Source organism: Orcinus orca, chromosome 16, assembly GCF_937001465.1.
Source record: "Orcinus orca chromosome 16, mOrcOrc1.1, whole genome shotgun sequence".
NCBI lineage: Eukaryota > Metazoa > Chordata > Mammalia > Artiodactyla > Delphinidae > Orcinus > Orcinus orca.
This window is the reverse complement of record NC_064574.1, coordinates 10498284-10616558: the sequence shown is the minus strand read 5'-3', so window position 1 is coordinate 10616558 and position 118275 is coordinate 10498284. Positions and strand designations below refer to the sequence as shown.

Here is a 118275-nt window from a genome sequence, read left to right as displayed (position 1 = left end):
CCATCCCCCTAAGATTTTAACTGAATCCCTCTGGCTGCAGCGTGAAAACTAGACCGCAGGGGCCAAGCATGGCACCTGGGAGAACAGAGAGTAACACACAGAAAGATGTTCGCATTAGAGGAGTAATTTTCTTAAAAAGCTACACAACAGTATGTACAGACATTGTACTATGGTCATGTGCGCCGTGACCACTGGGGGAAGCTGGGTGAAAGGAACATGGGGCCTCTCTATGCTCTTTGCAATGTCCTGGGAGTTTACAATTATTTCCAAAAAAAAAAAAAAGTATATACAGAAAAATCCCATTTTGTTTAAAAAGTATCTATGCAAAGAGATGACACTGAAATCTTTATCTTAAAAACTGAACACAATGTTTTCTTGTGTATATTTTATAAGTTTTTTTCAATGTTCCCTTACTACTTTTGTAATTTCAAGAAAAAGCTTTTATAAAACCATCTAGACTCATCCAAACTTAAGGGATCACAGACAGTAAGGAAATGAAGTATGAGGGCAGTTCAGGAAAACAATTCTTTCTACAAAGGCTGACCCGGGGCCAAGAGGAAGTGGTTTGACAGATTTGGAGACTGACCTGACCCAATGATGGCACATTTGAACATCATCCGATTTACGGCCACGGCTTTAACACACTGCATCCAACTCCCAGTCATCACATGCCATGCTTGCTTTGGAGGAGGCTGTCACCCCCCTGGTGGTTCCATTTGTCACCAGAAACTGACATGTTTGGATAACACACCAGCCCTCACCATGTTGTCTAGCGCTCCTGGGCACTCTGCCCCCCGTGCCCCCCTCCCCCGCCCCGACATCTCTGTAACGACCTGTCTCTGAGTCTGAGTCGCCCTCCAGCAATGTGAGCTGCTTGAGGGCAGGACCAGGGACTTGCTGGGCCCAGAGTAGGAACTGTGATGCCACCTGTCAAAAGAATGACTCCAAACTTTGCTTGTACAGAAAGTGGCCACTCACTTTCGTCGATTCTGCTTGGTCTCTTAAAGCAGGAACCGCTTTTCAAAAATTCCCCTCAAGGGAATAAATAATAAACATATAAGCTAGAAAAATATGAGACATAGTGCTTTATAGTGAACCTACCAGGTGTCCCTCCAAACCCCAAAAGGAGCCTCAATGCATTATTTAATATCTTTTCAAAAAACAAAGCTCTGGATACAATTTTTTCCTCTCTCCCTCCCTCCCTTCCTCTGTCCCTTCTCTTTTATCTAACAAATATATACAGGTCATCTCCTATGTTCTAGAACACATGCCTAGCAATGCAGTACAGTGGAGAATAAGAAAGACAGGGTTCTTGCTCTCAGGAAGCTTGCAGGGTAGGAGGCAGTCAGATGTTAAACAAAGGTACAGATAAAACAATTTAACTACTGTGGCAATGAGTTCCAGGAAAGAGACATTCTCAGCACAGAGAGAGGGTTGAGGAGGGGCGGGGGGGGGGGGCAGTGAAGGCTTCCCAGTAGAGGTAACTTTTTGTTTTCTAGACAAAAATGTTAATATTTATTTCCATACGGAAGTGCTTGGGATACTAGGCTAGGAGACATTTGAAAGAAGTCTGACAATTATTCCAACCAATAATGGCCAAGTTTGGATTTAGGAGCCAATCAGAATAGGAAAAGAAAGAGCAAAGGGCATGCATGGACATAATTACAACAAGAATGAATAGGTCAGGCTTATTTGTATCAGATAAGAGAAAATGGAAGTTGACCTTAATTAACATCATGATAACAGGCCAAGGCCAATTACAGATAAGCACAGAGGACAAAATAAGCAAGAGTGATGTTCTTACAGGTGAATATCTTACAGATGTTCTTACAGGTCCTACATTAATGCTCCACAACACACAGAAAGTTGGAGAGGGTAGTATGTGGTGTGGGGCTATCCCACATACTGAGGACATCTGTCATCCCTGGCCCCGTTCACTAAATGCCAGGGGACAGTCCCTAGTTAGTGTAACAGCCACAAACACCCCACCAATTTCCAGTGCACCCTTGCTTCCTGCCTAGTGTCCTTGGAGTAGCTTAAATGTCACTGCTTTGCCTCCTTAGGGGGCTCCTTCTGTAGACCAGGGCTGGGTAGTGGCCCAAGGATGGGGTTGGGGAGAGGAGCTTAGGGAGAATGGATGAAATGGGGGTGCAAAGACTTGCTAAGGTGTGGGGCATTCTGAGCAGGTGACAGCAAGCACATTTCACAGTGGGGAGGGGGTTCACACTGATCCCACAGGACAACAGCCTCCTCTTAGAATATGTGTGCCACACCCATCCTCCCTGGGACCCTGGGTTGTGAACCCCAAGCAGTGGACACTGGGTCTGCAGAGGGAGAACCTGAAGGCGGAGCCCACGATGGGTAAAGGGCACATGGTCGAAAAGACTGTGGTTAGGAGGTCAGTACAAGAAGGGAGGAGGTCCCCATCCAAAAGGGGCCACCGTTTCCTAGGGCAGGGTCTCTCGATCTTGGCACTGTTGACATTTGCGGCTGGATTGTTCTCTGGGGTAGGAGCCGTCCTGTGCACTGTAGGATGCTGAGCATGGGCATCCCTGACTTCTCCCCACTAGATGCTGTTAGCACGTCCCAGGTGTGACAAACAAAAATGTCTCCAGACATTGCCAAATGCCCCTTGGAGGGCAAAACTGCCCCCAGTTGAGAATTGCAGACTTGGACCAAATAATTTTTTGGCTGAAAGATGAGTTTGTCTTCCCAGAGGCTAGTAGAGTTGCTGATGGGCAACGGACTCCACAAAGAGATGGAATCACGCCCTCATCCTTCAGCTAGCGGATGTAGGACCCAAGCTGCTCCAGTGTCCCTTTCAGAGATCTCCAGGATTAAAAGGACACTGGGGTGAAGGCTGGGCTGGAGGAGGGTGTCAGAAAATGGATTTGTGGAGGTGAGCTGGGCCCAGGTCATTGGACTTTATTCAAGGGACGTGGTTAGGTTTTAAATTTATTTATTCATGGCTGCGTTGGGTCTTTGTTGCTGCGCGCGGGCTTTCTCTAGTTGCGGTGAGGGGGGTCTACTCTTTGTTGCGGTGCGTGGGCTTCTCATTGCAGTGGCTTCTCTTGCTGCAGAGCACAGGCTCTAGGCACGCGGGCTTCAGTAGTTGCGGCTCATGCGCTCTAAAGCACAGGTTCAGTAGTTGTGGCGCACGGGCTTAGTTGCTCCGCGGCATGTGGGATCTTCCCGGACTGGGGCTCAAACCCGCGTCCCCTGAACTGGCAGGCGGATTCGCAACCACTGCGCCACCAGGGAAGTCCCATGGTTAGGGTTTTATTTGTTTGTTTGTAATTCTGCTGTGATGGAAATCCTCTGATTTCATTTTAAAAGCTCGCTCTGGCTGTTGGGTAGAGAACACAATGTTTGAGTCAGAAATAGAAGCAGAGACCAGTGAGGACTGCCTGCTGGCTGCCAGGTGGGAGATGACGGGGACCAGGGCTTGCATTCAGCTGTGGTGGTAGAGGTGGAGAGAGGCAGATGGGTTCAGAGTCCAGGATGATGGCTGTGATGTTGGACCAGGTGGACTGGGTGAGAAGAGAAGAATCACTTCTAGCAGCTTGGTTTTAGCCTCGATTGGCGATACCCTAACATGAGATGGGGAAGACTGAGAGGAACAGGTAGGGCTGGGGTGAGGCAGGCAATGTGGAAACCAACAGGACCATTTTCTTTCATTTATTTTTTTAAATTTTGTTCGCCAGAACCCTAATCTCCCTGAGCATCAGTTTCCTCAACTGTGAAATGAAGAGGAGAAAGCCTACCTCACAGGGATCTTTTCAGCTGCAAGTAACCATGGCTTAAATACTAAGGATATTTAATGATCTCACATAACAAGACGTCTTGGAGGTAGGTGGTTCCGGGTGGGTTTGGTGGCTCAGCAAAGCCACCAGGATTCAGGGTCTCTCCATCCTTTTGCTGTCTCTCCTCTGGCACTGGTTTTCCATCTTCGGACTTGTTGCCACGTGGTTGCCAGAAGCTGCTATAGCCATCACATCCTCACTCAGTCCCACACAAAGATTGGAACAAGTAGCATAAACAGAGAGGCTCTCTTCCAGTATTGAATGTCCCTGGCCACACGGACTGTATCAAAGGTGGGCCCATGACCCATCCCAGGCCATTCAGAAAAAGCAAAATGGAATTCTTGTTTAGAACTCCTGATCTAACCCTGAGGATATACCCTCTTGGTGTTGGACTGGAAGCTGGGAGGATGTAAGCCTGGAGCTCCTTAGAATCCCGCACATACAGCCTGCCTAAGAGGAAGGCAGGGCCTGTGGGACAGTATCTGAGCACCTGGATGCAGCCATGCCTGAAGCAAGACCAGACGGCAATTGCCTTTTCAGTTACGTAATCCAGTGTATTTCCTATTTTAAGCCTATGTGAGCTAGGTTTCTCTCACAGTTGAAGGAGACTTGACTGATGTAGCTTGCAATAAGAGTTTTTTCCTTCAATTCTAGGGTCTCTAGAGCTAAACAAGTATTTGAAAGTCTTAGTCAATGCAGGCTACTACAACAAAAATACCATACACTGAGTGGCTTAAAAAATAAACATTTATTTCTCACAGTTCTAGAGGCTGGATATCCCAGATCCAGGTGCTGGCTGATGTGGTGTCTGGTGAGGGCCCACTTCCTGGTTTGCAGATGGCTGTCTGTCTTCTCACTGTATCCTCATATGCTCTCTTTGGACCACAGCGAGAGGAAGCAAGCTCTCTGGTGTCTCTTCTTACCAGGGATTGAACCTGCACCCTTGGCAGTGAAAGAGTCCTAACCACTGGATGGCCAGGGAATTCCCCGCCCTACCTCCTAATACTATCACATCGGGGGTTAGGATTTCAACATACGAATTTTGGGGGGGACACAAACATTCAGTCTATAACAATGACTTATCTTAGTAAATACAAAGCTTTCCACAAAACTTAGTTTATAATAATAAAAAATTCTAGAGCAGCTTTTTAATCTGGGGTGCAGTGCAGAGGAGTCTTTCTTAATTCAGATGGTGCAGGTGGTATTCAGGCAGTTGCTACATTATGCTTTTGTATTTACAAATAATCATTGTGGCATTGTTGTTATAGAAAAGAGTAGAACCATGTAAACGGCAATAAGTTGGTCAATGGTTAAAACATTAAGTACAGCTGTATACTGAAATACCAGGCAGCTATTTTAAAAAATGCGGTAGGTAGCTTTCTCTAATACTGATGATACGGGTCGATGTCCAAGATGCATATATAAGTGGAAAAAGCAGATAAAAATCAGCGTGTCTAATATGCTTCATTTGTAGCAACCAATAAAAAAGACAGTGTGAAAACCTTTGCTTGTGAATGTATACAAATCCCCAGGAAGATAAACAAGAAACCCACAGTGGTGCCCGAGATGGGATGGGAATCGGTGCTTGCAGAAAAAGAGAAGCAAATGTTTTTATTGCACAGCCTTTGTACCTTCTGAATATTCAATCCCGCGAATGGACTACCTCTTTTAAATAAATAAATCACATACATGCAAATGACAAAAACCGACAAGCAGAAATCGCAGACACCAAAACAACACAGGATTATCTAAGGTATCCTGACCCAACAACATTGAAACGTTGGCTTGGAATCTGGCTCAGACTTTAAGTCATGTTAGGGAATTAGGCCTTCCTAACAGAATCCACTTAAGGAATATAACGCCTTCCACGGATTTGGTGTTGGCCCCGATATTCCAGAATCATTGCTGAGCTCTGCTCTGAGTTTCACCATCATGAAGGTGTGCAAAAGACAGACACACCCCAATGTCTCTGTGGCCTTCCCTGGGTGTTGGTAGTCACAATGAGTTGTTTTGCTCCTTTGTGCCTTTTAAAAAAAAATAACATTTTTGTGCTGCCTATTTGGTAATGAACAGTGGGAAAAATGAACGTTGTTTAGAATTAATGTAATGACGAATAAATTCCCATAAGAAAACCCAGAAAATGTCTTTAAACTCAACGAAAAAATAAAAAGAGACTTCCGCCTGGCTCTTGAGACTGTAAGACGTTTTTTCTTTCTTAGAAATATTAAGCTCCCAACAAGTAGATTAAAAACTTTACCCTCTGGGGCTTCCCTGGTGGCGCAGTGGTTGAGAGTCCGCCTGCCGATGCAGGGGACACGGGTTCGTGCCCCGGTCCGGGAATATTCCACACACCGCGGAGCGGCTGCGCCCGTGAGCCATGGCCGCTGAGCCTGTGCGTCCGGAGCCTGTGCTCAGCAACTGGAGAGGCCACAACAGTGAGAGGCCCGCATACCGCAAAAAAAAAACAAAACAAAAAACTTTACCCTCCATTAAATCCTAAAACAGTGAAAGTGAATGATCCATCTCCCCAGTGTCATGTTTCCAGACGGGACAATGATTATGAATGTCTCTTGGATCTGACGCTCCATTAAGTCCTGTTAGGAAGAATACTTTCCAGCTCCAAGACACAATTAATATCTTACTGGCCATGGCATTCTTGAATAGATGACTGGGATTTTAATTACACTCAAGCAGAAAGTAATACTTTCTAGGGCTGGGTAAAAACACTCTTCGGAAGTAAAGTTGGGGGCCATAAAGACTGGGGATTACTTTAGCTAGTCATTTGTAACAGGTAAATGGTTGTGTTTTAACTTCCTGGAGTTAGGGCTGGAGAAGCAGAAGAGGATATTTTAGGAGGAGGAAGGAGAGTCCAGCTGAGGGAGGTGAAGGTCTTTAAGAATTTTTCCATGGTTGAGAATTCATAAAAAACAAGAGTACTGATTATAAAAAGGACAGAACTTCAGGATTAACATTTCTACAAATCTGTAAGTTACCCATTCATGTTGTTTACCCAGTGCATTAATCGTTACTATAGGAAATGCAAGCATCTCCCCAAAAGTTGGTGAGATGAAAAACTGGAAAACAGTCACCAGATGACTTGCACAGTCTAACACAGTGGTTTTTTTTTTTCCGGCCTCACCATGCAGCTTGCAAGATCTCAGTTCCCTGACCAGGGATTGAACCCGCGCCCTCGGCAGTAAAAGCATGGAGTCCTAACCACTGGACTGCCAGGGAATGCCCTAGCCCAGTGGTTCTTAAGCAGGGATGATCTTAAGCAGGGGATATCTCACACTGTCTGGAGATATTTTTGGTTATCACAGCTGGGGGTGGGGTGGGTACCTCTGGCATTTAGTGGTCCAGGGATGCTGCTAAACCTATATGCTTTTTGTTATACTAAGTACACCATTTTATTTATTTATTTAATTTCAATTTGAAAGCAGTCACTGTTTATTAACTGACCAGATTACAAAAATAATCATGGTAGATACCCTAGTTCATCCTTCTAATAAGCCTGTTGATCTGGTCTTCCCTGTTGCCAGCATTTCCACCTTCTACAAAATGGGTGGTCTTTTCCTTCATTCCACCTCGTGGAGAAGACAATTTGAAGGGCCACAGGAAGTTGTCTGCTTCTTTGAAACGTTTTCCAACAGTATAGATCTCATGAATCAGATCCTCCATGCAGATAATACTGTATTTGCCAAGAGGTAGAGCAATCAACGCATTATCTGTTAGAGCAATTCGCTTCTTGGTGATTTTGCCATAATCACGCTTGTAGATCAGTTCATTTACTGACGTCAGGTTGGGGTACTCCCACGCAATGTACGGTTCCACAATTCTCAGCATGTTCACTGAAGCCTTGTTGAGCTTCACAAAGGTGCCATTGAAGATCTGATGGAGGCGAAGAAGCTGTACACCTGTCGAACCTTTGGGCTCACACCACTGATACCTCTGATCCTGACGACAAATGCCAATTTGGGTTCAGTGGGTACGGAGAAGTTGCTGGCTTTTCTTGCCATCCTAGCCATGCGAATTTCAGTTCTTATGTACACCATTTTATACCTGGACTTCCTTATTTACTGAATCTTCAAGTTTGTTCCATATCAGGATGGAGCACACTATATTATTTATGTATGTTATAAATACATATTTTGTATGTTACAATTATGCAAGAAAACCCACTTATTGTCTTCTCTTTTAATGTATCCATCTCACTGATTGCTTTATATAATTAAACTTTTTTCCGTAGAGCACCACCTTTTCCTTGAAAATCCATTTCTCAAACACCGGATGCTACATTTGGTTGCCAGGTCACATCACACAAAAAGAAATCTTGGAAGAACTACACTTAATTAGTTCCCTATTTTAAAAACGTGCACGCCTCCTTTCCTCCCTCACTGGGGTTGGTAACGTATCTAGAAATGGCTGGATGGACCTGGCGAGACCCCCAGGTAAACTGAGTGTCCTAGAGGGCACGTTGGCCTCCTCAAGTTACTGGTCACTGCTAATTAGTTTAGAGAGTATAAACCCTTCATATTCTCAAATTCCTTTTTCAAAGAAACAGGAGGCTTAAGTCGCCACAGATGTGAATGATGTCATGAAGAGGGACTTCAGGAGGTGCAGTCGAAACCGTCTGAAGCTCGCAAGGCAACGCGAAGCCACCGGCGTGGCCCTCCGCTAATAGAATTTAGCCAGGACAAGAGCCATCCAGCTTGTTCCACCAGGAAGCTCAGTGCCTCTAACAGATTCTGAAAAAAACATGCCTTTTGTTCTTTCAGTTCGGGCTTAAGAAAAAAGAGAGTGAAAAATAAAGTTGGAAATACATCTTTTGTTGGAAATTTGACCAGTATATTATCATAGGGTATTTTCCTTACTGCGATAAAAGCGGTGATTTCGTAAAACTTATTTTGTGTAATTCCCTTCATTGCTTTCCTGGCTACATATTCGCTACATATATTCATTCCACAGAAAATGTACGGAGGGCCTACTCTGTGCCTGGCATGCTTCCAGGACTGGTGACATAGGATGAAGAAGGCAAACAAACAAAAAATCAAGCGTTGCAAAACATATTCCATGGAAAGGAAAGACTATGAGCCCACCCACTCCAGAGACCATGGGTTTCTCCAGCGTTTTTCCTTCCACGCCTATGCTAACATATAATATTTTACAGTGATGGGAATTTCTTGTACGGATATGTATATACTTACACAGACATACAGATATTCACAGTAACATCTGTGAGGGGAATAAAAACCTCCCAAATAAGTGATTTTAAAAATATTCCTGTTTATCTTTAATCTGCACACAGATTAAAACTGCTGACGCTCTGAACCATATTCTACATTGAAAAGAATTCTCTGCCTTTGATTGTGGGTCAATGTCGTCCCGTTTATAGGAATAAAAATGACAGCGATTACAACCATCATCATAGAAGTGAAAATGCTCCATTACTGAGGTCTGGCAGCATGACAGATACACTATAAAGCATGTTTACAATGTACTGCATTTGGGCTGGCTCTGGAAATCACACAGCAGCCCTGGGAGGCTGGGTGAGATCCAGCCCCAGGTGGAGATGAGCACGGGAGGGGGAGGGGGTGCCGGTGAGGGGCGAGGGGCTCAGAGCAAGTACTTAGCAGCTCCCAGCACAGATCTGCTTGGCTTCTAAGCGCCACGTTTCCCACTCTAATACCATCTAAGCAAGCAAACAAGCATCCGCAAAACCTGTAAATCGACACGTAGAAAACTAGGCTGTTGTTTGTCATTTTGACGGAGCAAGCACACTAGAGAAAAGCAGGACTTCTAAGTCTCTCATTCTGTGCTGTCACTAGAGGGTGACTCTAGGTGAGTCGAGTCCCCTCGCCTGGATACGAAATGAGATGAATATTCAAAACATGGATCCCAAAGGGGTCCTATCCTATGAGGATTAAGCCAGACAGTGCATGTTAAAAAATAGAAGAAAAAAAAATCTGTAAATTGTAAAGTGCTTTCCAAATCTTAATTATCCTGTTTGGTTTTTTTTTGGTGAGATTGTCTCATTTTATTTTTTATTGACATGCAATTCACCTAACATGAAATTAACTGTTTTAAAGTGTATAATTAAGAGGCAGAGCTCACTCGTGATGTTGTGCAACCATCAAACTATACTATCTTCATGAACATAAACATATACATATGTCGCACGTGACAATGTTGGGCATCGTTCTTTGATCCTTTAGTAATTTAGTGCCCCTCAAGGACACTACGCTCATGCAAGAGTCTCCCAACCCCTAGGCCTCTAGCTCACACAGGGTTTCCTGCCTCTTCTCAATCCTGTCATTGAATTTCAAAGCCTTACAATTGCACCCAACAAATTGCTATGGGTATTTATTCATGGTCTTTGTGATATTTGCTGTTTTACAAAGCGAACGGAATGTCTGGGTCTCTGATTGGCTACAAAGCCAAAAATAAATCCAGGTAGCACGATAAAATTTTAATTATAACCATCCTTGGTTTTCAAGACACCCCAATACTGGGTAATTGTACATAAACTGAAAATGACACCCCTCCACTCCCAACCCTGTCTGGTTGCTGGAAAGTTCTAGAAATAAAGGTAGGGCTCAACAACATTTAAGACCTTTGTACAGAAATACAGAAGCCAGTTCAAAGCCTTTTCCATATCTGATAACTGGAGCTATCACTTCTTTTTAAATGCAAATAAGTTACTTCAGGTATTATTAGAAAAAAATTAAACTAGATTATCTGCAGCATAGTGAAGGAAGATTACTTTTAGCAGTGATGCATGTTTCCACAGGGATCAGTCCTGTTTTAATTTCTAGACTGGCAGTTCTATAGATTCACAAATAAAGAGAGGCCCTGGCAATTTCTATAAAGCCACAAACAAGCCCTATGTTTCTGTTTCTTCTGATGAAATGCTCTGGGTCAGGCAGTGTGTTTGTGATCACACCAAAGTAGCAGCATCCAGTTCAAAGTGGAGGAAAAACAATCTTAACAATGTAAGAATTTCCAAAAGTCCAAACATCCCTGGCCACGCTGCTCCCACAAATGGAAATGGTGTCAGATCTGCATCATAATTGATCCTCCAGATTTCCATCCACAAAAGAAGGATGTGGTCAAATAGAACAAACAACACCAGGGACAACAGAGGAGGCTTCTTGCTAACGTTCCCCTCCCCTCCGCCCACTAAAGTTTAGCAACCGACATCAATTTCAGCGTAATGCTCAAGATACAATCACGGTAGAGGTTTACGGCATGTTACGAAGAGCAGGGGACAAGCACATCTGCGCTATTTTCCTCCTTGAGATGTGAGCTGCTGATAAATATTCACTGTAGAGGTTTTTCCATAATTCTTTGATTCTTCAAAAGCAAAGCCATTTTGGGAGTCTAAGCTTTTTGCTCCTGACCCCACAAACACGAGGGGGAGGGGAAAAAAGAGTGAAAATGAGGGAGAGCAAGAGAAAAAAGAACAAAAATTTTTGATACAGATAAAAGAAATTAAGCGAGCCATAAAGTCTGGGCTTTGTTTTAACTGGGTTGTAAGGTCCTGCTGTGCCGCCCATAATCCAGCTGGGAGAGGGGCCCCTGCTGGGTGGCTAATTAAAACAATTATAAATACAAAGAAGGTATCAATGGCATTCCGAGACTCAAACAAAGAGATAAAGCATTGAAGATTTAAATTGTCAATGGTCAATCTCTCTTCAGGGGATTCTGAAGAGGAGTCCGTGTCCCCAAGACCCCTCAACTCCTTTTTTATACTGACTTACGTCTGGTTACTCGGGACCCTTCCTTCTGTTGGGTTTACAGACATCAAAATATGTCAATGATGGAATTAAGGGAAAGTATAGGCACGAAAAGACTCCGATGTCTTAGCATATCAGAACAGTGGATCTGAGTTTAAAAAATAAAATCCTATATGGGGAAAAAGGTCCCTGCCCCTCCTTTGGAATCGCTATTTTCAAAAACAAGAAAACAGAAAAGATCTTGAGACTGTTTGCCCCGATTCAAAGTGACAAAATGAAAGTCAATGTGAAATGTGATTAGAGGGTTTTTTTTTTTTTTAAAGTACTGTGGGCAGTTTTAGGAATGTTGAAAATGTAGCAAGTGTGCTAGAATACTACTTCAATGGATTTTTAAAAAGTGAGTTGCAGAATTAAACGGTACTCTCCAGCAAAAGTGAAAATCTTTCTTAATTTCTTAGACCAAACCTTTTTTTTTTTTTCCTTTCTGGCTTTTATAGGTTGAACCCTAAAAGGAACACTCAGAAGTATACTAACCTAGAGTTGCATAAATTAGTTCTCTGGTTATGGTAAAGATCCTAAAAAGGTGTGAAACTGAAAGCCACAGGCAAGAACTAATTTATGCAACTGTAGGAAAATGTCTGAGTACTTATAACGCAGGACAAAATAAGTGTCAGATGTAGATTCAAATGTGGGATGAGCAACGTTCCTGATTCCTTTAAGGAACAGGATCCAGATACTGCTGCACGCGTCTGTAGTGCTGAGACAGTCCCTCACTGCACTTTCAGAACCTCTCGGGACTCAATCCCAGAGCAGAAGAGGTCGCAAACGTTTTCAGGGGCGTCCCTCGGGGAGGGTGGTCTGTTTGCTCTCATGAGTGGGGTCTGACCACTGAGAGCCTGCACTTGGGGGTCGGTCAGCGGGGCTTCAGGAGAAAGACCCCAAAGCTCCGATTCGCTAAGGCTCACCCTTTAAAGGAGCAATACCTCTTTCCACCCAGAAAGAAATTAACCGGCGTAGCTGGTGAAAGGCTGTTAAAGAGGAAGCAGTTAAGGTAGAGGCAGCTGATAAGGACCCAGTGGGGGTCAGAGCCCAGAGGCAGTCTCTCTCACTCTCCCTTCCCAGCTCCTCCCCTACCATCCCTCTCTGCGTCCCCCTTCTCCGTCGGTCTTATTTTGCCTCCAGTGGGGAGGGGATCGAGTCTTTCTTTGGGGTTATCAATGCCCTCCCATCCTTTGACTTAGTGTTATTTCTTCCATCAATTAACCGGAAGATGTGTCTCTTTCCCGGTGTCAAAATAATATCAATAAAAAGGTCTGAGAGACTCAATGGAAACATCGGCCCAAAGCATTTGCAGCACATGATGATTAGTAAAAAGAAAGATAGGATTTGACCAAAATGACTTTTTTTCTGGGATAGGAATGTTGCCTCAAAAAAAAAATGTTGCCTCATAAAGCACCTTTGCTGCTTCAAGTATTCTGAAGTTATTATGTAACCAGGATGTTAATACAAAGCACAGAAACTCCTCTAGTTATGTGTTCAACTCCGAGCTTTTCCGGATTTGAACGCAACTCCACGCGGAAGCAAAAGTGTGACAACTCTGCTCAACGCCAACAGAGGGCGATAGATACTGTGATCTGTCACTTGAGTTCTGGTCAAAATTTTTAGGCTAAGGCAATACTGAAACTCAGATGCACTCAGGGGGCAGAGGAAAACGGACAGGCAGATCTGCCAACAACATTCGTGGGTCATGGCCCGCACACCGTATGCCAGGAGGCGTGCAAGTCATTAAACAAATCTCAAAACATTTAATCTTCCCACTTTGACACGTATACATTCATAATGACAAAAGCAAAACATATGTGTCAAGTTATTGTTTATATATGATTAAAAGTCTGCAAACAACCACAGAGGAGAGAATTTACTTATTACTGCACATGTCTGGGTGTCCTGTTGACGGGCCTGTGATATTCATATGAGTAACAAACATAATTCATAAGTTATTATTTATCCCATTTCTTTTTGTTGTTTCCATTCAGTAGACTCATAAAATGTATAGTTACAGTCAGGTTTTTACATAATTTATATTCTATTGACCAAAGACTAAAATATTTTTGTAAAGATTCAGATAATAAATGTTTTAGGTTTTGTGGTCGATCTCATATATTCTTCTTGGTTTGTTGTACAAACCTTTAAAACTATAAAAACCATTCTTAGTTCATGGGGTAAATATAGCCCTTAGGCTGTTCGAAATAAAATCCTGTCATTTTTTGACCCCTGATTTTGTCAATAATCATCTAAAAAATGGAAAAAAATCAAATTCAATTATCAAAGTGTAAAAAATGTAAATACTCATTAAAAAATTAGATTTTATAAATACTTCACAAATGTTTTAAAATATTTTTCTACCAAAATGTCCAAAATTATTTAAGATGGAAAGGTAAAATACAAATGATAACTGAGATCAAGCTTTACATAAAAATTATTTACACAAAGCTGAAATATATATATAGTTAAAAGAATTTGTTAAATCCCATTAAATATTCATTATAAAAATAAAACTCCTTTCAATTTTAGCATTCAGGGTTTGTCTAGCTGCCAATGTTGAGAATCTAAGCCTGTTACATCAGGACCAAGGTATAAGCAAATTGAAGAGTTATATGAATTAATATTACAAAATGTCCTCTGCTGCCATGTGTAACTGGTACAAATACTGTGCTCTTTGTAAGCACCTCTAGAATAATGAATTGGGACAATGAGGAACAAGAAAGGGGTTGCTCTGGTATTGCTATGGAGATGGGCTATACAAGTATCTGATGCATTTATGGCATGGGAGAAGGCTCCGACAGTTAATTCAGTCGTCTTTTCTCTTTCCTAAGTGCTTCCCGTGCTCAAATCCTCCATGCACCGTGAAGCAGTGTTGTCCGATGTTGGCAGCAGTATGATAACAAACCTTCAAGGCATTCAGAGGCAAGTGCCTTTTGCTTTGCAGAATAGGACCAGAGATGTGAAGTGTTTCCCGGGGTCTGAACGGTGTCAGTCACAAGCGTGCCTGTTTAATGCCATGGGTTGCACAATGCCACCGCTGAGTACCAGATGTTGAGGGGCAGACTTGCCCATGACTTTTAGCAAATATTTTTGTGTGTGTGTTTTATATTCAGAGACACAAAAGTGAGGAGTCCAGGGCAGAGGCTCCTCTTGCCCAAGTCTAAAGGGAGACTGCAGGCTAGATTAAACAAACAACGCCAAGTGGGAAGATGAAGGGCCGCTGACACTAAGGGGCAGAATCAGAGAGATGACAGGACATGGTAGAGATGCAGTGATCTGGGGAGCCCATACCCTGTCTAAAGAGAACTGTCAACATTCTGCCCTTACCAATCACTGACATGTAGGAAAGTGGACCTGCTGTTGCTGGACTGTCTGATTTCTCAAGAGAATGCTAAATTCTGGGTTTTTATATGAAAAAAAAATATTACAAATAATCCAAGTTAAAAAATAAAAGGCACATTTGGAGGGATTAAATCTTTAGGCTGGACTGATTATTAAAGCCACCATGATCAGCCTTCTGGTCTACCGCATTTTCCTACTTGTGCTTATCTCTGAAGGGTTTATGATCATTAATTATTCATTTTTGATAAATACTAAAGCAATGACAGAGTCAAATGTGGGGAAGAAGAGGTATGTGATTAGGTTAGAAAAGAAAGTGAAGGTTCTATTTACACCTTCACTTCACACCTTAGCAAGGGTTACCTGTGTTCCATCACTTAGACTTTGCATAATATGGACTCAGCAACGTCCTGTTTACAAGTAGAGAAGCCTCCATACCTGGACATGTTACTTTGTTTCTGGTTCTGTCACTAAGTTCAGATAATTTTTGAGAGATCTTCATTGTACTTCATTTTTAGTAAAAGGAGAGTGAGTGGCAAAAAAATGCGAGATAAGAGAGTAAAAGGATGAAGTTAGAGATCTGCAGGGAGTATTTCCAGATGTGAAGACTCAGGACATGGGGTTACATTCTGTGGTTCTGGAAGGGCAAACAGAAGATATCTGGCCTAGGAGTTGGGAAGAGAGAATGCAAAGGGAAGGTACCAAGTTCTGTGTCAGGCATTTTGGAGCACAGGTGAGGTATCTACAGAGAGGTTAAGAGGTCAAACTGTCCCAAGTTCAAAACCCAGTTTTAGTTGTTACAAGCTAGAAAAAGTTGCTTCTCCCTCTGAGCTCCTGTTTTATCATTTGTAAGAGGGTGATAACGATGACCTATCTCAAAGGGCTACTCTGGGCAATAAATGAGCTAATATCAAAGTCAAGGTCTAGTGCACATTCCTCAGTAAGTACTCAGTAAAGCTGGCCACTGTTAGGAGAATCATTGGGATTAGTGATGGGAACTTGGGAATCATCAGCAGAAAGGCAGGCAACTGAAATCTGAAGAGAACGGGGCAGGAGGCATATGTACTGGGGAGCATAGGGATTTGGGGGAATATAGGAAGGAAGTGAAACCCTCAAAGGGATCAGAGGAGGAACAGTCAGGTAGCAGAAAGGTCAAGACAGGGTTTAGGGAAGGCCCCAGTGTGGAAATAAAATAGAGACTTTATTTTCTCAACAGTGTGAAGAGTGAAAGTGAGTTAGAATGGCATTTTATAAACTTTAGGGTACTGGGGAGAGGGGAGATGTTTAAAACACAGATTCCCAGAAAGTCTGACTCAGTGGTTCTGAGCTGGGGCCCAGGAATCTACAGGGATTCCAACTGCAGGTAGAAAAGCCACTCTTGGAAGAACACTGTGTTAAGACAGAATACGCAGCCAGGGAGAAGGGACAGAGTGGCCACCATTCTTTCAAGGTAGTTGGTTAGAGTACACACGTGTTTCACCCTCCACTATCCACGCACTGAAGAAAGAAAAAAGTTTTCCAGAGAAAACAGGTTGCTTGATAAGTAAAGGAAGGGATGGTGGCTAGTGGTGTTTATTTCTATATATATACAATGGCCAAGGGGACTTAAACATCTGTGACCCTAGGCTTGGATTGGGGGAATTAAATTGGTTGATTTTCAAGTGTTAAACCAACCTTGCATTCCTGAAATAATCCAACTCAGTCATGATGGATAGTGGGAAAGAGACACATTGATCAGACCTCAATCGCAGGTTCCAGGTTCCCTTTGCTGTCTCAGGGTTCAGGCAGGCATGACCTTCTATCCCATCAACACAACAGCTCCCTGAGACTTGGAAATAAACATCAGGTCTTCTAGAGCTGTGATCTTCAAACTGTTTTTCTCTCACACTCTATAATTTTTTTAAAGTATGTACTCCCTTACATGTTTTAAAGTTTATATCTAAATCTTCCTATGTTTAAACAGCTTAAAAGGATTCTGGCACTATAATTATTTGTTATATAATTTCTTTATATGTATTGAAAATAATCTAAATATCATGTATCCTTGACCTCCACTGTCACCCACTTGAATCATACATGAATAAGCTGTTCTTTAATAGTTGAAATTTTATGTCATTACTTAAGTTTTCTCCTTAAATTTGCACTTCAATTCCACATCCTCATGGAATTTTATATTAATGTAATAAATATTTTTTGCTTAGAAGTCTTTTATTGATCACCTTATCAAAATTCTCAGCAAGGAAATTTATACATAAGTTTAAAAAATTTAACTTCCTTTGGTCAGAACTGAGTCACTATTACAATGATTAATTTTTGTGTAATTGATGAAAACAAGGTGACTATACTACAAAATCAGAGCAACAGAAGTTATATCATTTTTGAAGCTGGGTCATGGGTGCAGGGAGGATCATTATGATTCTCACTCCTCTGTATATGTTTGAAATTTTCCACAATAAAAAGTTAAAAAATATATTGAAGAAGTAAGTATAAGTTCTGGTTAAACATTCCTAAGCAAAAAATGTAAAATTTTATTGGCAGTAACAATTTAACAAGATGGATGTGACTTTTAACAAGATAGATGGTCCCTTTCTTTGGTGCAGATCAAGTAGCAACCACTATTACCAGGTTCTTGCATATCTTTCCAGAGATACTGGATGCATATGAAATAAATACTAACATATACTCTTTATGATACATAAATGATAGCACATTGTGTGCACATTCTGCACCCTATTCTTTTTTGTCAATGCATCTTTGTGTATGACTGTGGCATATAAATATATATGTATATGTACAGACACTTGCTTTTTGGTTTTAAAAATGTCTTCAGAGAATTCCACGAAATGGATGAACCATAAGTTATTTACCCAGACTCTTCCCTACTTGGTGGCATTTAAGTGGTTTCCAATCTTTTGCATTTATAATCGGTGCTGCAGTGAATAACCTTCACAAGTATTGCTTTGCTCATCTCTAATTTTATCTTAGAAAAAAATCACAAGTTTTTAAGACCAGTTTTAATAGAAAAATGCCTTTCAACAGCTTAAGAAATACTTTTCATAGATTTAGAAACGGACCAAATGGGATTCTTTTGGCTCACTTTCAGGTGGGGCGCTCGTCCCCTTCCTGCTTTTCTAATACAAAAGAGCCAACCTTGGTGACCTAATACAAATCTCACCTCTTGTTATTTATTTTCCAAATATTTAAGCACAGCTGATTGCTCTTTTTTTTTCTGAAATGCCAGAGAAATAAGAGCTAGCATTTATTGAGAATTTATGATGTGCATGTACCATACTAGGAGATATTATCTCATGGAGCCCTCACAACAACCCAATGACATGGACATTGTTTAAAAATAAGAAAACTAGGGCTTCCCTGGTGGCGCAGTGGTTGAGAGTCCGCCTGCCGATGCAGGGGACACGGGTTCGTGCCCCGGTCCGGGAAGATCCCACATGCCGTGGAGCGGCTGGGCCCGTGAGCCATGGTCGCTGAGCCAGCATGTCCGGAGCCTGTGCTCCGCAACGGGAGAGGCCACAACCGTGAGAGGCCCGCGTACCCCCCAAGAAAAAAGAAAACTAAAACTCTGAGAGGTTAAGTCAGTAGCTTAAGGTCACACAGCTGGTAAGTGGTAGAGGTAAAGATTCATCCCAGGTCTGTTCGATTTCAGAAATTCACTCACTGCCTCAGGAGCCTACACAATATATCCCCGCTATCCAAGCCAACACTGCCTCGTACACTTTTAAAACTACTTTTAGGTTTATGGAAATATTTCAAAGATAGTACAGTTCTAGATATGCTTTATCTAGCTTCCCCTAGTTAACAAACTAAGAAATTAACATTGGTACAACACTATTAATTAAACTAGACATTTTGTTTGTATTTAACCAATTTTCCCCACTCATGTTCTTTTTCGCTGCTTTGGGATCCAATCCAGAATACCACTTTGCTTTTAGGATTTTTCTGTTACTTTTAGTTCTTTCTTTCCTGTATTTATCAGCTCCCCCACCACTTCCTGAAAGCAGAAATATTACTGAACACGTGAGTCCATCCTAGTGTCCTAGGAACAGTGCTGGACCCACGACCATGGAGTCAATGGTGACGTGACATGATTTAGCTGGCTTGGCCTGATTTATTAAAGTTCTGGCTGTAGAAGAAAACAGGTTTCCAGGGCTCTGGAATATCAGGTGTGCTAATGAACGCCCCGTAAAGCAGGAGGGACACATCAGCACTTCGTCACCTTGTCTGCCAGGCGCCGGAGGAAGTGGGAGATTTGCTCATGACACCAGGTCACTTCCTCCCTCCCTGGCCTGACCTCCCAGCTCTTCCAGCAACAGCCAGTGGAAACCACGGCCAAGTCACTTAGTGACATCTTAAGGTGAGGCAAAGAACTGACAGGGCACGCTGGTCCCACACTTGGAGGGGACCTTCCAAATCCAGAGTTCCCCTCCTTGGATGGGTTGACACATGAAAATGAGAAGTCTAGACACTGAATGGACATCAGAACATACTTAATAAAAAGAAAATTTTGCTATGTAATTTTACCTGATATCCATGATTATCCAGTATTTACTATCCATAGTAAGGTTTTTAAAATGCGTGAGATTCATTCAACAAATATTTACTTAATACCAACTATGTTCCAGGCACTATTTTAGGGGCTAGGTATAAGCAATAAATGCTAGAGTCCTAACCTCTGCCCTAAAAGAGCTTATATGGATATAGAAAGCAGATCAACAATCAATCAACATAGTATATAAGGCAGGTGAAATGTTAGCCACTCGTGCTAAGTGTTACATTCATTTAGTATGTATCTGAGCACCTGTGTGTGCCAGGCACTGTTCTAAATCTTGGAGAGCTGACAAGGAACAAAACTAAGGTGCTGAGGTCCCTTAGCTTTGAGATAAGACAGATTCTACTAAAAGAGGAGGCGATTTTAAATAGAAGGGTCAGGGAAGACCTCTCCAAGAGAGTACCCTTTCATCTGAGATCTAAAAGATAAAAAAGATCAAAAAGCGGGTGGAAAGAGCATTCCCAGCAAATGGGACAGCATGTGCAAAGGTCCTGAGGTGGAAAAGAGACTGGCAGGTTTGAAGAACTGAGAGAGAAGAACATAGTGGAGTGTGTGCAGTGAGCAAGGGGAGAAAGCAGCCACGGTATGGAGGGAATTTCAGTCCATGGGAACGCGAAAGCCACTGGGCTAATCTGTCTGTTGCCATTTTGACATTTCCCAGAATCCCCTTCCCCATGGGTTCCAGGTTCTACCAGTCTTCGTTGCTGTGCGTGGGCTTTCTCTAGTTGTGGCAAGCGGGGGCTATTCTTTGTTGCAGTACGTGGGCTTCTCATTGCAGTGGCTTCTCTTGTTGCAGAGCACGGGCTCCAGGTGCGTGGGCTTCAGTAGTTGTGGCACACGGGTTCAGCAGTTGTGGCTCGTGGGCTCTAGAGCGCAGTCTCAGTAGTTGTGGTGCATGGGCTTAGTTGCTCCGTGGCATGGGGGATGCCCCTGGACCAGGACTCGAATCCATGTTCTCTACACTGGCAGGCGGATTCTTAACCATTGTGCCACCAGGGAAGCCCTCTATGCCTGCTTTTGTGCTACAACAGCAGAGCTGAGTGGCCTGCAAAACCTAAAACATTTTCTTTCTGGTCCTTTACAAAATAAGTTTGCCAACCCTGTGCTAAGACATGGCAGGTCTTGAGCAAGGCTTCAATTCCCCCTGTGTCTGAAGACAGAGTGATTTCAGTTATTCTGACCTAATCTTGACACCCAGCAAAGGTTTTATGCAAGGAAATGATGGTGTCCAGCTGTTTGAAGATTCTATTTTTGCTACTGTTTGGAGGATGGCTTGGAGGAAGGCAAGACTGGAAGTAGGGGGATCCATAAAGAGGCAGTTATCCAGGTGAAATACGATGATGACTTCTACCAGGGGGTTGGTGGTGGGGATGGAGAGAGGAGGGAAGATGCAGGATAGATACAGTCTAGAGACACCCAGTGGCAATGGATACACTAGTGTGCAGATCACGATTAAATACTATTCTCCCATAAAAAGAACCAGAGCTCCTTTGAGAAACAGTTAATCTCAGAGCTGGGGCAGGTAATACACAAGATTCACCTGGAACATCTTGTGATACCAGAAAGTAATGAAGTGCTTTAAAAACTATGGGGCCATGTTGAAAGGACACAGGAGCCAACTTGAAGGACCTTCGAATGGCCAAATCTAGAGTGATTTGAACAAACTAAATAAGCAATGAGAATAATAAATGATATGTCAATAAACAAACAGGGGGAAACGACAGAGCCTTCTTACAGAAATTCCAATTAACAAATGTGAAAGGAATGATAGAATTTGAAAATCACCACTTAGCAAACACCACAGGGATAATTGTTACAGCCAAGAACGGTGGACGGATGCTAAAGTTAGTGAGCAAAAGAATGATGAGAAATGGAATATTTGCATAGTCTCAAAGAATCTCCCCCCACAGGGTTCTTATTAAGGACAAAGAGAAGAAGAGTAACTTCAGAATGAAGAAACCCTATGGACACCACCTTCACCAAGTGACCACAGTTAACATCATCAGTAATGAGACATATTGACTTCAGGTAAGTCCTGATATGATGCACTGAAAAAAGCCACGGGTGGCATTCCTGAAAAAAAAAGTTGCATAACTGCAACCTAATCGTGGGAAACATCAAAGAATTTCCAATTAAGGAACATTCTACACAACACCCATCAGTACTCTTTAAATGTGTCAATGTCATGAAAGACAAAGGAAGACTGAGGATCTGTTAGAGGACAACTAAATGAACGTGGGATGCAGAACGGGATCCTGGACCAGAAAATGAACCTGAGTGGGACAACTGGCAGATTTTGAATAAGGTCAGAGATCAGGCGGCAGTGTCGTAGCAAGGTTATTCTCCTCATTTCCACAGTTGTACTGTGCTCATGTAAGATGTTAACATTTGGGGAAGTTCAGTGAAGGGTATTTTTGGGAACCACTATTTCTGCAACTCTTGTCTAAATCTAAAATTATTTCAAAATAAAACCGTTTAAAGCTACAGGGAAAAAAAAAGATCTGGTTTGGAGAAATGATGAACAGGATTGCTGATCAACAGGTGTGTTGGGAGGAAGAAAAGGGAAAAAAAAGTTACATTCTGCTTTGCATTGTTATCAAGATATAGATACAAGTAAAAATGCCCTAATACATAAGATGAACTGTATAATCATCCCTGAGCAATTTGTCTGTCTATACACCCATTTATTTGTAAACAGTAAAATCTACTTTATATGTCCAGTAGGAGTTGTATTATTGGGCATCACTTCACTCCTGAATTTCCAGAAGGGAGCAGGGGAAATTCCAACAGGGGAGGCCACGTTTATGAATGTATACCAATGTATACATCTTGAATTGCATACAAGATATGTAAATGTATATCTTGATTTCATTATTATCTAAAATGAGAATCTCTTGTGAATATTTGGGGCAAAACACTGGAATTAGCTAGTATTTATTTTGTGCCTGTCCCAGAGTCTATTGTCACAGGTATTATACAATTTATGGGGGATTCAATACAAAGTTCCAATTATAGCCGTCATTAAGTGAGTACCTACCATGTGTCAGTATCTGGGCCAGGGGCCACATGCCTTATCTCACTTCATCCTCCCACTAACCCTGTGCCCATCATTTAGATGAGGATGTTGAGTTTCTGGGAAATTAACGAACCTGCTCAAGATCTTACAGTGTGAGGATGAATTGAAGGTATGTGGGGGTCACTGCCCCCAGGCTCTCAGCCAGTAAGTGGCAGAGCTGGCCTGAGATGTGGGTCTAGGCTTCTAACCACAGCTGCAGGGTTTCTGCTTTGTACTCTACTCTTTCCACAATTAGCAGACGGCAGGACCAGGCATGGAGGGCTTACAATTTCGTCCAAGTCAGTGTGCTTGCTTAAGGCAGCAACATACAAGTCGTGTATTACAAGGACTGGACCCTCAAGTCACATATTTTATATTTTAGCCACTCTTGCCAACACTTGGTATCACCAACTGTAAAGGTCTGCAGATCTTACAGTTGGAGACTAGCTCACCTGTCCTTTTCAAGTCCATTTTCTTGAGTCAGCCCCTTGCAAATGGTCTAACCACATGTTTGTCCTTTCCCACCATCTTTCTGTCCTTAGCCCTTTCCATATTCTCCTGTTGGATTGTCTTTTTCTTAGTGATTTGAAAGAGATCTTTGTGCATGCTGGATGTTAATAATTTGTCTAGAATAGGTGGCAAGTATCCTGCTTGCCTTTAAATTTGCTATTACTATTATCGGTGTTTTAAATTTGGAGCTGTCGAATCTCTTTTCTTTGACGGTATTTGTGTCTTTTGAATAAACTAAAAATGTATTCCTCCGTATTTTCTTCCACAACTGTCAGTTTTGTTCAGGTTTTGTTAATCAAGGGGGATTTATTTTTGTAACTACGGCAGGGAATCTAACTTTATTTTTTCTAGCCACGTTTATTGGATTGTCCTCCATCTTTCTTTTTAAATTACATGTAAGATTTAAATCTATTTCAGATGATCATGTGTTACTTTTATAATAGCAATAGCTGAAATACAATTACTTGAAAGGAATAAAATCATATACTGATGTCCTTCTCTTGTGTCTCCCCATGGCTCACACAATGCCAGGAACATAGTACGTGTTCAGTAAATATTTCTGAACTGAAGGTGTCAACTTTTCTGTTTTCTCCTGACAGTATTATGTATATAATCTGTGATATAATCTTCACGTTAGCTTGGCATCATTACAGGCATTTAGGGGTAAGATCATATTATTAAAGATTTTGTTCTTTTAGTTCCAGTTTTTCAGTTAGATTTTACAGAATCCCATTCTACAGATATAAAAACAGGAATGTGAGGTACCAGGATTTTCTGCTTTAAAAATGAAATCAACATAGCGAGTGGGAAGCAGCCACATAGCACAGGGAGATCAGCTCCGTGCTTTGTGACCACCTAGAGGGGTGGGAGGCAGACGCAAGAGGGAGGAGATATGGGGACATACGTATATGTATAGCTGATTCACTTTGTTATACAGCAGGAACTAACACACCATTGTAAAGCAATTATACTCCAATAAAGATGTTAAAAAAATGAAGTCAACAAATGGTATATAATCTTCATGCCCTCTTAAGCCCTTAATCACTGAAGGATTATTCATATCACCCATTTTTGGCTATTCCTAAACTAAGCTACTTTGCAGCAATCCTGAATCTTTTCCCAAATAACTAAATGATACAGCAATGAGGGCACGAGGAGTAGCCCTTAGGAGACGCTAGATAAGCATTTCTTTTTCCTTCCTTTTAAATATGTCCAATTTTAAGGAACTGCTTCCCTCCATCTCCCCACCCCATCCCAAGGCTCCCATTCATTTTCTGACATGGGCTTTTCAACTGCAGCATTTCCAATTTTTAGATTGCCCTCAGTTACTGAAAATCCGGCAAAGCTCTGCATTTATTTTTTTGTGGTGCCCGCCCCATCCCCTTCCTTGATCACGGCTGTGTTCAGCTTTCAAGAGTTACATTTAAATACGGGAACAGAAACAGTCTGTGAGGCTATTAGCAGTGAAAGATAATTCATTGGAAATGGTTCCCTGCCTGGCAGTTTTCAAGCAGACTCATCACCAAAAACTAATTATGCTGGGAGCTTTGGTCATCATGAACGTCATCGTCCAATTAGAAGTTACAGCATTTGCTGAGTCCTACGATTTATATACAACTGGTATTTCATATTGATTACACTAATCAAGGCACATGGTATAAATTCCTAACATCCCTGGGCAAACAGTCCAGATTTTTAATAATTCTCCTTTTTGCTGGTTACTGCACTAATTATGTGCTAAATAATGACATTATTATATTATTATATATATTATTATTAGTGGTGAAATTTCAAGCGATTTTATGCCTATACAGTGCCTACCCTGATGTTGGATTAAGGGGTTGGTGGATTTTATACTTGCAAATTGATACCTGGTCATCAGGACACTTGTGATATTTTTTGCCATTTTAAAATTTAATACACATCACTTAACTAATGCAAAAATACGATCATGGATGGAGTTTTAAAAAGTCCTCCACTAATGCGATAATGATAATCAGCTTATCTAAATTAGCATTGTACTTAACAAAATAACACACAGTTTTGGAGAAGGAGAAAGTCAACTTGGCCTTTCAGCATTGCTGATGAGGGTAAACTGGTACAACCTTTGTGGAAAGCAATTTGGTAACATTTAGCAAGAGCCTTTAAACTGTTCATGACTTTTGACCTAGTAATTCAATTTCTGGGAATCTAGCTGAATAATGCTATATATGGAAAGAGCTTTATGCATTATGATAAAAGCAGCATTGTTTTTAAGAATAAAAAAAATGAAAAGAAACCCAAATGTCCACCAAGGGAGTAATGGTAAGTAACATTTATACGTAGTTTTGACAACATGGAGAAATACCATATTAGGTTACAAAGAGGGGAAAATAAAAATTTCGAATTGTGCAGACATTAGCATGTATTACACAATGATGTAAAAACATACTAAGCAGAACAAAAGACTAAGAAAATAGAGTACAATGTTAGCAACTATTGCCTATGGATTTGGGACTAGATTACAGGTAGTTTTCTGTATTATTTTGTATTTTCCAAATTTTCTATAAGCATGATTTTTTTTTTTTTTTTTTTTTTTTGGTACGCAGGCCTCACCATTGTGGCCTCTCCCACTGCGGAGCAGAGGCTCCGGACACGCAGGCTCTGCGGCATGTGGGATCCTCCCGGACCGGGGCACGAACCCGTGTCCCCTGCATCAGCAGGCAGACCCTCAACCACTGCGCCACCAGGGAAGCCCTAAGCATGAATTTAATATGATAAAAATGATTGACTGTATTGCAATAGTTTTAAATTAACATTAAGATCAATATATTCTTTTGGAGTGAAATATCAGTAGTGCATTGTATTGCCCCCAGCACAATATTCCCTGTTCTCCAGAGGTGTGGTCACATTCTCTGAGAATATTTTTTAAAGGAAAGCACAGGAGTGCAAGGTGAGTTACAGGTGAAATCAGAGAATAGATCTACTCTGTGACTGAATTTTTTTTGGCAGAAACAAGGTCAGCTGCTGAAATGACTACTGCTCTAATTGGGTAAATTCCTATTTTATCCTGAAGTTAGAATGCCAGAAAATAACAAAGAAACCCATGAAGGTGATCAATTCTTCCATGCTCACATTTTTTTTTTTTTTAACATCTTTATTGGGGTATAATTGCTTTACAATGGTGTGTTAGTTTCTGCTTTATAACAAAGTGAATCAGTCATACATAAACATATGTTCCCATATGTCTTCCCTGTTGCGTCTCCCTCCCTCCCACCCCATGCTCACATTTTGAAAGATGTTCTGTGCAATTCATAAACTGCATTTAAAGAACTCTTTTCAGTATTTTCCAGAAAATGAGGTTAAAAAGTGTCCAAAGGTGGGTAGGAGGCTATAGGCGCGGAGGAAGAGTGTAGAAGAAGCAAAACACAAGAGATGAGATGTTCATAGAATGTTTAAATTCCAAAGGACTTTACACATTTAATGTATCATCTATATTTAGAACTGGGCATCAAAGTGAATAAACTGGCAAAGTGGATGAGAACCTCTAAGATAAATTTAAAAGTTATTTTTATTTGTAATACTTGCTTGTTGTAAAAAGCCTAACAGAATAGATTTTAGTAAAGCAATAAAAGCTCTCCACTCTTTCCCACGCCTGCTTCACTTACCAGAGACGGCCACCATTAAAGTTATTTCATATCCTTTAAGACAATATTCATGTATATAACTTTTTTGAAAAAACACCAATGGAGATTAAACTGTACAGAGTACTCTGCAACTTAATTTTACTTAATAACTGACCTTCAACCACTTGTATCTCAACACACATGGGTCAACCACATTTTTTTTTTTTTTTTTTTTAGTGATGCGTGGTCAGGACTGCATGGCTGTATCATTATTTGACCAGCCCTGTTCTCATGGACATCTGGTTGTATCCTGCTAACTGTTCTTGTGGACAACGCTGCTCTGAACATCCTTGAACATACTCAATTGCATACTTGAATTAATTCCACAGGAGAAATTCCTATAAGAATAATTGCTGGGTCAAAAGGAACTCACATTTTAATATTTTGGTAGATATCACCAAATTGGTCCCCCTCAAAATCTCCCTCTAGCAAGGCATAAGAATACTCTTTCCCACTATCCGGCTGGAGAATTAAATTTTGTTTACAACGAATAGGCAATTTCTATTCCATTGTGTTCACTTAATATGTCCATTTATTTTCAAAGTACAGGCATTTTTTACTTGACCAAAGAGAAGAGGATAAACGGCAAGGTCTGTGTAGGTTTGTCCTGATTCAAGTAGGTGCATCAGAAATTACTAGTAAGAAAGTAAATCCAATTCATAAAATATGTAATTAATTCCAAAGTCACACAGACCAATTTGAGGATTAAGGAAACTCCTGGGTAACTGAGAATTGTTGGCAGTATTAACTACTCATTAAAAAATATAAATTATGATTAGCTAGTCCAATCTGGTGCTTAGCACGTGCCAGGCACTGTTCTAGCTCTTTACATAGATTAACTTATTTAACCTTCATGACAACTCTATGAGGTAGGTACTCCGATTATTTTATAGATTTAAAAAAATGAGGCACAGAGGGTCTTAATATGACCAAGGTCATGCAACTAACGAAATGACAGAGCCAGAATTCCAGCCAGGTACTCCGAATGCAGCCTCTGGGCTCTTAACTACCATGCTACATTCAGAGCTCATCTTCAGGAAATAAAAGGATGCATTCAACAGTTCTCCACAAAGCTTTTCATCATAGCACTGACGATGGAAAACTTCCTTACCTGCCTTGGGTTGGAGGTGTCCCCAATGGCAAGATGCTGTGATGGCTAAAGTACAGGTTAATTTTTTTTTTTTAAATAAATTATTTATTTATTTATTTTTGGCTGTGTTGGGTCTTCGTTGCTGTGTGCAGGCTTCCTCTAGCTGCAGAGAGCAGGGGCTACTCTTCATTTTCAGTGCGCCGGCTTCTCACTGCAGTGGCTTCTCTTGTTGTGGAGCGTGGGCTCTAGGTGCATGGGCTTCAGTAGTTGTGGCACGTGGGCTCAGTAGTTGTGGCTCGCGGGCTCTAGAGCACAGGCTCAGTAGTTGTGGAGCACAAGCTTAGTTGCTCCATGGCATGTGGGATCTTTCCGGACCAAGGCTTGAACCCGTGTTCCCTGCATTGGCAGGTGGATTCTTAACCACTGCGCCACCAGGAAAGCCCCTACAGGTTAATTTTTATTTTGCTTTTCTACATTTCCTCCAGTGACCACATGTTGCTTTTGTAATAAGACAAAGTCACTTTACAATAGTGACAGTTCTTAAGAACTGAACGCTTTCAATACCGGAAGGTAGCTTATCTTTCCAATGCCTCATCCAACCTCCATACCAACAGCCACTCAGCATCAGGAGGGTTTTGTTTCATCAAACCACAAAACCATGCAAACACCATGACCCACTTGTGTCCGACGACTCTGCCCTTCAAGAGCTCAATCTGTAAAATGGGGCCAGCGTCACCTACGCTGGCGAGTTGCTGTGTGGAGTCAAGACGTTTGTGAGGTTCACGCACCCTTTGGCACTGGCAGCTACTATCATTATGATTTTGGGGAGCCAACCCCCAAAGACAGCCATGATGACCAATTTTAAACCAAAACGTTTATAGATAGAGACGCCGACCGCTAATGGTGACTGCCTGTTGAAAGGGAAAATGAGGGGCTGTGAAAGGAGAGAGACTTTTCACTGCACATCCCCTGGTATTGCTTGATTTTTAAAAAAAAATGTCAAGGTTATTATTTTAAAAGAAAACATTTTAGGACTGAGGACTTCTTATAAATGACTTTCATATTTCAGAGAGAGGATGTGCTGAGCTTTTTAGTTCAGTGAACATTTGACAAATGTAAATTTGCTTAGTATCACTTAGATACTTAAGCCACACTAGAATCTTTAATTACAACAGCTACACGGCTAAGGCTTTTGTATTTGAACTGTAATATAAAACCAATATTTGGAGACAGCACACGTCAGAAAAAAATCCTATTCAAACATTCCATTCACGTCAAAAACAATCAAGAAATAGGAGAGCAGTTTAAAATTATGTATCATATTTTAATAAGCTGTTCTGACTGGCAGGGGTAGTAAACTACAGCCTGGGGGCTAAATCTAGCCAACTACCTGTTAGTTTATTTTTCTAAGTGAAATTTTTACTGAGATAATTGCAGATCCACATGTAGTTATAAAAGTAACAGAGATTCCTTGTATACTTTGCCCTGTGTTTCTCATTTAACCTATCACCTGTTTTTGTATAATCCATGAGCTAAGGATTTTTGGATTTTTTAAACGGTTGAGAAAATTAAAAATATTTTGTGATGTGAAATTACATGAGATTCCAATTTCGGTGTCCGTAAAGATTTGCGGGAACACACGCACATTCCTTTACGTACCATTTCCAGCTGCTTTTGTGCCGTGAGGCCAGAGCTGAGCAGTTGCAAGTGACCGTACGACCTGCAAAGCCTAAAATATTTCCTACCAGCTTTACAGAAAAGTTTGCTGGCCTTTGGGCTGGAGACCGGGCTAGGGTCAGGAGAGAAATGAGTATCTGGAACGAAGATTTTTCTTTTAAAGACAATTTCTAAACGATGTCTGTACCATTGATTCCCTCAGATATCGATGTTAGAGATTTGTTGCAATGAGGGAGAAATGGACAATTAAATAAGAGGCAAATATGTCCAGTTTTTTCTCAAAATCTAGAGATGTCTATGTGTTTTGAAAGAATTACACACAGGACATGAATTTCTCTTAAATATAAAGGGATCATTTCTCAAAACTAAAAGTAATGAAGGTAGATTGTTTCAAGTCCACAAGTAACCACCAATACAATTGAAATAACCATTTCCCTCCCAGGATGCCTAAAATGAACAAGTGCAGATAACCCTGCACTGAATACTAGAATTATCTGCTGTTATTCATGTGTTACTCTCTCAGCCTTGGGTAAAAACCTTACCCTTAGCTTTAGGCTGAAGCCAGTCCGTTGTGACCTTTCCAGAAATAGGTGGTGCAGTGTGAGAGCACGTGAGTATGTGTAATGCCTCGAGAATTTCAGAATTGTTTGACAAACATACACTATTTTCTATAGGCCAAAGTCCCTCAAACTAACAGGTGAGAATTGAGCCATCTTAAGGACAGTTTATCAGAAAAGGGCTGTACGCAGGCATTACAAAGAGCCTTGTCCGGTGAATCCCTCCTAATGCAAGGTCTTTTGGGGGGTGGGTGAGGGGAGGCAGGGATAAATATTTAAGTCCTGGTGCTACTAGATCTAGTTATGATGGAAAGAACTGCAAGTTCAAATTTTACCAAGAAAACCAGACCCCAGAAATTCCATTAGCATCAGAGGTCTTAACCTAGCAGCAAAGGGACCATGGATAGAATTTAGAGGGTCCAGGGATTTGGATGGGAAAGAAGATGAATCTTATTTCACTCGCCTCTAACTGAAATTGAGCATTTGTCAGTTTGGGATGCAGGTACCAAACCACAGAAGCATTAACAGGACCAGTGATTCAGTCAGCAAAAGAAATCAGTTATTTTCATATAACATTCTGGTTGCTGTAGCTATCTTGAAATAACATTTATGCGCATCTCTCCTTCAAAATTAAGAGTATGGCTGACCCTTGAACAACACAGGTTTGAACTGCACTGGTCCACTTACACGCAGGTATTTTTTTTTTTTCCAAAAGTAAATACTACAGTACTACATGTCGTGGCTGGTTGAATCCACAAACATGGAGGAACTGCGGACATGGAAGGCCAAAGGCCGACTATAAATTAGACTAAGATTAAGCCCTGCATTGTTCAAGGGTCAACTATGGTTACTAACTAGGTCTGCTGCTACAGCCTGCATTTAATATAATGCTAATAAAAATGTCCATAATCCAAGAAATATTTTGATAACTATTTCAATATAACTGTTTTCCTTGGCAAACCTATACATTTTGTTTTATTCTTTTAAACATCACTCAGAGAAGGGATTCAGAGATTCCACTGGACTGACAAAGGGGTCCATGACTCAAAAAGCAATGAAGAAAACTGGCCTTAAGGCAGGTCTCCCAAGCAGGTGGTGCTGGGTATTAGAAGGAGCTCCGCTTGGAGGACGCAGACACTGGTTCTAATCCTGACCAACTGCTGGACTTGGGTTCTTTACCTTCATTTCCTTCTCTATTAAAACAGAAACGTCTCAAGGTGGGGCATGAACGAGATCCTATCCACGCGGCCCCTGAGCACAGGCTCAGCTGGCCACTCATACTCTTGGGAGTTCAAGTGCGGTTATCACCAACGATCAGTATCGAAGCAAAATTTGCTCAACCATTTTGTAACCTGCCTGTTGGGGGAATGTAACATGGGTCATTCCAGCAATACTTGCCCCCAGCATGTGGGCAGACAGCCTAGGGACACTTTCCGATCATCCAACAACACCCATATTCAAAATTTTTTCCAATCCAACATCGACCTCACCATTCGTGCAAAAGATCTTGTCATTTTCCTGCCTCGACACTTAGAACTCAAATCGCTCCGTCCCGGATTCCCCTACTTCTGCCAGTGGAAGACACCCTAGTCTAAGTGGAGAGTCAGGCTGCAAATAACACACAGGCACGGGAGTCCAGCACACGTGGGTCTGACTTTCCTGTGTTAGCTGCACCGAGCAGGTTAACTTTTCTGAAGATTAGCTTTCTCTTGTAACAGCAAATACAAATGTCATTCATCGTAAGGTTTGAATGGAATCCGGCAGGGAAATGCTTGAACTTCATGGTTCACGGCGCTTCTTCCTCCCACCCAGAGCCCTGGCTGGCCAGCCCCAGCCAGGAGTCTTGTTTTCAAAAGTTGAGACCTTTTCTGTACCAGTGATGCACACAGCCTCCCTTCTTAGGCATGTTTTTCTTTCCTCACAGGACTGGCTGCGTAATTTGCAGGGCTTGATGCAAAATGCAAATGCAGGACCCCTTGTTCAAAAATTAAGAATTCCAAGACAGCAAAAGCAGAGCACGCACCCGAGTGTGAGGCCCTTCGTGACTGCACAGACGGCAAGCACCCATGAAGACAGCCCTGCTCCTTCACTGGAGCAGCTCTTCCCACCTGGCTGCACATTAGAATCACCTGCAGAATTTTAGAAAGCACTGATGCCCAGGCCCTTCCCCACAGAGACGGATTCCAAATACCTCAGAGCTTTCCAGGTACTGCAGCCCAGAGCCACAGTGGAGACCCACCAGACTAGAGGGACAGAAAGCCTTGGAAGAATGCCATGGGCCAGTATGCACAAAGAACAGACAGAGGGTGCCCCAACAAGCCCTGATAAAACAGAAACGTTCATGTACAGAATACCCTGGGTGTTCAGGACCCGTGCCAGGTGTTTCATAGCAAAGTCATCTCCAGCCTTCAAGAGCCTGCATTATTGCTCAGGGGCAGAGAATACTCATGACTCAGCATCTCCTTGTGGGGTTTTAACTCGGCAAGGCTACTCCAGAGCCACGATTTCCCAGCACCCTTTGCCACAGCCACGGCGTATGACCAGCCATGTAGCCAGGAGAGGTGAGCATAAGTTTATGTGCAACCTTCTAGCAGTGCCAAGAAGACGGAGGATGGCCTCCCCCTCCTATCCTGGCTGGAGCTTAAGTTGCCACCACCTTGGACCATGTGTTGAAGATGCGGGGCGGGGCTGAGAAGTAAGATAGAAACCACGATGCCCAGTGTCATAAGGTCACAGTACTAGTCCTTGGTTGTCCCCATCCCCTGGCCCCAAACAAAATAAACGAGAAAAAGACACACACGTGAGCCAATTTCTGTTTTGGTCTTTTAAACCAGTCGACTTTATCATTAAGCCAAATGCCTGAAATGGCCCATTTTACAGACGAGCAAACTGAGAATCTGAGGTAAAATCTCTAGCCGGACGTCAGCCAGACAGTACTGCCAGAGGCAGGGTTGTTCTTACCTCCTTCCTCCTCAACCCTGTTACCTTTTAACAAAAGAAGGCTCCTTTTGGATGGTTGTGTCATCATCTTACTCAGATCAACTTATTACTCTAACAAAATAACAGAAGTTTCTTCACCTTCGTATCTGAACAAGAGGCAGAGACCAGGGTGAGGTGGTTGAGGCGATCCCCTCTGGTGCAGATAGAAAGTGGCACCCAACATCTCACTGATCAAGGTGACTATTTTAACGCAATTTTCCTAAAAACCAAACGGAACGCAGAAGAATCCACAACGAACAAAAACACCACACTCTTAAAGACAGGTCCAAGTCTGCCCCTGCATGGTCCTGCCTTCATTCCCAGGCCAACTTCTAATAAAACTTCATTTACAAAAACAAAGCAGCTGACCTGTGGGCCACAGTTTGCCAATTAAAAAAATATTGCTTTAAAACGAGTGATTACTGAGTTCTGAGTGCCCCAGGCACACGCCTCCCTTGTCTCACCCTAGTTCCAGCTCTGGATGGTACCCGGGAGAAGGAGATGAGTTAACACGGGTCACGTTCTCAGCACAGTGTCTGGCTCAGAGTAAGGACTCACAACAACACAGCAAGAGGAATTGAGGCGCATACTTTTTAAGAAATTAAACCCAGGGACAAACAAAAAAATTCATGTTCTACAATGTTTAGAAGGCAGCAAGAAACCTTAGTCAGAGGAGAGCATGAGGGTAACATCTTGATTTCTGTACTCTTCACTGGAGATAGCTACACTGACTAACGATCAAAAAGACGCAGCTCTTCCCAGTGCCTAAGCGGGAACTTGCCGATCTCTCGCATGAAGCTGTAGCTTGCTTAAAGGGATCCCAGGAAACTTGGCATTCTCAGTATTTCTCCTGTGTTTTCACCCATCATCAATTACCCCGTTGCTTGCACTCAATAGCCCAGCTCGGGGGTCAGCCAAAGATGGCCCTCCAAATCATGGCCTGCTTTTCGTAAATAAAGTTTTATTGGCACACAGCCATACCCATTCACTTACCTGTTATCTACGGCTGCTTCGGTGACAACGGCAGAGTTGAGTGATTGTGCCACAGAGGTGAACAGAGCTGAGGAGTTTCAACAGAGACTAAGGCCAGCAAAGCCCCCCAAATTTACTATCTGGCCTTTTACTGAAAAAGTTCGCCAACCCCTGGTCCAGGTGATGTCAAACTGCAAACATATTCATTAATCAATTTCCCCTTTCAGATCCATATGGACCTTGCGAAACAGAGCTGGGTGCAGAAACCATGTCAGCGGCCTCTTACCTACTACGGCTGCTTCCCAGCTTTATTTGGTGATTAGCTGTATATTTTAAGTCTCATCCTCATTTTATAAAGTTTTGTTGGAACACAGACATGTTCTTTTTCTTATCGTCTGGCTGCTTTTGTGCAGAGAGTTTAGTCACAAAGGAGACCTAATGGCTCCATAATGCCTCACATATTTACTATTTATATTAAATATTATCTGATCCCAAACTTTTTGCTGACCTCCGCTCTACTGGGCAAGCAAATTTGCCAGGTGATACCAGCGTGGATCCAAGACCCTTGATGCCCATACAGCGGTGAAAAAATGTCTTCTAAAGAGGCTGATATTTTTCCTGTTTATCTGAAGAGCTATAACACCAGAAGTACAAGCAACGTCTATACGATTTCGATCTATCGGTTCCCACTTGAAAGGTCAACAGCCCTTCTGATACTGGAACAGAAACACAGATAAGACTCTCTGACAAACGGCACAAAGGTGACTAAAGAATCTGTACAATGCACCAGCATTCAGTAACAAAACACTTCTGAACAACCAAAAATAGCTCTAGAGCAAAGAAATGATTAATTCTCTCTGCTATCATTTCCATCTTTTCTTCTCACAAAAAGATCCAACAGTGCGTTCTAACTCGCCCGAAGTCAGACTTAAACGGAATCAGATTTGTTCAAACAAAATTTCTAAAATAAGTTCTGTACCTCTATTTCATAAGTGACATAGTCCCCTGCATACAATCTATAAAAAAATGTTTTCACATCCTTGTTTCTAGTGTATCAAAAACAATGGATCTATTCAATGTTTTAAAAGCACAGATGTTTAGCTTGATGAGAGCACACAAGAATTTGTATTAAACAAAGACTGTATTTGAAGAAAAGAACAAAGCAACTTTGGATAAATTATATATCCACTGGCATTCCATGGCCTCCTAAGTTTCCGTCAAGTGAAATGTCCATTTACAAGAGGTTTGGGGTTTCTCGTTTGTTGGTTCAGCAAACACCAAGGGCTTACCATGATGAAGACACTAGTCTCAGGCTTTCCCACGCATCGTATGTCCCAGAACCAAGCCCAGGACCCACTGGGCCCCTCATCTCTTTTTATGAACCCAAGTAGGCCAAGGTTGAATTTCACAACACACACAATTACAGGCTGAGCTAGCGTCAGCTTGATCTTTGGCGCCACCTACAGATCAAACTGCATTTCGCTTCACTACAGCACTAAGACACAGATCTCCTACGTGCATTTACAGAGAAATTACTATGGGGCCGGGGCAGCACCGCAGAACCCCACACCATAACCTGTCTGTGGAAGACCATAAAAATGGAGTGCCCCTCTTACACCATTCTACAGATGAGCTTGCCTTTTTATTATAAGACAACAGATAAAAGGAACCACACAAAAAACGCAGAAGGCGAATACTCATAAACCACCACCCAGGTTAAGAAATAGAACTTTTCCGGCCGCCCCAGACCCTCCAGGTACCCCGCCATCACCTTCACCTTTCCCGCTCTACAGATGAGCGTAGTATTAGTTTTTCCATGCGGTCTAATTAGTTTCATAATGCCATCGGAGATGGACTGGTTTTAGAACTGGAATCCATCGCGAAGCAACCATCCCTATTGGAGGGAGCAGTGCTCGATGGTCGCCCCCCACCTTGGAACCGAGACAACCTGCTTAGACGATTCTTGGAGGGAAGACAGGGACACGGATGGGGGAGGGTCTCCACCGCGTTGCCTTGGCGCCTGCCTGCCCTCAGGCCGCGGTGACTGGGGCCATGGCCTCGCTGGAGCAGGTGTCCCCTCAGCTGGTGACTCAAGTCTGGCTCGAAGGCCTGAGTGCAGAGGGCCGGGCAGGGGCGCGTGTCTGGCATTCCGGACGGCTGCCCACCCTCTCCGGCGGAACTAGAGGCACTGGCTGGGCTCCAGGGACGTCTCGAGCTGCCCCACGGAGACCAGGGTGCCCAGCTGCCCCGAGGCACTGCTCTCGGGCGGGAAGGTGACCAAGCCCGAGCTCTTGTTCTCACTGTGGTCACTGTGCTGCTTCTTGTGGCACCGCAGAGAGTCGCCCCTGACAAATGAGGCGCCGCAGGTCTCGCAGCGGAAGGCCCGCTGGGTCACTATCTGGGCCACGTGCTGCCCACCGCTCTCTCGGGGCCCCTCCCTGCCCGGCGGGGCCCGGTTCTCTGTTTTGGCCTCGTCCCTGTGCACCTTGTCGATGTGCTTGGCCAGGCTGCTGGGCCGCTTGGTGTCGAAGCTGCAGAAGTCGCACTTGAAGGGGCGGTCCTTGCAGTGAACCCGGCTGTGCACGCGCAGGGCGGCGGCGCTGGAACAGGAGTAGCTGCACTCGGGGCACTTCTCGGGGTGGTCGGCCTGGTGGAGCCGGCTGTGCTCCAGGAGGTCGGCCCGGTCCCGGCCCTGGAAGGCGCAGTGCAGGCACTTGAAGGTGTGCTTGATGCGGATGTGCGACTTGAGGTTCGCCTTCATGGTGCAGCGGACGTCACAGAACTCGCACTTGAAAGGCTTCTCCCCCGAGTGCACGATCATGTGCCTTTTCAAGTCCGAGCTGATTTTGAACTTGGCGCTACAGAGCCAGCACTGGAAGGGGGTGTCCCCTAGCAACGGAAGGTGTGTTTCCATTAGAGCAGGCAGGCAACACAGAACTCCCCCCAAACACACCTCAGAACACCTGGCCGCAGGGAGGTAGCTGGGTCTTTGAACTCCAATGACTTGTCACCTCGTAACACCACCACTTACCACGTATATTAACTCGCTTAATCCTCACGACAATCCTACGTGTGGGTACTACTACCCCCATTTTAATAGATGGGGTAACGGAGGCTCAGAGAGGTCAAGTTATTCGACCATGGCCAAACAGCAGGGATTTGAATCCAGGCATCATGGCATCCAAGTCCACACTCTTCATGACACTTCCGTTTCAGATCTAAACTCACTTAACTTGACATCCCAAATTTGGACATGGAAGGAAGGGGTGTGGTTTACGTTACACACAACTGTTCCAAATCAAGTTAAGACTTACAAATGTGCTCACTTCAGTGTTTAACCTGTATTTTTACACCAGTTAACTGGCTTGTATTATTAAAGTTTCGTAGTTTGACGATGGCAGAATGAATTTTATTTATAAAATTAACTCATGAATATGGCAGCAGGAGAAGACAAATCATGAAATGCCATAGCCTCCTCGGTACTCCCTGGAGGCACTGCTAAGGGTTTAGTTCTTTTGGAGGTTGTTACTTTAAATATCATTTCAGTTGACTGTATGAAAAGATGAGATTCTTACTCATCCTACATAACCATCCTTTCCCCAAACTTCTCCTGCATTGTTGGTTGTGAGTTTGACTCTTCTAGCCTTACTTTCTAAAATGAGTAATAGCTTCAACTTTTAGTCCATCAGCTTGAGAGGTTTAAGGATTCCTTTCTCTTTGTCACACTACCTTCTCCCTGCTTGAGAAACAGCTTTATTTTTACATTTAAGTTCGGTTTGCATTCCGACTTAATTCTCATGCTTTAACTAGTTGCTTTAAACTTTAGACACAAACCACAAGTAATGTATATTATGACTGGGTATGTGACGTTCATCTGAGCCAAATTCTGCACTGGGATTACGTCCACTTCCACCTGGGCCAGTTGATCGTGTGGCTAGTATCAAGTTCACCTCGATTCTCTTTTTACATTGAAGTATTTTGATTTACAATATTACCTTAGGTTCAAGTATACAGCATAGTGATTCAATATTTTTATAGATTATACTCCATTTAAAGTTATTACAAAATAATGGCTATATTTCCTCATGCTGGACAGTACATCCTTGTTGCTTATTTTATACATAGTAGTCTGTATCTCTTAATCCCATACCCCTGTCTTGCCCTTCCCTTGATTCTCTTTTCTTACATGTTCACTTGGGGGTCACATTTTATCCTGCTTCTTGGCTTGTGCATTGAGGGAAAAAAGAATCTCACCATCATCTCAAAAGCCATCCAGTCTCTTAATTATGTAACATTTTACATGGAATCTCTTATGGATTTTGAGTTTCTGATTTGCTGAATTTCCTCTTAACTTTCCATATAAGTATCATCCTGATATTTCCCTTTATTACAACCCCAGTCAGCTTCATTCAGATCTTCACATACCAAATATCTCATGCCAAATTTTGTTTCCTCCCTTGTTTTGCTAGAGTTTATCTTCCAGTAACTTCCACTAACCTGGTGGCTGTGAGTGAAGTCTCAAGTCCTTGTGCATTGTTGTCTAGTCTACGTTCACACTTGAGATAGTCTGGCTGGGTATAGAAGTCTACATACCAAATCATTTCTTAATTTTGTGGGCACTGTTCCACTATCTCCGAGAAGCCAGTATCACTGAAAAGTCTTTCTAGGTATGGGTCTCTCCAGCCATTCCCTTTGTCCTGTGTGGCATCTTGTAAGCCCTTTCATCTCTCATGACCCCCGAGAATTGAAAAAGTTTTCTCATTTAGTTTTTTCACTTCTCTTTTCTTCCTAGACCTAGTCAGAAACCAGACTTCTACCTTCTTATCATTAGTTCTCCAACCTTTTTCCTGGTCTCTGGGAAGTTTAACTTTACAGCCAGCAACCCTAGTTTCAATTCATACCTCTTTTTTCTGACTACCTTTGCCCATAAAACTCTTCTTGGATGCAACATTTCTGCCGGTGGGTAGATACCAAAGAAAACCGAAAAATTCTTGTAAGTTACCCAAGTGCTCTGTTATCTCCAGAATTTGTTATTTGTTAGATTTGGCACATTTCATACCACTCATTTTCTGCAGATGATGAGATAATCCACAGTTGACATTTTACAGTTAGGAAGAGTAGACTGGTTTAAGGATTAGACATAGGTGTCATGGGTTTTACCTGTTACTGGATAGTTTAGACCATTTTGCTAATAGGCTTCAGCTTCTCCTCTGAACTCTGACCTTTGCAGCCTACACACCAGTTCCAAGTCCAGAACGCTCAACGCAGACAGAAATCGGCTGGAAAGACTGGCTCCCAACACTATAGCTACCTCCCATTTGTCTGCTGGGACACAGTGTTCTTTACTCAATTTTAGATGTCAGTATATGCCTGTCTGCTTGCCATTTTCCATGAATTCACTGGAAATTCTCATTTTACGACTCTCCTTATGAGCCTCCCAATGCCCATTTTTCTGGGCCATGTGGGGTTGGTTGGTTCTATCTTGTTATTTCAACAGGGTCTCACAAAGAAGGGAAGGAAAAGCTTTTCTGCAAAGTCTAACTTCTAGATCTAGAAGTCTGTGACTTGCAGTTACATTCAGGTGATTTTGCTGCACGTTTCTGAATTAAGCCACGCAATCAGAGTTTAAGTTAAATGACAGAAACACCTAGTTTATACATCAGACTTTTATTGAGATACATCCTTTGCTTCCTGACTGCTGAATTGGATTATCATCCCCAGTGGTATTCTATGTAGTCAAGTTAGAGAACCCAGCTGTCAGACTTTCATGTTTTACTGAAAGCTGTGGTCCCGGTAGAAGAAACCACAAACTTCACCATCAACAGAGAAGTTCCAAACTTCTTTACTTACACCCTGAAGTCATTTAAGTTGCTTGTGCTTTAACTAAATGAACGCTAAGGAATTAGAGAACAAGGGAGGCAGCGAGGTTTCGAGGTGTGGGACGTACCTGTGTGGGACCGGAGGTGTACGGTGAGCTGGCTGGAGTTGCGGCTGGCGTAGGGGCAGAGCTGGCACTTGTACGGCCGCTCATCGGAATGTATCCGCAGGTGCTTCTTGAGGCTGCTGCTGTCCACGGCAGCGTAGTCACACAGGTGACACTTGTGGGGCTTCACGCTGGTGTGGCACCGCATGTGCATAGTCAGGTTGTCCTTCCGGCTGAAGCACTTGTCACAGAACTCACACTTGTGGGGTTTGTCTCCTTCAAACACATAAGAAGAGTCAGGGTTTTAAGGGTTTTCTCTACCAAGATGACTGCAAAGAGATGTGACCAAGGTGGTAGCCTGAGCATAGGGGTCTGCTTCTTCCTTCTCACCAAATGCCCAGAGATAGGAAGACGCTGAGGTCTAGATTAGCACATTGGAACAGAGATAACATCAGACTGAGAGAAAATCATAGGCCAAACCTTGTTTGGGAAAACGAGAGTGGTCATAGAAGTAGTCAAGATCAGAGGGGGCAGGTGGAAGGGTATTAGAACAGCTTTCTGGCTCACTAGTTGATAAAACACACGGAGAATGGTCAGGTTGACCCTTCCCTTACTTGTACTAAACCACAAGCAGCAATGGTCTCTACCTCCCAGGCTGTTAGGAAGTGAGCGTGCTTAGGCTGGAGAAACAATGTTAAAGGCCCCAAGTACCTAGAGGTACCCTGGAGAGCAGAGAACCCCAAGCCCAGAACACTGCCACCACATAACCACTCCAGACTGATCATACCCAAATAAAAGTCTACCCAATAACCAAATGCTTGGGGAAAGCCAGAACAGAAAGACATGCCTAACTCAAGAACCTGAAGTTAGAGAAAATAATTATTTCAACACTAAAAACAGACATGGATTTTTTTTTTTTAATTAAAAACAGTTTTTTGGCCGCACCACCCAGCTTGCGGGATCTTAGCTCCCCAACCAGGGATCTAACCCGGGCCCTCAGCAGTGAAAGTGTCACATCCTAACCACTGTACCTCCAGGGAATTCCCCAGACATGTGTCTTAAGATGGTTTACCTAGAGCCATGGTGGTACAGTGTCAGAAGCCTAGGAATGACGAGATCTTAAAGCTTTCAGGAAAAAAAAAAAAAGCCCAGATGAGCACACAACTCCTCAGACAACACCGGATGGTAGCAAGATGGGAACAGTATCTGCAAAGTTCCACGGAAATTATATCCTGTACTTGAACTAGCATTCCATGGGAAGAAAAAATAAAGCCAGTTGACAGATGACGCAGGCTATCACACTTGAACCGTGTACGTCAGAACAACAAAAAGGTAAGTGGATAAGATGTGGGCTTTAAGTAATAAAATGTAAAGTACTGCTTCCAAACCACCGAAGACAGCCAATCATAAAAAAAAAAGGGATACAGGGCTTCCCTGGTGGCGCAGTGGTTGAGAGTCTGCCTGCCGATGCAGGGGACATGGGTTCGTGCCCATGTAAATTCATTTTAAAAAAAAATGATTTTTTTGGTTAAAATTCGGGCTTTCTCTAGTTGCGGCGAGCGGGGTCTACTCTTCATTGCAGTGTGCGGGCTTCTCATTGCGGTGGCTTCTCTCGTTGTGGAGCATGGGCTCTAGGTGTGCGGGCTTCAGTAGTTGCAGCATGTGGGCTCAGGAGTTGTGGCTCACAGGCTCTAGAGCACAGGCTCAGTAGTTGTGGCGTATGGGCTTAGTTGCTCCACGGCATGTGGGATCTTCCTGGAGCAGGGATCGAACCTGTGTTCCCTCCATTGGCAGGCGGATTCTCAACCAGAGCAGGGGTTCTTATTTTGGGCCTCATGGATACAATTTAGGGGATCCAAGACCTTGCATGAGAAAGGATTAAATTTTTATCTCCATTACCTCTAACTGGAATTTAGCATTTCCTCCAATTATGGATGTAGTCAATAAACCATAACAATGGTACCCGAGACCTCCATTAATAGACACGAGCCATGTTCAGACCACATTCTACTTGCTGTAGTTCTCAGTATCCTTTATGCTCATCACTACTTCACAATTAAGATAGTAGACCAGCCACTGGATCTGAAAATTAACTGCAGAGCTTCAGTGCTCCTGTGCCAACGAATCATCTGGGGGGTGAGGAGGTCTCATTAAAATGCAGATTTTTCCACAGCTTTGAGATATAATTGATATATGAAATTGTGTAGGTTTAAGGTATATGATGTGATGGTTTCATACATGTATATCATGAGAAATGATTACCACAATAAGGTTACTTAACACCTCCATCACCTCAGTTACCATTTTGTGGTAAGAACATTTCAGATCTATTCGAGCAACTTGCAAGTATATAATACAGAATTGTTAACTACAGTCACTATGCTGTACATTTGATCCCTAGGACTCATTCCTCTAATAACTACAAGTTTGTACCCTTTGACCAACATCTCCCCATTTCTCAAGCTGAGCTCATAGAAACAAAGTAAAATGCAGTTTCAGATTCAGTGGGCCTGGGTGGGGACTAAGATTCTGTGTTTCTAACGAGCTCCCAGGTGGTGGTGACCTTTCTGGTCTGTACCACACTTCAGAAAAGCGAGGGTTTAGTGTATTAAAATACCACACGATGAACAGTTTGACAGCAACTGTACTTAAATATAGTTTAATGTGCTTTTATTATGTTTAAATACATATACATATGTTCCCATATCTCTTCCCTCTCACGGTCTTAATTTAGAACTTTCCAGCTAGCCGACTGAGGAAATACAGCACTCGTTTCTTTTGGACTTTACTCCTTGTGGGCTTTTCATGTGAATATTGGCACTTCTACGTCTTAAGTGACTGCTTGTTCAAGTCCTTTTCCGTTGGACTGATCTTTGATTTGTAGGCATCCTGTGTGTTCTGAAGATGAACTCTGCCCCACATTGCACATTTCTTGTAGGACACTTGTCTTAACTCCTTAATCGTATCTTATTGTAAGCTTTAACTTTAGTCATATTTAATCTGCCCTCTTTGTGGTCTTTGTTAATTGTTTTTGCCTGTCTATCTCCCCCCATAAATTTGTCCTCCTATATTTGCCAGTAAGTCATATACTTTAATATTTAACTTATTTAGTATATTTGAAATCTGAATGGTAAATTTCCCTATTAAAAATGTCAATTATATTTTTAAAAAAGTCTGCTGTAAACCAAACTATGCTAGTTGGCTTCAGAACAAGTGCTTGTGGGACGACTGCACTGAAAACTGGGTGCTTTTCTTATGCTGCACCATTTTGACTTGAAAGAACTGAAAAACCATGATTATTTTCAGATTTGGTATTTGGCCGATGTTTTCTAAAATATGAACTAACTGAGACTGTCGTGTCAAGGAACGTTACTGATGATACTGTGAGGTTAACTTTTGGATTCTAAAAGAAAAGTTCAGATTTCAGAACATATATCCCCATTACCCTGGGCCCGCAGCATCCTAGTTCTTAGATACTTCTGATGAGATTGGTAATATTAAATGTGATTTTCTCCTATGTTACAATGAAATGGGTCAACATTTGGAATTATAAAAGTTAGTAAAACCTACATTTTCCCAGACGTCTAGTGTATGACTGTCAAATCAAGCCTGGGTAGGAGCCATTCAAAGTGGAAAACAAACTAATGAATGGATTTTAACTTAACAGTTTGAAAAATTTATGGATATGACTGCAAATTCTATACAGCAACTAGTCTTTAACGAACTGTCATTTGTTGTATTTTGGTGTAGTATTATCTGAAAAGGTTATCAAAATACTCCTCCAGGGCTTCCCTGGTGGCGCAGTGGTTGAGAGTCCGCCTGCCGATGCAGGGGACATGGGTTTGATGCAGGGGACACGGGTTCATGCCCCGGTCCGGGAAGATCCCACATGCCGCGGAGTGGCTGGGCCTGTGAGCCATGGCCGCTGAGCCTGCGCGTCCGGAGCCTGTGCTCCGCAACGGGAGAGGCCACAACAGTGAGAGGCCCGTGTACCGCAAAACAAAACAGAACAAAACAAACCTCCTCCATTTCCAATTACATTATATGAGAGGCCAGATTTTCTTCATATCCTCCAAAGGAACACATGGCAATAGACTGTATACTCAAATAGAGGGATGAGAATCCAGCTATTAAGACAGGTGTGCAAATGTGTATACAATGTTACTTATCACAGTTTTGGAAAATAGTTACTTTTCATAGAAGTGTTTATATATAATGAGCTGTTTTTTTAAAAAAATTTACTTTTTTTTTGGCCACGTGGTACAGCATGTGGGATCTTAGTTCCCTGACCAGGGATTGAACCCGCACTCCCTGCACTGGAAGCGTGGAGTCTTAACCCCTGGACCATCAGGGAAGTCGTCTACTGTTATTTTTAAATGAATAATGTTTTAAAGTTTTCGTTCTAACTTTTAATGGAGTAACTGTCGATTAAAAAAAAACTCTTTGGGGATCTTCAGTTTTGAAGTGTAAAAGGTCTCAAACAGTGGCTGGGAAATCAATGTTCTACCCATTTGGCCAAGGTCCTTAAGTGATGAACCACACATACACTGCCATCCTTGCCTCCCGCTAACAGCTGGGTCGGAGATGTCATTGGGTCTATGTAAGTTCTTTTTCTTGGTAACAGAACCTTCTCTTTGTAGCTGGGCACTTGCCACACAGATTGAAGATTTCAAGCTCCCGGCCCTCATTTCCACAGCTAAGAGTGGCCATGTGACTAAGTTCTGGCCAAATGGGCGTCAATTCAGATGATGTGTGTAACTTCTAGGATGTGCCTTTAAGGTGCAGTAAGCCATCTCAGACCACACCAATGAGAGCTACATCACTGGGATATCAAAGCAACAAAAGAAGAGACCGAGTCCCTGAAACCATGGGGCCCGGCCACCATGCCTGGACTGTCACAGGACTGAAATACTTTGCTTTTATGCAACCTTTAGTTGCTTACTCACTATTCCATGAGTCACAAGGGATACTACTTCTGGGTCATGCCCAGAGGGAAAGATGCTGTGAGCCCCCCAGGCCCCACTCCTATCTTCCACTGGGTAAGAGATTCAGAGAAGTAGAGCAACTGCCTTGGATCCAGAGAAGCAGCTCAAGTGTATACCTACCAGAGAAGCATGGGTCTGCCCTACATATGCATCCCTGACTCAGTGAACCCCACCAAGGACAGGGCCTTGCCTTATGCTTTCTGTATCCCCATCATGCTCTGTATCACCTCGATAAAACATCAATCCAGCCCCTGCCTAGCTCTCTAGGTCCACCTGGTACTGTTGACATTGGGGCCTGACAGTTCTTTGTAGGGCCTGTCCTGTGCGTTGCAGGATTTCGGCAGCACCTCTGGCCCCCACCCACTAGATGGCAGTAGCACCGCCCCAATGGAGGATTGCTCAGTTATCCTCAGGGCAGAGTCACCCACTTTGAAGTTGCCTAGCCAGGCCACCCTGCTGGGGAGGAAGGGGGGGTCATCTTTGTTCAAATGGCTCCCACAGTCTGCGTGCTCTCACCGGCATCATCCTGGCAGCCTTGCCTTTCAAGGCTTCACTAGGAGGTCTTTCACGATCCACCCTTCCCAGGCAAAGTTGACCCTTTGTTCTCTAGTTTCCATAGCACGACGCCCATTTCCAGTACAGACTGGTTGTCCAGAAAGCTGTCTTCTTAATGATGGAGCTTCAGGGTTTTAGCTGGGCGTATGGCTGCCCTTCTTGAAGCCATTTTCCAGCCCCCTTCGTGCCTGATGTGGCCACGACTGAGTCTGCTCATTATACCGCTAAGTCACAGGGGATGCTGCTTCTGGGGCATGACCTGAGGGGAGGCACGCTGTGAGCCCTTCCTCCTGCTTCTTTTTTCCACTGGTTGAGAGACTGAGTTCTAGAGCAGCTGCCTTGGACCAGGAGACGAAGCTGTATGTTTAGGCTGCCAGCTATTCCACCAGCTGTGGACTATTTACTTCTTAAATTGTACTTGAGAAATAAATCTGATTGTGTTTCAGTCACTTAGTTTGGTTTCTCTGAGAGCAAAGACATCAGTATCCCAACTCATACAGGCTACTGTAGAGTCTACACTAGAGACCAGAGGTTGGCAAAGTTTATGGAAAGAACCAGAGAGTATAATACATCTTAGGCTTTAGTGCAACGTGCAATCCCCAGCAACTACTCAATAACCCCACTGTAGGGCCAGAAAAGTTATTTTTCATAAAATTGTTAATGTGTAATGGGCTTACTGTTACATTATTGGTAACAAAGCAGCCACAGATAACAGTTAGACAAATGGACACGATAACAGGCCGTACGCAGTGTGCAGAACCTGGTTCGTGATCACGCATTCCTTTGCTCCAGCACGTATGGTTTCTCTGTATTCTTAGCAGCTGGTTGCTCTGAAGGCACCTTCGAGAAGCAACTTCACTGCTCTTATCTAAGGTTCCTATGACCACAGGGCCTCTGTGTCCCCCTCCCCTGCCTCTACCCGCCTCCCCAACTTCACCTCACACCCATCCTGCTTCTGCTCCCTCCAAGCCTTTGCACCGCGGTTCCCTCTGCCTGGAACCCTTCCTTCTCCTCATCTGGTTACTCAGCCATCTTTCTGTTTTTCTCTTTTTTCTTTTCACCATGCAGCACGCAGGATCTAATTCCTGGACCAGGGATCGAACCTGCGCCCCCTGCAGTGGAAGCACAGAGTCTTAACCACTGGACCGCCCGGCAAGTCCCTTAGCCATCTCTCATAGTTTAACTTGAGAGTCTCTTCCTCCGAAAAGCCTGTCATGACCAGCCTGGATCAAATCCCCTACTACAGTCCTGGTACTTTTCCCCTTGCCTGTTAGTTACCATTATTGCCTTCGTGACTTTTTAGGTCCCAGACCCTCCCACTAGACTAAGTTTCATGAGGCAGAGAGACTGTTTCTGTCCTGCTTGCCACTATATGCCCAGCACTTCGTTCATATCCACATCCTTGGGTTTTTTCAACACTCAAGTTTTGAACAAATGAATGGATACCTACCAGTGTGGATTCTTAGATGGCGGTCCAAATCTTTCATGCCATGAACAGTTTTGAAGTGGCAACCTAGAAAAGAAAACCAGGTTCCCTTAATATAAATAACCTCAAAGAGGAAAGCTACCAGGAATCTGAAATTCTGGCAAGTCACGTGCTGAGTCAGTGAGCGAACGGATGCTGAGCTCCTGTGACCGAGCCCCGTACAGAGAAGGGTTCAGCGCCTCGAGTTTACTCTTACCTGGATAGCAGCAGTTGAAGGTCCTCTCCCCAAGGGTTGCTGTTTGTTCCTTTGACTCAGAGGGAAGAGCTGTGACAGGGGCTTTCTGGGTATCACTGCTATCAGCGGAGGGACAAGTTGGTTTTGGAACATCATTATCTAGTTCTGAAGCTGAAATTGAGACAATAAGAAGTGTTACTTAATTTCTCAAATATGAGCACCACGGTAAGTCTTACAGCAGGTTTGGGCTTATTTCACCTACCACCCCCCGCACCCCACAAAAAAAACAAAAACAAAACCCCAAACATCACAAGTTAGAAGCCATGCACACTCTGGTCTTAACAATCCTCTTCCTCTTTACCAATTTCCAGGAAGTACCGGGGACAAAGGAACACGGTATCGTGACAGGGACCCAACTGCCAAGATCCAGACTGCAAAACTTTGCAGCAGTGCTTCTCGAACAACGTGGGGAAGACCTGGTACATAGAATAATTTCCAATCCGTCAGACCAGTATTTTTTTTTTTTTTTTTTTTGCTGTACACGGGCCCCTCACTGCTGTGGCCTCTCCCGTTGCGGAGCACAAGCTCCGGACGCGCAGGCTCAGCGGCCATGGTTCACGGGCCCAGCCGCCCCGCGGCACGTGGGATCTTCCCGGACTGGGGCATGAACCCGTGTCCCCTGCATCGGCAGGCGGACTCTCAACCACTGCGCCACCAGGGAAGCCCAGACCAGTATTTTTTATAAAATAAAGACAAATTATGAGAAAAGTGGAATAAGACAATAAAAGCCCAAACATTATTAGATATGACAGAAAGGTGGATGTCGAGCTGTCTTTAAGTGCTTACTCTCCACTTCCGAATTTATTTTGACTCAACTCAGTTACAGGTCACAGACCACACTTCAAGTGCCACTGCTTTCCAGGACAAAATGCCACTGTTTCAACTTGAAAGATGGAGGAGGAGAAAGAAAAATCAGAGACTAAAAGATTTGAGATGGTCTGTAGTATCAGGACCTTTTTGGATCCCGATTTAAACATATTGTAAAAGCCATTTAAGACCATGGGAAGTGCAAACACTAACTGAAAGTTTGATAAGGGAATTTTTTTTTTATAAAGGTGTGAAGATGAAATTAAAGTTTTAAAAAGCATTCTAATAGTTTACAAATGGCTGTTTATAAATTGTATATGTCTGATGTGCTTCCAAATAATCCAGGGAGGGGAATGGCTGCACAGAAGAAACAAGACTGGCCACTGTAACTAGTTGTTGAAACTGAGCATCTAGTCCACGAAGTTCACTGTATCATTCTCTCTGTTAGTAAGGCTAAGCTAGGTGAAACTGCTGTTTCTGTGGGCCAAAATGATCGGATAATTTCATAGGGTTCAATCTAATATGCAGGTTTAAAATTTTCTATAACAAAGCCTAAGTACTCCTAGAAGATTGTAAAGTGATTTCTCTCCAAATAGATTTAAGACCAAGGTAAAAAGAGGTGCTGTCAATATCTTAAGTTTTTTTTTTTTTTTTGCGGTACGCAGGCCCCTCACTGCTGTGGCCTCTCCCGTTGCGGAGCACAATCTTAAGTCTTAAAAAATCTATTAACTAGTTTATGAATTACAGGCCAAGGTCAGGGACTTTTGGCCCCAGTTATAGAAGGTGGATTCCATCTTTCTTGCTAGGTTTGTTAAGGTAAACCTTCTTACCACGAGAACCTGTAGAACACACTGATAAGGGCTTCAGTTCCAAGCGTAGGGTTTGCTTAGCCACGTGCTAGCTGTGTGACTATGGGCAACTTAAGTAAACTGAGGCTCAGAAAGGTTATCTGTAAAAAGGTATCACTGACCTGCCTCAGAGTTAAGAGATGAACAATGTAGATTCTTGGTACAGCGCCCGGCCTCCACTGAGTCAATGCTATTACAGGGCTTCAGGTAAAGGACTGCAGCTATCACATCCAAGTAGCTGTGGTGCTTGAAGCCCCTTAACAGGGTCTGAACAACTGACCTAGTCCCATAGCTTTCAACTGGGGGCCATTTTGCAATACCTGGGGACGTTTTTGATTGTCATGATCACGTGCACACGTTTGCGATAGTGGCACCTAGTGGGCAGAGGCCAGGGACGTTGCTAAACATCCTATGATGCACAGGACGGCCTCCACACCTACATCAGAATCACCTGAATTGCGGCTTAAATGTAGTTTCCAAAGCCTCATCCAGACTTAACTGGGGGTGGGCCCAGGAACCTGCATTTTTAAAGCACTCCAAGTGATATCCTCATACTACTCTTTAAGCCTTTGCTACTCAAACGGTGGTCCTCAGAGCACTAACATCAGCATGACCTGAGAGCTTGTTAGAAATGCAGAACCTCAGGTCCCAGACCTACAGAATCTGCACTTTAACGAGATCCCCAGGTGACGCCTATGCTCATTAAAGTGGCAGAAGTGTAACTCCAAGCCAGCACTACTCAAAAAACCTGTGCATCACAATCACCTGGAGGGCTTGTTAAGGTACAGGTGGCTTGGGCTCCGCCTCTGCCGTTCCTGACTCTAGGTCTGGAGTGGGGCTGGCAATTCTTCATTTCTAACAAGCTCCCAGCTGATGCTGTTGGTCTGGGGACCACATTTTGAGAATTTCTGCTCTTCCAGAAGAGATACCGGCTCGGAAGAGATGCTGCTCAAGGCCGCAGGGCTAGATGGTTTCAGCCAATTAGAACCCACACTTGCCAGATGTGAAGTCCATCGCTCTGCCCCTCAGAGGAAGACACAAAACCTAGCATTGTTTAGCAATTCACATGTTAAAGAAAGCCATTAAACTATTGAGGGTTTTTAATCCCACAGAAACCAAGGAAGACTGAAAAGCTGAAATCCAAGTGAGAGGCTGTAAAGCACAATGATTTAGCAAACTGACTGGGAAGCCAGGTGATAAGTTCCAAATTCCAATTCTATCCTTTACTAGCTGTGTGACCCTGAGTGAGTTACTCAACTTCCCTGTTCCACAGTTTCCAAATAGGTAAAATGAGGATGATGGCCCCCATCTCACAGGTTTAGATGAAGATTAAGTTCTTTAATGTATATACGTAAAAGAACCTTATACATAAGTCAGCACTATATAAATGTAACTGGTTTTATTCACTGATGCGTACACACACGAGCCACCGGATTCTCAGGGAGTGGAAAACACACTGAGCAATGCAAGTTTGAGGGCTTGAAGGTAGAAGGGAGATGGATGGGTTAAAGCGATCAGAAAACTGTGCCCAAGGCTATAAAGGGTCACTATGGCAGACTAAGGCAGATGCAGAGCTTCTAAAGGCGCCTTCCTCCTTCAATTTTAAGCATCCAGGAAAGCAAGGAAGGTCAGAAGCCTACTCTCCTGAGAAAGGTACAGCTGGGGCAGAGGCCCTTCTAGTCTGAAAGATGGGGTTGGGGCCACATCTGACAGAACTCCATTTAGCACAGCGGCCATTTTAACCCTTTGTTGATGTTCCTTTGGTAAGGCTGTTATCCTGCCCCTCTTATGATTGAAGTCTACCAACTGACCTGCTCTGTTCTGTCTCCTCCAAAAGCTAGGTGAGTTGCAAAGCCATCTGCAAATTAAGAGTGGCCCAACTTTAAAAAAAAAAAAAAAAAGGCGGGCTTCTAACTCAGCATCATAACAGACCTAAAACGCATGGAGGGGGAACATCAGTTGCAAGGCTGCTTTTCCCCCCAGCGGCGGCTGGTGTTGAGGTGCCCTGGCACCCACAGTGCTGCACAACACACAGCACCCTCCCCAACCCCTCCAAACACAGGGCAAGGCTCCAGGAGGTGCCCTCCAAGCGCTGTCTGCAAGAAGGAAAAGCAGCCCATGGCACTCACTTTGCACAGCCCGGGTTTACTCAGGAATTGTCTTTTATAATCGCTTCCCCCAAAGACTCAACATCCCCAAATACCTCCCCAATTCTTTTACAGAGGATCAGGAGAAGCCTTGCTCCCACCGCAGGAACCCCACCCTAGGGTTAGGGTGGAACCCCACTCCGGTTCCACCCAGCTATCGCCACTCTAGACCTTGCGCACAAAGACAGGATATTTTGGTTATAGTAGTTCCATCCAGCCAAGCTTTAGGGTTTTTTTTTTTCTTTAAAGAGACTTTGTTTATTGGAATAGGTAACAGAGCGTTAATAGGTATAATCCAAAAGTTACTGTGAAAAGTCTCCAACCCCGCTCCCCAGCTCCCCAGTTCCCTCCAAAGGCAATGTTAAGAGTTTCTTGAAACATTTTGTTTAGTTAGGTATTTATCTAAAGGGTTGGTCTTCTTTGGTTTTATCTTTAGGACTGTATTTAAAACTAAAGCGTGATGCCAAACTATTAGCTTAGGAGTGACTTTAAGCTTCTGCTTTCCTCCACCACCTCCTTGGGAGCGTAGCAAAGCCCACCAGACAGACCTGCTGCTGGAAGTCTGATCCTTCTGGCAGAAGAGACTAGATCCCCCTCTCCCTTTCCGAGCCAGGAAAATGCTCGGAAGGGAGAGAAGAGAAGAAAGTTCTGCTAAAACTCCTCTCACTACCCCCTTGCTAAGCAAAAGGCAGCAGCGACCCCCGGGCGGGAGGGAAGGTGGCGGGCAGAGGGACCGTCAAGTAGGAACCTAAATTGTCTTACCTGAGTGCAAGATAATCAGAAGGGGAAGCGCCTTAGAAATGCAGAGTCCCCGACTCCACCCCACCCCTGAGATTACAGCAGCGCAGGGGGTGGTGGGAGCCTGAGAATTCAGCGACTTCTCGAAGCTCCCTACTTGCAGGCTCTTCAGGAGCAGAGTCTCCAAGGCCCACCGGGTAAGAAATACTGCCCCGGGGCCTAGGGTAGTCCGGGGTCCCTAGGCTTCTCCCGGACCCCCTCTAGCCCGGTGGCAGCCGGGGTGAGCCTGTTGAATCCCACCGCGGCACCCTGCTCGCTCCCCGCCCCCAAACGTGGCTCCACTTCGCTCACAGTAGAAGTCAAAGTCCTTATCGGAGCCCGGGGCTCCCGTCACTTCTCAAAACCTCAATCGGACGCGCCTCCAAGCTCCAGCCTCGCTGACGCCCGAGGCCTCTGCACTTGCTGTTCCCTCTGCCTGAGTGCTCTTCCCTCGGCCATCTCCACCGCTCGCTCCCTCACAACCTCCAGTGTTACTCGAGGCTGCCCTCCACAGAGAGGCCTTCCCGGGACAACCCCCTCCCAGCTTGAGGTTTTCCCCGGCGCTCCGCGCTAACACACCTCACGTGCCATCTTTCTCGCCTCCACTAGGCCATAAGCTCCAGGAGGGTCGGAATTCTATCCTCCTTGTTCGTTGCTGTGTCTCTCCAGCACCTAGCCCCAGGTCCCGGCAGAAGCTCAGACATTTTACAGACATCTCCCCCCATCCCTCAAGAAAACGCCTGGGGCGCGGGTCTCGGAGCGCCCACCTTCCAGGCGCTCAGCTCCAGCCCAGCGCCAAGGAGGTGGGGCACCCGGGTGCCGGCGCACCCCGAAGACAGCCTCCAAAGGGGTCTCAGAGCATCCTTCCAACGTGTTCGGGAGATGAACCGTCATTTCACAGCGCTTGGGGGGAGGGGGAGTGGATGCAGGAATCCCCTCGGGGAGCGACGTAATTTACCCGAGGAGAGTGAATTTACGAGGTGTGTGTGTGTGTGTGTGTGTGGGGGTGTAACTTACCAAGGTGGGGTCAGCAAGGCCCGAGACCCAGAACTCGGGTTGGAAGCTTCACCCACCCTTCCACGCCCGGTAGCCGGGACCTCGCACCCGCGCGGCTCTGGGGAACGTCCGAGAAACTGCCTCCAGCCCCCCGGGCCGGACGCCCAAAGCACTACTCACCCGGCTCCCCCAGCACCTCCGGGGCCGCCTCGGCGAACTCCTGGCGCTCAGGCTGCGGCTCCTCGGAGCCGAGATGCTGGGGCCTGGCCTGCTTGCGCCGCGACATGGCGTGAGGACCAGGGCTCTGGCGAGCCCCTACGAGCGGCCAGCCTCACACAACCAATTCCCGGAGTTCGGAAATTACCCCCTCCCTCGGCCGGAGCGCGCATGTCCCGGCAATTCTGCTCCTCAGCTGAACAGGGCGATTTATCAAGAGCCCTGACGGCTGATTGGCCCGGAGCCAAGACCTCGGGACTCCAGGGGAAGCGCAGTCCACACCCGGGAAGCCCGCACCACCTGGGACGCTCGTTAGAAATGCAGACTCTCGGGCTCCACCCCAGGCTCGCTGAATCAGAATCTGCATTTTAACAAGCTCCCCAGGTGATTCGCATGCACATTTACGTTTGAGAAACCGTATCTGCATTTTAACGAGATCCCCAGGTGATTCGTTTGCCCATTAAAATTTTATAAGCACGGCTCCCCTCCAATTTAATGTGCGCGCGAATCACTGGGGATCTCGTTAAAATGCAGATTCTGACTCAGTGGGTCTGGGGTGGGGCCTGAGCGTCTGTATTTCTAACGAGCTCCCAGGTGATGCCTTTGCGGCTGCTGCCGCAGAGGCTGCGCTTTTAGATTCCGGCTTAATTGGTCTGGACTGAAACCTGGGCATTGGTGTATATATATTTTAAAAAGCTTCCCCAGGTTATTCTGAAGGGCAGCCAAGGTTGAGAAGCACGACCTCCACTCGTGGCTGCATATTCGAATTTAAAATTTAAATGAGGCTAGTGCGTCTCCAACGGCAGGGTGAACTTACTGGTCCTGGAAGAGTTGGTTAAAAATGCAGATTCCGGAAGTTTTGGCTTCAGGCGGCGGAGCCCAGGCATCTCTATTTCCATGCAGCATCTCTCCCCCGGCCCCCGGACTCTGGCGCCCGGGGTCTGAGACCACACGGAGGAAAGAGGCCTGGGGCCGACAGGGGCGCGGGCCCCGCCCAGCAGGCGACTGAGGCGTGGTCCTCGGGGGGTTGAGCTAATTGGCGTTTGTGCTCAGACTGGCTGGGCCCTTGATGAGACCCGAGGGGACCCCTCCTTGCACCAGGTAAACGACATCCAACAGGGAGCAAGAAAGCCACCTACAAGCCCCAGATGTTTACTTTCTTCCATTGGGGAGTTACTTAAGGCGGGGCTGTGCCCCAAGCTTGCCCGAACCTGAGAGTCACGTGGGGGCCTTGGTTAAAAAAGACCCGTGTTCAGCTCTGAATCCGTGGGGCGGGGACTGGGAATCCGTATTTCTAACATCGCCGCGGTGAGCTTTTCTGCCGTGGCTTGCTCCGGCCCTGTGGGGTTTCGCAGCGTCCTGTAATTCACGTTCTGTGAGGTTACCCTTGACAAACCCTAGGGGACTGTCTGCAAGAAGAGCATTTTTATATTTCTTTAAAAAGGAGCTGTTTTCCTCAAACTTCCCGTTGATTTTCAAGTTGTGAATTGATTGTGGGAGGGGGGAGGTGTTTGTGTAAAGCCAGGTGAAGTCACTCAAGGTTAAATTTTCGAGATAAATTTTTAAAAAGCAACTTTTGAAGTTTTCTTTGGTCTGTGTGTATATGTGTCTAGGTACACATATATGTAAAGCCATTTCAAAACATACTTGTGTGCTTCTGTTTATCGTGTGACCTTTTGGAATGTCTCAGAAGGATCTCTAGCGGCCAATGGTTACCTCTGGGGAAGTTGATGAAGGAAAAGCACCCAGCCGGGAGGTTGGGAGGCATCTGATACCCGCTTTTTACTACTTGAGGTGTGTACCTGTGTTTGTATTTGCTATGGATAGAAATAATTTCTTCAGCTCAGGTGCACACAACTGGATTAACCAATCTTTGGTACAAGACCCGTTGTCACCCCTGATCTGTCGCTGACCTGTATTTGTCTGGTTGGTTGTTTGTTGCTTGGCTTATTAAGATATAATTAATACCAGGGAACTCACTGACCCAAGCTAGGACCTTAACCATAACCTGCATTTCTCATCTATCCCCCTTCATCCCCTCCTCGAATTTAATAGCCATCCACCTAAACCCTTCATTCTTCATTCCTTTGTTTTTTTTTTTTCTTAGCAAGTCTTTTTTGCACCTACATGTATTCCTTAAATTTTAATTTTTAAAGAACTTCATGAAAAGGGTATGTAATCTTCCAGTAATTACTCCTCCCCCGCATTTATTATATTGCTAAGATCATCCAAATTATCACTGTTGTTCAACCAGTTTGACTGATGTGTAATATTCCATGGTGTGAAAATATCACAGTTGGTTCATCTGCCATCCTGTTGATGGGCACTTGGGTTGTTTCCCTGTCTTTGCCACGTGAATAATGCAGCTATGATCTTTCTAAAAAGTGTCAGTTTCTTAAATGAATGTATACATTGGTTGGATTTTAAGTGACTATGTAAGAAATGATGCCACAGTGGAGGCACCAGTCTACACTTCCCCCAGCAAGGAAAGAGGTACCATGGAGTCAAATCCTTTACCACACTCCATATTGTCAGATGTCTTAATTTTTGCCAATCAAATTGACATACAATGATATTTCACTACGGTTTTGATTTGCATTTTCCTTGAATATATTTCAACAAAAGGCAAAGTAAATTATCAATATTTTCTACAAATATAATGACAGCAACAGATTAAAACTTGCTTCCTTTTTTGAAGGCACTGTTTTAGTATTTTACAATACATCCATTCAATGTTATGGTCCTAAGTTAAGTTTATTACCATGTTTGGTTTTAATGGCTTGATTTCAAGGGTTATCACTGAAAAACTGAAGAGAAAAAAAAAAACCTCACAGGATATATAGAAAAAAACAAAGTATCATTGGCTATGCTTAAATCATGGTTCTCCCTTTTTAATCCCATTCGCCAGTTACACAAATTGACTATTTTCTTTGAAATCCAGCTCGTAAATTTTCATTTCCCCTGATAATCAACCTGGGGCTTCTACAAATTAACCTGAAGAGGTTAACCTAAACTATATCTTTTTTTTTTTTTTTTTTTGCGGTACGCGGGCCTCTCACTGTTGTGGTCTCTCCTGTTGCAGAGCACAGGCTCCGGACGCGCAGGCTCAGAGGCCATGGCTCACGGGCCCAGCCGCTTCGCGGCATATGGGATCTTCCCGGACCAGGGCACGAACCCGTGTCCCCTGCATTGGCAGGCGGACTCTCAACCACTGTGCCACCAGGGAAACCCTAAACTATATCTTTAACAACTGGATTTCAAACCCACTGAAGCTCTTTATTTGGAAGATGTTTAAGCAGATTAGGAAATTCTGTTGCCAAATTTAAACACGCAGATAGAGGTCTTTACAGGTGACAACTTTTCATTATTTTCAGCAACAAAATCACCTCACAAGGGAATCATGGCCAAACATGCATTTCAAATACTCACTCCATAGCATGTTTCTCTTGGAAAGCATTTTCTCATTCTTTATATGTATATCACCCGTATCCTGATTTTTTTTTTTTAATGGTTGTTAGGTAGTTCCCTTTCTTCAAAAAGAAAGTCAATAAATTTTCAATGCTTGTCCCTTTGTAAAAGAAAAACGGAGTATATTTGTAACTTTCATAACTTAAGTATTTTGCCAAGAGGTGAAGTGTACCTCTGAATTATACAGAAGATTCTCCCGGTCATTCGACATCTTACAAAGCATTACAAAGATTCCAGAGGCAGTATCATGTCATTACGAAGCACATGGACTGGGGCCAGCCTGGGTGAGAATCCTGGCTCTTTTACCATGTGACCTTGAGAAAGCTGCCTTGTACCCCAGTTTTCTCTTCAATAAAATGGCGATGCTAATACAGCCAGGGTGGTTGTGAGGATGAATGAATACATATATATAAAGTACATGGAACAATGTCTACTACAGAGGCAGCACTCTGTAAATGTTATGTATAAGAGTAGGGTAAGAGTTACAGTTATCTGTAAAAATAGCTGATGCTCATCTAGAATTGGTGGTTCCGGGAATTCCCTGGTGGTCCAGTGGTTAGGATTTGGCGCTTTCACTGCTGAGGGCCCAGGTTCGATCCCTGGTTGAGGAACTAAGATCCCACAAGCTGTGCGGCAGAGCCAAAAAAAAAAAAAAAAAAAACAGAAGAATTGGTGGTTCCAATGAACTTGGGACAGATATTCTGTTTTATGTGGGAATAAACTGGAAGCACACAAGCCTGTACTGGCATTACCCAACCCTTCTGAGTTGCAGACTTCCATGCCTTTATACCAGTTTCTCTATATATACTAAATGAGCACTATAATATTATTTAATACTGGTCAAGTAATTGCTTTCTTTTTTAAGAGAAATAGATAAAAACATAATTGTCTCTCTGATTGTCCTGGGCTTCCCGTGGGGCTGAGCACCTTGCTTGGGTCGTGTTCTCCTAAAGCTACCTCACTGGACTTCTGTCGTTACCACCTAGTATTTTCCGCTGTGGATACAGGAATGAATCAAGAAATGTTTATCCTGGTAAAAGTGATGCCTCAGTGGGGCGTAAAGCTAGACAGGAGCAAATCTCATTTCTTCATCTGCCGAGAGTTCATTTATTTGTTCATCTGACGATAGTTTGAGTCTAGACTGTTGCCTGGCTCTGTTCCAGGTGCTGGGTATGGAGAGATAGGCAAGACACACAAGATCCAGCAGGGCAGTCAGAGAAGGAAGGAAAGAACGAGTGTGCAGGTCATTTCAAATAGGGGTGGGGGCCACGGTCAAGGTGAAACGGGGGTGGCGAGATGAAGAGTGGTAGTAGGGGCGGTACCTGAGTTTCGCTAGAAGTGACCTTTGAGCTAAAACCTGAATATAATAGGCAGCCCTGGGAAGAATCAGGGAGAGAACGTTCCAAGGGAGAGAAAACCATAACAGCAAAAGCCCCCAGGAGATCAGCTTTCGTGTGTTTGAAGCAAAGTAAGAAGATTCAGTGACTACCTGGTTTCCAGAGAAGAAAAATATGCCTGTAAGAATTTGAAAAAAAAAGTCCAAGCTCACTTACGATTAAAGAAGTGCAAGTTAAAAATACATTGAAGCGCTGTTTTATATCCTGTCTGAATAGAAAAGATAAACACAACCCCACACATATTAGTAAAAGTGAGCGTATGCTATGATCCAGCTATTCCTCCCCCACTGCACTCCTCACACTGTGCATGGGCATCACTGGGGACATTGTTAAGATACAGATTCTGACTCCAGTGCTTCTCAAACTTTAATGTGCAGAAGAATGACCTGGGGATCGTGTTAAATGCAGATTCTGGGCAACAAACTTATAAGAGGCGTTCAGCATCACTAACTATAAGGGAATGAATATTCACCATAAAGTCCTCCTTTCTTTCGCCTATCAGCTCAATAAAAATTAAGACTGCTGATAACATCTACTTTTACTAAGAGTGAAGGGAGATTAGTCTTCTAATGCATTGTTAGTGGGAGTGTGAACGGTTATAGCCACTTTGGAGGGCAATCTGGCCATCAATCTTTAGATATGCCCTCCTAAGGGTTTATCAGTTCTGCTTTCCATCTCCTCTAGAGAAATGCTTGCACATGTGCACAAGGGGACGAGTCCAGGGATGTTTGTTGCAACACTACTGTCATCGCAAACAACTTGAGAAACAACCTAAGTGTACAACAATAGGGGAATGGTTAGATTCAACTGTGGTTTAGCCATACCAGGCAGCAAATAAAAGTAATCAGCCAGTTTTATGTTTATAGGGATGGCTAGAGCTCCAGCTATACTGCATTGAAGAGGAAAAGTAAGTTCTACATAGACATAAACACATATTCAAGCCCACATATGTTTTCAGTGGTGAAAATGAAAATCCAGAGGACAAAAGTCCTGGCAGGATGCACACCAGCTATGAGTTAAGCAAGGTGGCCGCAGGGAGTAGATTCAGAGGGGAAGGATTGGAGAACCTAAAATTTCCACAGGTATGCGTAAGAGAACTTTATCCTTAGTAACATTTTTTTAAAATAGGGAGTGTGTTCACATACCACTTTATGGTTAAAAATTAATCATTAAAATTACTAAATTATGGTTCTGTCATAAAATAGAATAAATTCTTTATGACTATAAAAAGAATAATGTATTTCTCTGTGCACTGATGGAATATTTTCAGGATGTATTAGGTGAAATATTTAAAGGACAGAAAAGAACACAAGTAATGCTGTTGTGTGTATGTGTATATATGTATGTAAATACATATATGTAACAGCATCTCTCTATATCAAATTTAACATATATACATCTACACACATACACACACAAACTTGTGAATGCAGAGGAGACCAGGTTGCTGGTAACATGAGTTAGCTCTGGGGACAGGACAGCAGTATTTGTGATGCAGTTGTCTGAGTGACGGACATCTTGCTATATACCTTTTTACAGTCTTTTAAGTTTGAAAATTTGGCACACATACAAGAATGTATAAAACATAAACGTGCAATTTAAGGAACAACACCTGAGTAACCATCAGCACCGTAAGATACAGAACATTCTTAGTACTAAAGAAGCCCTTCACATATTCCTATCCATCAGCTTCTCCTTCTTTCTGCCACCTTCTTCCACGATTGCTAATTTTGTGTAATAATTATTTAAAAATAGTTTTGTCACCTATGTTGCTTAGTGTTGCCACTTGTTGAACAGTATGACTAATTTTCCTTCACTTGCTCCTTTAAGCCTGTGAGAGTCAACACGTTGCTGCAGGCAGCTGTGGTTCATTCATCGTTACCCTGTGACTATATCACACTTCATCTACACCTTCATTGCCAGTGGGTGGTCTCCAATTTGTAATTAAGAGCAAGGTAGCTATGAACATTCTTGCACAGCTTTCCTGATTCACATGTGTAAGTTTCTCTAAGCCTAGGATCTGCATTTTAACAAGATCCCTTAGTGATTCTCACGCATGGTAAGTTTGAGAAATGCAGTGTGGGAGGAATGCCTGGATCGGAGCATATGCTTACGTTCAAATTTCCTAGGAAATGCCAAACTCTATCCCAATGTGGCCATATTAATTTATATTCCCATCAGCATATTAACTTTTAAAATTAAAAGAAAAAGCTAGTTAAAAAGTCACTAGGGCACAGTCTTAATTGAAAATGGAAATAACCACGATACAGACCCTCAGTTCTTCCTCTTCTTTCCCTTCTCCTCCCCCACTGCAGCCCCTTCCCTTCATGGATTAGAATTTGAAATGATGAGATGAAATACTGGAAGAGGATACTGTATAAGCAACAATGTGGATCAGGACCTTTATAGTGAAAACAGCCTCCAATTCACCTGCTAACACCTACAGATTTGGAAGTTCCTGAACTGTAGAGGAATGTTATCCAAGAATAGGAATTCTAAGCTTCTAGACGTGCGGCTGGGTGTGGCAGGCCTGAGCTGGTCAGTTGTCTTACCTACTCTTGAGAAAAATGAGTTTCCAATCCTTTTCTGGTGACACTGAAATCTCCCAGACCAACTGTCATTTTCAGGTTCTTTTCGTGTTCCATATCTACGGCATACGGTCTCCCTGACTGACATATTCTACCAGGGCTTGTTCCAGAACCATTCACTTGTTTACAAATATTAACTGGGTTCTATCTGGGTGTGAGGTATGATACTAACCTCTAGGAATGCAACAGTAAGCCTTCAAGGAAGTCACAGAGTAATCAAGAGGAAAAATAAGTAAACAGTTACAATACAGTGTGATAAAGACTCACACAGGCTGTATTAAAAAAGAAAAGAAAAGAAAAAAAGGACTCACACAGTGGTCAGGGAAAGCTTCCTGCAAGAGGCAGATTCATAACCCCAGAGGTGTAGGAAGAGCAGGTCTGGGGCAGACAGAGAAATGAGGTGAGAAGGGTCCCAGGCAGAGGGAATAGCTTGTGCAAAGACCAGCTGTGGCACTTTTGAGGAACCTCGGTCTGGCTGGAGGTGGGCAGAGTGCTGGAGACAGGACATGGGTAGGGAGTAGATGCAAAGGCTTTGTATAGCAAGAAGGGTATAATTAAACCATTTCCTATTTCTCCTTTCCCCTCTCTCCCTTTTAAACTTGGACACATCCAGAGGCAGATCCTAGGCCTGGCTTGGGAAGGTTACTCAACCTCTCCTAACCTGAGACGCAACAACAGTGGTGGTAGTGATGACTATGACGATGACAATGAGAAGAGTGAGTGTTCACAGAGGCTCACCGTGTGCTGAGTAGCATTTTAGAACATATTTTACATATATTATCTCACCAGAGTCCAGCTCTTCAGAGATGTGTGATTTTGAACAAGTCTCTTAACCTCCTCGAGCCTCAGTTTCCTCATCTGTAAGATGAGGATAATAATTCTACCTACCCCAAATGGTTTTTCTGAGTATTAAAATGGAAATATATATAAAGGGATTGACAAATAGTAAAGAATCAAGTTTATTAGTTATTATTATTTATTACTGGCTGCCACCTACCTACTACCCTTACACTATAATAACTTTAAAAACTAATTAAAATGTAATAACCATTATTCTATATTTTATTGAATACCTACATTGTGCCTGACTGGTTTGAGTGATAGATATACCCATCCTTTGGACCAGGATTTGGCAAACTATGGCCTGTGGACCAAATCTGGCCCACTTGCCTATTTCTGTAAATAAGGCTTTATTGGAACAGAGCATCATGCATTTATATGTTATCTATGGCTACTTTTGTGCTAGAACTACAGAACTGAGTAGCTACAACAGAGATGATAAATATTTACTATCAATTATTTCTGTTGAAACCAGCAACTCTTTCTGTTGCTTTATAGAATAAACTTGCTAACCCTTGCTTTTGGACTTATAACTTTGACCAAGGTCACAGGGTACTGTGATTGGCCAAGCATGGGATACGTGCCCTCCCCTCATGAAAGGGGTGTGTTAGCCCCATTTGAAGCATATAGGCTGAAAGAGGGGGTGGAGTGGATCCCCAAGGAAAGTCTGGAAAATGCGCAGAGAAGGAGGTAGTTAGCAGAGGGGTCCGAGGCTCAGGGCCTTGGCAATGAATATTCATGGCTTTGTGTAACCATGCTACCCTCCTTCCTTTGGGGAACTAGTTCTGGTAGGGGTGCCACTTATGGAAAGCCACTGATAGCCAGATGAGTAGGCCACCGACCAGGATGGGCTCAGCCTAACCCACTGTGTCTGCCTGACCACAGATGTGCTCTGGCCCTGGGCGCACCATTCCTGGCGTGTTTATGTCCAAAAGCAGAGACAGAAGGACTACCCTCTGGATTTGCCGCATTGGCTGATGTTAAGTTGGGGTTGCCAACTGTGCCCATAACTTTCTAGCAAGTTTACAAAACCCACCTTAGGAGGAAAGAATAAGAACAAGCAAAGGCCAGCAGTGAAGAGCACGATCATGAAAAAAGACGCTACACACGACCATCTCCCTGGTTTAGGTCTCAAGGTCCGGGGAGCAGCCCTGAACCCTGTGTTTCTTTCTTCGATTTTGGAAACTACCTAGTATCTGTCCAGGAAGTCTTCTTACTTCTGCTAGTTTTAGTGTGTTTTCTGTTCCTTGTAACCAACAGAGTGCTGGAAAAATGTGGGCAAGCCATAGAGAAAGGCCAGAGAGGACCTCCCCTCACCTAAAGTCAGGAGGAAGCGAAAACCCTATGGAAGGAGAAACCATGAGGTGTGTAAAAGATACAGAATAGAGCGCAAGGGGCCGAGCAAAAGGAAGAAACCAACCAACCAACCAAATGTGGAATAGCTGAGTTTCATTTATAGCAGAGAAAATACCCAAGAATTCCCAGAACTAATACATTTTAGTTCCAACTTCTGATCTCCTGCACACCTGGTGGTCAAACGTTTATTGTTACATTATAATTTTTTTTTTTTTTTTTGGCCTTGCCATGCAGCATGCGGAATCTTAATTCCCCGACCAGGGATTGAACCCATGCCCCCTGCAGTAGAAGCACAGAGTCCTAACCACTTGACCACCAGGGATTCCAAATGTTTATTGTTTTGTGTTGCAGATACCTTTGTACATTTCTGTTGTCACCTGGGTCTTATAGGCATTTAAGCCCTGGTTTAAAAGTCCCTTTAAGAATAAACTAGTTTTGGACTTTCCTGGTGGCGCAGTGGTTAAGAGTCCACCTGCCAATGCAAGGGATATGGGTTCAAGCCCTGGTCTGGGAAGATCCCACATGCCGCGGAGCAACTAAGCCTGTGTGCCACAACTACTGAGACTGCACTCTAGAGCCCGCGAGCCACAACTACTGAAGCCTGCGCACCTAGAGCCCGTGCTCTGCAGCAAGAGAAGCCACCGCAATGAGAAGCCTGTGCACTGCAAGGAAGAGTAGCCCCCGGCTCACCACAACTAGAGAAAGTCCGCGTGCAGCAATGAAGACCCAACGCAGCCAAAATTAAATAAATAAATTTATTAAGAAAAAAAAAAGAACTCGTTTCGGACTTCCTTGGTGGTGCGGCACAGTGGTTAAGAATCCGCCTGCCAATGCAGGGGACACAGGTTCGAGCTCTGGTCTGGGAAGATCCCACATGCCATGAAGCAACTAAGCCCGTGTACCCCAACTACTGAGCCTGAGCTCTACAGCCCACGAGCCACAACTACTGAGCCTGTGTGCCACAACTACTGAAGTCCATGCACATAGAGCCTGTGCTCCATAACGAGAGAAGCCGCTGCAGTGAGAAGCCTGCATACGGCAACGAAGTGTAGCCCCTGCTAGAGCCCCTGCCACAACTAGAGAAAGCCCTTGCGCAGCAACGAAGACCCAATGCAGCCAAAAAAAAAAAAAAAAAAAGAATGAACTAGTTTCACATGAGGTGACATGGGATGATTTCTGAATTTTTGGCCCTGAGGGAGGAGAGCAGAACTACTCCACCCATTCAGGGTGCCTGGTTTATGGAAAAAGTGTCTGGTACAGCAGAGTAGGTGCTTAATAAGCTTTTATGAATGGATCCTGAATGAAAGATATATTGTTAAATGAAAGAAAAAAGAAAGGCAAACGACAAGATGGTAAGTTGAGTAAGGGGCCGTTAAAAGGAAATCAGGAAAAAGAAGAAACAAAAACTATACATATAAGCATATGTAAACACGTGATTGCTTTTGGGAAGTTAGTTGGGGATCTGATGTGGAAAGGAGAATAATTTTTCATCATATACCATGTTGGAATGTTTGAATTTTTCCACTCTTTGCATGTATTAGCTTTTCAATTAAAAATATCGTAATGAGATATATGATAAAGCCAAAAGAGTAACATGTTAATGACAGAATCTTTGTGGAAAGAATGTGGGTGATCACCAAACATTTTTTTTCAACTTTGCTGTATGTTTGTAATGTTTTATGGAAAAAAAAATTGTTGGACATTTTTCCTTTAAGAAGTTCCCGTTCTATAATGAAGTCAAAGGCCAGCCCTGAAGCATTGGTACCCATCAGGCTCTCAGAAGGAAGGAGAATTCCCATGGTGGTGGTAGGGGCATCTTTCTGCTTAAAGGTGCCAAGCGTTGCACTATTAGACTGAAACCATCTGAGCTGGCTTTTTTTAAAAAAAATAATTTTATTATTTTATTTTTGCGGTATGCAGGCCTCTCACTGTTGTGGCCTCTCCCGTTGTGGAGCACAGGCTCTGGACGCGCAAGCTCAGCGGCCATGGCTCACGGGCCCAGCCGCTCCGTAGCATGTGGGATCCTCCTGGACCGGGGCACGAACCCGTGTCCCCTGCATTGGCAGGCGGACTCTCAACCACTGCGCCACCAGGGAAGCCCCTGAGCTGGCTTTTTAGCTAAGTGCAAAGGCTGAGTCTAAAGCAATGACTTCTACACTGATATGGCTCCCAATTCTGCCAAACTGGAGTCCTCACTATGGGTCAATGACAATAGAGCCCATCAGAGCTTCCCTCTTTGGGAGTGTATCAATTAGAGTTCATTGATTACAAGCAACAGAAACTGCTGGCCAGTTGAACCAGAACAGGAATTGATTGACTGGAGCATGTGAGGGACCTGAGAGCCCAGCTCAGGTGATGGGCAGAAAGTGAGGCAGGCCAGAACGAGGTGCCCTGCAAGGACGTCTGTTTGGGATGCTGCAGGGGAACATCTCTGATGCTGATGCTGGAAACCCCAAAGCTGGGCCCCACTGCTCCCAGAAACCGCCGCTGCTGTCATCACACTGTTTAAACCTCTGCTGAAACGCTGCTATTGTGGATGAATTTTAATACCACCCTGTGGTTTGTGCTGCTTGCTTGGTCTCAGGCAGGAATACCTGACTGGCCAAGCCCAGGGCTTGTGCGTGTCCTCAAGCTGCAAGGAAGTGGTGGGAGTAGCTGATGCTCACCAGCTTGTACAGTGGTGGGTAGGGCACTGCCTTCCACCTGGATGAGCACAGTGACAGATGCCTTCTACACAGGAAGCCGGTGGATCCTGAGCAGCCCTAATGATGACAAAGGTGAGCTATTGACGGCTTAACCAAAGATACAGAAAAACTGAGAAAGCAGGTCATTAGCGCTGCTACCTATATGGCTATGTTAATTGACTGCCTACTATATGCTATGTACTTAACCTGTATTATTATTTTTGTTTTTCTTTTTAAATTGAAGGATGGTTGATTTACAATATTGTGTTAGTTTCAGGTATACAGTATAGTGATCCAGTGTTTTTGCAGATATATTCCATTATAGGTTATTACAATATAATGGGTACAGTTCCCTGTGCTATACAGAATATCTGTGTTGCTTCTCTATTTTATTTTGTATCTGTTAATCCTACACCCCTAATTTGTCCCTCCTCCCTTTCTTTTCCCCTTTGGTATCACAAGTTTGTTTTCTGTATCTTAACATGCATTATTTTATTTAACATGTGTTATTTAATCCTTCTTTACAACACTATAAGGTAGGAACTGTTATTATCCCCATTATATACCTGCTTCTCCCAGAAGAAGAAACTGAGGTTCAGAGAGGTTGGGTCACTTGTCTGGGTCATATCTCTGGGAAAATATGGAGCTGGGATTTGAACCCACCTTCTTCTGACTCCAGAGCCCTTGTTCTTAACCACTACCATCCACTGTTCCACTTCTCCATGGGCCTGCTGTACAACCCAGGCTTGCAAGGTCTTTGAATGACAATACTTACTCACCTGCTTACAGGTAATCTGGGTGTATCTATGCTGTCTACACTGGATTAGGTGGAAAGAAGCTCTGTAAAGATGACTGCCGATTTGCTAACTTGCTTCTTGCATTAAGAACTTTAATGCTGAAAAAAAATTTAAGTTCTCATTGAGCCTTCAGCATACCAGTCTTACAAATTAATCTGAACTCTGCGAATCTTTCTGAAGACACACGGTAACTTAGAGTTAGCTCAAAGTGAATGGAATCCTATTTAAGAAAAGGTGTAAAGTCTCTTAAAAGCTGAGGCATCTCCAGCACTTTATTCCTCCCATGTATGTTCTCTTGGAAGACACTGAGTCTCAGAGCCAGTGAGGAAAATGTTGCCTCTAACAAAAGATGCCCTTATGGAGACTAACAGGTCTTGGGCAGATTGGGTGGGGAGTCCTCTGGGCAGGTTTTCTTTCTCTCTCCTATGAAAGGGAACTGACCAAAAATTAAAAACAAAAAAAAAGGAAGAAAAAGGATGCAAGACAAGATGGGAAGAAGAGACCTGCTGGATTTGCATCCAGATTTTACAAGGACAAATACTTTTTTCATCATACTTGTGTTGAAAGTGATTTTAAAGTGGTACTGCAGGGAAAACATTATTTCACGCATTCAAGTAAATGCTAAACACTGGAAATGGCAATTCAGTAGACAATGGTAAGTTGAGTACGTTTACTAATAGTCTCCTGTATTAGTCAGTTTTTGCTGCATGACAAACAACTTCAAAATCTCAGTGGCTTTCGACAACAAATATTTATGTTATTTTTTATGTGTCTGTGAGTCATTGTGGCTCTACTGGATTGGGTTGAGGTCAACTCCATGTGTTTGCTTGTGTCTCCTTGGGTGTTTTGCTACACACAGCATGTTCTTCTCATGACAGGTCACGTGAGAGCAAGAGGATGAGCCAAACTGTATAGACACAGTTAAAACCCCTCTTCCCATTGGGTCTACTGTATTCCACTGGGCAAAGCAAATCACACAGCTTCACCCAAAGTCAATGGGGCCAGGAAGCCACTCTACCCACCATGATACCAATGTGCAAGGGTTGATAAGTATGATTCTGTACCAGGGAGGGAGTGTTGGGCTGGAAACAGAAATCTAATCTACCACAGCCACTAACACTGAAAATAGGAATACAATCACACAGCGAAGAATAAACAGATGGATAAAGACTTGATACATTTATAGTAATAAATTTATCTCTAAAGCATTAGGTCAAAACCCAAACTCTGATCAGCTCTGTGGCATGTGACTCGTTATTTTTCTTGGAAAACTGACTCATGGGATAGGAAACTCTGATCTTTGACTTGTGTTGTGTTGCTGCATTCCACCACTAGGGAGAAGCATTAGGCATTATTTTACAGCTTCTGGGCTGGGCCTTCCATCGGTGAGGGTGGTAAGGGCATACTGGAGGCTACTTATACCTGCTCTCCCAGCATAATTACCCATAGTGCTTGCCACCCCACTCTCAAAGGTGTCCCAGTCTGATGTCCCAGTCTGGATGATGGACTATATGATCACTTTATATAAATGGTATAAATGTGGTGCTGCTTCTCTAGAAATAAACAACCTTCCCAGGAGCTAACATTCTCCAAGGAGCACCTTTTTTTTTTTTGCCTTTTCCTTTCTAGAAAAATGCTCCGATTACAAATGACCTCTCTCCTCCAGGGCTTCATGTGTTCCAGCCCACCTTAGAATGCTCACCCCCCATTTCTCTGTTCCCAATTTCAATGATCATTTTGACTTTCCATAGCAGCCTCCCCTGGGCCCTTCAAACCTGGGTTATATGGGTTCCCTGTCGTCCTGCTATGTCCCCCTGATAGAGCATTCATATACTGTGACAAATGTTTATTTGCCCATCTGCCTTACTAGTCTGTGAGATCCCAGAGGGCAAGGACCCTGCCTGCCTTGTGTCCCTACCATCATATGCAATTAGTATTTGCTGAATGAATGCAACTGTTGTTAATTGTTTTACTTATTTTAAAATATGGCAGAATACAAAAAACAGAATCATACTGTTCCCAACCCCACTTTCTACCAGTTTCTCTTTCTGTTGCTCATTTTTCTCTGGTCACATTAACCTCAAACACCCCAGGCACATTTCTGTTTTAGGGTTTTTGCATTGGCTGTTCCCTCTGCCTGGAACTCTCTCCCTCTTGATATCCACATGGCTCCCTCCCTCCCTCATTCCAGTCTTAACTTCTCAGGGAGGCCTTCCCTGACCATCCTATATACAACTGCAACCCCTCTCCCCTATCAAACCCTGCCCCCCATGCCACAGCACTTATCCTTCTAAGGCACTGTAAAATGTACATACGTGTTTTGTTCTCTATGTACTGTCTCTTTCCCCACACTAGAAGGTAGACTACAAGGGCAAAGATCACTCTTTGTTTGCTCTTGATACCTCCCAAGTTTATAGAACCACACCTGGCACAGAGTAGATGCTCGAGAAACACTGAATGAATGAATGAGTTCAGTGAACATTTGCTGAACACTTCCTTCCAGGGGTTAGCATGGTTAGAACCAGTCGGAGCCCTCAAGATCCACAGTTTTGGTAGAGGCAACGACAAGACAAGAAACAGTGGCATCTAGACATAAGCTGCTTCAAGGCAGTGGCTCAGTCATAGCATCTAGTGTCCTCATAGCTCCGTGGGCCCTGTTGAACGTGCTATACACCTACCTGGAGTGAACCTACCAATCAACTCATACAACCAAAGCAGCTGATGGCATTCAGAACATTCGCCCTATTGTCTCCCTTTCCCTAATAACTAAATATCACCCAATTCCACCCTCAAAATTCAGCGAAGTAATGCTCAGGGAAAGATAATGCCAGAAGAATATAGCCTAAGATAAGTGACTCTCATCACTGCTTAAGAACCACAAAATCAGCATTAAAAACTGAACAACTAACTACAGGAATTCTTTTACAATTTTATAGCTAGCACTTTTGGAAAAAAATAGATTGGTTCAAGGAAGAATATTCAAAAGTACTATTTTACTTATAATTTGCAAAACATTTTGATTATCCTAAGAAATCGTGTTTTAAAAATACAAGTACATATCTATATATATGTGTTAAAAAAAAAAGGTAAATGTGATATATGTATGTGTGGATGTGTTTCCTGAGAACTAAGGGATGCCAATACTGGGTCAGAAGAAATTTCGGAGTTCTCCTCTGGTCCACTCTTGGTTTCTTGAGAGCTGGTTATAGGAGGCACAGCAGTTAAATGCTTAGCAAATACCTGGTGTGTAGTAAGTGCTCAATAAATGTTAGTTTGCTAAGAGAACAGAGTAGCTCCTTGGCCAGCCTCCACCTTTGCTACTTATCTGAGAGGAGAGTGTGTCATTTCCCTGCTGTGCCTGACTATTTTCATACTGATCCCTGGGCTAGAATCAACCTTTTTGTCTTTGTCTTCGTGCAAAGATGGATGAATGTGCCCCGCCCATTACTAGATTGCCGTATGGGATTCTGGTAGGATCAGAATCTAGAACAGGATCTTAATCACTGTGTGAGTCCAACCAAATCAACTAGACTAGCTGTGTGACCCAGGGCCAGCTGCTCACCCATTCTGTTGCTCAGTCTAACCAACCCTAAAATGATGACGCTAATAAGAGGTCCTGAACAGGGCTGATGGGGATGTTCAAAGAGTTAATGTGAGTGACACAGAGTAACTGTTCATTAGGTAGTGGGTATCATGACAAAAATTCACAAATAATTTCAAAAACCTGAATACACGAGTATCTTTAAAACTAGGACAAACAATGGCAACAACCCAAATTTCCATCAATCGATGAATCGATAAATGAAATGTGGTCTATCCACATAATGGAATATTATTTGGCCATAAAAAGGAATGCAGTAGTGATACACGCTACAACCTGGACGTACCTGGATAACATTATGCTAAGTAAAAGAAGTCAGATACAAAAGATCCCATATGGTTATGATTCCAATTATGTATTGATAAAACGCCCAGAATAGGCAAACTCACGGAGTCAGAAAGTAGATTAGTGGTTGCCAGGGGCTGGGAAGAGCGGGGATGGAAAGTGACTGCTAACGGGTACAGGGTTTCCTTCTGGAGTGATAAGAATGTTCTGCAATTAGATGCTGGTAATGGGGCTTCCCTGGTGGCACAGTGGTTGGGAGTCCGCCTGCTGATGCAGGGGATACGGGTTCGTGCCCCAGTCCGGGAGGATCCCACGTGCCGCGGAGCGGCTGGGCCCGTGAGCCATGGCCGCTGAGCCTGCGCGTCCGGAGCCTGTGCTCCGCAACGGGACAGGCCACAGCGGTGAGAGGCCCGTGTACCGCCAAAAAAAAAATAGATGCTGGTAATGGTTGCACAACTTTATGAATACACTAAAAATTACTAAATTATATTCTTTAAAAGAATATAAGTCTTTTTATGGCATTTGAATTATATCTCAGTATAATTCAATATAAAGCTGTTATAAAAAAACAAACTAGGCAAAACCAAGATAAGTAATTAACTTTCTGCCCAACCTGCCTCTTCTCCGTGTAGCATGAAAACTTCTCTTAACATTCCTCATGTCTTGGTTATAATCTCCCCACCCCCAGGGGCTGACATCTCCAATTAGGGGCCCATGGAAGAGCTTTAATTTGTTTTAAAATCAGAAGAAAAAAATTTTAATATAATCCAGTTTAGATTATATTAATCCTTGTGCCCACACAGTTGTAAAATGTAAGTTTCTCTCTCCCTCTCTCTCTCTCTCTCTCTCTCTCTCTCTCTCTCTCTCTATATATATATATATATAATTTTTTTCTGTGTGTGTGTGTGTTTAGGAATGGGCAAAAATGCCCCTAGTCCAGGACAGTGGCAATGGGACCCTGCTGGCTCCCCACAATTCAATACTAAACCACAACCTTTTCTCAGAGTTTGTTCTCTGGCTTGGGGACTCGTGGGCACCCTCTGTTGCTCTCATGATGCCAGGATGAAGTCGGAAGCACCAAGCTAAATGAGAAAACTAAACCAAAGGAAATGGAATGGGTACTCTTGCCTCTGTTCATTACCCACTAGCCGGATACTCAGCGCTGGGGGAAGGAGGGGTGAGGGAAGGAAGGAGGTAGGGACCTGGGCTCAAAAGCAAAGACTAGTGACCAGCAGAGTGAGCTTGGGCAAGTCACGTGACCTGTTTCTTGCTCTGTTTCCCCATGTCACTGAAAGTGCGGAAGAGCATTTTAAAGCGTGAAGGGTTGGTTTAAGCAAGACTTCACCGTCTCTGCAGGCTGTAGTCATGGGCCTTGCAGTTCCTGCCTGAGATTAGGCAGTCTCGCTGTGGACAGTCCCCTGGGTCAAATCTAGTTCCTCACACAGCCTCTTAAAGACAGGACAGTGTCACAGCAGTAAAGGAAACAGAAGGGCAGGGGAGAGAAGCTATCATCGTTTTTATTCCAGATCTTCAACTGAAATCTTTCCAGAAGATCCAATTCTGGCTGATGAACCGAAGATCAATTTCAGTTGTAAGCATTCAGTTTTTATTGCTCAGAGAATCCTTCTGAAGCCAAGAAAACAAACAAACAAGACCCACCCAAGAAGTATCAATATAGAAACCCTGTTCCAGGACACAACCCTTGAATTCTTGGTTTCCCCAAGAAAACCCATGTAAAACTAGATGCTAGCAGGCTTATGTTTTGACCTCTTAGATCAAGCACCGCAGAATAATGTGGGACACAAAACTGAAATATTTTGGTGTGTATAAGAAGCTCAGAGCAGGGCTTCCCTGGTGGTGCAGTTGTTGAGTGTCCGCCTGCCGATGCAGGGGACACGGGTTCGTGCCCTGGTCCGGGAAGATCCCACATGCCGCGGAGCAGCTGGGCCCGTGAGCCATGGCCGCTGAGCCTGCGTGTCCGGAGCCTGTTCTCAGCAACGGGAGAGGCCACAACAGTGAGAGGCCCGTGTACCGCAAAAAAAAAAAAAAAAAAAAAAAAGCTCAGAGCACAGACAGTAACTCTGAACTCCCCAAATTACAGTGGTAAACTGACGTGCAACAAAACAGTCCTGTAACTCACATCTGGGGGTGGGCGTGGCAGGCACCCCAGCAAGGCCTGCCCGGTCCCACTTAACATTCCAGGGAGATCCAGGGGTGGGTGGGAGTAGAGGGGAAATGAATTCCGGCAAAGAAGCCCAGACGTAGCAAGTTGGGTGAAGGTCATGACTAGAGAAAACATGCTGATTAGAACGAGGGCAGGTGATTTGAGTGTTGGCTCTTGGTTTAAATATCACCTAATCGCTGTGTGACCCTGGGTGGATCTCTTACCTTTTCTGAGCCTCTGGTTTTTTACTGTGGTATTTCCCTTATTGTCTGGATCAGAAAAATAGCCAGAGTCCTAGATTTCAAATACAGATTCTCAGGTGTCCCACCCAGATGTGCTGTACTGGGATCTCCAAAGCTGGGCTGTAGCTGTGGGCATTTTTAACAAGTTTTTCAGGTGATTCTTAAACCAGGAAAGTTGGGAAATATCTTTTCTGCACGATGTGGGTAATAATAGTAATCCTCCCTCATGGGATGTTGGGAGGATTACATTATTAGGTAGAGCATTTAGCATTGTGTTGGCATATCCTGAGTCAATAAATGTTAGCTTTTTATCACTGAAAATCATTAGTACCATTTATTTAATAAATATTTGTTATGTACCTATTATGTGCAGGGTCCAGGGCAAGGGTTGGCAAACTACGGTCCAACGCACTTGTTCTTATGTGGTCTGCGAGCCGAGAATGGTTTTCACATTTTTTTTTTAAATGGTTGGAAAAAAACAAAAGAAAAATAATAGTTTGTGCCACTTGGAAATTTTGTGAAGTTCAGATGTCAATATCCATAAATAAAGTTTTATCAGAACACAGCTACACCCACTCCTTTACTATTGTCTCTGGCTACTTTCATGCTGTAATAGCAGAGGGGAAGAGCTGCAATAAAGACCATGTGGCCCACAGAGCTGAAAAATATTGAATATTTTCTACCTGGTCCTTTTTTAAAAAGTAAATAAATAAATAAAATTATTTATTTATTTATTTTTTCTTTATTTTTGGCTGTGTTGGGTCTTCACTGCTGTGCACGGGCCTTCTCTAGTTGCGGCGGGTGGAGGCTACTCTTCGTTGCGGTGTGTGGGCTTCTCATTGCAGTGGCTTCTCTTGTGGCGGAGCACAGGCTCTAGGTGCATGGGCTTCAGTAGTTGTGGCACGTGGGCTCAGTAGTTGTGGCACATGGGCTCTAGAGCACAGGCTCAGTAGTTGTGGCACACGGGCTTAGTTGCTGCGCGGCATCTACCTGGTCCTTTACCGAAGAAGTTTGCTGAACCCTGCTCCAGGGCAAGGGCCTTCAATTGGGGTTCTTGTATTTGGGGAATATACAAAGATTTCTCAAGAGGTGTATGGGCATGATTGAGGAAATCAATTCTCAGATCCTCAACTTTGATGTGTACTTTTCCCTAAAACTGATCATCTAAGAGTACACCCAGAAGGTGACTCATGGTGCCGAGGTTGAGAAAGTAATTGGTCCATGACTGGGAAAGAAATCCCAGGTGGTTTTCATTTCTTTGCTTTTAACGAAATTGACCCAAATTATTATGATTGATCATTGTATGATTTTCTGGCATTTATCTCAGAAGGAATTAAAATAATTGAGAAGCATTGCATTACACTTTCTATGTCTCTATCCTTATTTATGCGAATGAGACTTCTCAGCATTTACATCAATAAAAAAAGAAAATTGGGACTATAACTGAAAGAGATCTGTATCTCATTCTAGCAGTTGGTAAAAAAATTTTTTTTTTAAGTAATATCATCACAGATATATAAACTGATTAAAAACTAGGCCTATCAAACTCATTAAGATATATTCTTGCTTATTTTAATTATTTATCAAAAATGTGTAATATATTCATGTAGTTTACAACATAACAACAACAAAAAGTTGTTTTGAATGATAATTTGATGTAAAAGAAATGTTTAAAGCTTGGAGCCCTACAGTCAAAGGGAATAAAAAATGTGTTTCAATTTATAGAACTATAATTTTGTTGCTGAGTAGTGGGATGAAATGAACAACAAAAATTTTTCAAGATTAGTAATGTTTCCCGTTTTCAGTCCCCTCCCTCTGTTCTGGAAATTTCAGAGATTGGTTCTCTCAACCTGACTTGGCTGAGGTGAGAGACCTCCCAACTTTTTTTCCTGGCAACACTACCATTTTGTCTCAACTTTGCTGGTCGCTGGATCTAGGGCATTCAAGAAATGGATCAGATCAGTATCAAACTTCTCATCTCCACGAGAACAGAATTTAAAGATTACTGAAGAGAAAAGAATCCACTGTGCAAAGGTATCATTCATCTGCTGGGGCAAAAGAAATACCAGCTTATGTGCCCTTTCTAAGGAATATACTCAAGAAATTAATGGAATAAGGATAAACTCAGAGTAAAGATGTGAAATACGGGAAGAAGAGTTTAAGAAATTATGGTGAACAACGAATGTTGTAATCTTTGGTTAAATCTCAGTTGATGTGGTCATTTGGGAATTGGAACATAAGAGACATACTGTAGGGCAAAACTTAACAAAAGCCTGGAAGTAAACTCACAAGCTACCTCAGCAACACCCAGGATTTGGAGAGAGGGGTTGTAGAAAGAGATGTGGCCCAACGGCCTCCTCTTGTGAGGAGGAGACTTCTTAATGAAAGGTTTGGGCCTAGTTGATATTTATATCTGATATAGCAACAGAGGAATCGATTTAAAAATAATCGCTAGAGTTTAGAAAGTAACTATTAGCAGAATGGAAACATATAAGAACTTTCAAGAACATAGTGAAAAGTTAGAAAAGAAAAAGGAGAAAATTACAAAGTTTAATAAATAGTAAATATTAAATAAGACAGAAATGAATAATACCAAGTATACGTTACTATGAGAAATGCAAATTTGACTTCTCCAACCAAAGACAAAGACATGCTATTAAAGGAAGATATTAAACCACTGAGTGGGAAAGATAAACCAAGCAAATGTAATAAAATATAAAATAAGACTTAGAATACTGTTATTAAATAAAGTGTAATTTAAGGCCCAAAGCTATTAAATAGAAAGATCAGGCATATACTAAAGGGTAAAATGTAAAATTGACAAAGAACACACACATAATAGCCACAAACTCACATGCATCAAACAACATATGACAAAGTATAATAAAATGAAACACAGTAATACAAGAAAAGCACGATAAAAAAACACAGCCACAGTAAGAGGCTTAAAAATACTTCTTTCAAAGTTTATCAAGCAGACGAAAACTAAGAGAATCTGAATAACAAAGTCAACATACTTGATTCATAGATCTCCTCAAACGTTTACAAAACTTGGTCATGTACATGGCTATAAAGAAAACTAATAAATTACAAAAAGCGTGTATTTTACAGGTCATATTCTCAGATCAAAACTCATTAATATCAGAAACCAAAAATGAAAATATAGTTTCACAAACTGTAACTACTTGAAAAATAAGACATAAACCTTTATATAACTCTTGGGTTTTATCCCCCTGACTTCCGGAACAAACCAACCAACCCTAAAACTGAAATAATGAAGTATCTAGAAATTTACGAAAGAAGGACACTTCATATAAAAATCTATAGGGATCTGGATGTCATGAAAATTTCTGAAAGACTTGGAAATAGGCAAAAAAGATTACTGGTTGTCCCGTCATATCCCAGCTCTGGGTTATCTAATCCTATAGCGGTCAATGCCTTTTAGCGTTTTTGAGCTATTTTACAACTTTGTGAGTTACAGAAACATATAATAATGCAAAAAACGTATAAGAATGTAAACACACCTTGTGGGTGGAATGCAACTGATGGTTGCCCTGTAGACCCCAACCAGTTTTGCATCTGTCTGTAAGTTTCTTTCAGCATTCCTGATTGCCTGTGTAAGCATTCATTGAATTCCCCTTCAAACCTGTTGTAACAACTTACTGATTTCCTCATTAATTAATGAATTAGATAAAATTGCTAACACATGCTCATTTTATATTTGTATGGCAGTCATGATTTAACTTTGAAAAAAATGATCTTTTAACATAGGTGAAGTCATAGTGGAAAATACACAGCTTTAAATGCTTCCCCATTATTAAAGGCTGAAAATAAGTGAACTTAACACAGGAAATTAGACTAACAAAATAAACTGAAAGAAAAGCAGGGGAAAGAATTAATAAAGATAATGCTGAAATAAAGATACATGCTGAAATGAATAAAATGGAGGAGTAGAGAGAGAATAAATAAAAGCAAAAGCTTTACTTTTACATAAATGACAAAACAGATAAACTCCTGGCAAACTACCTAAGGAGAAGACTGAAAATACAAATAAAACACAACCCACCCCAAACTCCCCTAAAACCGCCACCCCCCCAAAAAAGTAACAAGAGCACTGTTAGATCAAAAAAAAAAAAAAAAAAAGCCAAAGATTCTAAAATAATTTTAGGAGAATGTTAAGTGGAATTACAGAGCAAAATGAATGATTTTTTCTTTTGCAAAGTATGTATTACCAAAATTTATCAGGTTGAGACATAAAGTCCAAATAGACCATTAATTACAGAAAAAAATGGAAAGTTTGTTAAGAATGTACAATGAAAAAGGGTATAAGCACAGAAAATAAACAGATAATTCCTGAAATAACAAACTATTGCTGGTCACTGAAAAAGGAGGAAAGAGCCTCAATTTATTTTCAGAGAAATATAACCTAAAACGAACAAACAAGCAAAGTCAGAGAACAAAGAAGAAAACCAGCATTCAACTGCACTTACACATACAGTTATAAAAATTTCAAGGCAAATATTAGTAAATGAAATCTAGGAATGTATTAGAATAATAATCCAACATGACCTAGACGGTTTGTTTCAGGAATGCAAAAGGCTTCAGTACCAGGCTATGTCCTACACTAATTCACATATCAACATATGTAAGTACAAAACCCAAATATTTATGTCAAGAGATAGTTAAGAGATATTTGACAATAATCAGCAACCCACCTTGATAAAAACTCTGAAGATGGGAGAAGAAAATGACTAAGTACTATAAAAACTGCCACCCAAGGAATAGCATATATTATATTAAATTGGGAAATTCTAAAGCCATTCAAGTTAAAATCAGAGATGCAACAGGGATGCCAGCTGTTTCAACATTGTTTGGAGGTTCTGACTAATACAATAGGACAAGACTGCAAAATAAGTAGTATAAGTATTGCAAGGGACGAGAAAAAAACACCTGGGAATGACGTGACTATACCACAACCATCATGTCATATTTATCAGCGACCAAGAGTTCCTAATAAATACTGTCAATGAATAAAAATTTTTTTCTAAGGTAGTACAATATAGACAAATATACCAAATATAGCTATTCCCTATGCTTGCAACAAATAATTATTTTAACATAAAATATCCTATTTACAGTTACAATAGAATTCAAAACAACAAGAAAATACAGGCCCTATTTAATAAGAATAGACTGTATATGAAGAAAACTATATATTACAACAGGGTTTAAATAAAAGTTTTTGGGTGGAAGATTTAACATTTACTTTTTATTTTTTTGGCTGCGCTGTGTGGCACGTGGGATCTTAGTTCCCCAGCCAGGGATCAACCCCATGCCCGCTGCAGTGGAAGTGTGCAGTCTTAACCACTGGACTGCCAGGGAAGTCCCAGATTTAACAGTTTTTAAAGTCATTCTTTTCATGAGTTCATGTAACCATACAGATACAATTCTAATACAAATCCTCAAAAGGTTTACTTTTTATGGGGGGAGGGGTAATGGACAAAATGAAGTTCGTTTAGAAATATGAATAGTTAAGAATTGCTAAGAAAATTTTGGAAAATAATAGCTACGGGGAGGCTTTGCAAGTCTAAAAGATACTAAGGATTACCTTGATGCTAATATAATCAAATGTGTAATGTTGGCAACCCAGAGAATTATAAGGATCAGTGAGACAAAACAGAGATTCTAGAGATAGAGCCAAGTATATATGGGAACTTCATCTAAAGGTGAAATTAAGATTTCAGTTCCAAGGAAAATAATATTTTGTTTAACACATGGTCCTGGTTATAATGGGGCAGCTAAACTCCTATATCATACACACATAAATATGAATTCTGGCTGCAGAAACTGAAAACAAATAATGAAAATATTAAAGGAAAAAACCTCAAGGGAAGGGAGGACTTTCTTAGAAACTACAGGAGCCACAAATAAAGCACTAGAAGAATCTGACTGCATACAAAGTGATTATTTTTACATGGAAATAGCACCATGAGGAAAGTCAAAAGACAAAGGATAGGAGGGGAGAAAACTCAGCACCATTTGACAGACGTGGGGTTCACATCCCCAGGTGCCCAGCAACCCAAGGAAAAAAATAAGAGTATGAGTTTAAAGTTCATAGATAAGAAAAATGCAAATAATCAACAAGTCTATGCAGAGGTGTCACAGAGATGCAGCTCAAAACACCAGCTCAGGAAATGCACAAAGACCAGATTACCATTTTCACACATCAGACCTACAAAACGTCAAAAGATGGATAGCAAGATTCGTGATAGCTGGAGCCCGCACCACCAGCACCACCAACGAGACTATCGTTTTGAAAAACTCATCTGAATCTATGCAAGTACAAACTACAGAAACTCATTGAAACGCACTTTGGGGACTCTAACCTACAGAACGAAAAGAAAGCACAACTGAATAAGAGGAACTATGTAGGATGTTTACTGTGGCAGTTTGTAATGGCAAACACACCCCCAAACAACCGAAATACCCATGAAGATGGAGATGGGTGAATAAAGCATGGTGCTTATAACATGGTAAGTCATAGTCTACCATTTGCTTAAAAAAAAAGGCATAGCTGTACTGACACACAGTACTGTTAATAAATGGAATAATAAGGGCAAGGTAGAGAGAAATGTACATAGTGTGATACAATTACTATAAAGATAAGGGAAAGCCTTTTCTAGGTTATCTTTTAAGTTGCTATGAACACAGAGACCTTACTTACCTTGGGTGGAATGAGAATAGGCTGGAGATTAGGAGATTATTGGCTTGGTTTCTGTACAATTCTATATATAGGTTATCACAAGGAACAAGTTTTGCTGTCGTAGTTTGTTAAAAAAATCCAAATACGCATGTGTGTGTATGTGCATTATACGTATCTATGGAGGGCAGCAGTTCCGTGGAGATATAATGATATAAAGAGAAATATAGTATATAAAAAGAAAATAGTATGCTCCATTCAACCCCAACTCTGTAACTGGAGTAGAAAACATACATACGGGACTCCCCTGGTGGTCCAGTGGTAAAGAATTCACCTTCCAATGCAGGGGACGCGGGTTCAGTCCCTGGTGGGAGAACTAAGATCCCACACGCCGTGGGGCAACTGAGCCTGCGTGCCACGACTACTGAGCTCGCACGCCTCAATGAGAGAGCCCGTGTGCCACAACTAGAGAGAGAAAACCTGCACGCCACAACTAGAGAGAAGCCTGCATGTCACAGCTAGAAGGAAGCCCACGCGCCACAACAAAGAGCCCGCAGCACAATGAAAGATCCCACATGCCGCAACTAAGACCTGATGCAGCCATAAATAAATAAGTAAATAAAATAAATTTAAAAAATAGAAAACATACATAAGCATAGAAAAAAAAGATTAGAAGGAAGTCCATTAAAATGGTCACAATTTTTACACCTGGATAGTAAAATTATTAGTGACTTTTAAATTTTTCTTAATATACATACAGATGGTCCCCAACTTACGATGGCTCAACTTAACAATTTTTTGACTTTACGATGGTACAAAAGCAATACACATTCAATAGAATCATACTTCGAATTTTGATCTTTTCCTGGGCTAGCACTATGTGGTCTGATTCTTTCTCCCGATGCTGGGCAGTGGCAGTGAGTCGGCCATGGGATCACGAAGGTGAACAACTGATACACTTACAATCATTCTGTACCCCTCCAATCTGTGTTTTTCACTTTCTGTATTCATTAAATTACATGACCTATTCAATATTCTCTTCTAAAATAGGCAGATTTTGCCCAGCTGTTGGCTAATGTAAATGTTCTGAGCACATTTAAGGTAGGTGAGGCTAAGCTATGATGCTTGGTAGGTTAGCTGTATTAAATGCATTTTCAACTTAATGATATTTTCAGCTTACAATGGGTTTATCAGGACATAACCCGTTCGTACGTCGAGGAAGATCTATAACGTGTGTCCCATATTTTTTATCTTGAATACACATTACATTTATAATCAGGAAAAAAATCATTTAAAAGTTGAAACTAGGGGCACACTGGGAAAAAAGATGTAGAACACAGGTTCATGACAATAGAAGTTTCCCAGGTAAAATCCAATGGCTGAATAGTTTCCTAAAGCACTGCAAGCAGTAATTCTAAAGTGATAAAATACTAACAGAGTAAGCTGCAAGCTTGTTTGATTTCTTACCAAACCATAGTTATGACGCATTATCATCACTGCTGATACAAAAATCATTTCTGGCGAAGAAGAAGGATCAAAAATAAAAAGAAAGAAGACAAAGCCCAGCTTGAGGATATATATATATATGTATGTGTTTTCTTTTTTTTCTTGGCCACGCTGCTCAGCATGTGGGATCTTAGTTCCCCGACCAGGGATGGAACCCGCGTCCCCTGCATTGGAAGCACCGCGTCTTAACCACTGGATCACTGGGGAAGTCCCTCTATGTGTATCCTAAGGGATGCTGACTTTCTATTTCCAACAGGCAATTCTCAAGGTTTTCAGCATCACCATTTTCCATATTTCCTTAGTTTGTTATTACAAAACAAAGGGGGGGAGGGAATAATATCTTTATGTAAAAGTGAATTGATATGCATGAGAATTTTAATAAGTTTGTGTGTTAGGGAATAAAATTAAAATGTTGGTTACTCTGGTAAAAATGTATCTAAAGTGTTCTCACATTTTAAATATGCTTCTCTCACAAGAGTAACCTCCCCTCCTCACCAATCCTTGCTCATGCTCTGTGACAGCATGTTTCATTTATGCAGTGTTTATTAAGAGCCCACCCTGAGTTGAAGATAATGCTAGAAGCTGGAAATCAGAGATGAAGACCCAAATTCAGGTCTTTGGATCCAAGCACGGGTAATTTGAGATCGCTCTCTGGCGCCACCTACTGATTACACAGCATTTCAATTCAAAACAGACAAATTTGAAATTTCCCTCTCGTCAGTACAGCCCATGCTTTGGACCTAGGTGCTTTTCCAATCCCTCTCATCTGATCCCTGGGACTGCACGTATCTTACTATCTAAAACAATGCCATCCTAGAAAACTGTCCTAAAGGTTAATATTATAATTAACCTAACCTAAAGGTTAATTATATCGGCATCTAAACAGAAACGTCAGGTTTGTCACTCTGAAGTTTCAAAATAAAAATGATCGTTGGGTCACTTTAGGCACCAGACATATTTGACTGTGAAGAAGGTAAGGCATTTATATACTATTTATGAGAGCGGACTAAGAAGCTTTGCTTCAAGTTCTCTTTAATTAGATAATTCAAACCCCAATAACCCAAATCATACTGTGACTCTGAAGAATCACTAACATTTGTTATGTTTTAATGATGTATCAATTTATTAGGAAACCGTTCCTTTCTTTCCCTCATTTACGCTAAACTTTTTTCTTTTTGATCAAAAATCCATGTACCATTATGTAGAAAATGGTCCTTCACGCCGATAGATTTGTATCCATGTATTAAAACACTATTCCCCCAAACATTGGGGGTATTTCAGAACGGGGTCTTAAGAGAGGCTTAGAAGCACCATCTACTACACAAATGTAATGAGGTGGAAAAAACCTTTATTAGAGTTTGCAAATCAAGTTGGAAGCAAACAAATGTATTCACTACTCAATTCATTTCATTCCAAGCCCTAATCGGGATCATCTTGGTAGTACTTAAGATTCTACAGCACTGAGAACACCGCGATCCAGAGGTCTCACAACTATCGCAGCATAAAAAAATTTCAGTAAGCAGTATAAAATTACCATTTATTATGGGGGTGGGGTGTTTTCACAACAATCCTTAAAAACATTAAGGGCAAACCTCTCACAGAATTCCATTTCTGACTTCTTTTTTGGTCACTCCTTTTTCCCCCTTTCTTTTGTTTTACAAGCACTAGTCTGGTATGGAATCCGCTGGACAGAGCAAAGCTGGGTGGGCGCCTCCTTGGATGATGGAGTAAGTCTGCTTGGGTAATTCTTGCTGAGAGGTGGTGGAGAATATGGGCGGAGCCGTGGTGGCCACGGCGATGTTCTGGCCTCCGTCGCTGACCACAGTCACTTCAGCGGTCCCCTCCTGAATCAGAGCGTTCAGGCCTTCGAAGTCAGTGCAAGTAATGCCCGAACTGGTGATGAAAGTCTGGTTGCCAGAGCCTTCCTGGGGGCCGCCCGGGGCCGTGGGGATGAGGGTCTGGTGCAAAGTGCCTCCGTCCGTCTGGTCGTGAGTGGTCAGCAGGACAGCCGGCTGGGGCATCGCCGCCGCCTCGCTCGGACACCCCGAGGAATGAGGAGGGGCGATCAGATTGACCTGGCGTAAGATCTGCAGCCGGCTGTTTCCGGGCAGTTCCTCTGGGTTCTGCGCCACCAAGGCGGGCTGTACGATGTTCACTGCGGCCGCCGCAGCCTGGACGATGGTGTTTGCCTGGGGCACCTGATGGCCAACGATGATTTTGACTCTGCCCTCGCTGAACGGGGGCACTTGGCTGGGCTGGAGGGGCACCTGGAGGTGCCCCACAGTGAGGGGCGCGGCGGGCTGCTTGCTGGGGTCGATCTGAAACTGCAGGACGGTCACATCCGAGCTCTTATTCTCATTGTACTCACTGTGCTGCCGCTTGTGGCTGCGGAGCGAGTCCTCGCGCATGAAGGAGGCATCGCACCGATCACAGTGGAAAGTCTTCTTGGCGTCCAGCTTGGCCACCTGGCGGCTGCTCTGCCGGCCCGTGTCTTTCCTCTCCGAGGCCTCGGTCTTGACCACGTCGCCGTGGAACTTCTTCACGTGCTTGCTCAGGTTGCTGGGCTGCTTGGTGTCGAAGCTGCAGTAGCTGCACTTGAAGGGCCGGTCGGTGCAGTGGATGCGCTCGTGGATGCGCAGGGCGGCCTTGCTGGAACAGGAGTAGCTGCACTCGGAACATTTCTCGGGGTGCTCGGACTGGTGCACCCGGCTGTGCTTGCGGAGCGTGGCCTTGCTGTCCCCCAGGAAGTCGCAATGCGGACACTTGAAGTTGTTCCCGCTGTGCTTGATGCGGATGTGCGACTTGAGGTTCCCCTTCATGGTGCAGCGGACATTGCAGAACTCGCACTTGAAAGGCTTCTCCCCCGAGTGCACGCGCATGTGCCTTTTCAAGTCCGAGCTGATTTTGAACTTGGCGCTACAGAGCCAGCACTGGAAGGGGGCGTCCCCTGTCAACACAAGGTGAGTTTCGATAAGAACAGGCAGGCAACAACCATAGCGGATCCCCCCGAAGCACACACCAGAAAATCGCTTATACCAAGGCAGGCGGGTGGAGACCTTCTAACTGCAGCTCCTAGCAGCCCCTGGGAGAAAAAAAAAGAGGGGTCGGGGGCTTCTCTCCTTTTCCCAAACTTAAACCACCACCACCATTATAACACCCAGAAGAAAAACGGAGATTGAAAATCAAGCTATTTAACTGTCCCCAGTAAAAAAAAATAAGATTTGCGAATACACTTAGTATATCCTTGAAAACAATCAAGCTATCGTTCCTATGGTTATTGTGTTCACTCTGCTAGGGAACCATTCACAGTTGCATAATTTTGCATAATCCGTTGATTTTGGTTGAGTTACATGTTGTAACAGATTCAAGGGCACATTTTCAAATCAGTCAGCTCCATGCTCACTCATCAGAATATTCTTTTTACAATGATTGAAACGCCCAGCTTACACTTCATGCAGATTTTTATTAATAAAGACGTGTTTATTGCGCACAATTTATTTATCCCACATTGCCAGCTGCGTTCTTTACTTGTGAAGTTACAAAATCCAGCTGCTTGATTTTTTTTTTTTTTAATTCATGTTCGGTGAAAGATGAACAGGAAAAGCGAAATTGCAACATCTGAAAGGACATGATATTCCAAGTTTATTTCCTCAGTGAACGCTAAGTCCCAATCATCTGATAATTCAAGCAAATTGGTGACCCCGCCCATTGCAATATTGTTTAAGCAAGCAAAACAACAGCAGCTAAGGTTCTTCGGTGGCTTCCCGGACGGCAGGCGCCCTGCTGAGCATTCCACAAGAATGGTCTCACTTGATGATCCCGACATTCCCATGAGGTGGGTACTATTATCAATATTATTCCCAACACTACTGTACAAATGAGGAGGCTGAGGCCTGGAGCGACTCTATCACTTGTTTCCAGTCACTCGGTAGTACATGGCAGAGCTTGGATTCCAACCCAGGCTGATTCCAAAGTGGGTATTCTTTTTTTTTTTTCTTTGTAATTAAAAGACTTTACTTTTTTAGAGCAGTTTTAGGTTTGGGGAGATTATACAGAAAGTAAAGAGTTCCCATATGCTCGCTCCTTCTCTCCCCTGCACGTCGTTTCCCTATTATTAACATTTTGCATTAATGCAGTACATTTGTTACAACTGATGAACCAATATTAATAGATTATTATTAACTAAACTCCAGTTGACATGTGGATTTACTCTGTTTTGTATATTTCTATGGGTTTCAACAAATGTATACTATTACATATCTACCATTACAGTAGCATACAGGATAGTGTCACTTCTCTAAAGATGCCCTGTGCTACACCTATTCACCCCTAACCCCACTCCCGGAACCCCTGAAATCTCTGATATTTTTAATTGTCTCTATAGTTCTACCCTTTCCAGAATGTCATATATTGGTTAACATCTTAGAGTATGTAGCCAAAGCTGGTATTCTTGGATGCCAGGTGATTATCTGTACATATGACCAATGTTTGCTTTCTTACCATAAGCTCAAAAGAGTGGGATTGTGTTCTGGCTTTTTGGTATAAGACCTATAACATCACAATGAGCTGTTTAATAAATGCAATTAATGATGCAGCAAATCAAACAAGCTTCGAGAAAAGGAAGAAGCCCCAAACTAAACAATGCTTTGCATGACTAAATGCCACTGAGATCATTCACGTGAAACCCTAGAACAAGGAATGGTAAGCTATACACACTGTGAGCGAAATCTAGCCCACAGCCTGTTTTTGTAAATAAAGTTTTATTGTAACACAGCCATGTCCATTTGTTGTGTGTTGTTTCTGGTTGCTTTCATGCTACAACTGGCAGAGGTGAGTAAACTGTGATAGACACTGTATGGCCCGCTAAGCCTAAAGTATATTTACTATCTGGCTCTTTAGAGAAAAAGTTTGCTGACTTCTGTCTTAGAATGTTGCTCTCAACCTTTTTTATGCCACGGACCCCTTTCTGGCGGTTTAGTGAAACCCATGCACGCTTTCTCGGGGTAATGTTTAAATGCACAAAGGAAACTAAAATAAAAATCAAAAGGAATACAAAACACACTAATTATATTGAAAATTATTAAATAATTAAATTGTGATTTGGCAATGTGTGTGCATTAAGTAACAAGCTCTAGCGGTGGGTCTAGCGACGACACCAATTTCTAAATAGAGAAGAGTGTAAACGATGTTTTGATCTATCAAAAACACATTATAAAAAGATCTGTGATTTCTACTGGCGACAAGTTCACATGCACTGTAATCAGACTGGATGCCTATTTTCATAACTGAAGGACACATCACATTTCAGAAAGATGAGTGAAAATGGAGATGTAATTTTTTTCCTCCTCCAAGTTCAGGGCCCTCCTAAATTCTACTCATGGATCCCTGGGTGGAGGTGTCTGTGGACTCAGAGGAAGAATCACTGCTCTAGAATGTTCTGCTAGGTCTTCAGTTACATCACTGCCCAAATTAGTGACGATCTGTTTGCCTTTTTTTTTTTTTTAAAAGCAATTTAGCAGAGGTCAAACCCAGAAAAACCAGATAACCAGATCTCACAGCTGAGTCGCAGAGCTTAACAACACTTTTTGACGTGAAGGCAAAGGGTTTAAATCTTTTCATCATCATTATCTTCTTCTTTTTCCTCTTCACCATAGATTTATTTCTTAAATGAGGCAGACTGGTCAGTACCAGTGCCACTGGACCATAAGCTCCCCAAAGCTAATGACTACGTTCATTCCTGCCCACTACCTGACCCTCGCAGTGTCTGGTACCTGGTGAGGACTTAATGAATGTTGCTCTGTGAACAAGCAACTGATATATTTAAGCTGACAGATCTCTTGAGTTTAGGTTGCCACCGAGACAATATAGTCGATCAAAGCGATGGAAGGGTAAAGACAAAATCCTATTAATTTTACAATTTGTAAAATTTTACAAGTGCCGCAGATTCATAAAAGGGAAATGAACATTCCATGGAGATACTGCATAAATGGCATACATTTAAATTTTTACAAAATATACTTTTTCTAGACCAACTTAAAGATGCTATTATAAATGAAATGGTTAAGTTTACCCTCCTAAGTTAAGATGATTCTGAACAACTTCCCTAAATGAATCCTTCAGTGCCTCTAACCGAGGCTGAGGAGATTTCTGAAGAAAATCAGATGGGCGCCAGTTATGCCAATGTCTTAACTTGCTGTAGCAGATTAATGTCCCCAGACCTCCCCACCTCCTATCGCTCCCCGTAGCCATGGCCTCTGCCATGTATGTGATTATGCATGCTCTCCCGACAGGGACAGGATGACATGCCACGACCCCTAACAAAATAGGCTCTATCACGTCATTGGATTTGCCTGATGGTATGTTAACTAGACTTGATACAAGTAATGGCTTGAATGGGTTTGTGAATCGGGGTTTGCTCGCTTGTACCTCTGTCATCCATCGTCAGGAGAAGGTCAATCCTGTCCTACCCGCTGATCCCAGGAGGAGGACGACAGACGTGGAGCACAGCTGGATTGTTGCAGCCAAGGCCAGTGGACAGCCAGCCCACAGCCAGCAGATTCTGAGATTTGTAAGTGAGCCCAGCAAAGACCAGCAGAGTTGCCCAGATGACACCCAGCTGATCCCCAAACATGAACAGAGAAGGCATGTTGTTGTATCCACTGAGGTTCTGTGGGGTTTTTTGTTACACTGCATTATTGTGACAACAGATAACTGATATACATATTGGCATCGAGAAACAGAGCGCTGCCGTAACAGAAAACTAAAATACATAGCTTTGGGTTTGGGGGGCAGGTAAAGGCTGGAAAAGTGGCAGTGCACACATTTCACGGCAAGCATTCGGGAGAACTGTCACCTGTCGTAACTTAGAAGATAGAAAATGTACCCACTGAATTCTGAACTTGAGCAAAGAGATTCATTAGTTCTAAGCAGAACAGTGAAAGTGTCTTACAAGCTGCATATGATAAGGTCCCACAAGAAAGAGACAAATTCCAAAAAGAAATGGCCATTTTCAAAATGGAATTTAGTGAGAATACAGAAAATCAAAGATGTGCTAGGTTAGATGAAGTTTCCCATCTTCAACCAGCAAAAGATTTTCAAAGTACGACAAAAGCCTGGGAACAAAGATCATATCCAGGGAACTGATCGCAGAGGGAAGAACGAATGAGAAATGAAGGGTGTAAGCGCAAGGTTCTTTGTCAAAATCTCCAAAAGAATAGAGTTGGTGCCAAGTAAGTCCTCTCAGCTGGACACGGATTCCTAAAAGTCGCACCGGCTTCAACCTACAGAACATTATTTGCCGAAAGTGCTTATAATTGAGTTTAGAGGAAAGGCAAGTCTCCAGAAGAATTATGGGTGTGGCTTCTGGCACACAGATACACAGGAAACTCACAACGTTTTTAAGATAGCTCTATCAGCAAAGCTGTCAGTCTAGACTAAAATAAAACCTAAAAAGATCCCAACTTTCGGTAGGCAAGAAGCAGGCTGAGAAAGGTTCTCAAAGGCACATTTTCCACTCCTTTTCAGAAGTGGTTAAGGGAGGTGATGAAAGGCTGCTCCAGGGAGCAGAGTCAAAAAGCACGCGGTCGAGTCAACGCCTAATCAAGAAACATTCCCTGTTCCCAGAGTGGAGGGACCTGGAAACACCTGCCCAGAGGGATTTCAGCAATCTGTGCACCAGTGACTGCCAAGCGCCTCCTGTTCTTCCCCTTTGGAACAGGAGGAATATTCTAAGTATCCTGGCTGCGTTTCACCGCTGCATGCTGGGAGCGTGGGGACAGACAGCTTTGTCTTTTTATTGCAGAAGGCTCTAGGTCAAGAGAAGCCATATCTATACCTGATGGAGACTGCAAGTTCCTGATCCTATGATTGGCTAGACTTGTGTGGGTCTTGGGAGGCCATGAATGCGTCTGCATGTCAGAGAGATGTGAATGATGGTGGGGTGAACTGGAGAATGATGGTTGGTGCAAAAATGGCCTTTGCCATGTAACCCTGGGATGACCTTCCACTGTGGGTGAGCTCAGCCCCACCCGTTGACACCAGGCCCAACCATTTAACTTACTTTAGCCAATGGGATGCAAGCAGAGGCTTGAAATGAGCTTACACATTGGGGCATACTTGTTCTGTCTTCCATGCAGAGGTCTGCCCTTGACATGAGAAGGACAAGCCTGGAGTAGCCCACTGGTCCCAGAGGGAGGCTATGAGACATGTGGGCAGAGCCAGACTGCCCCAGCCAAGGCAAGGAGACAGCCAGCAGATCCCCAGCCAGGGTCAGTGGACACCCAGCCTTTCCCACACATGTGATTAAGCCCAGCCAAGATCAATGGAATGTCTAGCCAACTCCCTGCTGACCTGAAGTACATGAGCAATAAATGCTTTTATAATATGCTGCTGAGATTTTGTGGTGGTTACACAGTACCACTGTATCGAAAGCGAAGAGACACACTTGCTAAAAGGAAAACATACATCATTTGTTAAGTTACCTACTCAGCTGAGTTTTTTCATCAAGCTGTCCCATGCTGAACTGATCAGAGCAGTCTTCAAAAGACGACTGAAATGCCTAACCATACGTTATGCAGACACTGATTAAAAATGCACTGCTTATATCTATATTTCATTTAGCGCACCTCCTCAAGTAAATACTAGTGAATAGGGTCTAAAGCTACATAAAGATGTGTATAAAGTTATAACCTTGATGTTCTTCCCTATTTTACAGAGAAAGCGACTTCTGAGCAGATGAAAAGCAAAACTGCAAACCACGGGATGAACTAACGTGCCCAGGTCCTTTACTTAGGTTGTGACTCAGTGCTTGAAGGTGCCGGTGATTTAGGCAACAGGCAGTTGGGAGCGCAGCGTAAGGACCACATGAAGGACGTACCTGTGTGGGACCGGAGGTGTACGGTGAGCTGGCTGGAGTTGCGGCTGGCGTAGGGGCAGATCTGGCATTTGAAGGGCCGCTCGTCGGAATGTATCCGCAGGTGCTTGTTGAGGCTGCTGCTGTCTGCAGCAGCGTAGTCACACGTCTTGCACTTATAGGGCTTCACGCCCGTGTGGCACCGCATGTGGGTCTTCAGCTTATCTTTCCGGCTGAAGCACTTGCTGCAGACTTCACACTTGTGGGGTTTGTCTCCTTCAAACGTGCACACATGGCATCAGGAAACAAGATGAAAAGGGAAAAAGGCTTATTTCCCACTGCCTTATGAAAAGCTTAAGACACAGTCACCCAAGGATATTTAGAACCCCCCCGCCCCAAAACTACACGGATGACGGGCAAAGAGCTAACGTCTTGGGAGAGAAGGAATTGCTTCTTCTATGTTGTTTATTAGTATTTTCTAATTTTTCCTACATTGAAGATGAATTCTTTCTTTATCAATTTAAAATAGAAGGCAACTCAAGAATTTTAAAGTACAGCTAAGTAAAATAAGAAACATTGTCTCATACCCATTAGCTCTTTTTTCTTTTTCATAACAGACACACCCTAAAACTCAGAATCTCTAAGTTTTAGTACAGCTCACGTCTGACCAGCCAAAGAATACATTTCTCGGCCTCACTCGCAGCCAGGGGTGATTCTGCGATGGAGTCCTCATTAATCAAATGGCAGAGAAGGTAAATGTGTCCCTTTCGTAAAAGGAAATGGCTTGCCTTTTACTTTTTCTCTTTCCACCTGTCTTGCCAGCTGTTACCAAGACATGAGGGTGAACAAGCAGGTGAGGACAGCATACCTGCAGATGGTGGATACGTAACCTAACGTACTGTAATACAGAGAGAGAACTTAAGTCCCTGGATGATGGGGACAGAGCTGCCTACCTGCCTAGACCACCTGCTTACCTCTGGACAGCTACGTGAGACAGACATAAACCCCCACCTTGTGTGAGCTGGTGCTGGGCCGTTTTGCTACAGCAGCTTAAACTGTACTCACTAACGCACATTGTCAACTTGCCACCCGTGAACAACTGCTAATTTTTTGATATCTACTTTTCCAATTATCTTGTATGTGTGTGTGCACATTTTGGGGTACAAAAACCTTCTTGGCCAACATCAATTTAAACCCTTATTTTTTGGAAGGTACTGTGCCTCTGAATGATTTTACTTAATTCTCTCAACAACTGGGATTAGAACCCAGGACAGTCTTGCTTTCTTAGCCAAATGCAACACTGCCTCTCCACTGACTACTTTCTTGCACTTAAAATAATTTCAATCATTTTCACATCATTAAATTTCTACAACATGATTTTTAAGGCTGAGGTATTGTAATGTACAATACTGTAAATGTACTATAAATTATTGAACCAATTTCCTACTTGGCCATCGAAAAGAATGAAGTAGACACATGCATACGGACACGGAAAGACATCCAGCATTAAAGGAGAAACAGAAAGCTGCAGAGAGTGTATATATTATTAACTTAATAAGAGATGGAAAAAGTAAATTGTGCGTTTTTAAGCCTGGTATACACATGCCAAAATTTAAGAATGAGACACACTGGACTATTAAGACTGGTGACTTTTGGGCATGTGTCAGATAAGAAGGATGTGGGTTGTGAGTCAGGATTTTCACTCTTTACATATCAAACATGCATTTTGGCCAAATCCTAAATAGCTAAGTGCTAAAATCAATTGTCAGCCAAAGTTGGTCACTGTCCTCATAGAACAAACATCTGGGATTTAAGAATACATCTAGAAGTATATTAAAGACTGTAATTTTTTTTTTTTTTTTTTTGCGGTACGCGGGCCTCTCGCTGTTGCGGCCTCTCCCGTTGCGGAGCACAGGCTCCGGACGCGCAGGCTCAGCGGCCATGGCTCACGGGCCCAGCCGCTCCGTGGCGTGTGGGATCTTCCCGGACTGGGGCACGAACCCGTGTCCCCTGCATCGGCAGGCGGACTCCCAACCACCGCGCCACCAGGGAAGCCCAAGATTGTAATTTTATTATTAAAAATGTTCACAGTCAAATTAAAAAATCCAGGAACAATAATTTCTCATTACTGACAGCTGCTAAACAGCTTCTGTGGGCACCATCCTGTGTATGTGCAACACGGAGCAGATGCCGGATGTCGGTGGAGCTGGATGGTTTACGGCCAGCTCTGCTGGTAAAGAGCCCCACTCTTGCTGTTCCTGGCCATGAGCTCCTCTCCGGAAGTAACTAAGGTAAGTACACCTTGTCAACTCTCTGACTTGAAGATATTGACGGAGATGCTGCAGTTATGCAGAAATCATCCTACAAACCCAAGCGTGGCTAACTGTGAGTAGAGGATGCTTCCTGAAGATTTGCAGCGATGGACTCCAGGGTGTTGTCCTCACTTACAATTTTATAATGCTTCCCCGATTATCATGCATAATGACAGCACTTTACTCTTACAATGATGAATATGCTACGTGTGACTGATGGAACTTCAACACAGGGCACCCACCAGGAGAGATTCATTGCTTGTTACATTGAGAATGCTTACCAATACCTAAAACTTAATAACTTCAGATTGTGATAACTAGAAGAAATCCAAATGACATGACGCCGTGAGGCGGATTAGATATGATGGTGATCCCAGTGCAACAAGGCAATCGTTGGCCGTGGCCAAGGAGTATCAGAGATAACTGCTAGATATTTTATCTTCTTTATTTTATCTTCCAGATATTTTATCTGAGGCTAAGTAGCAGAATTTGGGCAATTAGGGATGCCCACGCCAAATTTCAGTGTCCCTCCCTTATACACGTTGACACTCACTGAATTTATATATGACTGTATCATCTGAATTATGAGCATCTAATACTTCAGGAAAAATAGTCTAAAAGCAATTCCTTCTCCATGCAGAAGGTCTGAGAGACATAAAAATAATACATTAGAGAAAATTAAAATCACCAGAAATAATCACACTTTTCTTTTTCCATGCAATCCTTTTTTTCTCTCCTTTAAAAAAAGTATTTATTAAATTCCCCTTTCAAAATTGCAAAACACACTCAGGTATCCAATGATGCAGTGTAAAGATACATAAATGAAAAGTCACTATTCTCCCCCTCCTTCGTCTGTTTACCAGTCATTACACACACCACAAACACACACACACACACACACACACTTACTTACAGGATCATCTCCTCCAAATGAGAAGAATATGTGCATTTAAATTAATTCTGGCAGATCAATTTCCAAAGTGTCTGTACCAGTTCACATTTCCACTTCTAAGTTTTCTCATATCTGTTGCAGCACTGGATTTTATTGCTCTAAACATTTTCTGCCAAAATCACGTGTAGAAACAGCATCTCGTTTTTATTTCATTTGTGTTTGTATTCCCATGATGACCAGTGAGGTTCTGCATCATATCATGTGTCTGACTTGTCCGGATCCCCAGCTCCCAGCACAGAGAAGGGATGTGTGTGAACCACTTACCCGTGTGGATTTTTAAATGACGCTCCATGTCCTTCATGCCATAGGCAGTCTTGAACTGGCAACCTTAAGAAAAGGCAAGGAAAAATCAATGACAGAGGGAAACACAGTCACTTTAGAATGGAGAAGCCTGGCAGAAACTTCCTTAACCAAGTGATGAAAGTTAATCCCACAGTAATGGGACCAACAGGTATCAGGGTGCTCCTGATACCAGGTACCAAGTACATAATATCTCGTCTGTACTTCCTGCTCAAATTGCTTCACCTACATCTGATCATGAGGAAACATCAGACAAACCCAAAGTGACGAACATTTTATTCAATATGAAATAACTGGCCTGTGCTTTGCAAAACTGTCAAAGGTCATGAAAGACAAAAGCTTAGGATTAAAGGAAACTAAAGATACATGAAAACTGAATGCAATGTGTATTATGAACTGGATCCTGGACCAGTTTTCCTTTTGATACAGAGAACATTAGTGAGACAACTGGTAAAATCTTAATAAGGTCAGCAGTTTGATAATAGTATGTATAAATATTAATTTCCTGATATTGATGATTGTACTGTGGTTATATAAAAGAATATTCTTGTTTCTAGGAAATGTACATTGAGGTACTTAGGGGTAAAGGGACATCATGTCTGCAACTTTGGGGGAAATATATGTATATATAGAAAGAATAACAAAGCAAACATAGTATGCTAATATTTGGGAAATCCAGACGAAAGGTACACAGAAATTTTTTGTGCTATTTTTGCAACTTTTCCTTAAGTCTGAAATTTTCCTTGCCTTCCCTAAAGGTTTTTTTTTTCTTTGCGGTACGCGGGCCTCTCACTGCTGTGGCCTCTCCCATTGCGGAGCACAGGCTCTGGACGCGCAGGCTCAGCGGCCATGGCTCACGGGCCCAGCCGCTCCGCGGCATGTGGGATCCTCCCGGACGGGGGCATGAACCCGTGTCCCCTGCATCGGCAGGCGGACTCTCAACCACTGCGCCACCAGGGAAGCCCCCTAAAGGTTTCTTTTTTCTTTTTTTTAAAGTAAGGAAGGAATAATTTTTCTGGATGTCTTCCTAAGTTACAGCACAGAAAGAAAAATTCACAGTAATCTTAAATCTTCACTAGTCCCATTCAAAGAAAGGCCCATGGCTATAAAAGTCTTAGAGCCCAGTGCATGGTGACCAGAGACAGTGAGAGACAGGTCGTATGTGATGATGCAAATGCTGTGGGTTGATTTTTTTAAGCCAAGCAGTTTGGAGCACATCTACATCCAATTGTCAGGAATTCACGAGTTCGAGTCCTGGACCTGTTAAGTGTCACATTCTCTACAAAAGTAGGACAATATGCTGCCTTTACCTGGATAGCAACAGTTAAGCCTCTTCTGAGCAGTTGGGGCTGTGGGCTTTTTGGCTCGTGACTTGGCAGGGAGAGAGATGACAGTGGCTGTCTGGTTTTCGTTGCTTTCTGTGGGCAGATATGTTTGATAGCCATGTTCAAAAACAAATTCTGGAGCTGAAACTAAAAGATATGATGATTATTAATTTTCATAATATGAATACCCAATAGATATTCCCTTTGCCCACCTTCCTTTGTAGAGAATGAACATGTTAATATTGCTTTCCCAGTCTCCCTTGCTGCTTAGGAGTGATCATGTGACCCCGTTCTAGCCCATGAGACACTAGAGAACATCTGCTGCAGGGCTTTTGGAAAAGATTTTCTCCCTGACTTGAAGAAAAGGTGGGGGCAGAAAGAGAGGTAGTTGAGGAAAGCTCATTCTTGCTGCCCTGGTTGCCCCACTTTCTGTCTTTGGACATGCTGGAGTGAGGACGTGATGTCTGGATCTGTGGCAGCCATTCTGTAACCATAAAGGGAGAGCAAGAAAACCAGATGTTGAGCCAGAGCCCTGAAAACCATTCAAATCTAGACTTACTAAATAAAAAAGAAATGTCCCTACCATTTACCAGGTAGGTTTTCTGTTAACTTCAGCCAAAAGCATTACTTTCATAAGCTTTATCACAAAATCCTAACAAACAACTGGAAAGGAACTGATTGAAGGAATTCTGGGCAAAACTACAAATACTCTCTAAACATAAATACTTTTTAACACAAGTACTCCTAAAACAAACAAACAAACCTTGTATTCTTACTGAAATTTTGAGGAGAAAAGAATAAAAAGGAGACCAAACATCTTTATCATCTTTGTCTTTAACCTTGTCATTATAACAGGTAAAACAGGCAGTCTCAAATTTCTTTTTTCTTTTTTTCAATCATAGTTCTTTTGACTACTTTGTTAATTAAATTTAGGGTTTGGGAATATGTATTTTCTTTCTTCCTTTGTTACATGTAATCGTCACATGGAGATGTGGCTTCAAATAGGAGCAAATACAACCACGGGGCCTGTTCATTAGATGAACTTGTCAGGCTGAGCGGCCCTAATGATGGCTTTGAGAGCCAACGTCCTCTTCTGTTTCCAAACCTCAGTCACTGAGGCACCCCCTTTGACATTTCTGCCATTGTACTTACAGAGTACACTTCTTTAAATCAACATGGGCCTGACATTACTCCCTATTTTGGCTTTGCCTGAAGCAGTAATACTCCCTCCACAGGTTTGAGGTGTTAATTACAGTTTCTCTTAAAACAAACATCATCTTTCTTTGAATCTAAGATGTTATAGACTGTAAGATGCAGCATTATTTTACACACAATAAATTTTTAAAAGTTGCCTATTCAACACATTATAATGCAATGTTTTCATATTCCTTAGGTATTTATATATGTACAGATATTCCTTAGACATTTTATAGTATTCGTTGAATGAATTCTTTTAGATTTCTTCGGATACTTGATAGGAAACTCAGGTTCCTGACCTGTACTCCTTGGGCACCTTTGGCAATGACAACTTCATTCCAACGCATGTCAAAGAATAAGCTGGGTTCTATCAGTATTTGGTATTTGAGCAAAATCATGGTTTCCATTTTCCTCAATTGAAATACGTCGGGGGAAGTGGCTTCTGTTTAAAGCTGGTCGAAAGAGTCTTACAAACTCATGTTCCATCTTCACACCAAGTCTCTTTGATGCTTTAACCAACCACACCTGCCTCTTGTTGAGATGTTTCATCTACTCTGCGGGATTAGCTATTGCTCCTGCTTCCTCTGCTCTGCTTGGTTCTCAAGGCATGGTCCCCAGCCAGCAGCACTGGACTTACCTAGGAACTCGCTACAGAGGCAATTCTCGGGCCCCACCCCCACCTACTGAATGAGAAACTCTCAGGTGGACCCAGCAATCTCACAAGCTGCCCACGTGATTCTGATACAGGCTCAAGTTTGAGAACCACTGGTGTAAGGGATCCTTTTCCAGGCATCTCAGCAGCAAACCTTAACCCGGCTTTGTCTAATTGAGGGACTCCATCTTTCTTGGTTGTTGCTTTGCAAAAACTACAGCTGTTCCTCCAGCAACAAATATTTGCTTCATTAATATCAAACTGACCCGCTGCTACTGTTTCCAGATCTTTCTGGGCACAGTTACTTTTCATCTTCTATCTGAATCATCCTGCAACATCGCAGAAGACATTTCAAACAGCAATTAAACCCAACAAATGTAGCGCCAAAAAATGCACACAACTCTGCCAAAGTGACCAAAAAAGTGATCAATGACAATGCAATCAAGGTTTCCCAGCGCGTGAAGACAATTTTTTGGTGACTGCCTCTTGGCTGGCAGCTATCTCCTTGATTCCAAGGTGCACCCCCATTTCAGATGTTACAATGTATCTTTGAACTGATAAAAGTCTAGGTTCAGCTACTTCCTAGGTGTGGGACTTCAGGCCAGTCACGTGACTTCTTTGAGCCTCCGTTTTCTTGCCTGTAAGTGGGGATAATCACTGTGCCCACTGCATAAGGTTATTGCAAAGTTTCATGAGAGCATCAGTAGCACAGGATATGTCCACAGCTGAGTCTTAATAAATGTGAGTTACTACCCTTGAGCAGAACTGGGCATCAAACTTTCAACAGGAATATGATCAAGACTCAGGGAGACCAACTGCCTTCGTTTGCCTGGGACTGAGGGTTCCCCGGGATACAGGACCTTCAGTGCTAAAACTAGGATGGCTGTTCACGCTACCATGACTTCCCAACTTTCTGCTCTACCACTTTTTGAACAAAAAAGGCTGGAAGACGCTGGGGTGGGGAGGGGTTGTGACAGTGGCCAGGCCCTCCCTATGGCTCAGCTCAGCTGTGGAGTCCGTAACCCTCCTGGGGAGGTAAGTGCTGGGTCCTGAATGATCCTGAGCCTGGGATTCCCGCCCTCCAGGGAGATCGATGGGGCTTCGTCCCCTAACTGTCCACCTGCCCCTCCACCGTAAGCCTCAGCATCCCTTTCGTGGTGAGTCACGGCAAAGTGGAAACACGAGAGTATTCTGGATAGTAACCCCTTCTCAGATATATGGTTTGCAAATATTTTCTCCCGTCCAGTAGGTTGCCTTTACGTTCTGCTGGTTGTTTCCTTAGATGCACAGAAGTTCGATGCAGTCCCACGTGCCCATTTTTGCCTTTGTTGCCTATGCTTTTGGTGTCTTGGGGGAGGCGGCAGGAAGCATAGGGAGTCAGGCACCCAAATGCAGGGATCATTTGGTGGGGGGGGTCCCTTGTCTGTCTTCAGATTTGGCATAAATAGTGGCAGTGGCCTTGGGGAATCTGAGTGTCCAGCAGAAGTGAAGGCAGCAGGGTCAACCCCAAGCACCCAGATCTGCTGAGGGGGGAACTGCTTCCAGCAGAGGCATGACCTATCCCCAGGGGAGAATGTTCTCAATGGCTCTTATAATCAAGTCCAGTGCTTAGTGAGATCAGCTCCCCCAGCCCTCCCCTAACAACCCCCAGCAGCTCACAGCCTCACGCCGGCCTTTGGTTTTGTTTTTGCCCCCTGGGCCCTCCCTGGCTTGCCCGTGTGCCCAGGTGCGTATCTGAAACACGCGGTTTGTTCTATGCAGTCCTGGTCTGTAGCAGGAGCACCTTGGGTGTTCAGTTATTCACTCATGTTGTTGCTTAAAAAGTAAGAATGTCACATGAATTTCACAGGGAACCAAAATCTCTCTCTGTGGTTGGGATCCACTGGTGTCCTAGATCCGCTGGGCTCACATGGGCCAACTGTAGCTCCTCCCACAAAACTGTTCTTCAAATAGCTGAAGATTCCACGTCTCCCAAGCCACTTTGCTTCTCGCTTCTCTTCTTTGACTTAAAAACTCCATTTTTAAAAACCTTTTCTCTTTTTTAAAATTAAAAATGTATTATTTTTTCAAAACAAAAGTAAACACCAATGGTAGAAGATCTAGGGAGTACAGAAAAGTGTAGAGAAGAAAACCTGCCCAGTGCTGTCCCCATATGGCAGTATACCCCCTTGCATGATATGCTCATTAAATACTGTACTTTTCCCCCAAAGTACTTATCTCTACTGTAATTAAATAGTTATTTGGGAAAGTATTTAATGACCATCCTCTCCTCCTTTGGTTGGATGAGCCAGGTGAGGACAACACCTGTTTCTCTCCATCACTGTTTCCCAGAACCTCACACAGACGCTGGCAGTGCAGGGGCTCAGAGAACATTGGTTGAATTAATGATGGACCAAATGACTAACGTAGCCTTTTTACATAGATTTTAAGAGTATAAAACTGGAGTCATGGCTTAAATTGTTTTGTATTCTTTTCTTTTTTATTAAACAATTAAGCAATTTTATTAAACAATTTTGCTATGTGAAAGCATTCTGCCACGTTATCATCCACCCAAAACACAATTTCTTATGGCTACATAATACGCCATCATGTTGGTTGTCACAGTTAAATTGACCATTCCCCCGTTTTGGACAATGAGTTGGTTTTTAGGTGTTTACCTTTATAAATAATACCTATCCAAAAATTTTAACTTATCTCTAGTTTCTCTCGATACCTTCCTGTAAGCTGAAGAACCAGGTCAAAATGGAATGGTCATTTTATTGCTTGGTGATTCATAATTATGAGATCCTTCCAGAAAATCTAAATCAATGTACATTCTCCCCTTCACCTTGGCTATCACACAGACTATTTGACAGGACAAAATGAGATCATTTTAGTTTAATTTGCGTTTCATTAATAATTGGTGAAGATGAATCTCTTTTCCACCATATTTTATTCATTCATATACCTTCTTTATGAACTGCCTAATCATGCTATTAGCTCTTTTTTTTTCTATTGAATTTTTACGTTTTTCTCATTGACTTGTAAATGATCTTTACAGATTTATTTATTTATGGCTGCGTTGGGTCTTCACTGCTGCGCGCGGGCTTCCTCTAGTTGCAGTGAGTGGGGGCTACTCTTCGTTGCGGTGCATGGGCTTCTCATTGTGGTGGCTTCTCTTGTTGCGGAGCACAGGCTCTAGGTATGCAGGCTTCAGTAGTTGTAGCTCGTGGGCTCAGTAGTTGCAATACGTGGGCTCTGGAGGGCAGGCTCAGTAGTTGTGGTGTGCAGGCTCAGTAGTTGTGGCTTGTGGGCTCTAGAGCACAGGCTCAGTAGTTGTGGCACCCGGGCTTAGTCGCTCCGCGGCACGTGGGATCTTCCTGGACCAGGGATCAAACCCGTGTCCCCTGCATTGGCAAGTCGATTCTTATCCACTAAGTCACCGGGGAACACCCGATCTTTACAGATTAAGGAAATTGCTTCATTGTCATATCGTCAAATCTATCGTTTGTTTGTTCCTGTTTCTTCCAGTATAGGCCATGCTTATTAGGACTCACACTTAGGGGTCTTGATTCAAATGCAAACTCAGAATTCACCTGCTGGGAGAAAAATCCACCTCTCTCTGTAAGGAAAAGTCTTCTCATGTTCTTCCAAAGGGTTTTCCTGAATGTGGTCCACACCTGCCCCAGCACATCAGCCCATCTGTCCCCCGTCCCAAGGGTGACCCTCACCCCCTCTCTCTGCCGCAGCTGATTGGTTTGGAAGCAGACACCTGCACAAACGCTGGACCAATCAGACCCCCTTGCCCTGGAATTAGGAATTGGGGCGAAGATACGCGGCTTGACGTGGACTTTCATTCTGAAAAAAGAAGCACCTACGTGCCTGACCCTGCCACTGAAAGATTTCCATCCTTTCTTGTCTTTCTCCTCCTGGTCCAGTGGTTCTCAAAATTGATCATGTACCAAAGATTCTGATGCCGAGATCTAGGTATAGTCTGGGTATATTTATAGCTGATTTTTAACAAGTTTTCCATGTAATTCTTCTGCATACCAGCTTTGAGAACTCCTGCTCTAGACTATTCTAACAGGGTAGTGGCAGGAGTGTGGCTGTCCAGAGGGGCCTCGGGATTGGATTCCACTGCTAAGCCCCTCCTCCTTGTCCCTTGCTGGCCTGGCTTCTTCCAAGACAGTGGAACGGGGCATCTTAGCCAATGGGATCTAGAATTTCTGGAGAAGCATTTCCTCTCTGGTAAAGCGAAGCCGCGCCTTTCCCCATCCATGGGCAGGGCTGAGTGAAGACTTGAGGCTGAAAGCAGCAGCAGCAGCCCCCTTGTGGCCATGAGGAGGACTACTGCCGAGGACAGCAAGAAGATGCAAAGACCCCGGGTCTGCCCTGCCGTTCGTGTTCTGAGGTAAGGAATGTTTTACAATCCAGCCCTCTTGTAGTTTAGTGCTGTTAAGAGCAACTGAAAGCATCTGAACTGACCCAAGCCCTCACTGGCTGGTCCAGATTCCCAGGACCCTGCTCAGACCCACCCAGATGGTACGCTTAAGGGAGGGGGCTGGGTGTCTGCATTTTTCACCAAAGCTCCATGTGGTTCTTTTGAGAAACACTGCAATGAGGCCTTTCCTAAGGGGTGATGTGGTGCAGTCAAGTGCAGACTCCTCGGCCAGGTAGCCTGGCTTTCAGGCCCCGTTCTGCCCCTTTCTGGCTCTGTCACCTTGGTCAAGTTATTTAATTCCTCTGTGCTTTAGTTCATTATGGGTAAAATGGGGATAATAATTCTTAGTACCTAATTTATGTTGTGAAAAGTTAATTTTTAAAATGAAATGTAAAATTTAAATTCATAACAATTTAAAACGTGAAAAACGACTTCATATATAGAGTACTTAAAAAACACATGGCGGGCTTCCCTGGTGGTGCAGTGGTTAAGAATCCGCCTGCCAATGCAGGGGATACGGGTTCAAGCCCTGGTCCGGGAAGTTCCCACATGCCGTGAAGCAACGAAGCCCGTGCACAACTACTGAGCCTGTGCTCTAGAGCCTGCGAGCCACAACTACTGAGCCCCCGTGCCACAACTACTGAAGCCCACGTGCCTAGAGCCCGTGCTCGGCAACAAGAGAAGCCACCACGATGAGAAGCCCGTGCACCACAACGAAGAGTACCCCCGTTCGTTGCAACTAGAAAAAGCCCACGTGCAGCAATGAAGACCCAACGCGGCTAAGTATTAAAAAAAAAAAAGTACACGGCACATAATGAGCAGTACATGAGAATTAGCTATTATTATTATTGCCAGATTCTCCCGGCAAATCATTACATCGTTTGCCTTACTAATAACTCACACGCTCGGCAACCTTCAACGGCTCCCCAGTTTCTTCACAATAAAGGCCAGATCAAAGCAGGGCTGCTACCCCATACTCCCCGTGTCATCTCCTGCCACTGTTATCAGATCTCGCCTTCAGAAGCAAGATCAGCTTCTCCACCTCCAGACCACCAGGAGGAAGTGGCCCCCCATCTTCCTCCACAAGGCAGGTGAGGTTCTCAAGGCCTATTATACATTCGATCTCACTCATCATTTCTTCCCTTGGCTTTCCCCGCTGGGACCAATCTACTCCATGAACTCTCTGCACAAGGCTGTACTTGTCACAGATGGCTGGGTTTGTATGTCTTACAACTAAATTCTCCTCCCCTCCCTGATGAGCCTGGAATTCTCCACGGGAAGCATCTCCATTATCTCGGCTCCAGCATCTGGCACACGACAGCCCCAGGGCTGCCCTCACGGGGCCCCGATGATGGGGCAGGTGCCACGCCATGAACTTCATGCACATTTAATGAAGTTAATCCTTACAGCTGCCCTTTCCTGCATTCATTTGGTAACTGTTTTACTGAGTGCCTAGGATGTGCCAGGCCTGGTGCTGGGTGGCAGGAAAACAAGACTGATTAGTTCCTGCTCCAGGGAGATTTACAGTCTAGTAAACTAGATATTAAACTACTAGTTGGGGGCCCACAAGCCAAACTGAGCCCTCAGAATTTTTTTTTAAGGCTTTCAAAATCAACTAGGTGGGTTTCCCTAGGTCAATGACCTCTGGCCAAAGACCACCAGGGACACACCTGTAGTTGGATAGGTTGATTAGTCATTATAACGAAGGAAACCTCATACCGCGTGAGCCGTGGAGGGTCTCAGTAAGAGGGTGTTAGAAAGGACCTAAAGAGTATTAGAGGTTTGGGGCTCATGTTAGATGATTTTGGGGGGACAGTTCACGGAAGCCTGCGTTGGAGGCTGTCAGGAGGTGGGGACAAGTCTATGATTTGGTATCTTAGCGACTATTACTGAGAAGCACAGAAGGTAAAGCCGTAGTAGGTAAAGCAGCAGTGTCACTCAGCTCAGTGGGGGAGGAGGGGATGTCTGGTATTCCGTGGCTCAGGTATGAGGACAGAGGGGTTCTGTCTTCATCCTGTCCCACCACAATCAGAGTGGCCCTGTCTCCTGCAGACTTTCTGTGAACCTGTTTGCGTTCACCAGGAGAACAGCACGACCCACCAGCGAGAGTCAGCCCAGCTCCCAGCAACACCAAGGCCCAGTTGATGCTGCTTCCTGGCTCTCGGGGGCTGCTTTCCTCCTCCTCTGCTTATTGTCCAAAGGCCCGCCCACTCTCCATCACAGTGGATCCGCTGTTGCATTTGCTGCCACTGCCTGATCCCCAGGAGCACCTGAATTTACTTTTCTGGCTAAAGACTGCTTGTTACGAAATAACAAATTAATTGCAACTGTGATATGTGTTAGGCGAGGAAGCAGTGACGAACCTAACCTTAGGGGTGGGGGCGGTGGGGGGGAGGGAGAAATCATAGGTAGCTTCTAGGTGGAGGTGACTTTTAACCTGGGACCTAAAAAAGTGGGAATTAAGCAGAAGAGGTGGGAAAGATCATTCTAGGTCCAGTGATAATTCAACTCATATTGGCTGGGGGCTTGCCATGAGCCAGGCCCTGTGCAAAATTTTCCGTGTGCTGTTTCATTTAATTTTCACAGCCCCTGATTGGGTAAGTAATGAGAGCTAACCCTGACAGCTCTAAGTGTCTTCCATGTAGGTGCCCATGGCAGCCCGGCTGGGACCCTGAGGTTGAGAACCACCATTACTTCCATTTTATAGCTGGGGAAACGAAGACACTGAAACCCTAAGTCACCTGCCCAAGGTTACCTGGTTAGCAAGTGAGGTAGCTGGGCTTTGAACCCAGGCAGTCTGGCTCAGGACCTTAGACTCTTCACTACCAAATTCTGTGGCCTTTCTATTTATTCTTGTCCCCACTTTAAAAACGAGACACCAGGAGCTATTATAATTTGCATCGGTCACACGGCTCCTAAGGCCCTGTGCAGCCAAGACCAAACTTGGGGACCGGACTCCAAAGCCCCAGGATTTTAAGCCGTGAACTTAGAAAATGCATATAGAATGCTAATTTTTTTTTTTTTTTTTTTTTTTTGCCAGCATCAATATCTAATTTTACTGCTTTTATAGAAAAGTTCTTAAATTAACTGCCAAACTGTAGGCAGCTTTCAAAGCTAGCAGAGAATAAACTTTACTTTACATCCAACTATTACTGGGCTGAGACAAGACATAGGAGCTGAGTGAGGGAGAGTTTCGTTTAATCAAGGACTGAAGAGCGACAAACTGCCCAGGACAATAACTGGGTGTGGGTATCTGGAGGAATCTGCCAGGGTGAGGGGTCAGACTGTGACTTAGGGCAGTGAGCGACCCTCCAACTGGGTCGAGGCCCAGAATCCCCCAGGTGCTTGTTAAAAATGCAGATGCCTAAGCCTCAGCGATTCGGGTTCAGAGGTGCAGCCCAGGCACCAGTATCTTTAACAAGCTCCCCTGGGATCCTGGTCCATAGGTAGGTCTGGAAACTGCGGCTATGCAACGTTGAAGCCCAAACCTGGAGGAAGTTGGGCCCAGAAAACCAAACTAAATAGTGTTAAAGAAAGGGAAAAAAAGCAAGATTCTGCTTGTTTTGTGGCAGAAATGCAGGCGCAGTCAGGGAGAGCAGCTGGATCCGGCAGAGACTCGGTATCCTGCAAATCTCACCCCACGCGTTAATCTCTGCATGAATAAAAGCGGTCATTTATTGAGATACTGTCCCAGGTCCTTTACGTGGATTACTGCAGAGTCCTCACAATAACCCAATGATATTAGGTATGAATTAGGAACCTAATTCTACTACCTAATAGTATTAAGAACCATTATAACCCCTTTCTACAGATGAGGAAAATTAAGCAAAGTAAGCGACTTGTCCACAGGCCAGGATGGCAGACTGGGATAAATGTCCAGCAGTCCGTCTCTGGAGTTTGGAGCTCCTGTCAACTCTGTGCAGTAGGTGCCACCATGAGCTGGGCACAAAGAGGGCTCCAGGCCTGGCCTGAGCGTACAGGGCAGTTGGCAAAACTGAGGCATGGCCAGAGTGAATGGCGGCAGGGTAGTGGAAATGCTAAGAGGAGGGTGAACATCTCTGAGCAAAGAACTAGGACAAAAGAAGGGGCAGTTATTTGGTGTGGGGTCAGCTTCACTGATAGATGTGAGATTTGGGCAACTGTGCATTCACTCCACAAAGAATATGGTGCCGGGGATCCACGGTGAACACGAGGGGTGCAGCTCCTGACTTCATGGTGCTTAAGGTTCAGCAATGGGACAGACCTTGAAGTTTGTTCTGCAAATATTAAGTACTGGGACTTGACCTGGTCTGGGAGAACCGTGCACATGCATGTGTGTTGTCAAAGAGGGGCTCTTTGAGGAAATGCCTTTAAGCCCAGCTCTGACACACGCATAAGAATTGAGTCAGTTCCAGGCAGAGGGAACAACACATACAAAGGCTCCCAGGCTTGAGGAAATGTGGCACATTTGGAAAACAGAAAGGACATCATCAAGGCTATTGCAATTCAGAGGGGAGGGGAATGTCCTGAGATGAGCCAGATCCTCTGTGTGCAGTCTGTCATGAACCTTAAAGTTTTGAGGTTGAGCTGGTGTCAGGCAGGCAGGAAAGGTATTTTAGGCAGAGGGAACAGCATAAGCAAAGGCTCGGAACCCAGAAGGATGCAATGGCCACCAATAAAGTGTAGGCCTTGAGGTCTCCTCACGCTGGGGCCTTGTGTCCCAGGCTTCACACCCAGTGTGTGAGGTTACTGGGAGTTTGTGTTTGAGGATAGGGAACCCAACACGGAGTCTTCAGGGAGAAGACCACGAGGGTAAGGGCCAAAGCACTTAAGTCCCAGGACCGTCTTGAACCTGTGGTGGGACCCTGGCCATGCCTCATACCCACTTGCAGCATTACTTTGTCCAGCTGTAAAATGAGAAGGTTGTACCAGGCTCATCTCTAAGGTGGTTTTCAGTTTTTACATTTTCTTGGTGACTTCCTTTAAAATGAGAATTAAAATAAATTCGGGAGAAAGTGGGAAGACCTCAAGGTAATCCTACTAAAGTTTGTGAGGTGATCAATTATATTTCAATGCTTAAGGAATTCAGCAGAAACATTATTTTGGAGGCATTAAGGAAACAACCACAAAATTTTGCTTGTTGCTGAAAAATTCAGACACCACACCAATGTACAACTGATAGGGCGAAAGTTGGTACCCCCACTTCAGATGTTCTCCACACCTCGGCTCCAGATTAACTGCTTGCAAAACATTGAGAACAAGTCAGAAGCTGTTGGTGTGCTCAATCAGGCTCACAGACGTATCCTGTTTGGCCAACAAAGTTTTAAAATTTCGGAAGTTTTACATTTTTCAGTTTCTCAGAAAAAAAAAACCCAAATATGACTGGATCCAAAGAGCAGCTTTCTCTACTTTACCACAGTCCTCACCATTCCCTAATGCCTTATGCACAGCTTACTTCTCTCATTAACATTACTCGCTTCATTCCTGTTCTAGCAGCTTTCCGTGAATATAATACTATGTATGTATGCATATATATGCTTTTTTACACTTACCTTGAGAATCTATGTCTGTACAGAGATCTAGCTTCTCTTTTCAATGCTAAGTCACATTCTACTGTCTGAATTTATTCATCTAATAAATTACTAGATTACTATTCACTATTCATCTCTGGTATTTATTCATCTAATTTCCTCTTGACATATATATACAAAGGTTCCATTTTCTTTACAGTATATAAGTTAAGCAAATACCCATGTACATTTGTTTATCAAGTTTTATAGGATAAATACCTAGAAGTGCACTTACTGGGTAAACATGTTTCTGTACATTTTAAACTTTAGAAGACTTTAAATGTAAGATTTAAAGATTGAAAGATATCACAAAATTGCCCAGTTTATATGAATTTACATCTCCAGAAAGTAAAGGAAAACAGTATTTGATTTGCATTTCTTTAACTACTAAGGCAATGGAGCATCCTTTTATGTTTAGTGGCTCTTGAATATCATCTGCTGCCCTCTGCTAACTTTTCCGCTTGGTTCTTTTATTGAATTTTAGGAGTTCTTTATATATGAGGGACATTAGGCCTTAGTCACACACGCGCTGCTATTTTTTCCCCAGTTGTCTTTAGACATTTTTATACATTGTTTTTCCTTTGGAAAAATGGTAGCTTTATTTACAACCTCATCACATGATTCTTTTTCTTTTGGGGGAGGGATCCCACAACCTGTCTTCCTTGGCAGGCACAGTATTAATAAATATAATTTTTAACTTAAAAATTGGAATGCCTTTAGCTAACAAATACATTTTCCATTTCCCCACTGGATCCAGCAGTGTGTCTACCAACTATCTCAAAAATGGCTTACTTCCTATTTTTAAAGTAGTCTGTCTGGTCCCGTAAGGCAGATTATATAGGTATAAGTATAGGGGTGTGTGTGTGTGTGTGTGTGTGTGTGTGTGTGTGTGTGTGTGTGTGTGTGTGTGTGTGTGTGTGTGTGTGTGTGTTTGGGTCTCTGTGTGTGTGTGTGTGTTTGGGTCTCTGTGTGTGTATAATTTTTGCTCTAGAACTTTTGCAGTTTCATGCTGCACATTTAAATTTTACATTCATTTGCAATTTATTTTGGACACAACCAAGAACTAGGATGAACTTTTCTGTTTTCCTGGTTGGTAGCACAAGGGAGGGGAGGCATCAATGCCTGTTTATAGATTTAAAAACTAAAAAAAAAAAAATTTAAACATTTTTTTTGTCCCTTTAGACAAATAATGCAAATTCAGGCATCACACACATACTCCCACCACCCCAAATTACCACCTTTTCCTTTTTACCATTTCCTGCGAGTATTTTTTTCGTAGTATATAGGTTTTTGTTTTAGAAACCTGTTTTTTGTCTGTTTGTTTTGTTTACCACATGACAACAATTTATAACTGCTACCACTTAATGTTTTAACCTAGCGGTTCCCAAACCTGGCTGGGCAGCTGGCTTCCCAGTGGAGCTTGTTAAAAATAATGAATCAGCAACCCTAGGGGGTTGGCCCTGAGTATCTATATTTTTAACAAGTTCTGTGGAGGCGTTCGGGACATAGCCAGGCCAACTCTAAGTGACTCCCCCATCCCCCAGCCATACCTGTGATCGTCTGGGTCTCAGAGGTGATTGTTCGTGTGGTGGTCTGAGTCTGGGTGGCAGGCACCGTTTCCTCTGATACAAACTGTACTGTGCTGGGCGCCGCCCCAGATGTGCCGGTCAGCTGGCAGCCACTCTGCTTGTGAGCTACAAAGGCGTCCAGGTTGTTAAACTGCTGCTTGCAGATGCCGCAGATGTGGATGTCGGGAGTCAGCTCAACCAGCACTGTTGTGCCACCTGGAACTCCATGGGACATAGGGGAAGTCACAGATTAATTCCAAACAGCTTGAAATTACAACACAAACCAGATTCATGGTAAAAAAAAAAAAGGGCATGGCGGCAGACATAGCTAGTTGCTGGCCCAATATCTATTCCATTCCCCTCTTCTTGCAAACAGAATCCCAGTTCTGCCCTAGCAGCAATGTACCCAGACCCAAGTGATGCTCCTGGTCATTGCCTACAGGGGCACTAGTGGTATTTTATGTGAGAAGGTTCTCCAATGTGCAGGGCTACCCTACACGTCAAAGGACCAGCAGCCATCTCCTACCCCAACTAAAAGGTAGTTGTACTTCCCAGTCATTATGAAAACTAATGCCCCCACTATTCCAACCCCCTATCCCATTATGAGAACCACTAGTCTAAATAATCTTGGCCCACTACATACTTGGGAACCCCTCCAGCACAATGCTGGAGGAGCTTCTGGGAAAAGTGTGGCTTTCATGATAAAAAGGGATCTGACATGGTTAACACTGTCCACCTCTTCTTCTGGCCTTGAATGCAGATGTGATGCCAGGGCCTTCTGCAGCCACACTATAACCATGAGATAAATGCTAAGATCTCTACAAAAGCTTACTTCACGGATCCCCTGAATCAACCTTGGAATCAACCAATTCTAGACTTCTCATTAGGCCAGTATAGTTCAGTTTTGTTACTTGTAACCAAAATTCATTCCTAACTGACAGAGGCGTTATTTCACAACAGTAATAATACAAAGAGTTAAGACTGTATTAACATTTGCAAAGCGCTTACCACAGTCCTGGCACTATATTAGAAAGTGCTATATAAATGTTTGTTAAATAAAGAAATACAATTAATAAGTCTCTAACCAATATGACTACCTTTTTATTTTAAAAAATTTCTTTGCCTTATTACAAGGAAACTCAGGTTTATAACAGAAAATTTGGAAGAGAAGAAGCAAGGAGGGCTATCACTCACAATCTTTCCACCCACGCGTACCATGAACATTACAAAATATTTTCTTCCATTCATTTTCAGTTAAAAATTATTTAAGATCCTAGTGCATTGTAAATTAATCTTTTTCCCACATGCTATCACACAAGCATTGTGCTATATCACTAAAATCTCTATAAAATAATTATTTAATGACAACACATTATTCCATGTTTTCCAAGCCTCATAATTTCTCAGTAGCTATAAGATTTGTATATTATTCCCAATTTTCCCCAGTCTAAACAGTACGAGAACTACCTTTGTACACATATGGTTGGCATCCATGCATCATAATCTTTTTTGGAAAATTTATAAAATATTTGCTTTACGTCCAATTTCCCCCTTCCAACCAAGACAAGACATCTCTGTGCAGAAATACAATTTGGTTGACTTGCTATGAAGAGATCCTCTGGGCTGAGCATGGTAATGTTTTATAAGCCATCTTGCAAACACCGAAATCAATGGATGGAAGGAATGGACACTTTTCTTCTCCTCTGGAACACTGCCTTCCTGTAGCTACTAAGGTGCCCAAGCTAAGAGGAAGACAAGGAATCAAGAGATGTAGTGATTGCATCGCTGAGGATTCCTTAATGATCAAATAGGACTGATACCCAGGAAGAAATGGGGAGAAGTTTCTGCTTCATATGATGGTTATGAGGATTAAATGAGATGGTGCTTGTAAAAGGCCAGCACAGGGATCCCCTCCCCCAGCATGTCACCTGGTTAGGTTATTACTGAGGTGCCCTATTTGAATTTGAAAGTATCCCCTCCGAAAATCTGTATTAATTGAGACCCAGTAACAAACAACGGGCACAATTTGTGCGTATCACCAACAAAAAGAATTCCTTTATCTTTGCAAAGTTCTCCAAACCTGTCTCCACATCAGAATAAGGGGGCGGGCCGGGGGTGGGGGGTTGTTTAAATATGGCCACGTCTGAGCCCCACTTCGGAGATACTCAGTCATAATGGTGGTGGGCTGAATGCGGGCTGAGGTTTCGGGAAATCTGCGCTTTTCACAAGTTATGCATGGAATACACAGCCAAGTTTGGAAACCAATGTCTCCAAACTTGTAAACAGTAACAGCAAACAAGCTAAACGCTTACTAGGTGCCAGGGGTTCTCAAACTTTATGTGCATCAGAATCGCCCAGGATAAGGCCGCCCTCCTCCCCTCAAGCCCACCCCGCCACCTGATGGGTGGGGCGCAAAGAGCTTTTCTTTTCTTTTTTTTTTTTTGTCCTTTTTTCTTTTTTTAAGTAATCGCTCGAGCTCCCAGGTGGCTGGTTTGCGCTCAGTCCCTGGTCCACACTTTGGGAAACAATGCTCCGGGCGAAACCATGGACTTGAAAAAGGCTGTCTTCAACAAGAAAATTAAAATGAACCCCAAACTCAAAACGACCACGGCCCCGTTCCCCATTCAGATCTCCACCTTTAATGTGGAAAAGGCTTCGCAGTAAGCCGGCAGACCTTGTGAAAGTCCCCGAGCCCCAGACTTCCAGAATTTGGGGCCGCCGAGACAGAACTTTTCCCATCAGCGTTGCCGCGGTTACCCCGAATCTACCTCCAAACTCCGCCGGGGGGCGGGGAATGCCCCAAGGGGGTGACGACTGTCTGAACGGCACGCCCTCCCCCACGATTCCCTTCCAAGAGATCTCCGGAGGCTGGAGAACGCCCCCGCCCCCGCGCCGGCTTGGGGCCCCCCCGCCAGCCCTCTCCGGCGCCTCCCGCACGGCGCGCCCGCCGCGGTCCCCGAGACGCCGGTTCCAGGCCGTCACCCTGATTTCGGGGCCCCGGGCCTGCTAGCTGCGTCGCAGACGTGCTTGGGCCCGGGCCCCGGAGCGCGCACTGGGCCCCGGAGCGCGCGCTGCGCCCGGAAAAGCACTTACTTTGCACCGAGCCCGGGAAGCTCTCGCCCTCGCTGCTCGCGTTCATGGCCGCAGACTGGGAGGTCCCCGGCCGGCCGGGGTGCCAGGGTAGGGGGGCGCGGGTCTACATGGTGCAAGGACTTTTCCTTTTATTTTTCCACACCCCCCAGCCTTCCTTCTCCCAACTCTGCGAGGCGGGGAGGACGGATGTAAAGCAAGCTCCACTTCCGCTGCCTAGAGGGCGCTGGCCGGGCTCGGCCGCCCCAACCTGCCTTTGCATCAGCGGCTCTCGGGGGAAGCAGCGGTCCAATCCCGATGCCCGGGCCGCTAGGCCCTGCACCCGCGGAATCCCCCGGGAGCCGGATGGCGCACACGCGTCTCCGCGGGTTGGGCGACCACGGGCGGCGAGGGATGCGCACCCCGGGCTGCGGCAGCCGGCGCCCAGCTCACACCCCTGCGGTCTGGGCCGGCGCGTTTGGCCTCCCCGGCTCTGGCGCCTTTGCACCTGCAGCCCTGGGCGTCTGGTCCCCACTGTGGCCGGGCAGCCGTGTCGCCCCCGGGTCGCCCGGGTGGTTTGCAGAGAAGACCGAATCGGGCTGCAGTTGGGTGGGTGCGCGGGGCGCCGCGGGCTTGGGGTGAACCCCGGCTGAGCGTCAGCGCCCGGCAAATCAGCAGAGCGCTGGGCGGGTCCCCTGCCCAGCTAATGAAATAAAGAGGACCGTGATCACGTGCCTGAGTAACAACTGGGATCAATCGCTGTAAGCTCCCTGCTCGGGGGTCTGCCAACTTTTTTATGCATCACAGTCACCTGGAGAGCTTGTTAGGACGGAGACTGCTGGGCCCACCCCAGAGTTTCTGACTCAGTGCGTCTAGGGTGACGGCCGAGGATGAGCATTTCTAAGTTATAAGGTGAAGCTCCTGCTATTGGTGGACGCTGCTTTCCCTGATCTGACCGGTTGCCTGACTTCCTCTCTTTACTACTCTCTCCTTCCCTCAGGCGGCAGCCCCAGGCACTCTCCAGCCTCAAGGCTTCTGTGCTTACTGTTCCCTCTATCCACCTGCCACCTTCCATAACCCCTTCAGGTCCTGATTTCAAATTCCCATCCTTAGAGAGACCCTCCTTGGCTAGCCCATTCTAATCCTGCAGTCCCTCCTCCACCACCCAATGGCTCCCTGTTTCCTTCCGGTCTGCTTCATCTTCTTAGAACTTATCACACCTAACATTGTATATCTGGAATATCTCTATCTGTATCTATCTATCAATCCATCAGTCTATCTGTATATCTGTCTATAGAGATAGATGACAATTTACTTGTTTATTACCTGTTTTCCCTTGCCCCTTACATTCAATAAATCCTAATGAACGTGGGATTAAAAATAACAATCTCTTTGCCTCAGTGGGCACTCCAATCTGGACTTGGAATATCACATGGTAGCGCTTGGCTAGGTCTGAGAAGCCGCTCCTTTGGATGAAGCCTGACTTCTCCAGTTTACCCCAGTCTCCACTCCTCCTTAATACTTCTTGATATCAAGACTGAGTATCAGTTCTAGATCATTGCCCTTGTGCTGCATGTATTTGAATTTTTACATTCAAATAAAATGTATTTATACAAAATTTCCAACATGTTTCTGATAGAAAAAGGGATTTACCCCCCCCCCCATGGTTTAAATATTCCTTTTGACTAAAAATCTCTACCAAGGAATTACCTGTATTACCTGTGCTATGTCATGTAATCCTCAGAACAACACAGAGATAGACACTATCATACTAGTTCATAGATGCAGAAACAGCCTCTTAAAGGTTAAACAAATTTCCTCCAGTCAAAAGGCCAATAAAGGACCAGCTCAGTTAAGAATCCTTGAGGGCAAGTATCAGAAACTGTAGAAGAATAGAGATTTGCATAGGCTTCAAAGTCAGTCAGTTAGAATTATATCCTTCATTAAATGATTCCTGGCAGGAGATTTCCAGATACTTTCTTCAATTATTAAGAAAATACACAATATTTTAAAAATTCTGGTAATATCATAACAAGAATAATGAGGCCATAGTCACTGGGTTAATTGTCATTGGTTTTGTGAGCAAAGATATCCTTCTCTTAACAAAATCATTTATAATTTCAAGTGATCAAAATGTTTTTGACAGTAGACATTTTAACAAGTTTAGTTTCCTATGGCAACCATGCACAATTGACTAAAATTTAAGTTCTCGAGGCAGAAACTTTTATTTTCTTCCTTGGACACCAGCGTCTATAACAGCGCCTGGTATCTAAAAAGGGATGGAGGGATGGGTGATTAGTAGCACGGTTACTTTGGAAGATAACTATTAAAGCAAACCTTTGACTATTACAGAAAAGCATTTTTCCCTTTTCAGTAAACATACAGACAAAAGTGTGGTACAATGACAGAATCTAGAAAAATTATAGATTCCATTTAAGTCGTGTGGTAACTGGTATGCAAATACCTTTTTAGTCTCCTTTATTTTCCTAGACAAAGGCGAACAAGAATGGCTAGCTTTGCACTTTTCAGAAGTACTTGTGTCAGCAGCCTCTCCACTCAGTTTCCTCAAAAGTACTACAGAAAATTCTGGCCTAAAGTTTCACCTATACATTGAACCGAGGCTGGTGAGCTGACCCTGAGTCTGTTGCCCTTTGATCCGTTCCTTGCCACCCTGCTCAGCTCTGCATGTCAGGGGAGCTGACCCCTGTCTGTAATTTCCAGGCTCCTGGGGCTTCTAGCTTCCTGTTGGGTTTGCCTAATGGATGGAAGGGAGAAACCAGAGTATTTCTCCGCCACTCCTCTCCCTATCTGGGTGGCAGTGGCTGTGTCTCTGCTATGGCCCCGGATCCCAGAAGGGCCCACTGTGGCCTCAGCTTCTGGCAGGTGACTGGTTCCTGGTGTCTGAAAATATGTCCTCCTCCTTTGGTCCCCAGCCTTCTCCCTGGGGAGCAGGGGTAGTGACTTCCAGCCGTTACTAATCTCTGGTTGCCTAACCATTCCCATTTAGCCTTTCAGCTCTTTCATCACCTGTGAATCAACTCCTGACATCAACTTTACTTAAATCCTCAGAGTTGCTTTCTCTTTCTGGTTGGGCTCTGGTTTAAGGTTTGGATTAAGGTTTGTGGGGCTTATAATTTTCTTCTTGCTTTTCTGGACGCGGCAGGTGATTCTTAACTGGAGAGTGCCTTAGAGTCTCCAAGGGAACTTGCTGAGAACACACATGCTCAGGCACCACCCAGATGCATTGGAATAGAATCTTGGGGCGTGGGCTCCAGGCACGTAGCATGGAGGCACGTCGTGGATGACACTAGCAAGCCCCTCCTGACCTTTTCACTGAAACCTGATCTGAAATCTTGGAGCAGACCAGGGGAAAATTTTTTATATTCCAAAATGGATTCACTAACAATATTTAACAACTGCGTGCAGTCCTCACATAAACATGAAGGTCAATAAAGAAACACTTGAAAGTTAAATAAGTGCTAAAACCTACTGTAATAGGATATAATCAAGACTCAACCTGTCGGGCATTAAGTGGTGATTACACAACCAATTATTTTGATGACAGCTGGCTTTGAGTCTTGCCTGGCATCTAACGGAGGGTGGCACACCTGTGTTTTAATAGTATCTTCACTTGATTTCATACGAGCAAGCACACACATGCTTGAGTTTTTCACTCTTTTATATAGTTAATATCTTAACATGAAAACACTCCAACAGTATAGAAAGGTATACAGTGAGAAGTGGGCGCCCCTTCAACCTCTCACAGCCCCCCACCCCAGTTTCCTTTCAGGAAATAGTCACTATTACCAGATGCTGGGGTGTTCTTCAGAAAGGTATATGTATATGCAGCCATTTCTTTTTCTTCCAAATAATACCATAATGCAAACAACACTCTACGGCCTGATTTTTTTTTTGCATAACAATGTATTTTGGAAAATATTGCTTACAAGTGGATCTAGATTTGCCTCATTGCTTTAGGAAGATTTCAGGTTTCCATTGTGTATCTACATATACTAAAATTTACTTAAACATTCCCTGTTAATGAACATTTAATTTGTTTTTTGGTTACCACAGACAAAGCTGCAATGAATATATATCTGTATCTATGCCTGTACAGAAGAGAGTATATCTGTAGGATACATTCCTAAAATAGAATTGCTAGGTCAATGGGTATATGCATTTAAAGTTTTGATGCTTTCCAATGGCACTTAGAACTCCCATCAATAACTTGTTAGGACACCTCTTTCCTACATCCTAACTCACACAGTGTTATCAAGTTTCTGATCTTTGTCAATCTGGTGGGTAAAAAAAAAAAAAAGCTATGTTGTAAATTTAACTTGCATTTCTCTAATTACGATACAGTTCTGAATTTAAGCAACAAAACAAAACAAAACAAACTCCTAACACCTATCTATCTCCAACAAAACAGAACAATGTAGTTACAAAATGTGTAATTATTGATTCAGAAGAGGTTCAAATATAATGCATAGATGGCAAAGAAGACACTTTCTTCCAAAGTCTGAATGTCAAAGAGCTAATGTGACAGTTCATGTGAACTTGTGGGGGTCCCCAATGTGTTAAAAGTCAGCATGTAATGCTTTGGCCTGTGTGTTTTCAAATAGTTTTAATATGTTAAAGACAAAATTCAAATCAGATATTTGCTGAGCTTTTGAAACACCCTCAGTGACCCTATGGTTTGAAAACCACTGCTGTAATTCTCATTTTACAGAATGGGAAACTGAGGTCCTTCCCTTGTGGGAATCCAAAGCTACTGGTGGAAATTTGAAAATATTTATTTTTTTTTACCTTTTTGAATACTTTTTCATATCTTTTTATTTTGGAATAGTTTAAGACTCACAAGAAGTTGCAAAAACAGTACAGAGTTCTCACACTACCTTCCCCCCCACAGTGATAACATCATATTCTTTTTGTGTTGCCAAAAACTCTTGAAATGTTCGTTACTTTTAAATGCTTTTGACCCATCCAAGATCACAGCCAATTCAGAAGGATAGTCATGTCACAATTGTATTGATAATCCAGATTTTCATTACAGTGTCCCAGTAAGTATTTTAGTTAGACCACACTTGCTAAAAAAATCAATAGTCCCCAAAATACAAAGGCTCAAAGTCACAGAAACTAATTTCTCATTCTCCATTCTAAGATGGGTGCTGCTGTCAGTGGAAGGAGGTCTCCTTGAAGGAGATGTGGACCTTCTAGAGTGGGAGTGGGGCAAGTTTTGATGGATGGATAGCTGTGGCACAGAAAAGGTTCTCTACTTTTTCTCAGATGATGTATCACCCAGGAGGTCTGTAGACCTAGGTTTTAATTCAGTGTATTATTATTTAGCTAACTCTATTGGACTTTTTTGTTTGGTCTTCCTACTATCCCTCTCTTACTTCTGATAACAGGATTGCTTCTTTCCATGACTTCCTTTGAGAAAGGTTCCCCTTACTCCACATAATGTTAATCGCAGCCCCCCAGCCCAAAGGTCACAGAGGTGGTCATGGGACACAGACCAAGCCAGCAACTCCTACCATGCTGAATTATCTGAAGCTCACCCAAGTTTCTGTACCATATACGTTCTATTCTGTTTCCCAACTGAAATTCTGTTTCTCACTTTATCTACCAGGATCGTATCTCCGTATTTAATCTGAGCTCAAGGTCCCCTTCTACAGAACCTCTTTCAGGATCTCCTAGGTGGATTGAGGAGCCTCTCCCTAGATCCTTCTGTGTGGCCATATTCTAGCACTTGCCACAGTGTTTTGTAACCACTGGTTGACTTGTTGGCCTGTTTCAGTTAGGATGCCTTTGGCTGTCAACATCTTACATAGAGTTTTTCTCAGTTATGCCTCAAGGCATAGATAACATCAATCCTCTCAGTAGATGGACAGCAGTGGGTTTACTGGAGCTGCTGGACTGGTTACATTGGTCAGGACTAGCTTTTGTCTCGGGCTGTGTCCAGCCTCCTTCTAAGCTATACATGAAAATACTCATTTCCTTTCACTAGTGATTAGTCTACCAGTGGACATGTATGATGTTGTGATTTATAATGAGAAATATGTGTTTGGTTTTCCACCTTTCTTGGCATGGAGTTCCTAAAACCCCTTGGAATTTCCTAAGAGACGAGAGTGGATGAAAGTGCCTTTTTTTTTTTTAAATTTTATTTATTTATTTATTTTTGGCTGCGTTGGGTCTTCGTTGCTGCACACGGGCTTTCTCTAGTTGCGGTGAGCGGGGGCTCCTCTTCCATGCGGTGCGCGGGCTTCTCGTTGTGGCTTCTCTTGTTGTGGAGCACGGGCTCTAGGTGTGCGGGCTTCATTAGTTGTGGCACGCGGGCTCAGTAGTTGTGGCTCATGGGCTCTAGAGTGCAGGCTTAGTAGTTGTGGTGCACGGGCTTAGTTGCTCTGTGGCACGTGGGATCTTCCTGGACCAGGGATCTAACCCGTGTCCCCTGCATTGTCAGGTGGATTCTTAACCACTGCGCCACCAGAGAAGTCCAAAAGTGTCTTCTGTTATGTTAATGAGGTGACTTTTGGAAAGTCTCTAAGTAACCTAAGTATGGGGGCTGGTTGCCAGGGGAACCAACCCTGTGATTAGAGGGTTGGAACTTTCAGTCTCACCTCCCCCTTTAATCACCAGTGGCCAATGATTTAATCAACACTGCCTGTGTAACAGAGCCTCCATGAAAACCCCAAAGAACAGGCTTCAGATAGCGTCCAGGTTGGTGAACACTTGGCCATTCAGGGAGAGCAAGGAAGCTTTGGGCCACTTCCCACATACTTGCCCTATGCCTTTCTTCCATCTGGCTGTCCCTGAGTTGTGTCCTTTTGTAATAAACTGGTAACAAGTAAGTAAAATGTTTCTTTGAGTTCTGTGAGTCACTCTAGCAAATTAATTGACCTCAAGGAGGGGGTTCTTGGGAACCTCTGATCTATAGCTATTGTCAGAAGCACAGGTGACAACGTGGACTTGTGACTGGCTTCTGAAGTAGAGTGGGAGGCCATCTTGCAGGACTGAGCCCTGAGCCTGTGGGATCTGACACTATGTAGCTGTAGAATTGAGTAGGACACCCAGCTAGTGTTGGAGACTTACTTGGTGTCGAAACACACACACACACACACCCGCCCACACACACGTTGGAACATGTGACCAAGTTCTGCTCAATAAGATGGAGGGGAAATCTCCTGGAACCTTCTGAGAAAAAATTTTCCTCCTGAAAAGAAAGAGGCATGTGAGAAGAAAGCCCTTTCCTCCCTCATTCCCAACTTGATCCTCTTTGCTCTGGGGATTGTCACGAGTGGACCTGGGTTTTAGAGCTGCAGCAGCCGTCTTGTGGACACCAGGTGGCAGGCTTGGGGGTGGAAGCCGGGATGCTGAGTCAGGTGGAGAGCAAAACTGAAAAGAACCTGGGTTCTTGCTGATATTACTGAGCCATCGAACCTACTCTGAGACTGCCTAGCTCCTGACTTTTCATTAATTGTAATA

General features: G+C 43.4%; 1 protein-coding gene and 1 pseudogene across 8 annotated transcripts; both read right to left on the bottom strand.

The window, feature by feature from the left end:
* Window positions 1–5397: 5397 nt before the first annotated feature.
* LOC125961412 (60S ribosomal protein L7-like) lies at window positions 5398–16452 on the bottom strand (annotated as a pseudogene).
* Window positions 16453–35612: 19160 nt separating this feature from the next.
* Window positions 35613–111455, bottom strand: ZFP64 (ZFP64 zinc finger protein). 8 transcript variants are annotated; one of them, XM_004282909.3, is made up of 9 exons: window positions 110815–111455; window positions 107704–107943; window positions 94321–94482; window positions 92975–93037; window positions 89471–89722; window positions 47138–47287; window positions 46906–46968; window positions 39940–40191; window positions 35613–36881 (listed from the first exon to the last, which is right to left on the bottom strand). In XM_004282909.3, exons 1-9 carry the CDS (start codon window positions 110858–110860, stop codon window positions 36172–36174), a joined length of 1938 nt encoding a protein of 645 aa, XP_004282957.1. In that variant the 5' UTR covers window positions 110861–111455; the 3' UTR covers window positions 35613–36171. The 8 variants fall into 8 exon arrangements, with proteins under 8 accessions (XP_004282957.1, XP_049555972.1, XP_033267107.1 ...); XM_049700015.1 differs by lacking the exon at window positions 110815–111455 and adding an exon at window positions 110358–110808 and having other exon boundaries at window positions 107704–107937; XM_033411214.2 differs by lacking the exons at window positions 35613–36881; window positions 39940–40191; window positions 46906–46968; window positions 47138–47287 and adding exons at window positions 82116–83542; window positions 109189–109463 and having other exon boundaries at window positions 110815–111448.
* Window positions 111456–118275: the final 6820 nt, after the last annotated feature.

Bases quoted from the DNA above. Each gene is read 5' to 3' on its own strand.
- ZFP64 (XM_049700014.1), bottom strand. From the start codon at position 110,460: ATGGGAAAAGTTCTGTCTCGGCGGCCCCAAATTCTGGAAGTCTGGGGC. The intron at 107,938-110,357 runs GTGGAGATCTGA...ATGGAGTTCCAG, and splicing joins AAGCCTTTTCCACATTAAAG to GTGGCACAACAGTGCTGGTT. The intron at 94,483-107,703 runs GTATGGCTGGGG...CATATCTTTTAG, and splicing joins TGAGACCCAGACGATCACAG to TTTCAGCTCCAGAATTTGTT.